This window comes from Varroa destructor, unplaced genomic scaffold (assembly GCF_002443255.2).
Source record: "Varroa destructor unplaced genomic scaffold, Vdes_3.0 BEIS01000007.1, whole genome shotgun sequence".
NCBI classification, from domain to species: Eukaryota; Metazoa; Arthropoda; class Arachnida; order Mesostigmata; family Varroidae; genus Varroa; species Varroa destructor.
The window spans coordinates 37,944,272-38,088,450 of NW_019211460.1; the positions used below are offsets into that span (position 1 = coordinate 37,944,272).

At 41.0% G+C, this 144,179-nt stretch overlaps 4 protein-coding genes and 1 long non-coding RNA gene across 13 annotated transcripts; 2 read left to right on the forward strand and 3 right to left on the reverse strand.

The window, feature by feature from the left end:
* Positions 1–4,718: 4,718 nt before the first annotated feature.
* LOC111254153 (matrix metalloproteinase-20-like) lies at positions 4,719–49,435 on the forward strand. Of its 3 annotated transcripts, XM_086974305.1 has the most exons (10): positions 4,719–5,698; positions 25,854–25,977; positions 33,063–33,201; positions 38,812–38,981; positions 41,399–41,549; positions 44,297–44,403; positions 45,322–45,445; positions 45,692–46,146; positions 46,700–46,885; positions 48,094–49,435. In XM_086974305.1, exons 3-10 carry the CDS (start codon positions 33,087–33,089, stop codon positions 48,499–48,501), a joined length of 1,716 nt encoding a protein of 571 aa, XP_086830431.1. In that variant the 5' UTR covers positions 4,719–5,698; positions 25,854–25,977; positions 33,063–33,086; the 3' UTR covers positions 48,502–49,435. The 3 variants fall into 3 exon arrangements, with proteins under 3 accessions (XP_086830431.1, XP_022670444.1, XP_086830432.1); XM_022814709.2 differs by lacking the exon at positions 25,854–25,977 and having other exon boundaries at positions 4,725–5,698; XM_086974306.1 differs by lacking the exons at positions 4,719–5,698; positions 25,854–25,977 and adding an exon at positions 32,584–32,746.
* LOC111254154 (uncharacterized) lies at positions 44,118–66,983 on the reverse strand. Its single transcript, XR_002674950.2, has 3 exons — positions 66,807–66,983; positions 51,578–51,901; positions 44,118–44,662 (listed from the first exon to the last, which is right to left on the reverse strand). It is a non-coding gene; the product is annotated as an uncharacterized LOC111254154 (long non-coding RNA).
* Positions 66,984–88,699: 21,716 nt separating this feature from the next.
* On the reverse strand, positions 88,700–96,232 carry LOC111254364 (dnaJ homolog subfamily A member 2-like). The gene is made up of 4 exons (XM_022815109.2): positions 95,841–96,232; positions 92,936–93,074; positions 92,352–92,753; positions 88,700–91,104 (listed from the first exon to the last, which is right to left on the reverse strand). The coding sequence occupies exons 1-4, from the start codon at positions 95,907–95,909 to the stop codon at positions 90,500–90,502; spliced, it is 1,215 nt and encodes a 404-aa protein (XP_022670844.1). The 5' UTR covers positions 95,910–96,232; the 3' UTR covers positions 88,700–90,499.
* A 5,849-nt stretch (positions 96,233–102,081) lies between these two features.
* On the reverse strand, positions 102,082–107,124 carry LOC111254714 (solute carrier family 25 member 44). 6 transcript variants are annotated; one of them, XM_086974517.1, is made up of 5 exons: positions 106,666–106,717; positions 105,583–105,669; positions 103,911–103,940; positions 103,619–103,743; positions 102,082–103,184 (listed from the first exon to the last, which is right to left on the reverse strand). In XM_086974517.1, exons 2-5 carry the CDS (start codon positions 105,589–105,591, stop codon positions 102,515–102,517), a joined length of 834 nt encoding a protein of 277 aa, XP_086830643.1. In that variant the 5' UTR covers positions 105,592–105,669; positions 106,666–106,717; the 3' UTR covers positions 102,082–102,514. The 6 variants fall into 6 exon arrangements, with proteins under 6 accessions (XP_086830643.1, XP_022671581.1, XP_086830644.1 ...); XM_022815846.2 differs by lacking the exon at positions 105,583–105,669 and having other exon boundaries at positions 106,666–107,124; XM_086974518.1 differs by lacking the exon at positions 103,911–103,940 and having other exon boundaries at positions 106,666–106,727.
* Positions 107,125–107,335: 211 nt separating this feature from the next.
* On the forward strand, positions 107,336–116,853 carry LOC111254168 (uncharacterized). Of its 2 annotated transcripts, XM_022814736.2 has the most exons (7): positions 107,336–107,490; positions 108,835–108,976; positions 109,949–110,096; positions 110,370–110,458; positions 113,705–113,781; positions 114,017–114,196; positions 114,618–116,853. In XM_022814736.2, exons 2-7 carry the CDS (start codon positions 108,842–108,844, stop codon positions 115,189–115,191), a joined length of 1,203 nt encoding a protein of 400 aa, XP_022670471.1. In that variant the 5' UTR covers positions 107,336–107,490; positions 108,835–108,841; the 3' UTR covers positions 115,192–116,853. The 2 variants fall into 2 exon arrangements, with proteins under 2 accessions (XP_022670471.1, XP_022670473.1); XM_022814738.2 differs by lacking the exons at positions 107,336–107,490; positions 108,835–108,976; positions 109,949–110,096; positions 110,370–110,458 and adding an exon at positions 112,505–113,501.
* Positions 116,854–144,179: the final 27,326 nt, after the last annotated feature.

The window sequence follows — 144,179 nt, forward strand, 5'->3', positions numbered from 1 at the left end:
TGTGCGTGGATCCTTGTTAGTCACATATATATATATATATACAAAAAAAAATTGCCACTACGGGATGAGTCATGTAGACCCGTTGCGTTTATTCGATACTACTTTTTCAGATTAATGACAAAATCATCTAGCTCATCTAATATAAGCGGTTAAGAAAGAGCTATTATCGAAACGTCTGTGGCCTGTCAAGGGCGAAGCAGGACGTCTCAATCCAAGCCGTAGTGGACGAGCCCGTCAAATGACCAGCTTGACACTGGGCTGCACTGAATTTTTTACCATAATCATCCTTGGTTTGGGGTGTTTTTCCGTTAATTAGCTCGACACTAAATCGTCGTCAATCGTCACGCACGATGCTCGTCCTCCAACGAACAGATATTCATGCAAGCATACATAAAATGTATCCTTCTAAACAGTATACAGAGTGTACGCGCCCCTTTACCCAAAAATTAACAAGAGCATTACCACACCATCAATAATGAGAATAGAAGTAACAGCAATAAGAACGACAACAACAAATATAGTGTTAATGAGACCTGTGTAATGTCGTCTACGTCTCATACGATTAACGTCTTAATCAAGTGCCCCATCCCACCGCCATTTTGGTGACTAGTCCCGACATGTAGGGGCGGCAAAAGAGTCGCTGAGACATTTTACAGACGCAGATAACGAACGACGGACCTACAAATCGAGCAGTATAAGGAAAAGCGTAATAATGGCCGTCAAAACAAAGTGAAAGTCATCAAGAACAGCCAAACGTAGGAGGGAGAACTAAAAAAAAAGCCATTCATTGCGGGAACAAGGTTGAGGTACTTCTACGAGCAAACACGTTAGACATGTACACTAATACATGCAGCTACATGTACAACAAACGCTCAAACAAACTACGGACCGATGATCCCTTCGGGGTTTTTCATCGATCATAATCATCATTTTGAAACTCTTCATGATGAATGATTACCCTGCCTGGTTCGCACACAGCTTCCTTTTTCTTCAGCCACTATCTGCTATAGCCACTGAACTAGGACGATGTATTCTCTCTCTGAAAAAACGGTCATATCGACCAAGAGGGAGCTGGAGACTGGGACCGCCCGAAAATGGAACTCAGACGTCGCATCATTGTCCGTCAGTATTACTGTTTGGTAGATAAACTACACAGGGCTAGCTTGGTAACACACTATATATATATTGACGTTATAAAGTGACGGCTGAGAGCGAGTTGTCTTCCTAGATGAAGCTAGAGGGCTATCTTTTATAGATAGATGTCGAATATGACTGGCTTTGTGCTTATAGCTCGTAAAACTCCTTCTCAGTACATACATATATAAACGCTCATAGACACACATGCACACTTCACACGCAAAAAAGCCACTTTTCGCTGGAAAGTAGAAAATGGTGTCAGTCGATCATCTTCCTCAGAGCCGCTGTTCCGAAGTAGAAAAATAAAAAGCAGAAAGAAGACAAGCGCAGAAAATGCGCAAGCTGATGGGAGAAATCGTCGAGTGAGATAAAAGTGTTGAAACAGGCAACAAAAGAGGGAAAGATGGAGCACACAAGCAAGTAAAAGCGAACAGGAAGGAGCGACTAACAGCTAGCTAATGTAACAGTTGTAGCGGTATTATCGATGCCGCAACGGGGACGGCGACCGACGCGGTCATGTAGTGGCAACGATATTGGCAGCCAAGTGCGTTCTGCGCTTGCTACGCTATGGCCGCACCAAATTGGACATGTCGAGAACAACATTACTGCCAATCCATGAGTTGCTTTGTTACTCCACCCTGAGATGAAAGAAAAATAAGAGTTACAGCAAACACAGCCAGCAACTCGGCTCGGGGCCAAAACGCACACAAACGGACGTAGATCTGCGCAATTTACAAGACCTTTAACGATGGACTTCTCTCATTTCTCTGTCCCTGAATCAGGATTGAGTTAGATAGGGCCTGTATGTTGGTGCAGTGTCGTCCTATGACAATGTCTTTGCTAGGAAAATCGTTCGTGCTGACGACGATGGTCGCAGGGTCTAAGATCGGTTAGGCAAACAAAAAAGAATGAAACCACACCTTCGTTAAGCCAGGTCACTTCGGCCGAAACGATGCAGCCGATAGGGTGGTCGTAGTGCTTATGACGATAGTGAGGTAGAAGCGTGAACTGTAGAATAGGAGACTCTGTGCGTGTTGTGCATATCGTTGTCATTTATAGTTTCATTCGTTGTTATTACAAATAGGGCTACTAGACAGACCTATTTGTGCATTATTAGTAACCTATAGATAGAACCTCGATAGAAGCGAGATTCAGAACGTCCGACCAACAAAATGATCCACGGCAAACGCTTGTCGCCTAAGTGAGTTGTAACATTAGATCCATTCCTTAAGATCGGCCTGATAGAACCATCAATTACATGTCATAGACCGTTCATGATAAGGACAGTGAGGTGTTGAGCTGCTGGCGGCCCCGCAAGTGATATTCGCAACGAGTGCACGAACAATGAATCGAGAACGGAGTACAGAAAACGTCAATGAACGTACACTGATACCCTGTATTAAGATAGGGATCAAGCATGGCAACATCGCAAGGCACTCAGTCAACCCCAGATAACAAATCCGTTCCGGCAACTGTCGTAGAGTGGTAATAACAATCCGTCGGCGCTGGACTGCGCCCCAAACTTTATTGACTTCTCGCTTTAAATTATTTCTCCTCTTCGATACTATAGCAGTGGCAGCATGTGTCATTCATGTCTGTAATTCGTAGCGGTACTAGCATAGTAGTGGATGAGCTTTCCCGTTTGTTGCTCTGCAAAAGATGCAAGAGTCATCAAGTGAAATGTCCGAGCTGGCCTGAAGCAGTAACAGCGACAGTAGCAGCTGCTCAACTGAAGTTGACTCTCATGTTGCGTAGTTTTGAAGCCGCATCACAGCACCTCAATTGAATGACGACTGAATAGCGGCCTTATTCTATAGCTGATTATATAATATTCGGCATTGTTCCCCCGTTGTAGAGCATTTCTGTACAACTCGAAGAGAAACTGCCCGCGGAGAGAAAGAAGAGCCAGCCACGTATGACGAGCTGGTGATGGCCGCGGCAGCAAAAAGGGCAATTGCGACGTCTACACGGTGACCCAATAGATGTTTGTACTTTAGGCACTGGCCAGAAAAGACCCGATTTGTACTTGTCAGTTTGACGGAATGAATGACTTGGTCCGTCAAATTTACTCTAGAAGGCTGGTAGGCCGAGAATAGTACGAGTGAGTGACAAATTGCACTGTTGGAAATAGCGGATAGAATTGGTCAGACGGCTCGAGATCCATCAGGCCACATATTAGGTAGCTAGCTATACAGGGGAGAAGGTTGGAATTTCAAAGATATGTTGATTTTTGTTTCCTATACGCGTACATTGTGAAATCTTTAAACACGATGAACCTATCCTTTAGTTGTTTGCTAGGCTCGAATTGAGAATCTAAAATGTGTCTGTTTGGTTGATAATAAAAAAAAAAAAAAGAAAAAAAAAAAGCATAGAGAATAATCATTGACAGACACTGATCGTAGCTTGGGAACGAGCTCAATCTACTTGCCAGCATTTGTACTAGTTGTGAATCACAAACGGTACTATTACTCGAGGTATTACGTCTTCACGTGTAGTTAGTAATTCTCGATAAAATTATCTAGTTACTGCTCGAATGAATACGGCATTTTAGACGCTGATAAATCGATCTGAAATTTAGGGAACCGTTTGCGTAAAATAAGGGAAACAAACAAAGGGGTTGACGACACTAAGTACATTGTCCCAACGAAAAGGGCCAACTAAGCGACGGCTATAAGCACGATTTGTGTGGTTCAATTACACGACCCGAAACGTTTCTTTTCCGTCCTGCCTCGTCGTTTTACAGCTGACACATCTAACTTATCGAACAGCAGATGAAAATCGCATCTAGAGTTTCTCAACCAGTTTTTTAGCGTTTACTGAGAGATTCTTCTTAGGAAGAGGATCACTCTTAGGCCAGGTTTGTTGCCAATAACTTGCCTCTACGTCAACCTAGTTCGTCAACGACGTACAATAGTATTTTGCGCCCTCCCTTACGTCGGCGGTATCGGAAATGATATATAGAGCGACAGGGATCGCGTCAGAGAGAGGAAACAAGGAGGCCATATTTCGAAAAATGTTTCTTTTGGTAATCCACAACAAAAGTTTAGGTTATACGTGCGTGACCTTTGACAGATTACATACATATACTACGAGGCCAGTTTCGGCGCGCGACGTAAATGTACGCACTGTGTATTTACGTTGTGCGCCGTCGACGCGAGTGAAACTGAGAAGATAGAATTTTATCGGCGATTTCACGTCGCCTGTGACGCAGTACGCGCACTTGTTGTCTGAGCGCCTATTGGTCATTTGGTTAGGTGTCAGTTGTAGCCGTGTTCTCAATGAATGAGAATCAATGTCATGCAGCGTGTTCGATCATCAATGAACCATCGATGGCAGGAGTGTTCGTCGTAGGCCCGAGTGGTACGATACGGCACGCTGCTACACGCTTGATATCGGCGCCACAGTAGCACACGAAACTAGCTAGCGACAACGGTAACTGTCGCCTATGCTGCCACAGATGTAGTAGGCAAGGGTAAACTAACTGGCTGGACAGGGAACCAGCCACAGTTGCGCTGATGATGACAGACTCACTACTACTGCTGCTTCTAGCTTTGGCTGTCAGCAGCCGTGTATCCTGCGGACCCGCGCAGCGGCAACGACGGTATTTGTGTGCCTCCGCTCCAGCGACGCCTCGCCGCCATTGCGACGAATGACGGACACTCTCGCCGCAGCGGAGGTTTCCACAGCCGCCGCTGTTGCCATCGTTCTTGTATTAGTCCTCGTGCTGAATCCCGCTGCCGGCGCAAGTAATGAGCGAGTGAGTAAGTGAGCATTGGGGGCTCTACAAAACCATAGCGTGCCCAGCGGAGCCAGAAAAAAAGAAATGAGTGCTTCTACTGAAGTGCAACTGGTGCTGGTCACATAGACAAAGACGCGCTATCCGAGCACAGAGCAAAACGGTTGCGAACAACGGACACAGAGATAGCACACAACTGTGACTACGGGAAAATGAAGATCGTGATCAGTTGGTCTCTGTTTGCTGTCTATTAATGCCATCGGTGATTTGCTCTCATCGCCAGAGATGTTGTGACAGGCTGAGCAAGCAAACGGGCAGCTCTACGATGACAAGCGGATAAATAGTTCCAGTAATGCCGTGCAGCTAGCAAGGAATAAGAGAATGTACGCCATGCTCAGTTCGAAATTGCACTAAGGCTTTCATTTCCATCCCAATTAGATAGCCGCCACAAGCCGTCTCTCGCCATATCTCCTTCGCATCAACGTATTACACTGACAAGAGTCTTGAATTGATCAATTCAATTGTTTCTAAGGAAATTGGACAAAGCGAAAAAGACTGCAAGAACTCTGTAAGTGTAAAATGCTTGTTTCGGCCGTTGCGTGTACTACGGACACGAGGACCATGACGGATTGATAAGAACTCGATGGATGAATGATCTCATAGAAAATTATCTATTATTCAAGTAATTTGCATTTTTAGCAACTTATGAGGATGTATCACAACGGTGCGGTGCAAGCCGTTGGCTTGAGCGTACTGACTGGCCTGCTTCGCGCGAATATCATGGCTCCAGAAAACAATCCGTTTATGTCAGAAACGAACGCAATGGTAAGTAAGTAAGTGCACAGCCTAGTTGGTTCGTGCGTTCTTCTGATTTGTCCGATCGATACGTATAGATATATATGTAGATAGATAGACAGACACGAACACCCTGCGAATCGATACATGTGAAACGTGTCGAAGGAAATCTAAGCGGAAACAGACTCTATAAATTAACGCTTTGTCAGTGGATGGTTCCAATGAATAATCAGATTCCGCAAAAAACAGGTCGTTTGTGGTAACCGGCCAGTGAAAATATTTTGTCAAGCGTAACATTCGCCATATTGTTTTTTTTTTTTCTGTGTACTGAGGTGTGTACCCGTCCAGAATTTTACCAAACATACGCACATCGGCGGTAATATCTATTAATATCTGTACGTATGCAACTAAATCGTTGAGATGATTATTGCACTGAAAGAAGCGAGGTAGCAACAGTTGGTGCTACCACAGCGATCCCTTTACAACTATGCTAAAACGTAGCGTTCCAACAAAGCTCGACCTAAAAAAGTACGAATTCAAACTTCTATTCTGTCAGATGTATCTGAGGAAACCACTACCTCAGAACCTTTTATCGTGCCGAAAAACTACGCCACTCGATTTTCGCTAGCGATTTACGTGTTGCCACTAGTTCTATGCGTGTCTTTCGTGCGGGAACGTATTGGATTCCACAGGACAGTCGGACTGAGGGTAGTTTGATTCTAAACGTCTCGCGCTGTTCGAGTTTCATTTAATGATTAATAAGTCTCTTTGCCTTCAAGGCAGTCTATTTGATGTGTTTGTGGGCCAGTTTAGGTCCTTTTTTTCGGGAGAGATTTCGCATACGCCAGCCATTGACCCTTACATTGTAAAGTGTAGGTTGTAGCGAAAGGCCGATTCAGTCGCAATTTTTGATTAAAATGGCTTTCCAATACGTTTCTCTTCTTCCGGATGTATTGTCCATTAGCGTTCACATTTGCCCAGATAAAAGGTCGTTGTAGTAGCATTTAAAGTTGTTCTTAAATTTTTTGCACTTTACGCTCTGAGGCCATTTTTTTTTTTCAAAAGCCTCGTACAAATGACGATCGGTGAACTTGATATCCTTACTACGATAACTTTGCTGTTTGTACAGTTTCGCTGTTGGCGTATGAAGTTTACAGTACTCAGCTAAGATAAGGAACTGCAAGAAAGGCAAATAGAGAAACCGTGCTAGATAACGGTGGGGCTTTGTTTGAAGAAAATGGAAGGGATCCGTGGAACGAACGAGGCGTTCCGGAATGACATAGCAGCGATAGCAGTAACCGGGATATTCTCCTGTCAATCTGGCGCTTCCATTCGTATGGTTTTCTTTTCTGAACGTCCCTCGTCACGGTGTACCGTTATCAGTGCTGTGTCTGCCGCAGCTCTCAAGAACAAAACATAGGTCGCCAATTCGATCTGCTTGTCTTCAGCTACTACTATTACCATCATGGCTGACAATAACCTCAATAATGAACTCTAACGTTTTTCAAAGACGAATGAAATGAACAAATAGGAGAGGTCATCGAAGCGTGCATGACGCATGGTTTTGTATATAGATTAGTAGCTTGATTTGGCTAAGTTTTAGAAACAGCAGATACGTTACGCAACGCTTGCGTAAATATTGGATACCCGTAGATCAAGGCTAGATGTAGAACGTTTCAGACTTGCACGGCTGTAGATTTCTTCGAAGCCAGACTGTGCGTATTTGTGTGTTGTTCGATTTCACGTCCGATTGGCAATTTTTCTGCTAAGAAATATCATATCGTTTACAATGATCACTTTGTGGGGCTGCGCGTTATGCCTACTGAATGTTTCATGTCAACCTGTACGATCGATTCGTGCGAAACGAGTGTGATCCCCTATAATACGATTGCCCGCCTTTAGTATTGATTTCATATGGCACAATACGAGCCCATTGTTGCGACATAGTAAACGATATGGAGTTCTAGGTGAATCCAGCGGGCTTTGAAGTCGAGTAACTTCTGAACTACGCGCCATTAGAGGACGATGTCTAGCTGGCAAAATGCTGTCTTTGAGAAATCTGCGAATAGAAATTGGTGAAGTAGGTTTAGAAAAAAAAATCAACGCACAGTGGTCAAACGTTTGATCCTCGAAGTAACGGCGTTGCCGAAATTCATTGAAGATTGGTGAAGATATTAGATAGAAAGACGAAACGAGAGCACAGTAAACAACGCAGACATTTGAAGAACGGAGATTGGGTTGTTGAAGTCTGGCGAAGAAGTCATTAGGTATCGATACCTGCAAGAATAGCATGCATTGCCTAGATTGAGGGGTTCTTCACAGAAGCAAAGCTAAGAGTCCAAGGGCTCTCTTGGCCAGAACTACCATTTCATATGTAACGTATTACGGAATTATTTTTTGGGTCTTGAAAATGTGAACGCTGAATAAAAAATGATACTTCCGTGAAGTGACTCCAGGCCGATGGGAAATTCGAGTGGTGTATTCGACAGTTAATTGACAAAAGCCCGTGATGACTTTGAACCTCGTCTCGTCTATGGCGACCGTGTGCTTCTGTCAATCTCCACTGTTAGCCGTAAACGGACCAGGGGGGACGAACGCGTCGCCGTAGAGGGAAATTGAGCTCTGTGGCAGTGTTAAGTAGGTTTGGGCGACAGTGATGAAAATGAAGCAATGAAAGCATCCCGCTATCTCGAGTTTCTCAAGAGACTTATGGGCCATTGATGCACCGATCGAAAACACGCAGGCTGTTGATAACATCCGACTACGTCGGCGTGCCTCATTACTTCGCGGATTAAGCGAACAGATATTCAATGTTGGTTTCAATCCGCCTATGCCTCAAATTTAAGTACATGTAATCACGGGGCTTTCGATGCCCTAGAAAGGCCAACTGGAAAGCAAGTATATTCCATGATCGATTTACCTCGAGAAAGCAAATGGTAGGTATATGATCATTTAGAAGCTGTTAGGGCGCTTGTAAAAAAAATAAGTGAAAGTACTTCGCCTCGTTTCAATTCAACTGGTTCTAATGCTATTGAGCTGCGAAATCCATTGGATTCGCTTACAGCAGCTTAGCAAAACGAATCATAGCTGAAGAGCCAGAGACTTGTTGTGTGACTCAAGGCGTGCCGTTCAGCGGCCACGAAACGTATCAGAAATAGTTGAAGTTAATGACTTCCACCATCGTATCGTCAGCAAATCTATAATAAATGGAACAGACAAGTTTCGGAGATGAATCCAAATATAGCCATCAAACAGCTTGCAATATACAACATAACCATTACTCTGGCAAATTCATATCAACTTCTATATACGCACTATAGTGGTTAACATTTCATTCCTTAAGTTCTATTTTTGCTCTATGTCACAGGTAGCAAAGGTTACCTCTGTGGGCATATATTATGTTTTCAGTTTTCACAATATGTTGCCAAGCATTGTCTTTATGGGATATTTCAATTAAAAATGATGCGTCTCAAAGATTTGTGTGTGATTCCAACTGAATCTATAATTGCTTTCTGCATACGACAACAACCGAAGTAAACGTGAACATCTAGATACGCAACGGCACCTTCAGACTGATACGGACCGCAATACGTTACAATTTATGACTGGCATTTTTGTACGACGAGTCCTTCGTATCCAAGTCATCAGGGATCTGCTATTGACAGTTATTGAATAGCACTAAGCCCTGCTGTCGTTGTTCAGACCTCTGTTGCTTACTCCGGAAAGAACCAGTGTTTTCACTTGCGAAAAGAGTTGCCGTGAGCCTCACTTGATAGACGGAATTCTTTCCGAATTGGAAAATCCCATTAAGGCATAATTAGAATTTTGTGAGGAAAATAACAGAGCATTGATATGAAATGTCCTTTGTCAACACCGCATCATTTTCAACGCTTACTTTTAAAAAGTTGCCGGTTAAAGGAAACTCATTACAGGAAATTGCTGTTTAATACAGAAATAAATAGGATGGTATCCCTTGAAGCCCTGTACGCGTGTAGCCAAATGGCATTATGAAGACTGAATAAGAGTATCTAATCATCTATATGCCATCAGTTATACAATGTTGTAACATTTTTGTAATACTACAAGTCACTACATGGGCCTTCATCTACATCTCCAATTTGAAACAACGTTTTTGAAGTCCTGCACTAACAATAAGTATTTTTCAGGCAGAAAAACGAGCAGTTTGGGGATAGAACCAATTAAGTCAGCATTTCGTATGTTATCACCAATAAACCGACGGGTTACGAGACTTGCCGCATCGTGTGCTGAAGGAACTACACAGATCTATCCTTTAAAGTATGTAGAATCTTCAACTGAAGGTTGTGGGCCCCGCTTTCGCTCGCAGGCCTCATCTGTGTATGTTATAAGTCTGCTCAGACGAGATAACATGCTGCCAGTCGATCGAATTTAAGGATACTTGCATTAATTAGTTATCGTAAGTGTGCTTCGTCTGTAAAAAATATCTCCAGCCGCGACCAAAGAGGACTCCTTATCGTTTTCGATCGGCTTTGTTCTATCGTTGATCATACTGCCTTGTCTCTTTAATCATTGCTTTCGCGTAAGTTCGCCAAGCTGACTCCGCTAAATCATCTACATCTTTCCTACGATTCTGTGAAGTAGTTCAGCTGACCGTGAAACACTTGAGCTCTTCGCAGCGGCTGATAGCAACAGTTACGCACGTTAGCCAAGCAGAACGCTGAATAGCACTGCAGCTCATGGTAAAACCTAAAAAAAAAAAACATTCTGAGAGTCCTTAACCAATGATGTAGTTGTTACATGTAAAAAAGAAAAGAACGAGAAACGTCGGCCGTTACCAGCGATCAGTAATAGAGTAATTAGAATTGCAAATTAAAGGCTCTCAATCTACCTTACTTACGTGCGTTTGTCAAAACCGAAGAAGGTCCAAAGTACTATAATACACCTGAAGGAACGAATAATAGTATTTGTAGACTCCTCACATTAATACAGATATTCTCATATCCGCATTTTCTACTGTGTAGGAAGTGGAACGTTTACTTAGCGCGACCTCTACAGCTCCTAGCGACCTTTCAAAATAAGTGTCTCAGGCTTGATGACCTTGTAAGGATATGGCAACTTGGGTTGGTTGTTGCTTCGTGCAAACCGCAGTACGTCTAGTCGTTTTTTGCGTGTGGCAGCAGCCAGTTAGGCCGTCAGTTCGTAAGCCTGGCTATATCTTGGACATGGCTGCATCGATGCATATGGAGTGCTATACATTCGATCCTGCCGCTTCAGTTCTCGATAGCATCGTCATTCCCTGCCTTGCACGGGCCAATGGTTGATGCGCCCATCTAATCGGTCGATAATTAGAACATATGGGAAAGCTGGAAAAGGCTATAGCTTCGCCAAGCGAAGGCAGAAATCCCGCACAGGACTAATAGTGGCGGAGTACGAGAAAGGAAACTGAGAGCTGGTACTTTGGGTTATAGCGTGTGTTACTGGGCACGGTCAGTGGAACTGAACAAGGTTAGCGCATGCCAGGACCGAACTACGAGACAGTGTTAGCAGACAGGGTGAGACACCTCAGAAGTAGGAGCCTGTGCTCTGGTCAGTGCAGGCCAACAGCCATTTCCAAGAACTTTGGCGGCAAGATATTAACCGTTGGTAGCTACATGTTTTCCCATATACATATAGACAGGCCCTTTGCTGACTGCACTTTCCGATCGTATCTGACGCGTTCGTCGTCTATGCAGGCGCCGGTGTATCGATTGGACGAGTTGGAAGAAGAGAACGACGACGAGTGGAAAATTAGTAGCCCCCGCTGCTGTTGGGGAAGCCGAAAAGGTTAGCTATGGACAGAGAGAACGAAACTGTCGACTAATAGAAGTGTCATTACTGTGGATGGGCCCCAGGGCTTTAATATGTACGCATAATACTGGCTAGCCTACCGTTTCACAGTCACGTGCACACAAATATGTAGGTTAGCTTCTTCTCGATAGGATACTATATCTAGTGGTAAAGATTTCAAAATCTTGTGCGTGTACACAACTATATGTTTCGTAACAAATGACTACTGACTATTGGAGAGCTACAACCCAAATTGGCTAGTAACCGTAGTTTTTGGCACTGGCACTACAAAGTAGTTGGGGGCTATATATACCCGTGCCACGCCTAGTTGCAGTCGTTTCCACCCCTGGCTACGTGTAAAATATGCCTTTGTACAAGCCAAAGATATATATTCCAGCGAGTAATATGCCTTTGCAATAACTGTTCAGAGAAATATAACTCATACAGCTAAAGATCATCACAGTACCTTCTCCTTCCCAGAAAACGGGGCAGATTGTCGACCATTTCCCTTACCTTGCAAATAGTTTTCGCCTATTTCGGGAATTATTTTCCCTATTTGCGCACGTAACTATATAGATAGGCCGATTTCACAGTACTTCTCCGTTAGTTCACTTATAGGCACATATATGCATATGTAACTAACAATTGGAAGTCATGAATGCTGGGTGTACAACTCATTGCCACGCTTTACCGCCCGAACGATGACATACGTAAATCCGCAAAGATCAATCTTTTAAACCAGATATGGTTGGAAATGCATTGATTGTTGTTTTTTTTTTCATACATATATGCCCTTCATCTCGCGCCTCTATTCTTACATGAATCATTATATTATATTTCTATATATTATAGATCCACTGTGTGTAACAAAAGTTAGCTATTGTGAGTACGCACACGTCACAGGGTCTTGCATCTATCAGTTTGGTGTGCATTGTACATGTGTGCAGGGGGTGTATTCTCATGTCGACGGAGGCAATTCTGTCGAGTACTCCTTCCGTTTTAGGTGGTAAGTGTGTTTACCATGGCGAAGTGGCATCGTTGCGCTATAGTACAAATGCTAGACGCGTTTTCCGCACATCTGCAGGCCCGAAGTGCCATCGTTTGCAGCTAACTGGCGTTGTGTTTCGTTTGTTTGCTGAGCACTTAGGTGTCTTTCGATCCTCGTTGTCCACCAGGGGGGATTGTGGCCTGTCGTTTGAAGCGCTTTCTAGCAACGGTCGACGATGTGTTGTTCACGGTGAAAGCGTTCCCCATTGACCGCCCCCTACCATTACTTCGATCCAGCTCAAGTTGATAATGTTGTTCGTTCTTGAAAGTGCTCCTTTTTACGTTCTCAGTTAGGCTTTTTCCTTCTGATTACAGGAAAAGACGTCGAGTGCATCAACAATACACTTGCCATTTCCTTATTTCCACTTTGCCTGAATTGATATGCGCTCATATATCTATGAGTTGGAAGTGAAAATGGTTCCTCTGCACTCCTTTATTTCGGAAGTTGTCTATCGCGAGAACTTGCCTAATATAAAGTTTCTCGTTCTACTGTGCTAAGCTGGTGAAGACACGATATATCATTCCAACTGAAAATTTGCTTCTATATTTCCAAGCATTTCACGCTGGCAAATCTTTACTAAGTATAATCTCTATTACCAGCAAACTACATATGTACATTCCGCACCTTCGAAATTGTTCGAATATCAAAATTTCGGTCGCGCAAGTAGTTTTTCAAGAAAAAACAAAAACTGGTATGGCTTGCAACTGTCATCGTCGTCTGCTATTTTGCTATCTGAATACTGCTAAAAAATAAGGACCCTTTTATTCGCAGCAAGCCTCGACACACCCTTTTTTTGGGTTCTAGGAAAGCCTCATATAAGAAACCAACGTGCAACGTACAAGCATTTATAGTCATACTCCTATGCAATATAATACGGTAAAAGTACAATGAAACAACGCCCAGCGATCAAAAGGCAGCAAATTGGTGATCTGAATAAGTTCGGACGACCATATCGCGCGCTGTATAGAGCTACTGTTTCTGTTTCCGCTGTTGTTGTTGTTGCCACTGTAATTCAGGCCGAGGCAGCAACCGTAGGAGTACTTGGTTAGTAAAGTTGACTCGTTAACCTAATTAACTGCTAATTAAGGCGTTATGCTTCCTTTGTTCTCCAATGGAGGCCTTTCATCCGTTCATTTTGGGCTCTGAGTTGCCAATAAAGCCTTTGGTGCACCCGCTTGTCTTTCTCCTATTCCTAACCTTTCCTAAAGATATCGTGCAGCCAATGCACTTACACACACATACACACATATAGACTGCAAGCCAGCTATGATTATATAAATAATATTATGTATATATTAATATATACACTCCTATATACGTATACTGGATCTCGTATCTGTTTCCAAGGGGACATCTATATTTCTATTCGAAAACGAAATCGTTGAAACCATTAGCACGTAGGCCATTAGGATTGTTATTGTACCTGTTCTTTTTTTGTCTTAGATTTAATGGAAGTTAGTGACTGGAAGTTGTTCTCTAACTTACGTAGTACTGGTATCAGCAGTAGGACTCTGTTAACACCGTACACAAAAGTATCATTATAAAGACTGTCGTATAGTGTCTAAGTTTATTTTTTAGGTTAGATTTAGAAAGACACAAGATTTCCCTGTGCCTTCTACTGCGCTTACTAATATTAGCTCTATATAGTAAATCTATCGTTATTATGTCGGATTGTTTATAAATGCATGTTGTCATGGTATTGCCATTGTAGAAACAGTTGGCCCAACGTTATCGGAAGGACACCGAAATTGACCCTGGAGTCAGTGGCCTATTGCCACAAAAAAGGAGTATTACGGCATCTCCTCTCTGGTTTGCTTTTCCGCCCTTGTGATGCGAGAAGCCTATCCAAATGGAACTTGCTATCTATTTGCGGCGCCATGACGAATCAAATCGACTTTTTCGGCATCTGTTAGTATCATTTCTACGAGCAGTTTACTGGAAAACCCTCTACGATATTACTAAAAAACGTTAGAATCGTATAGGCTTTTCATCGAATAAAGCTTTCTGCAAGAGAGTTGTGTCCTCTGTGATTGGTAAGCTCGAATGAGGAGTTCGTCTTCAAAGGAACATACGCGTAAGTTGTTTTTAATCCAGTAATGATGCATTGAACTAGTGTTACCAGAGAGATCCGCGAGCTATGCTTCGCAGACTTAGCCGCTGATTTAACTAGTTTTTGTCGTTTAATGTTACGTTTAACCTAACGTCAATTATACACTAACCCCGCTGCTCCATTTGAGCCGCTTATTAGCCTGTTTTTTTCCTTCGTACTCCGTAGCCCCACTCTTCGATAATCGGTATAGATTTAGAAAGCACAGGTTTACTCTGAAAACAATCGACAAGGTCTTATCATAGACAGAAATATAATGGAAATGTCGCAGTCAAGAGATCTCTTTCACGTGATGTTAAGGACGCTTTTAATACCTTGATATATACTATCCACGGCTGCCTAGGAAAAGAAAAAGGAAAAACAAATTTTATTTGCGTTATATCTGATATAAGATGAACTATAGCCAGATCGTGCACTCATAGTTTCGAAAGTGAGCAGTTGTTTTGAGATCTCCACTGATTAGGATCCGTGGCAATAATCCAATATATTTATCTATTGGAATATATTTTACATTTGATTAATTTTCAACTAAAAAAATTATTATTTTATTATTAACTGGCTGAAACTATCAATAAATATCCACCAAATACAATAGTGTTCGGACGGCCTAGTCTGGGCACAACAAGACGCATTTCTCTGCGTTGCATGAAAACCAGGGATTTGCGATTAACGTTAGTTCAACGTTCGCAAATTGTTACCACGGTATCTGGTTGTCGTATCGTTTCATAGATTTGTTATGTGAGCCTTCAGCGGGACTCATTTAGGTTAGACCTCATAATGGTCCTGGACGTTATACGAAAGAGGTGATTCCAAGGACATGGCCACATAGCAAGGATAGCAGAGGCGTACAAAAAATAGCCCAATTTTGTGCGTGTTTCGTTGAACCCGAGTTGCGGGTCCGTATTATAGGATGGTAAAAAAAATCGAAAAGTTCCTTCAAAATCCGATGCTGCACTTTTTACATCGAGTTTTAAAAATACACAAGTTTATATAGGCATCCGCCTATATGAACTTTCTGCCTTGCCCCGCGTTTCTTTTGCATATTCTCAACGATTTTCGAGCAAATCTCCGAAAGAGGTCATAATTAAATAATCTATTACAATTTTTCTTCAAATTACAGGGCGCATTCACACATCTTGACTGAGACTTGTGTTTTATACATCCGATTCCTTCGTATAATATCGTTCTACTTATTTTTAATAATTTGTTCGGAAAATGTGGCTCGACGGGGCCATTATATTAACCTAACACCGACGAAAGCGTAATATAATGTAGAGCAGGAAGCAAAAAAAAAAACATCTGATAAACAGAAGCATAACATCCGATAGTCCTTTTCGAATTTTTGTTCCTAGTTTGACCTCTTTTGTATTATTTATTGAGAGAAGCTGAGCTGAATAGAGAAATTGGAGCAAACAGACAGATATACTTTGTCATTGGGTCACTAAATCGTCTAAACGTATTTGTTAATTTGCTCCATGCTGGCTGCATATAAATGAATAAGTTGTCATAGTTACTTAGTCAGTAACTGTGATTTCGGCTGTACAGCTTTTGGCTTGTCTCCTTTACTGCTGTAACCGTACTCTCTGACTCGAAGGACACGATTTGATGACCTGTAGTAGTAGCTGTATATATGATTCGCGTGTGCCTCGAGGTAACTTTTCATCGAAGTCAAGCCTGAAATAAAAGGTCACCAGATCAGGTAACAATAAATTAAAAAAGTCTGTGTCGTCTAAACTTTCGCCGGGCGTTTTCATATATAGACTTGAGATCTGCCCCTTCGAGATACGAATCCAAAGTGTGGTCGAATAGGTGCTGATCGCGAAAATCACTCTGCTATTGATCGTTGCAAAGGGTTCTTCTGTAGCTTTACTCTGTTAGGACAACATGATAGTTTTATTCCACAGGAGACGATTTCAATCTTTTTAACGGATACTACAGCTTTGCAGGCGAAGATCATTAAATAACTCATCTATTTCATTTGAAGGAACTGAAGTAATTTTCTCTTTCTATCGGTCGAGTATACGACTACACTGATTCGAGGGAGGTTGCTAGTCGAAAATTTTCAGGCTGTAAACGCTTGTGTCTTGCAGATGACTATGCGAACGCTTCGCCTATCAGATTGTAGCACAGCTATCTATCTTCTGTGATGATCAGTCTAAACAAACGGAGAGCTGAACGCGCATGCTGCTGCTGCGAAAGCCCCTACAGTTTGTTGCCCTTTTTTCAATTATCGAATGAGACAAGCCAACGTTTATTTACAATATGCGAGTCAGGGTTCGTCAACGTCCACGTGTTTGTTGTCATCTACCGAACATTAGCTTAGAATATTGCGGTAAGGCTCTCGTTCAATTCACCGAAACCTCCCCGTCGATCATCACTGTCGTCGCCGGCACATGAGCAGTCAATGACACCCATTCAACTACCTGCAGACTGACGCTTCTGCTGGCCTTCATGGGAACGATGTCAATGGTGATGTTTAGGTATATAACACCCCGTAGCATAGTCGAGCTCATTTACAGATTCTACCGTTTTCCATCCCTTTCTTCGAAGAAATAAATCACTCCTACCACCAATAGTGCTACCACGAGCACCGCCGCCGCCCCCAATGCGCTGTGCGTGTACGGCAATCTCTTGACGCTATAAGAAAATCCATGCGATGAGCAAAGGATATATTTAGCTACAATTGTTGGTTAGACAGTGTGGCTCCTAGTGATTGAAATTTGAAGCAATTCTGAGAACATTTAGATCTATACCCTATCTCTAGACGCATACATATTGTTGATCGGCCAGATACTGTTCAAAATCAGTGCTTTTGTGTTCGTTCCTTAAGCAAGGGGTCTTTTGCCGAACTCGGAACTTGGCCAAATAATCCTTTAGCCTCTATATTCTTCTCTATAGATTTTAAACCACTTCTATGGCCAACTTTATTTTACCTGACCCCTTGTATTGGCAGCGGATGACTGTACTTATCGAAACGATCAGTGTAACTGCTGATCAGCAGCTTTTTTTTACCTTCTCCATCTTGATCCTGATCGTTATTAAGGGCTTTCGTCTAACTTCACTTTGCTCAGCCATCTAAACGAGCAACACTCGAATATGCTTAAGCACCGATATCTGTTCTGACAATCGTACCGTTCGTGCAATTACTCCTGATTAATACGATCGATAGCCATCAAGTCGTACGCTCTGCCTGCAGCGAGGACCAACGATTAGCGAGTTCCGCACTATACTGAGGTTTCCCTGTTTACCTAGCGAGAAGTCTGATGGGTACACTAACTGAGGTTTGATTTTCACCGCTAAATAGTCTAGTCAGCACAAACATCAGCTATAATTAACTATCTCAAAACGAACATACAAAAATACAGGGAGTCATGGCTAGATGGCGGTGACCACAAGTAACTATGACTGATATAATATTTTTCGGCACGGCATCAGCTGCGTGAACGCTTAATTAATCATTAATAAAGTTACGGACTGTATTTGCATTGGCACTGTATGAATTTGATATTTGCCTAAGGGTTCATCATATATGATACGGTTAACTTAGTTTTAACAGCTCTCGGTACTCAACCCTGGTGCTTCACTGGAATGACTGTAGGCAACAAACCGGGATTTTATTATACCTACGTTGGAAAGACACATATTCCTGCTAACCTTTGGCAAAATTTTAAAGCGTCCTTGTTGAGCTCCTCGCTTTTATGTGCCTAGTAGTCGATTTATACTTATTTCCAATGTACGTTTCCAACGCGCTTTAGCTCTAATTCGATGCGTTTAATCCTACGTGCTTGTAGACCGGCCATTACTTTATAGTGAATATCTTATACATAGCAGCGCTTGTCTTACATGCTGTCGCAAATAGACGCCAGCCACACGCAATTTTGCAGGATCAAGAGGACCGAGATTATGGTACATGGCACGAGATGGCGGGAAGCCTATCGTGTCCGAAAACGGCAAGATATGCGTTCGTCATTCTTTGCTTGTTGTTCTGCAAGGAGATTCCACGAGTGGCTGGTCGCATTTGTTGCCTCAACCTTTGTGCGTAGCATTAGTGGCCGCTACTATTATCGTCCCAATCGGCGAGAGGGGTACCTATTCACGGCTCTTTCTTACCACTGCTGACTTTCCCATCCTCCTCATTGCTTCGTTACTACCCGTCGTTGGTACCCTCATGCCTTAACCTACTCTCGCTTCGTGGCTATAGCAACACCATCACCACCACTGTCACCGTCGAAGACGTCCTGCTGCACGTCCTGCTCAGCAGCAGCCGCAAGAAGGCAAGACAGAGTACACGATGTTGAAACGACCCTCCAAGTTCGAAATGTCCGACGCGCTTTCGTCCCACTTGACAAAACCCACACACACAGTACAGGAATGCTCCCCGTCCCGTTATTGCGCACAGCCGCCCCGTAGGCCCATCTTTCGATAGCAAGCCAGGCCCAAATACGTAAAGCAAAACGCGAAGAGAACGTTGAAAAAGCCGCTGTTCCTTCAAAATAGCAGCTTTCCAAAGCGAAACTAAACGCATGGAAAGACATGAAAAAAATAGGATAAGCTTCCTGAAAAGTGCCAGTGTGGCGGATCCGCATAGAATCAGATATTTACACATACACGAAAAGGAACATCATCAGATCACGATTCTACTATAGACTTTATAACATATATAATAATAAATTTATACGATTATTATATATGTTAAACAAGTTACGCGTGTTGCTCGGAGTTCTGGTTGTTTGAGCGCCTTGAAAGCCTCGTTCTTGATCGTGGTATTGCGTAGATCCATGTCAATATAAAGGCTATCCTACGAAACTATAATATATAAATGAATGTATTTTTTTTCTCCCTAAAAATGGCGATCGGGTTAGCTGTACTGACTAAATATGGTAAAGACGGTTAAAACAACTGCTAGATCGCATTAAGTTAACTTGGTGTGGTATTTAATATGACAGCATCTTATAGTTTATATTGCAACACGAGACTGCGGCTGGCCTCGAATATTCGAGAAGATCCGTCATGTTTCTTTTGGGGGTGCCATCTGTACCTTCACCGAATCTAGTTTTCCAGTCTTTTTTATTGTGGCTGTCTATTAAATGCCTATATTTTTCTTTTTACATTGCTAGTTAATAACACCGATAGGAGAGAAGTATTTGCGTTGAAAGGAAGTACGGCTAACGACTATGCTTAGACAAAAACACTGAGTGACGCAATTAATCAGTGTAGCAACTTTTGCAGGTGCAACGAACGTCATTATTTATTAAATCAGAATAGTAAATAGAAATGCTCCGACTTCTGCTATCTACTATTATTATACACATGGAATTTTCAGACGATTTATCCGTGCTGTCTGAGGAAGCTGAAAGCCTCCGAGGGCTCTTAAATCCAGCTGTAACACTTCATCAAGCTAAACATTCGGCCTAATTGAAGTAAATTAGATTATCCACAGTGACTCCGAGAGGTACTCGATCACTCTATTACTTCCAACAAGTTCGACCGAGTGACAAAGCAGAACACTATTAGCTGACAAAACAATGTTCGTTGCACCTACCGCCATTATGCCCACAATATGACCTTGTAATGATTATTATTTATTTGAACATTACGCGAACTTGACATTTGAGCGAGGCAACTCAAAATAAAGGCTTGTCGAACGACTGGCAAGTGGCAGGATTCGCATGATCGACAATCCAATACTAATATGGTCATAGAATAATTCTGCCAAGTATTACAATGCGATCGTTTCTGAACAGAAACAGACGCCTCGGTCGCTTATAATTCTACACAGCCACACATGCGGATAGAACCACAGGATTCCAATAGGACAATTTGAAAATACATCCACTGCGCGCCGTTCTCCCTTCTCCCCCACACAAAACGATTCCAATCAGTGCTTCGCTTTATTTATTTTATTTCCTGTTTCTAAATTTCCTTCCTCCTAGCCTGACCCTGAGGGAGTTTCACCCGAGTGTAATGAGACTGAGATTTGAACTACGGCACAGAAGCTTGAACTGGATGTGCGTCGTTCGGGGTAGAAGAATAACGAGTAGCTGCCTTCCGCTCTTCCGAAACCTCCCGGTTTCAAGCAAAGGTACGACAGCGTTCGGTAATTTCTTATCAAATAACTCCAACGGTAGCAGCTGTACGGCTCGAGCGTTGCACGCATCCGTTGTCCACCCAGTCAGAAGCAATTCCAGAATTGCCACCACGGGGCACAGCGGTCATCATTTTCAACGGGAACGGAGAACCCGAGCATCACGGTGGCGGTGGCGGCGGCGGCGGCGGCAGCAGTAGCGGGGACTCGATCACACAGTGGTATTTTGTGCGCAATCTCCGCGAGCCCTATAGCGGTCTCTGCGCCACTGCTTATAGATCTCAAGGTTTGTTGAAAGCTACTCTGAATCCGCAACGGAGTGGCTTTCTTGTCAAGTGAAGGCTGACTTCTCGATCCGATTCGATTCGGAACTCGGCGTCAACTAAAAACAAGGACATACACACGCTCATTAACTTTCCTGCTACAAAGAAATCCGTATACGTTGCTATAGTTGTTGTTGCTGAAACACATGTTGCCCTTCGAACCGTATTTTTATAGGAGGCTTTACGTACTGTTTATCTATCTTTTGTTGTTACTGTTTCTATTGGTACTGAGCTGTCAGCTTTGAAGTTGAAAGGGAGCACAAGACGTTCCAAGCATAAATCGAAATCAAGAAAATAAAGATGGACGGCGACTGTTGGCCTCCTATCTCGCAAAATGCCCACAAGTAGTTGGGTTCCGACCGTTGTTGCAGGTCCACTAGGCCGAGCCTGAAAGCTGATTAACCTCGTTCGTCAAAGTGATGATCTCCTGGAGAGTTACTAAGCGACGGAAAAAACCTCACGTCAGGAAATCGGCGAGACATACATCGTTATACGTTTCTGCAAAGCCAGACCTCACACGTGCCTTTCAAAGGTCACGTCTGATAATGAGCGAAGATGGAAGGCGCCATCCTGTTGCCTTCATCCTGTAAGCGGCTCGAATACGGAGTGCATTTGGAGTAGCGTATCGAGGGTGGGCGTCGTCTTCGTCTCAGCAACATGCGTATATGCCTACAACGCTGAGGTCAACAACAATGAAACTCGTTTTTTCTGCGTTCCTGTTGTAACGAACAACAGAGCCAACTCGAAACCGCTCAAGCAGCTCGACAAAATCGTAGTTTAATGATGACGTCGTAACGGGACTCCGCTTATTATTGTAATTACTTAAACGACCATGATCCACGATGGCAATTGGCACATCTCTACAGGCGGCGACAGAGATGCGAGAAAAGCTAGTTCAGAGACCTGGAAGTCATAATACAAAGGCTTACTAAAACGGTAGAGGGTGATTTACAAAAATCAACAACCCATATTCATTTATTCTATTCATTGTTCGATCAGTGACATTAGACCAACCTGAGTCGATTGATAACATTACGATATGTATCGAGATGTTCACGTAGAGTCCGAACATGCCACAACATTTATTAGATTATATTAGCATCGTATCCATACCGACACGCAACCCTCCAAAGGCCAATCTATAACTTGCCGTTTTAGATTTCCATGAGCGAGTATTGCCCATCGCTTCCGTGCAAATAAAAATCGACGGGAAAATCAAAAGTGCTAAGGCGAGTTAGAAAACGAGCTGAAGGCTGCTTAGGAAGGGAATGGGTGGGGAAGTATGACGGGAAAAAATATTCGAACGAGCACAGAACGGAGAAGGATCGATGACGACGGGAAGGCGACGGCTGTGCCAGCGGGGTGGCAATAGCAAAATTATAAAGCAAGGCGCGTCTCCGCTATGCCTGGAGTTCCCTGTTTCCCATTGCCATTTACTTCCGTTTTCGAAGTGAAGTAACTTGAAGGCTTTATCTTACTGTTTTTTCCTTATCGTTCCCTTTTTTGATATTCTCCTCCTTTCATTGGCCAATGGACACTTGGAGGCAGCGGCAGCTTTGGCGACGTTAAAGCTCGACGTCGCCGTCCTATTACTACAAGCGTGGCGTTCGCCTCTAACCCGATGCGACTGGTTCCTGTTCTCAGACTTCACTTATTCGGATCTAACAGTCGGAAGCGAGATCAGAGTGGGCAGGCGGAACTGGGTGTCTTTACCAATATAAAAAAAAAACTTTAATAAACGATATGAGTCACCCTTGCAATCGGCGACAGTGAAGTTCGTGTGTGCAGCTCCAGGCAATTACCCACTAATCACAGCTGAACAGTGTAATACCGGTTCGTCCGTTTCTACGTCAACGCATCTTTTGAATCTATATGCCTATTACATTCCCTATGCATGTTCTGATCGCCTTCGATTCCGCGCGTCGTCATGCTGATCGGTCGGTGATTGTTTCGGAAACCCAAACGAGGCAGGTCTTCTACGCCCATTTTACGTTCTAGGCACAGAAGGCAATCAATGAAAAATATCAAATAGCAGTTGCTCGGGCAGAGGAACAAAAGAACCGGAAAAACAATTAAAAGATGGAAAAGCCGATCAGGAACGGCGTCATTTTTGTGTTCGTTCACAAGTGGGGCTGGTAATTGTTGTAGGTCGCTGTAGAGCTACCGACGACGTTCTGAAATGGTAAACAGAACCAGTGGTGTATCTATGCGCAAATCACTCATGTCGAATGATCGAATTACTTGATATAATTAGATAAAATGTGAAACGTGAGAGCTCCCCATTGAAGTATACGAAGAAGATAACCACAGCTAAGCTAAGGCCTACGACCCAGACTATTTCCAATCCGCATCCACGTGCCACGTTATACTTCTAGGAGTGCTTACCGAACTGACCTTTTGTCCAATATCAACAAAAATTCTGGTCTCAAACTAAAAACTAGTTAAAATTATTAAGTAATTCAAGTGTCACACACCATTATTTAGCCAGATTGATTTTTTAACAAGTGTATGTACACGTAAGTTCTATCTCTTTATGAGAAGTAATTTGTTTTGTTAGAACGATACATCTCAATTGATAACAGCCTGCTAAATACGCTTGATGGTCTCCATGTTTCAAGTTCTATGTCCGGTATTGCCATTAAGCATCTCATTAGACAGCACGGAGTCCGGTTTGTCTATGCCCAGGCTCGTTAGACCGTTCGTAGGTCTAAAGGGAGAATACAAAAAAATGTGTTTCATAATGTAATTAAAAGCTTGTTCTATTGAATCACGTTCATGTTAACTTTTCGTCATAACAAATGCTTTGTGATCGCAGTCGTGTTCATCCATCACGCGAACGCGCTTCGCCAATATTATCAAATCAATGTGTGGCTAATTGAACGGCGCTAATATGTTTGCCTCGTGACTTTTATCGTACCTCGGTGATTATCAAGTATAGCTATATATGACTGCATACATTTTGGTTACGACTTCAATTCTGTCTTTAGGAGTTGGTCTTTCGTTTTCTGATGTTTCCTGAAAAAAATAGATCTATCGATGTATCGTCTGCTGTTTAAAAATACTGCATTTTTCAATCTGGAACAATGACACGAAGGTAATACTATGATCCCAGAAAAGCCCTTCCTCAAAAGCTTTATGAGTAGTTAGGATGTTCCCAAAATGGATTGTCACCAGTCGTTCTTAGAGTATTATGAAGACTGATTTAGCTACGGCTCATATGATTACTGACCGCCATGGCTATAGATATCGTCTTGATGCAAGATACATCGTGGTTTCCCTCCGTCTATAGACTTCCGTCACTAACTTATTAGTATTCTCACTACCTATTTTTTTCATCATATGTGAACAGTCTGTGGTACCTTCAACGTTTCCCGTGAGACTCCCACCGTTAAGCTAGGACTTCTTAGAATTCGGTTGAATCGGAGACCAGTTGTGTTCGAGTTATTGTAATTAGTCCGTGTAATGGGATTGGTGGTCTATATCTGTTTGCAGCTTTTATCAATGGCAGTGGAAGCCAAATCAAAGAGGGGTAGTGAGGGGGGGGGGAATCGAGGCTGGTCAAACCAAAGCCAGGGTAAATAGATCGACGTCTTTTGATACTCTTACGGACGATATCGCGACACCTCAATGCAGAAGCCGCTTAACGCTGCCTCGGATATTATCGTCACCGCCATATTATTTCTGTTTGCTTCCCGATTGTGTGCTCCCACTAGTTCGTTCAGTTATCTAGTTGTCGATTGTGGCTGATTATTTGAAACTATATAGAATAAAATTGCATGAGATGGCCATTGAGATGGTTGGCCTGCATTGTCTGTGGGGTCAAAGATATCATCCACCCACCCCCTCTTTCCCCACTGAACTAAATTTTGGCGTCGGTGTTTGAACATGTGTCGGTTCGATATGTATGTATCCAACTCTTGGAGCGACTATTCAAGTCATGTTTTTGCATCCGATTTTAGGTCACCACTGTATACATACGACTTCGTTTCAAATAGCAGTGAGTGCGTTCGTCTGACTATACATTCAATCCATTGATACATTTATCTAAGTTGCCGTTATAGGCCAGATGGCGATTTGATCGTTGCGCCAATTCTGGCACTCAAATCCGTGTCCAGATTAAAATTACTACAACTACTGCTGCCGCTTTGCGTCAACCGTCGCTCTGTTGCTATTCACTTGACGCAGTTGACAACCGCAGAAATATATAAGTCAACTCAGCTGAATGACCCAGAATAGCGATTAGTGAAGTCCTTTCGACCGCACTGCTCTCAATAGAATTCCGGGCATACGCCGCGCCGCACGGTCCCCCCCCCGCCCGTGAGCACACACATGCACACCCTAGACGCAATGCTTCCCATTACCACTACCAGCACTGCCAGTTCAAACGGCGGCAGTCCAACAATTCTGTGGCAGTAGCGCCATGAACGAACGAGAGAAGGATCCATTGGCTGTTTGGAACGCATGCAGTATGGGCGGGAATCATATTAGATTCAAATTGGACCACAACGAGAAAGGCCACTGAGAGGTCAGGAATTCACCCGGCTAATAGCGCACGGCTGATGTCCTATCCTATATACCTGTCGCTTCAATGCGAGCATAGGCTGAACAATTTGATCTTCTAATTAAATATATATTTAGCTTTATGCTAAGGAAGAGGAAGACGCGCGTGCGCACAATTTGCAACATGTTATTTAAAATAGATTGTCATCGCCATTTACGTGTGGACAATACAACTGGCCAAAGCGAACTAATTTTGTCTGGAACAGGATATACGTCATATTGATTGTTATACAACACCAGACGTTGTGTCTTTTCAGAATGTGTGCATACATCAATGCAGAGATTAACGGAGAAAAGAAAACTCGGTAAGCTAAGTACAATCAAGTTGGGAAAGAAGGGGAATCAGAAGCCTTGCGAACTCTATTGATATACTATCTACGAGTAAGTATAATATCGACACAACACAGCACCACACTGGTACTACTTTATGCCCCTATTTTTCGCCATCTTTCTGTCCTTTAGTGTGATAATGCTGTCATGGCCAATAGACCTTGTTGGCCGCCAAGCTAGCTTCATTGTACCTCTTCTAAAACACAGCTGGGCATTTTCAATCTTCGCACATACATTCCTCAAATAAACTCAAATCCGACCTCCTCTGAAAGACTGCTAGACTGAAAGCACAGAGTGTTTTGGAGTTGACACAATCTGTCCCAAAGATGAAGCACACCGACTGGTCCTGCCTAGGCCACCCCTTTTCCTCTTCCATGAGCCCACGGTAAGGCAAACGAGCGGGTTTCAGTAGATTTCCTCTTGCCTACTCCGCTGGCTAGTAGCAGCACACGTCTACGCAGCTACTACGGTAAAAGGATCGTCGCTTCATAGCTGGATCCTTTTTAAAGCAACATCAGAGCTAGCCACTGCCTGCGTTTGCAGTAAATCCTTGGTTCTGTAGTTGGTTAACAAACAGGAAAACGCGAAGGAGGAGAAGCCATCACGAAACAACACAAGCGCTTCTTGTGTGCGTTGTTCGATCCCTCCCACTTTTGTGTACAGCTCCTGGGCCTTTATGAGTTTGCCTATGCGCGTCTGTGCGTGTGTAGGTATGCCTGCGAGTAAGTGGGGCGCACGCGGAAGGTTTTGGTAGATCGGGAGCGTAGTAATTATCATGGAGCAAGTAATTCAGTAGCTGCGGAAATGGAGAGCATGAGAAAGGCCTGACTGACTTCAAATGGCGGATGCCTTCGGTACAAGGAAGATGGAGATATAAAGACGAAATTTGCTATGCAGGAAAAAGCAGGTATTTAGAAAAATGAAGGCTATGAAGTACGATAAGGTAGCAACGCTCTCGACGCAGGAAATAGTACAATCAGTTGCAATGATGACAGAGCTGTAAGTTTAAATACAGAACTCAGCGTTAGATGGGAAAACGAACGTGTAATTATTGAAAGTAGCCTCTGTCCCTAGTGGGTTAGAGACGATTAGCTGGCTGCATAAAACGACCATCCTACTACCTTCCTGCTTCTTCCTTCCACGTAGTCTTAGCAGTCGTAGCACCTATTAGCCCACCACGCTAAATCACTTACATTCTCTTTACAAAGTCATAGCAGAACGAGTGAAAAGCCAAGTATACTAGGATATTATTATTATTATTATTCTAAAGTCATCGCAGGAGGGAACCGGCTCACGCATTTGTGGTCTTTTGGAGAGTCTCCAGCTACTGGGCAAATGCGACGCTAAGTAAGGGCTTTTGCGATAACTTGATATCATATTAAGACTATTGCTATCTATTATTGTTCCATGTTCATTCGTTCAACTTAATGTCAATGTGCGCACACGTCTGTGAAGCACTGAGCCCCTGAACCACCGCTAGCGGCTGACTCGACTGCGCATTCAAAAGAATCCCGCTGTATACTCACTCTCATAGACGCTATTGATGGCAGACGTTCAAATGATCAAAATCAACTGGCTTCTGCATTGTGAGCGTCAACTATCAACGACGTTGAAGAGCTGCCGAACGGAAAGCCTATTGCCAGAAAAGTTTCGTCTCCTGTTATCGTTATATATATATGTGTATATATCGTTCATCATGTAGTAACAATGGGTGAATGTTGTGCCATATGAAATCCAAGTTGGCCAATCGCGCTATAGAAGATCATGGCGTGTACTGCGTTATAATAAAATCGGTTGTTTTTATAAACTAGTAAATTAATTGCTAATGTTTGCTTATAATGAAGTTTGACTCACACAACGAAAAGGCTCGGATTGTGCCAAATATCGTCTGTAGTGCATATCTGAGAATAACACGAGTAGACTCATAGTTGTTACTGAGTACACCGCAGCATAATAGGTGAAAATGGAACACGGAAAAACCCCAAATCACCCCATTATAGTAACAGTGACTTACATGATAAACTGCCAAATCATCAAAGTGTCTTGACAAATCGAGCGGCTTTCATTTTCAAAACGTGAGCCGTTGTTGTCTATACAGCCGTTAATTGATTAATTGAAAACAATCGCAGTAAGCATATGTGTTACGAACAGTTCTAATTATCATTATTATATCTGCTGGCGTATATAACTAACGATCAGGAACTCCCTTGCCAGGCGAAATCCGCCAACTTCTTCAAGACTGTATAAATGCGCAATTGTATTTATGTAAGTTTCTAAAGGCACCCCCCCCCCCCACGAAAATATTCTAACTAATATTCTAAGACCGACCTTCTTTCCACCGTCCAAAATGAATGGGGTTTTTTTGAGCTTCAGGTATTATTAGCTTTTTTTTTTTTTTTTTAGATATTTCTCAACAGACCCCTGCTATTTATTGATTAAGCATGAAGCATGAATCGGCTCTGCTTTAAATGTTTGTGCACCGGTATATATAAGTGATGTCTAGCTCAATTCGTTATCACTGAGGCTTCCCCCATGCAGTTAGCTCACCCTCGGTCCTTGTTGTTGGCCAAAGCTGCTGCAACATACCAAGTACTCGATCGAAGTCGTTGTCGGTCTTGTCATCGTCACTGATATTTGATTCAATAAGAATCGTAGCTTCCGCTATAACTTCGCGTGAAGCTCCCATAGGGACGCGCGCCAGCTCGGATGAATCATACCACAACGAATTCATAGCGTTCACTTAGATTCCAAAACACTCCGCGCATCGACGTTTAACTGTGATTGTTGTTGTTAACGTTATCGTCATTATTGTTATTGCTACTACGAGACCCGTCAGGCGACGAAATAGGCGTTCCCCTCTTCTACCTTCCTCCATCTATGAAAGAGTATCGTCCTTCTACTTCTTATCAAGGCTGTTCCATCTCGTCAGCTAAATACTATATACTCGATGTTTACACCAGCCATTTCACACGGTAAACGAATAATCCGCAATATAACCAATGGAATACAACGTTAACTTGTAACATTATGGATGGTGGATACAAAACGAAGTTTGAAACAATATAGGATAGTTGAAAATAGGCTAAGGTTAAATTCTCGTGGTCATAATTCCTGCGTACAACAGCCCATATGTTTTTCCTGTAGGATGCCGACAAAATCCAGATCTTATGAAAATTCTCCGCGAGGCCTTTCTTTAATTATGGGTGTGAACAAGTAATCTATGTACAGAAGATGATACGCTGCCATTCTAATATAAATTACGCTATTTGTTGTACACAACAAAAGGTTTAAGAAGTGTTCCTGTTCCGTATTGTGCTTCATCGAGATAATCATACTTACGGGCGTCTAGCAGGTACTTCATATGACAACGAAACGGTACACGAAAACTGGACATACGTTTAGTAATGATTACCAATTTGCACACCGAAATGAACGTTTGTTTTTCCATCATGCAACCACATACATAAGTATAGCACTGCGTGAAGCCCGATTTTGTCCATTATCAATAGGCCGACAGGCTTACAGCTATTGCCTGACATAAGAGCTATCAAGGGTCATGCATGCCGCTACTATTTCTGTCACCGCGCTTAGTGGGCTAGGGGGAAGATTATCTTTTGTTCTTCCAAGTTGACAGTTTTTGTATGCAAATTACAATAAGAGATAGGTGCTGGCGCTATTGAAATGTTTGAGGCAAACTATATATATATATATATAACGCCTTGAGCGCGTATGACAGAAAAAAAAATCGGGTGGAAGCGTTTAGAGTAAAACGTATATCTTGAAGTAACGTTTCATTTGTCGAAAATACCATTTTCTTTGCGGCAAAGTACGCGTCTTACAAGCGAGAGTCACTCTGTTGAACCAACGATATCAAAGTCTACGGAGCAGAAATTGTTTGTTAATTGGCTTGACATGTCCTACTGATTTTAAAGCATGGGAAAACGCCAAATCCAATAATACCGGTATAAGGGCTAACAGACTCCAGAAAAAAGATGGGGGGAGAGAGACACAGGCAATGGATGCGCTTCCTGTTTGCGTTGACAAACGGGCAGCAGCTGACGGGGACTAAATTTCCTGACGATGGCTGCAGTAATAGTGGCATGGGCAGAGCCGCGTTCCCAACAAAGCCTTAACGCTGGCCGCGATCTGCGTTCGAAGCAACACCTCACGAAAATTAGTGCAAACGTTTGGCGTGTCACTAATAAAAGAGTTCCCTTTTTTCGTAATTTCCAATATACCAGGCAATGTGAATGTGTTTGGCGGAAAGGTGCGTCGATTTAATAACCCACCTAACGCTAAGAACACCTTGTACTCTACATACTTGTACACGAATTGTCTATGAAAGTATGGACTGAGCTGTTTAGAAGGTTTGTCTTAAGCGAATTTCAACAGAAAACAAAAAGTAATCATGCATCTGCAAAAGCAAGTAAAGCTTACACAAGTGCGCCCCTATACGATGATGGGCGCACGTTTCGGAGCTGAGTTCGAACGTAACGTGTGTGTTTATAATGTGACCGTGTCGCGAGCAATAGTGCAGAGAGAATCGTGTCGCGCGAACGTCCAGCCGCCCTGATATCCGAACAGCAGAGATCTGGCGATTGAGCTGTACCACAGGTGTATAGCCAGAAACGCCCGAACGTTCTGAAAGCGAAACAAGAGAATGATATCAGTGTATCTGCTGTGGCCATCTAAATACGCGACACTGGTATTGTAGGTATTGTCTGACCAAGAGAAACTGAATGTACTCATCAATACCGAATTGTTATATGCGCAGTTGCTTGTCATCTGCTCAGACTTTCTATGATGCAGCAGCTCTGAAGTCCATGTTGCGATTGTTATAGTAATTCTACGATTGATTATGATGAACGAAAACGCAAAAAGGTCGCGTATATACTCCCGCTTACTACTAAGGTAGGTGTCAATTGGGGTCAAGGATAGATGTGTTTAACGATAGGGTCACGACTTGAGTTACATATGCAATGGCTATTCAATATACATACGGACCAGACAGGCGTGTGGATATCTCTCTATGTATTTGCTCAAAAGATTAGGTGGAACCTAGGGTCTACAAGCACTGGATTATAAAAAAAGATTCGATGCCGGAATGGAATCCAACTGGTCTACATAGAAATGTCTTATAACGTAGATTTTTTCAAATTACAGTAATAATATTCGGTTGGTCTTCGAATTTGATGTCCAGTATCGCCATTAGGGATTTCATCAGAGTATTGGCTCCCGTTGGGTTCGAACCTAGTCCACGACGTGTCGGCAGGATTGGCTGGCAAATACGTCACTAAGCAATTACGGGGACGACAGGTTGCTTCTTTAGAAGGCGTAGCGTCCAAAACACAAATCCATGGACATAAAACAAGGATTAAATCAGAGGAAGAGAACTGTGATCGTAGAAGTAGCGTTCTGCCGTTTGGATGGTATAAATAAGATATTATAACTGGAGGAACAAAATTATAGCGGCAATTTCCGTCGACTTCATGTTGCTGATTTAAGTGATACAGAAGAAATGAATCAATGATTTACTCGTAATAATTTCACTCTGAAACACGAACACCTTCATAAAAGGTCGAGAACGAACTAACGTCGGAGCCCAAAAAGTTCGATAAATTATTATTGCGAAAAAAAAAGCGTTAAACTGTCAAATGTATCAATCTACTATTAATTGGAAGGGCGTTGATACGTGGGCAAAGCATTGCATAGAGACTTGTGGGAAATGCTCATGTCTTCCTGGCTTGGTCCAATACTCAGTTCATTTTAATCAGGCGCGCTGATCTTCGACGGCGTTCGAATAAGTCCTATCAGCATTAGTGCCTTTATCTATCGTCCCTCGATTAAATGTACTAACTTCCGTGGGTAGTTAAGGCCAGAAAGAGGCATGACAATTGCATAGTTTTTCTAGAAAGAGAATTAGTTAACAGTCAGTAACCAGAATTAAGTGCGGAACGAATCGTAGCCGAGGTAAAGCACACAATTGCTTGCCGTCTGATGAACGCCACAAGACACAAGATTGCAGCTTTTAGCAGAGGCCATCCTGATGCGTGTTCAAAGGTGTTCTGAACGCGCAGAATCAAACTAATAAGAGCGCACGAGGGCCGCCAAAGACGCTTCTCACTCTAACTCAGTACTGAATAAATAAATGGGGCTCACTGACACGCTTTACTACGCTCCTGTACGCTTCTTCGCTTCAGATTATAATAATCAATCAGCGTGAATTGCTACAAAAAGAATCCATTTGCATGGCACCATCCAACAAAGAAAGTATATGAAATTCTGCAACAGACGCGCTTTGGACCTCTGTGTTATAGGTGAAGTATACGCTTAGTCGTCACGGTGATGACGACGCTTTTCAGTTTTACGTGCCTGAGTAGTAGTAGTAGTAGTAGTAGTGGTGCAGGGACGTTCACGCAAGACAGATGCGTTGCGGGAAGACGAACGTTCGGGAACTTAGCTATTATCACTGTATATTCGGCGTATGTATTGATGATCATTGTAACAATAATAACAACAACAACGTAACTCTTTTGGCAAGAGGAAGTAAACAACGCTAGAGATAGTAGAAGAAAAATACGTCAGATAATAATAGTTCCTTTCTATAATAGTTTCCGCCATATGCTGGCCTTTTAGCGTCAATTTTACTCGGCCCGTCCTACTTTCAGGATTACAATATATGGCGTGAAGAGAGAATTAGCAATGGTACGTTGCGCCGCAAAGAGCGAAGACAAAATGCCATATATGCGAAGGACGCTGGTGGTTACTGATACGCGCTTTTGTTTGCTATTGCTGGTCAAATGTTGTTATGGCTTAACAGGTACATAAAAAACGGACCAATAATTGATTTAACGAAATCGATATTTTTAATCGTAACGTTTGTTGATGTGTATTGATATAAACGATAAAAATAATGCAAGCTATAAAGTCAGAGACAAGCTTTATCTCGAACATGGTATAACTGAAAGCTAAAATCGCTGAGTCTATACAAAAAAAAAACGTGAAGGATTTAATTAGGTAACTTTGGACGATGGTCACAAAGGATGAACATAATAGTTACAGCTTTTTGAAAAACAGGCCAAACTTTTTCTAAGGATAATAAAGAACAGCTAATTAATTCCTGTCGTTTGTTACAGCTGTACTTGCAAAAATACGGATACATGGCTTCGATGAGTTCAGGAATGGACAACCGATCCGTTGCGGCTCTCATCGATGGACGGGCCGTTCGAAGGGCCATCGAAAACTTCCAGAGAATGGCCGGAATAAACGTTACTGGTGAGTAAATAGCTATTTTTTTTATCGTTCAGATCTAGAACTGAACTCATTTTAACCAGAGCACCTTTGCCCCGCCCAAATATTTCCCCTTTCGGTTCTTTTTAAGGTTTAGAAAGAAGAAGGTGTCGCAGGGGCTAGATCTGGCGAAAACAAAGGTTGAGATCTCTTTTTGACCGCATTAAAGTCCTTTCGAGACATACGCTGACGATTTGTGCTTGCTTGAAATTCAGGCCCTTCAACATAGCCCTTGCTATAAACGTTCTTGTGTCTTTTAAATTTGATCGTCATGACGCGGGTGTGATATCAAACTTTTTTTGTAAGTCTTGTCTTATGACTGAAGTCTTGTCTTGTAATACCATATTCTATCACGAATCGCTTAGTTATACCGCGTCTTCGGCCGTACTTGTTATGCAGAATGAGGGTCCTCTTTAGGGCTTTCTAGGCCATCACGGATAGGCTGGTACCTTCACGATTTGCGTTGACTCATAATTTGGTCCCCAGAGGCCATTCGCGACAGTCACACGAACAGGTTCCGCCATTTTCTATTCCAGAAGAACGACATTTGTCTGCTGCAAATATCTCTCCGCAAAAATATATCACAAAATACCCAGCGCGTGTTCGAGTGTCCTAAAATAAGGCTTTTTTTTTTTTATCTGTGTCTATTTTGCACTGGAACCGATACAGCAGATCGCTTCGGTTCTTTAACCAAAGGCCGGCCTGTTATTGTACAAGCCATTTCGTCCCGGACAGCGCTGGATAGCGACCATAACAATAGTAAATCCTCGTTTATTCGCTGAAAACTAGAAATTCCCATCTTGAATTTAGCATAATTGCGACCTAAAAATGGGATTCCTAAAGAGCTGTCGCAATATCGAAAGTATCATTCTGTACAAAGGTCTACTATAAATTTTTAAAAGATTAAGACGCGAAATCTCATTATCGCCGTTTTTTGATTACGCGCCAATTTAATTTGTCTGAAGACAGACGTTTTTAAAGTTTTGTTAATATTATCTGCTAAGATAATCGCAAAAGTCGTACTAAAATAGCCACTCCGGTTGCTTTCTGGGACAAAATATTTTTCACTACTCGTTGACGATTTGTACACTTGTACCCTTTGGACTCCACAAATCATAGTGTATATTCCAAATAACATGATATCGATGATAACAGGCTGAAGATAATATTTAAACATAAATAGTATCCAAATGGATACACACAAAAACACTATTTCCCCAAATCTCCAGGGATTAGGGCTTCAAGGATTGAGGATAGGCAACTGTTGACTGCTGTAAGCGCCCTTTTGACATATACTCGAACTGAACACATAAATTAAGTTTACATTTATTCGTTCAAAGATTTATCATGAATTTCCAGAACAATTTTACTTTTGGAAATAAAGACGTTTCATAAATACGGTGAAAACGTGTATGTTTTTATCAGGTGCGATGTTTCTTCGCAGTTGTGCTATAAAGTGCATTTGTTTCAATAGCAACAAGTGGCTAATTTGCCCGCTGGCTTTTGGGTTGCCGCTAAACCTGGATTCAACTCAAGTGTGTAGGAGTTTTTTGCAGTTGTCATGTTTCCATGTTGAATACGAATCTACATGTTCGTGTTGCTACAATACATCGGTGGTGACCAAAAATTGGCTTACAAAAGCCCTAAAATCCTCTATTAACTCGCGGTATTTAGTCTTAACGTCTATCGCAATGCTATAGCCCATTAGTCTTTAGGAGTTGGCAAAAATGTACACGTGCGTTTCAAATGTATGTACGAGCTTTTTCATTAAAGGTAAGCCCACAGATGTATGTTTGATCTGGCTTCGCGGAGGAACGCTCGTCGAAGCAGTATATCGATCAGAAAATTCTTAATCGAAAACATTGAAAGTTCAAGTTATATCCTTGTCTAAACGTGAACGCATTACTTTACATCCATACAAATACCCCTCTATCCGAACACTTTCTGTTTGTCGATAACTGAACTAAGCTGTTGTCCTATGACTCATTCTGTAATACTATATATAATCAGATGGTATAAAAATTACTAATGGCAAAAACTAGTGGCATAGTAGTACATCGTCTTGAAGTCGATCGAATCGGTGACTGTTTTTTTAAATTAAACACGCAGTGACAACAAAGTAGAAAAGATCTAACACAAATTGGCGTCATTTGACTGCTTTTTCTATTGAATAACTCGAACGCAACGTTATCGCATCGAACGATCGTTCAGGGGTATTGTGCCGGGCTCCTAAAAGCTTGTGGCACTTCCAAAGCAGAGACTACCCATCCGTTCGACTCTATAATTCAATTGACAAAGTATAGAACGAAATTGTTTACGCTTTGATTCTATATTGTTGGCAACATATCAATTTTTACCTTAGTTCGGTATTCTCGAGTAGGAATTTTACTGGTGTTATTTTTTTCACGATTTCACCATGATGGTATGCATTTCGGTGGCCCAAGGCATGCTATATGTTGGCTTGTCATTAATTACAGAAACGGGACGTAATATTTCTAGTGAGTGGGCTGAATTCTGTTTTCAATAGGTTCTGTTACCGTGTTCTACCTAACAGCGGCTGCGAACTATGAAATGAAATATTATCGCTTGTAGCCGATCCAGCTAGCTTCGCTTCGCCCCATATGCTTAGTTTGGCCCATGTCACCTAGGCTGCTTGTTGCCCTTGCGCTCGTTTTTTCGAATAATCTTAGTAATACACGAAGTGATCGTTGACGACAGCAATGGCGCCTGTGCCGCTAAAGAACGAACAGCGAGTTACCTCCTGTCAGGTTTGGAAAAAAATGCAGGCGATGCCTGTGGCGAAGACAAGGGATGCTTTGTAGCAACGCGAACGGAGTTGTGGAGTGCCAGCAGGTCTTACTCCTCCGACGAGTCTGAACATCCCCGAAGAATTCGGTGCGAAAACAAGCGAAGCGAACCAAGGAGGGTCGCCGTATCGGAGTAGTAGTTGACAGTTATTGCTCATGGCTGCGGCCGTACTCAGTCGCCCCCGCACCCCAACGTTGTTCGCTGTACTATCGGCAAGCGTGAGCACACGTTCGTGTTACAGACATCGACATACAAAGTGGACCACTGCTAGTAGCTCTCACTAACTTAGCCGGCAAGTCGCACCTTCGTCTTCCCTATTTTCTAACCAGTGTCGTCGGTTTACATGCTGTTCCTCGATTCCTGCACCCCTATACGCACACTGGCTTCCATACGAGATCTCTTGTGGTGCTACATAGGTTTATTTAACTGGCCGATACGTCGAACAGGGAACGCCACTGAGTACGGCGAACGTTGCTAATCCAAAAATATGTCGTCTGCCGGATGAGGTAACATCGAATTAATCCAAATAGCATCCCCTCATGTTTAAATGGTCTAACGTCTGCACAGAGCCGACTGTATAGAAGAAACATAATGTAGCGTAGGGAAACTAGGAACAGTTTCATAACTACGTATAGCACGTAGCGCATAACATGCACACGGTGGGCGACGTCGTATTTGCTGGCAAGCCATGACGATGGATCATTTTCCTCAGTCCCAGTATATGAGCATTTTTTTCGAATGTACGTGCGTACAAGCCAAAATGCCATTGTTTGAAACTGGTTCAAAAACGCACACTAGCTATCACGAATGGATGGATTTCTGAAGGCGCTACATTATAATATGCCAAATGGTTATGTCATCGCCTGAGACTCCCGCTAACCTGAAAAAACGACTTCATCTATTTCCTACGACTATGGCCTAATTAAATATGGCACATGAACTCTCACGTATAAAAAGCCACGACTAACGCCTCTATATTATTTGCGGGACGCAAGTGCCAATTAAGCACGAATAAAAAAAAAAACAACTATGAATGTACTAAGGGAAATAAAACGAACTGTGTCTATGGTCGGGGAACCGCCGTTTTAATCTCGCCCACGGCGTTCGAAATTCAGTCGTTTCAGGCCGACACTTAGCCGGCACAAGGGTTGTGCGTCTGCATAAAGTTAATCTGAATTGAACGAAGTTACCAAAAATATACATGGAATAGATATCGGATGTCGTCCAAAAGCGATAGATTGAGCACTAAAAATAAACCTCGACATCGGAACTCATTAAACATTGTTTAGCGACCTCCTAGTCATCCATTGACCTCGACTTCGTTGTTGCTTTTAATACGTTACCTCTGTTTCGAACGTTGCGTTATTGTTTTGCATCTCGGTGATGACTCACTAGAGAGAGGTCACAAAGTACGTGATCGAACTCATCAAGGGACGTGTTCCTTCCCAAGTCATTGAAGACTTAAAGTCTAGCTCAATATCACCGGTTCGATGCGAATGTACAGCGGCGGATTTTTTTTGCTGATCGAATGGGCGAATACTAAAGGATCTGTTGCTCATCATATTATAAACTAAGTAAGAGCCTTGGACTGATACTTTCAACAAGAGGTTGCTTTTTCTCGTATCAAGCACCTAGAGCTTTAAGATAAGAATACCATTCTGGTTGTGCACTCACGTATATTCACGTATTTTTTAGCATATTCGTAAGCGATAATGCAAGAACAAATGATAAATACTCAGCAAACGTTCTATATTTAAAAAAAATATATATATATATATATATATATATATACCTACATCTTTCATGTAAGCCGGTGACTGAAAGATAGTGGGTAACGAGCCATAGCTTAAATGCTCCATAAACAACAATAATTATTAAATATCTCAGGATTAATTTATGGTAACACGAATGATTGTTAACTGACCGTAACCTATGAATTTCTTCCTTGCATTTCGTAGAGAAAATTCGCTAGAGCTTTCCATAAATTTGCGTAGAGCTTACATCGAAGCGTCGAAAAATAAAAAATGCTTCTTACTACCGTCTCTATAAGTATTCGAGCCTTTATGAACTCTATAGTTAAATGTAAGAGCCAAAAAAGTAGGTTTAGATGATCGGTAGGACTAACGCAAATGGACGCCGACACATCTAATTGAATTTTGACCATCGTCGCGACGAAACATTAATCACCAAATAGACACACTAAGAAGAAGGGCCTTATGGCAGACTGTAGAATAGTTTCCGTTGTAAAGGTGACGTTGAAAAGGAACTAAAAGGACACAATCGTAACCATTTTTTTCGTATCAATAGCGCCATAAACGGCCAAGTGTAAAGTGGATGAAACTGTTTGATCTACTATTGAAACTGTTATATTTTTTTTTAAAAACTAATCAAATTATGTTTTTTTTTGCCTTATCACTGTAAGCATAGATGAAATACTAGAGAACTTGCTATCTTTATGGCTTCAAGAGGCCGGAAATGGGGCGTTGATAAAAGAAAAAAATATATTTAATCAAATTTCTATAATATCTACAATTTCGCTCTATAATATAAATCGACAGAAAACATAAACGAGCTCAGAGGGAATACTTTAACTACACTGATTTGAATTTCAGCCACATACGACCAAAACAATTATCAATATGTTTTTGTAGGTCAATCAACGAGCGGCTGCAGCGGACTTTATCGGTTACGTAGGTAATGATAGATAGCTTAGTACTCAAAGAATAGAAACATCACCATGTGAAAATACATTATATTCACATCCTTTTTGTCGGCATAACTTTCCAGGTGAACTGGATCAAGAAACAGCCAACATGATGAGTACACCGCGGTGTGGTGTTAAGGACATGGTCGGCAATGGCCTGCGAGCCAAACGCTATGTGTTACAGGGTTCCAAATGGGTCAATAGCGATCTCACATACCGCATTTCAAAGTATCCGACACGAATTCGAGATAAGGTTAGTTCGGCCTACATATCAACCTTGTTTAGATAATTCCATCATCTGGACTACGACCGGCCATCTGCTGTTGAAGATTTTGTCCGAAGAAGATTACAAACGTCTGGCCACGATTGGCCAGGCCGAACGTTATTGTTTCTAGTTCAATAGTAGCTAAGATATTATTCTTGAGACATAATTTTGATACCGTTTTAAGGAGCTAATACCAATTAATTTGCGTGCGTAACATCTTGTTCTTTATGCCGTATAAATATGTAGCGGTGCGATCCGTTACTTCGATGAACGACTGCTCATTGCTATGATACAATGTAATTTCGTCGTCTCTCTCTACCGTGTCTTGCTTCAAAACAGCTATGGTCGTCTTTTCTATAGGGCAGTGGCCTGTTTCATAGTGTACACAGTTTAGGGTCCAAACCGACCTTGCTTAATTCGGCAACAAGTGCAGAAGGATAAAAACAAAAGGAAATGCATTGCGAGCATGTTTTAGAGCGAAAATTGTTATCAGAGCGTGATAATGCTACTACTCTACGTAATTGTCTAATAAACGCTCTGAGAGCTATATGCACTGTAGAGGTAGAAGGGCTTGTTATTCTAGATATGAAAAGTATTAAGTAGAGAAAATTTTGCCCTCTTTTTGCTTTTATGTATTTCTCTGCAACTCTACAATATACGGCAGAGCGTTGTCAGCATCATGATTATTATTATTATTTATGTTATAACCGCAATTTGTCTTGAAGGAACGAAACAGATATAGAGCATATTATATTGCCACAACATTCAGAATCCCAACTTTTTGCAGTTTTAAGAAGGGCCACGTTTATTGTATGTATGTATGCTATATTATGGACGAAGCCGGAGAAGACGAATATATAATTAATCGATTTTCTCTTCACTGCGGCAGTAGATTGTCAAGGATTTCTGCGAATAGTGCTTGCCGTAGGGCCCGCCACTAGAAATAGCCTTTACTTCCTCCTATAGTCCGTTTACCCATCGACTAGAGACATTGCGCCAGTAAGGAGGGAAGGTGAAAACGGGTCCTGCTGGAAACTAGGAGCCCGCAAAAAATAAATGTGACAACAGTTTGAAGCACCGTTAGTTGAGCAGTTGTTAGGTGCACAAACTTGACACGAATTCTCTGCTATTAATATTAAATAATAGTATATATACACGCATGAAAATAGAACATAGATACATCAAGTGATTTTTCACTTATACATACTGCAAGTTGTAGTGCAATTAATAATGGAAGTTTGCCAGTGATCCGAAGTCCAGATTCAATTGAAGGGTGGAATGGTGTCGAGGGGGTTACCCCTGAAGTGCCCGAAGGTGACGCGGTCGTCTCTCGTAGAACTTATAGACTTGCAAATTTCTGGATTTGCAATGCTGGTTGAGTCAAAGGTGCCGTTGGATTGAAAGCAAACAAACGGAAAACTATCTCAATAGAAAACTACCTTGTTTTCTAAGCAGTCGCGAGCAACAGCTAAACCTAAATACACTCAGTAATAGGCCAGTGGCCACTAACGGAATCGAGCATTAAAAATAAAGTGTGTAACTTAAACTTTGGACAATGTTATGGTAGCGCTTGTACTAGCAACGCTTGTTAAAGTCGGAGAACTGACAAGCCAATAGTGCTCTCAATGAACGCTTTTGTGTAACATTTAGTCTAAATTTTACTTAATACAACCTTTTCTTATCTGGCTGTACGTTTCATCATATACGATAGTTCAGCAGGAAACCTTGGAAGTTATTAACCGTAACATTGTTAATTGCTTGACAAAACAAAAAAAAAAAACAACAAAAAAAAAACGCTACCAGCAGAGATCCTCTCCGAAGGATAATGTGTAGTATCTCTGACAAGTTAAAAACGAATCGAAACTATGTTACAATCTGTATACCTACAAAAGTAGCATTGCCTGGCAAGTCAAACTGACTGCAGCCTACCACCGCGCTAATGATGTCGTGTCCTATTAGGGTGGTCAGCATACGCTTGAACTGCATAATCGAATGAAGACAAATGCTGGATTGCTAAAAACTAAGCTTTTCCGATGTACGTAAATCTTTCCTATGGATCTATTCATCATTAGCACGGGTTTCAATAGGCTCTGTATCCTAGTCATTGATATATTTTTTCACACGAATTGATCGCAAAGGAATAGAAAGGTGAAATTTCATAGGCGGAATAAAGCATTTGGCGCAGGTCGCACCTACGAGCAGGGTACGACCAGTATCAAGCTGTAGTAACTGAAGGAACATTGCAAACAATAAAAATCATCTATATTCTTAGGCTTTGTCTGCATTTTTAATTAGGTTCTATTCGAGGAGCGTTTGCCATTCGTAGGTGGTAACCTAAACAGTTATAGCTAATTTTTTTAATATCTGTAATGAGCATTTCTAACCAGCCTATTCTGAAATTCTAGGTAAAAGTTGACGCTGAAGTGGCAAAAGCGTTTAAAGTCTGGAGCGACTATACTCCACTGACGTTCACACATAAACGATCAGGGAGCGTTCATATCGATATTCAATTCGTAAAAGGGGAACATGGCGACGGAGATCCATTTCAGGGAGCAGGTATGGATGAGTTTGTTTGGGAACGAGTGGAATCGTAGAATTAATCAATCAATTTTAACCGAGAACCGTCGATATAAACAAACCTACTAGCATTGGGTTAGTATAGGCTGGCCTATAATATTACATTTTTTTTTTATCGGCTAAATGGTCACAGATCCTGTGACCGCAGGTAATACTACAAATGTTTATTGTTATTTTCAGTTGTTAATATGAAGTCCATAGTGCATTACACTAAGTCTGTATGAGATGCCCCTCATTACTTACTCATCCACTATTTCTGATTAGCTTAGTTGGATGTGAGCCGCTTAATCCATTTGAGTGCATCTTGAAGCTGATTGGCCGTGAAGCTGTACGCCAGAGTTTCGTCACACACGAGCGAAAATCAAAATACTCTACCATGGATGGTTTATTAATGTAGGGTATTTTATTTGGCTACTCTTTAATTATTGTCGTCTATTAAACTTCAACATGATATAGGTTTTGATCGTTCGGCTTGCATCACGCCCTGGGAAAGGCCTCGGAGGAGTGACACCGCGACACAATTAGGATCAAGCTAGGAAGCCAATTCGATTATCTTTAAGCTAGACTTCCAGTACAAACGTTCAAGTAGTCTTACGAATTGTCCGTCCAGGAGTAGGTTACATCTATCGTACTATGCGCAGAAGGGTAGTGCAGGACAAAGAACGGCCTTGATTTGGGACTTAATTACACTTGTTCCTTGGCAACTCTCACGCATTATGCATTCTCAAACGAGATCTCGTTTGAGTTAGCATAGTAGCTATGTTTCTGTAAGTGGAAAATGGGTAGAAAAGATAGTATTTTTCGATAATTAAGAACATTTGCGTATAGACAATCAACCAAAGTTCCGTCTAAGTCTAGTTAAGTTAGCGGATCAATGCAGATCTTAATGAAGTCCTTAGTTTCTCACCGCAGCTGTTTCGTAGATTTAACCTATAATTAAACCCATGGAAGCCCCCATTAGGGATTTTATTACTTTAGACCCTTTCCCTTCGCTTTCTTCCTCCCCCTAATCGAGATTCGGCAGTGCTATTACGACGGCTGTCGGAACTATTCCCAGCAGATCTGTCGACGATGCATATCCAACAATGAGCTGATCGCGTGTTGTCTCCCTTAGAAGAACCGAGAACGCTTCTCCTAGTCGTTACGTCCCACTGAAACAACTACCCAACTCCATCTAACGATTGGCGGGCCCAATAATTAACTATGTTTGGGCCTGCTTTCTCGGTTTATCTCGCGCACGGTTTATTTTATGAATTTGACAGTGGTAGTACACATTTGTATTATGCAGCTGCCTAATTAAGCTGTAATAGCACAGAAGTCGTAGCGTGACGATCGGAACACGCAAATTGAAGGATGCGTTTTTTTAAATTAGCACATAGACTTCCTGTATTTACGCATCCGTATCATTGCAGATATATTGGTATAGTCTGTGGTAACTGTCGTGGAAGCACGATGGCCTACATAATAATCTAATGCATTATTACCCAATTTACTAAATCAGTTACATCTCAAATTATAGGTTCGCTTCACTGATAAGCGTACGTCAGACGGTGTAAAACGGTTTATTTATATACGAATAAGAAAAGTTGAGGCTAGACAACGGATCGCCTGTCTGCATTTAACTAAAACTTCACAGGGTGATTGTTTTGACAGTTTGATATGTGCTTTACTGTTCTACCCAGTTCCTGTCTTCTGAAACGGCGATTTGGTGCGCTCAGTCAGCTGCCGCTGAAAAAAATGGGTGCTATGTAAAGGGCGGACGTGCGGTAAACATTCGTACCTGCCAATTTGGGGTAAACGCTTCTGAACTGGAGATTTGAACTTGAGCGACAAATCACGCTCCTGATGGCTACAACGAATGAACGACGACGAGCTTAAACAACCCGAGAGCTCGTTGTATACTGCTACGAATCGGTTAGAAGACCATGCAGAAAAAGTAGAAAATGCGTTCTCCGTTAACTCAAAGAAAGTGACCTCACTAACCATTTAGCGGTATGCTCTAGTGGCTCGAACGACAAAAATTCATTTCTATATACATAGCTACCGGTGACACAAGATGAAATTCTACGACAGCCCCAACCTCAAAGCGGAATGGCTGGATCCCGAAAAGCTAGTTCGACGCCACGAAAAATTAATTATGGTCAAAAGCTATATCTCCGCGTATGGTAGAATGAGAGGGGAGTGTTATATTATGTTATTATTATCACCTTAGAACAGGGTGGAAAGAGACTGTTCAGAAAGACAAGCTCATCTGTCTGAGCACGAAATTAGCAGGAAAAGATGTCGGACAGACAAAGAATAACCCGAAGCGATCTTTCTGTATTAAAATACTACATTGCACGCTGTTTAAACGACCCAGCAAACGCTAACGGACCTTCAATGAGAAACTCTACCCTACCTAGCGTGCGACCCCGGGCATCGCTCCGTCTGATTTATGGCTGTCCCGGTCAAAGCAGACTAGCCAGGAACGACAAATGTATCGCTCTCAAGGGCGACCTTCTGGATACCTGAACCACCGAAAAGATGGGCGAAGGAAACAAACGCTGCTTTGATTGAGATACTTCCATTTATTTGACAGTTACAATAAACTGAAATACCTAAAAGCAAAGATAATTTTTCACTAAACCTTATATATATAAGGTTATTGTTTAGACATGATACGCCAGTCTTGCGTTTTTTTCCCTTTACATTATCGCTTGTGTTTGCTATTTGTGGTCACTAAACAGGAGGAACTCTCGCACACGCCTTCTTCCCGCGATACGGAGGCGATGTTCACTTCGATGATGCGGAAAAGTGGACAATTAATGAATACGGAGGAATAAATCTCTTTCAGGTAACGTCATATACGAACGAAGGCACATAAATGCCTGTACCTATGCGTGTACCTAGGCTTAAAAAGCGTTCAGCATCATTAGCATAGCTCTACCAGTATTACCTGCGCCACACAGAAAACAATAACATGAGCTCTCAGAAAAGCACCCATAGGCACTTGTCACTACACCGTGTAGGGAAGCCGCATGCCCCATCGAGCTCCGTGCCAGGTCCTTTGATGTCTGGCTGAACCTCCCTTGAAGTTCGTCGAATGAATCAACCTGAAAAGCGAATAAAAGAGGCTAAAGGCGGTACGTTGAGAAAACGAAACAGTCAAGGCTTGCTCAGTGATCGCTCATTAGAAGATGCCTTCTTTGCTTTAGTCCGTTTTTCTCCATCGTCCGTCCGTCGGTAGTTTCAATTAGTTTGGAATTTTTTTTCTACTCATGGACCGCTGCTTTTGTGTCTTCAGCATAAGCTGAAACAAACAAAGCTAATCAACTGAAAATAGTAGATCATAAACAGATGTTCAGATTAACAGGTAGATAGGTAGGTAAATAGCCATATAGTATGACGCCAAGAAGAGACACAATCAGCTCGATGAAAATAGTTGTCAAACAGGAGAAAGGTGGCTGGCGGGAACCGGTACTTATTTTTGGACTATGCAAAGCTTTTCTCTAGCTTCGAACTGTTTTTTTTTTATTTTTATTGTTCCAAACGTGAATTGAGAAGGTAACTAAAGTAGTTCAGCCATTTCCAAATGTGTGTAATAGCAGAGACAAAACTCTAAGGGAATGATTTAAAACTACAAATAAAATATCGCCCATTTTATAAAGAAAGGATGAACGCGCGAGCAGTGACGACTATATAGAACGTAGTGACATATCGTTAACTATTATACTTTACAAATTCAATAACTGCATAAAAATGTTGTACGCAGGTAGCAGCCCATGAATTTGGTCACTCCCTTGGACTTTCTCACAGCGACATCCGTAGAGCACTCATGGCTCCCTTCTATCGTGGCTATGATCCTAATTTCAAGCTTGATAAGGATGACATTGAAGGTACACATGTGCATCATTAAGATAGTAGTTTCATTACATGTATCATACGTGTGGCTTTTAGCTTTCTTCTTGACCAGTATGAAATTACACCATATGTGTATATATATATGGCACGATATGGTATGCCAGTCTCTTTAAATGACTTCCGCGTCTTATAGCAGCTCAGTCACGACATCCTTTGTCTTTCATAGGAGATAGATAATCTCCAGCACCAATTAACTGACCGAAGTAATCTGCTGTTGTTAGGTATTCAGTCGCTCTACGGGCCAAAGAAGTCTTCGTCTGCAGGCAAAACACCAACACAATCAAAAACGCGACGACCCACAACTGCCCGACCTGCATCAGGCGGCCCAGACGTGTGTCTTGATGCCCGAGTTGACGCAATAACACGCACAGAAGATAAATCGACGTACGTATTTAGGGGCGAGTGGTATTGGAAACTTGAACCTGAAGGTATCGCTTCAGGTTATCCACGGCGAATTCATGATGATTGGCCTGGATTACCAAACAACATCGATGCCGCCCTTACGTGGTCGGACGGAAAAACCTTTTTCTTCAAAGGCGGACTATACTGGAGATTCAAAAACAAAATCGTTTCTGCCGGCTATCCGCAGAAGGTCTCCGTCGGCTTTTCGGGCATCCCGAATGACATTGACGCCGCATTTGTATGGAGTGGCAACGGCAAAACTTACTTCTTCAAGGTAAATATGATAGTCACCTCTAGCTGCTAGTTCGCTTTATTTTAAACTAGATTTATACTGAACGAAATGTAAAGAAAGAGTTCTTAGAAAAAAAAAAACTAAGAAGGGCAGTGACTGAACGTTTGCTTGAACATGTAACGATTACGTTTCGGCTAATGTGCTCTGATCAGGTGTAAAACATGTAAAATTGCATCTAGGCCAAAGTAAGTTTGACCTCTGCTTTCGTTTGAGTAACACTATATTTGTAATAAATACAAATCTAGTAGTAACCCTTGCCAGCCACTGTTTGACGGCTGAGAGTGGCCAATGGCAGCACGAAGTGCTACGATTAGTCTGCTTGACGGGCCATCCGACACAACTTTGTTATTGGGGCTCTGTCGGACTCTGATTTATGCTGTGCTGAAGGTTTTGCATTATGCCGCACATTGCACTTTCGTCGCGAAGCGTGGGCCTGCAGAATGCTATTATCTTTTGTTAGGACCTTCTACGCCCAGACAGAACAATGAATTAACGAAAATTCCCCATTATAACCGTGATGAGTATGTTTTTGTAGGGCGACCAGTACTGGCGATATGATTCCCGTGCCAAAATACCTGTTAGCAGCAGGTACCCCCAGGAAATTTCCACCGTATGGGAAGGCATTCCGTCTAACATTAATGCAGCGTTCCAGTGGCAGAATGGCTACACGTACTTCTTCAAGGGACAGAGCTATTACAGATTCAATGATAAGGACTTTACTGTGAGTAGCAGCCGAATAGATAATTTTGTATTTCGACTCTAAGTATTATTTCTATTGCTAGATAAAAACTAATATCTAATGCCAAGGAGACGATTTTATCTGTATACCTAAACTTCACTAAAAATGTATAAAATTACAAAGGAAGCATATAGCACTGTCGAAAAGGTAACAACCGATTTTAAGCGGAATCCCTCCTAAATTAACAGTACCAAGGAAGGTTCGCAGAGAACGGAACAGATGCTGTCTGACGATGCCAAATCTAGGCCCCTAGGCGGACGCATTCAAACTGGCCATTGAAATCCTTTCAATTTTTGTTAGGCAGCTGGGCAAGATGCATGTGGCTTGACGTTATCATGGTGAAAACACAACGTCTTCTCTATTTGCTAGTTCCGGGTGATCTTTCTCCATGGTTCGTTGTAATCTCGTTAGTTCTTGATCGTAAATTTTCGAATTAATCGTTCCGCCAGGCGGCAGCAATTCGTAATGCTTCACCTTTGGGTCCGGGCTTTTCCACAAATTAAGGGGCAAATTTTTTTTTTTATTTACATATTATTGTGGTCTGTGATCCGGTCTGTCGCCATTCGTGATCAACCGCTCTGGAAATAACTCGCTTCGGTTACGCATTCGTAGAGTTTTGCAGATGAAAATGCAATCTAGTAATTTTCTTTTTGCGTTGATTCGCGCGGCACCTAAAAGTCGACCTTCTTTTGTACTCAGCTTTCTTCAAATGGTTTAGGGCTGTTTAGTGGTGAATATTTAATTTTTTGGCGATATAATGGTTACTCGCTGAAGTTTCGAAATAATTCTGCTAAATGGTCGACCAAGCATCTTCTAAACGTCAAAATTTCCCGAACGAAGGGACCGTGGTCGGGTCGTTTCTCCCGATAACGCATTTTGCACATAAAGAGTCCATTTTTGCTAGGTCTCGACAGCATTTGTGCTTTTATTAAAATAAAATTGTTGTATGTCGTAAAATTTCGTAGAAATTCCTTATATGTTCTTCTTCTTAGGCCTGAATAAAAGCTTTCAAACAATTTTAGGACATGTTGTACTGCCAACTTTCATATGATATCAACGATGACGTCGCAATTCGTATTACCTGAATGTGCAGTTTTAAAGCGATCCAACTGGAAAAGCGGTCAACATATAGCAACAACAATAAAGAAGATTCGTCTAGTTCTTCTATCCACCATTTTATCTATTTACAGGTTGACAGCGGTTCTCCGGCGTATCCCCGCAGCATCGCTGAATGGTGGTTCGATTGTAAAGAGCTCAACCGGGCCTACCTGACACTTGCCAATGGCACAGCTTTAGGACATCTCGGAGAAAAGAGTCGTAGAGACGTCGAGGAAGTATCAGACGAAGAGAACCGCGTCGTCGATATCCGGTCGCGACTTGTGAACGAGGAAGCACTCCGAGCCGTCCGAGGCGCTGAGGCGGAGCATCAGCATGAAGATAACCAGCATTATCAACGCCAGCATCACGAAGTGCAGCATTCAGATCTGTACGGTAATTCCACCTGCAGGCCTACCACTTTGTCTCTAACGTCTATTAGCCTATTTGTATTAGCGAGCCAGCTGCTGTTGCTCGACCGAAGGCGTCATTTTTCACTATGATCGGTATTTAGTCATATACATACACTCGAAACGTACAAACGCTCTAATTAGGTGCGTCAAGTATATAGAGCCTGGAGGATTTTGAGCGCTCGACGCGAGAGCTGGATTGATGTGGACAAATCGGCTTGGAAGGGAGGATTTTGGACAACAATGTCACCAGACCGTGGAAGGGTCGTTAATGCGCTAGTGGAACGGACATTTAATCGCAGTATCAAACTTTATCTGGTACGGAAGAGACGCTCTATAAGAAGATTGGGATGATGATGATGATCGGGAGATTACTGAAGTACAAGTATTTCTCGACGACGCTAATTGCAAAATTCCCTATCAATCCCGAAAATCTTTAAAAAAAAAGGCACACAATCCATCAAAAAACACCGTCATGCGTCTACTACTTGAGGTCGTTTCCATATTTTTATTTCGGGATAACTCAACTGATCGAAGCATGTCTTCGACAAGACCAGTGTCTTCCTAGCCTTTCCTATTAAAGAAAGGATCATCTGATGGTATTTGGCAACCTGCAATCCACTGTTGTACGTTTTGCGGTGAGTAGGGTAGCAAACTTATCAGCATGCCTCCTCTATCTGCCAGTACATAATATGACTTTGGCATTCCTTAAGCCTGGTAGATTAAATTTTGTCTACGTATAGTGGACAAGTAAACCGGTAAAGCTTGAGATGACCCCTAAAATAGGATATAAGGTAAATACGTGCGTATGGTTGCAACAATGCGCAGTGTATAAATCACGATAAGCCCGTAAATGGGTCTATTGACACTCTTCTAATGGCGGTGGTGTAAACAAGTGAGAAAATGAAAACCTATTTAATTTATTTACATTTACAGTTTAAAAGAAAGATTAATACTATTTAATATAAAAACAAATGGTGGATGCACAGAAGAGCTATGAATAAAATGGTTGTATGTATACAAATAATATCACTCGTTTTCAGTGTTCAAACCTCTCTCTGTTTAAAACATGGCATGGCAAAATTATGCTAGAGTATGCCATCAAATGCGCGCTGTTACCGCTTCTAATTTTCATAGAAGTGCACACGATGTTTCTACGAATGTCTAAAGCAATGGAAAGAACACCAGACGTTTGTTGGGTTTAATCCCATAAATATTAAGCGTACCTTAAGTACTTACTGAAGCTCATATCGCATGAAAAAGCTAGCGACAAAAAAAAGCTCGTCTGGCTTATACGATTTTCAGTCGATGGCTGGTCGGCTTCAAATAAAATGAGGACTGCCTAACAATCTGCCACTGAATAGTGCAGGCTCGTTGTTTCGCGAAAAGACAGAATGGAAGCCGTTTGCCAAATACAGTAAACGAATCGGATATAAATAGAGGAACTATCGTCACCTTTGTCTTTTGCGAGTTCTCTGATGATCGAGGAGGGTGACCGAGTTAGAAGAATCTTCGGTATATTGTAGCTACATCAAAAACAATACAGTTATTTTGACCGCGTTTCATACTGCACATTGTTTCATAATAGTTGTAAAGAATATGAGGTTTACGCACGTCGCCTTCACGCTTAATATAAAAAATATTTAATAAAATTTGTGTAAGGTTTTCGATGTTTATAGTACAAGTCTCGAAAAAACTGTGTTGCCCGTGACGCATAATCTCACTTATAGAGCTAGCTTGATACAACAAGGGACTCAGCATTCGTTGTGTCGTACGGCCAAGAAGCACCGAAGTTCGCTTATTTAAATCATGATGGTTTTCTAACCATTCGTAGTTGAAGTTATGGCATTGCAAGTCTGTGCGGCAATTTAAGCGCCAGTAGAGATGCTTTTACCTTTGTCATTTTGAACGGAGACAAGCACAGCCTCAAGAATGAAGATAATAGAAACCAGTAGTTTACCTAGAAATCTGTAGTGCTGGAATTTACGTGGGAAGGTAACGTGAAAGGACACTGACGATTGAACATCGTTCACTTTTCCTATTTTAGTTTTATTTTAAAGAAAAAGGACGAAGGCCCATAGGTTCCAGTAGGCGAGGAAGATAGATCCCTGAAGCCGTTGAGCTAGATTAGCCAAATCGAGGAATACGGACTGTGAGTTCAAACTCTAGAACAGATACAAAAGTCAAGCTATCTTAGAGCGTTACTCACGAACTCATGTTCCTTCGAAGGCGAATCGAAAAAAAAAAAGCAGAATGAAGGTGCGCAAACATCCTAGGCCTTTTAAAATAATATGACATTAGTGATCTCCCTTCCTTGGCTTATATCTATCCATTCGACTGTACTTTATGACATATTTATTCCGCTTAGCTGGTCTATAGCGGATTACATCGCTATAATTAGAATTGTTAAGAAGCCGAAACACCGTATTTGATGTAGCAACGTGCACATTTTCAGTTTTTGTTTTATATTTGATTTGAGTAGAAAGTAAGAATTTAGACAAAAAAGAAGATAAGTTAAAAAGTTCAACAGCATTAGGTTACGACTACCAAGAGCGCTCTACTTCTAACGGCGTTCGGAAACATTGTCATAAATGGACTTTTATATTTTTCATAAAGAAACCAAGAAAAATCGATGCATGCTTCGTGTAACCGCGGATGGTTCATCGGAGTCTGTAGCGGCCCCTGGCTACCCGCCTCCGCTCGTGCGTTGTTGTATCTTTTGTTCGTTTGTTTTTGCCTGCTTCTTCGTAATCCTATTTTTCCCCTTCGCTCGACAGCCGAAGGCAAGAAGCCGACAGCAAATGCTACTAGTTCTATTATGTCTGTCGCCGTTGCTCCGCTGCGAAGTCTCCACGGGCCTCGGCCAAACCTAACGGAGCGCTGGCGTCCAAGTATAATCTAGCGACGGAGCCAATAGCCCTGGCGGTCTGTTTAGCATTGTTGGCTAGTGTGCGAGCTGGATCTCGAGCTGGAACTTCAGTTAAGACGTGGCTTCACCTTGTACCCCTTCCTCGCCGTCTTGGCGCGCTTTTGCCTTAGGTTACTGAAATATGACGAGTGACTGAACTATGACAGGGAGATGCGGGACAAAAAGAAGAAGGGCAAAGCGAAGGCATTTTCCTGTTATCCACGGGAACGCATTGACAGAAGCGACAACACCAGAACCTACCTAGCTGATGACTGCTGGTGGCGACAGCACTGTTGCTGTTAAGAACGATGACGGCGCCGAAGGTAATGCGTGGGTAGAGGAGATATAAATTCATGCCGCGTAAAGAACATCTCTGTTTATCGTCTTTAATCCGCTTGTGTGCCGTGTTGCTAGTAAAAATGGAATTGCAGCCGTGGGTGAGACGCGGGCTTCGCTGAAATCCGTTCAAAATCTGAAGTACTCCGTGTTTCGAGCTTTGACGTCCGATATCGCCGTTAGACACGCCACCAGACGACTAGTTCTCAGCACGGAACGAGCTCGATCCTAGACCTAGAATATGAGGTACTAATACAACAATTATTAGCTATTCTCACCATTATGTATTGACCTTAATCCATCGCTAACTAGATGTAACGTCATGTACCTTCTACCCAATAAGCTATTTTCAGCAATAAACTCATGCAAATGCCTAGATGTGTCCATTTGGTACCTAATGAGCTTTACGATAGCGCAATAATTCGATCCGTGTAAATAGCTTTGAGAACTGTTATTCATTTGAAAACTGAAGGACCACAAAGCGAGTGCTTCTCCTTAACTAAAGCTCGAAGGAATGGATTTATTATTTACTTCTCTCATTGACTCAGACTTAATTTTCGCTGGAATTTACATATTGAGCAACTTTATGACTGCGCGCGCAAGGCACCATAGCAGAGTGGGGCATATTGCTCTCCTCCAAGCTTCTCATTCTGAGCAAAACAAATAATAATTTGGCCACTGACGTTGCGAATGAATTTTTTATTGCTTAGGTATATTTTTCACACATACTACCAAATTAATCATGGGCATTTTTTGTTCCAACCAATTATGTTTGCTACCGCAGAATATGATTATACGCTACAGACCATATAAAACCCAGTTCATGCATTTCCCCAGACGCTTCGGCGGCGGGCCGGCTACAAACAAGAATGTTGTCATCACCACTAATATCAGCCAACAGTTCCTCGCATCTGCTCCTACATCTGTATAGTTGGCGCGATCTACACTCTATTGTCCTGTAGAAAGGATCTTAGTGAATCATGTTCCAGGGTGTCGAAAAGCTGCTGCATAGCAGCTTGAAACATCGTTGAAGCAGATGCTTCAACACATTCGTCGTCGTCGTGGACGTTGTTGTCGTTTGTTATTGCTCTCGCTGTTGTATTATTCTTCGCAAACAATGGCATACCGCGCAAGGTAAGGCTGAAACCCTAGTCTTGCCGGGAACTTAGTCATGATGAAAAGTCGCTGTACTTCTCTGGCAGTAAAGAGAGCCTTACGATCTAGGCCCAGCCTGTGTTGGATACCAGCCAGGCGTTGCTGATTTATCTCTTCTCTTTATAGTAATAATAGTCTGCTCTACGGCATTTGTTCGCACCTAGCTTTCAGGCCGGTGTTGTGCCTGTATACGATTGCGGTAGGATGAGATAGAAGAAGTAAACAGTTTTAAAGTGAAAAGGTCGGCGAATGGAACATGGAACTGAGACGGCAAAGTAATCAATCACAGATGTACAACAATGCGAAACAAATAACCTAGAACATCGTCCAGCCTTTGACTGAAATCGTTGTTTCCGATTGCTGTCGTTGTTATTGCCGATATTCAACATCGTTCCCATATAAAAAAAACCAATCCACTTTGGAGTAATGCCAAAGACAGACAGGCGTGCGGGGCTGTATGTACTGCGATGATGGTATATAACTTAGGCAGGAGAGGTCGGAGACAAATTGATTGACGCAGTCACTCCTACTTGAGTGACTAAGCAACTCCCAACACCGCCGAAATGAAGGACGGAGGAATGAGGTATCGGATGAATTAGAATTCGGGCCATTCGTTTTGCGTCGAGCCAGGCAACCCCGCAATGGCGCGAGGAGAATAAGGCCATTGAATATTGGTTCGAGCTCAACAGACTAAAACGTCGTTAGGTTTTAATTAGCTTCAATGAGGATTGAAGTCAGCTGTTCAGACTTCAAAGCTTTAGGTTGGAATGAAGTTTATAACGAGTTACCTCACCGCAACTAGCCATCTCGTGTTATAAGGAGATGTTTGTAACACCTATTGTGTTGCACATTGGAACAACAAAACTAAATGGTACGCTATAACAATCCCACACCAGGCGCATAGATTAGATTGAAAAATTTCGAGTTGAAAAATGGCTGACGCTGGAAGTGTTTTCAAAGTGTTATTTTAAGGCGCGTATTTGCCGAACAAATAAATTACGTTTCGTGGCTTCTGCGACGCATACAATTAACTACAATATTTTCTATTTGTGTCTGCTTTTTTTTTCACGTAATTGAGTCTGATGGTTGGATAACGAACGGGCGAGACATTGCAGAAAAGATGAACCTAAAGCTAATCATGGTCCCGTAAAGGCCTAGATCTAAGTATAAACTTCAGCATGCTGATAATGTATGGATATACGAAAGTTCTACTAGCTACGAGACTCTGCGTCAAGCGTCCACGCATATTTGCCTTTCTATGCAGCCAGCATATTTCATCATATTGAACAGACCTTCCATCTTTTGTTGACAATTAAAAAAAAGTAAGCTTTACACAATAGATATATATTTATATATAACATCACTTTAAGCCAATTATTTAAAATAGATGCCAAATGCAGCTGAATACAGAACAGGATACCGCTGCACGAATATGTATGCGCATTTATCAATGCAAGCGAAGAATGAAGTCAATCGATACATACAGGAATAATAGTTGATTCAAAGTTTGTATGATTTCCATCCTTTCCTTATCCTTCATTTATTCGAGGACAAACTTGCCTCAGCCGGCGGATATATGCACTCACTTCCAAAGACCGCTATTACTGGTGCATGGCTGCTAACCGGTCCTACAATCGAAAGATTCTGTCTGCTTCCGTGGAACAGTTGCGCCAACCTACAGCTAACTTCATATGCAAATGAAGCCAATTCTAGATATAATGGAAAATTCCTTTTTAGGTAATTCTAATTTAAAATTTCCAACAAACGCTTCCAACGCGGCAAACTTTATTTCGTTTACCTATAGGAACACTTTGGAATGGCTGCATGCTTCACCGAGAAGTAGAAATACGGCTTATGGCACGGAAGTTCGCAAGGGGTTAACTTTACTTCGCTTGTTTGGAAAACCCGACTGAGGGCTGTTGTGCTTCCGATATCCTGAGAAAAGGAATCATGCATATAGCTCTACGCTTGGTTTTCCCCATATTTTACCGACTAATCATAGCTACTGCATGCTGCATAGCATAAAGGTCTGGTCATATACATGTACGAGAGCGTGAACATAGCAGCCATCTCGAAACGGGCTCAAGTATATGTTTTCTTATTCCTTTGGGTGCAGATTTAGCTTGACAAGAACTAGTAAGAACGGCACGCCTGGCAAGAATCTATTGCGTGCCAAAAACTAAAAATACCAGAAACACTGATGTAAATCGTGCTCCCAAAAAAATTAAAAGATTGTAGAGTATCCAGTGCGCACACCGTCTCAAGTTTCGAACATTCTATAGTGCATGCAAAGTTAAATTTTCGAGAAAAAAACCCACCTTCTGCAATGTTTCTATCTGGAAAGTCGTTATGAAATGTTTTGAAAGGTGCCCTTTCTCATCCAACCCGATATGCGCATAGTAACTTAAAATCAAAATTTAAGATAACATTAAATTGATAGTCGTACGAGGACAACACTATAAGTAAAAGTTGAAAGCCCGTATAAAGAAATGGTTCAATCGATAGGTCAACGCGATACCAACGTCACAATAATGGAGCATCGTTTTTATGTAAACTCTTAATACAATGAGAAATGGTGGCCGCAAATAACTGAGCGACCAAAACGATAAAATAAAAAAAAATATAATGGAGGAACTAAAGTAATGCAGTAAATCACTAAAAATAGGGTAATGAGAGAATTGCAGAAGATCAACGAGGAAGGTCAAAGTGCCTTCCATTTGTGACCTGCACTGCCTAACAACTTGCGTCTCTGAAGTTTTTTAGAAATCGACCGAGAAGACCGACAGGTATGCGTTTGGCTTCATAGCCATTTAGCCTCTACTCATATGTATTCCTTTGGCCCTGTTGGCCTTTTTAATAGTATTTGCCCCCTGTCATAGAAGGTGTCTCCCCCTGCCTCCCGAGGCCTATAACTCTACTGTAATATCTTTATTAGTGTCGTTATCAATTCTTTGTCGATAGATCGTCGTCCGCACAGAAGTTGAACTAATTTTTTTCTTTCAAGGAAGTCCACCGGCTTCAACTACACTTTTTATGGCTGTTAAATACTCATACACTTATGACGCGCTTACGACAGTCTTCAACAACTTCCTCCAACGTAAAAAAACTATTATCTATTGAAACATGTCGTCCTGATTTTCAAAGACAACTTGAATTCGGATTTCGACATGCCCATTGCTAATAAGTAGCCACAATTTCGCTAATCAAAACTGTTTGTTCATTGCCTAATACTTCTTTATTTAAGATTTTTATTTAAAAATTAGTTAAATCAAACGAGAAATTTCTACTTCTGTTTGGACAATATGTACGTACAGCAAAAAACGTCTCAATTAGCAAACATTTGATTACTGCCCAGCCAACGATGTAGCAACCGAGTCGAGATTTATGCCTATTTAGAGCATTTGGTTTTGAAAACAAATCCTTTAATGCATACGTATTATAATACTCATGTAGCAAGCGTCGCGTCTGCTTTTCTCTAATCAAACGCATAAATATTTACTCTCACAGTTCAGTAAAGGAATCGCTGTAAACCAACTGAAAAGGCGACTTGGTCTGACCTTATAAGAAGGCCACTGCATAGAATATTAGGATTTATTTGCATAGGAGGGTGCCATTGGCACCGTGCATGGACTGATAGAGGGCTACGACGTAAGCTCGATGAAATTTCTAGATGCAGACCTAATAGATTGCATTCTTCGGGGACTTTTAATTATAGTCAAGTTGGGCACTTGTCGCTAAAGCCTTACAGGCATAATTACTTAGTTTTAAAGAATAACGACTAAAAAGACTTCTACTTATGAAAAAGTTCTACTTGTATGAAAAATTCGTGTCGAACTCAAAAAACTACAGCGGCTATAAAGGTTTTTCTAACAAAATGGTGTCCTGTTGGCCTTTTTTTCTAATAACTCAGTCGGAGCATAGCAAGCGGAGCGTAAATTATAGGTGTCGAAGCTTATCGGTATCATAAATACGTTTGGCGTTGGGGATCCGCAATGACAGAATGTAAATGCTTTCATGTTCTAACTATGAAGCGATTACTTCTCTATCCAAAACGAAATGGTCTTCGAAAGTTAGCTCATTCAATTACATTAAACCAATCAAAGTAGTCACGGTAATGACGTAATAATTCGGGCCTTTTCGAAAACTCAGTGAGTTCGCAAGAACTGGATGTTCCTGGAATCGATTAGCAAAACTTCACTCCTACTAGTCTTTGCATTGCTAGCCTTCATTCGGTACCGATGTTTTCTTTGATAAAGTCAAAACTGTTAGGGTCATTGTCTTCTCCAGATGCAACGTTGAGCGGTGATGTGGTATCTAGGTTGAATAGGGAACAATGAGAATAGCTAGTGGTACCGTTGACCCAGGTTGAAGGCAAATGCACAGAGGAATATTGAGCTATTGGATTTCAATAGTTGCACAAAGTTACTCGGACGCACTGTTTATAATCTTGTTCAAATAGACGCTATAGGAATACATAATAGGAATCTAGCACATATTGCTATAGCGAGATACCGAGTGCTTGGGCCGGATGGGAATCAATATATGGCTCTTTTCTACTTATCTCTAACCATCTATTGCAGTAATGTACTCATAGCAGAACTCTACTTTTCTCACCTGTTGAATAACAAGACGAGAGGGTGCGAGAAGTAGGCCTACCGTTTTGAAGAATCGCAAAAAATACACTTATAATTATTCATATCAGAAGGTATAGACATGTGGCGATTATTAAGCTGCGTCTATTGTTGCACAATGATAGAGTGACGACAAGAAGTAATTCTTGAGTTAATTAAGCTGTCAGGATCTAGTTTGGCTGTCCTTGATATTACTAAGCAGTTGTCAGGACTTGCCTATATATTCGTTTCTTCAATTGAGCACAAGTCAAGGTAGTAGAAATTTTAACGTATCTATCCATTAGGGAGTCATTGTCGGCCCTGGCAGATGAGGGCATTCCGTCTGCCCAATAGCAAACCCCACCATACATTGATTAACTAGCGGCTATAAATATTCTCATGTACATATTTATTCACCCCTATCTAGCATATCCTCTACGTTGTACGTATACACCTAACATTGGTGTCCCGAACAAAAGCGATCGACTTGCTATCAGATTTAATTAGATCTACCTATTTTATATACGGTCGTAATGGTGGGTGCGAGCTGTAACTTAAGCACAAATGTGCCTAAAATTAAGTCGCTTTTTTAGCTGAGATGTTTCTCTACGAGGAAAATGATAGTTTTCGGCACCATTTAAGCATATGCTAAACTGAATTTCCGGGCTTGACCAAGGCGTTTTGGCCTATAAATCGTACAAGGCCAGCCTCTATCAGACTGTCACTGGCTTTATTCTTCGCCAAATATACAGAATAGTTCTCATTTATTAAATATTATAAAAATGCATATAGTCCAGTATATTAAGAACACGGGTACCGCTTTTAAAGTGATGGCTTTATGAACTTTCTAAGACATTTAAGAAAGATAGTCGAAAATAACAAACAGCACACAAATCGATAGATGTTGTCGGGTAAAGGAATCTACTTTGCCATTACAGCGTTTCCAGACTAAGTGCCCCCAGAAGGTGCCGCAGTCCTTACGCCCTGGCAGTTCTTCTTCCTGTTGTGGTGCGCACTCAGCTTGCGTAATCCTTAAGATCTGGATCTGACGATTTCGTATGGTGTATGGCTGCTCGCTCCGCGTTCGGCACACGTCTGGTCTTTCTTGCCAGTTACGTTCTCCTCCGTCGACACCCATTCGTTCTGGTAAAGCTCCCCTTCCTATAAGCACCGTAAACTGACGCTGCTGGCCGTATCAGCGGTTGCCTTGTGGGTAGCCTACCTCCCGGGGAATCCGGCCTCCAACCGGCAGGTCTCTCACGGCGATATAACTAGTGGTTCTCACGACCTAGTCGTTTCCATAGTTTGTCGCGCGCGGGCTTTGCCGTCGCCAAATCGATTTGTGAAAGCTATTGATCGACGACAGATAATAATGTCAACTATCATCTAAGGATTTTATTCTCCAATCGCGTCGGAGCTAGGAACTGTTGTTTGTTTACATCTCGGTAACATTTGCAAAAATATGGACATAAACTTGTGGTAACCTCACGGCATATACTGTAACTAACTGTATTATATCCATCTGCCCTCATTATTAAAGAACGGCGTATTCGAACAGAATTACGCCCTGCATATGCCCTATGTTGATCCTGATAAAAGCAGCAAATGATGAACGCAAAACAGTCAACATCGAATCCCCTTCTACCTACACTAGGCGCCAAAACTTTTTTTATAACATAGAACTATTGTTACACCACTTTTTTTTTCTTCAAAGTGTTGAGCTAATCAAAAGTTGTCCACGGTTCGAGAACCCATACGAACAGAGAGCAAAAAACGTGTTTCTTTATACATTGTTCATCTTCTGAAACAACAATACTTTTACACCATCTATTCTTATTGTACATTAAAAATATTTTATTGGGTAATATTGTATCGTCATCATCTATTTTTATTTAACCCACCTTATAGTAAGCTATAGAGTTATTACGATGTGTTTATTGTTTTATGATTTTTTCCGCTGCGTCCTTCATCTGTTCGTGCAACTTTTGACATATCGTTCATGACCTAAAAACTAACATGCACATACTCGTCCAAACAATGTAATATTTTCTCCACTTAAGAGAAAAACGGATGAATATCTTAAAACATATATAAATGTATATAACTCTATCTGTTAACGCTCCCTCTTGACATATTGGCACGTTTATCAGCGATACTGATGTCTCTACCATTACGGCTATATTTTATGCCCCCTACGAAATATGCACAACCTAGCTAAATGCAGATGTTCATTTATGTACAAAGTCGTTCGTATTGGTTACATCAAACAGGTCTACAACTATTCGTTATGACATCATTTTTCGCCCGCCAACGTGTTGGAAAATTGAAAAAAAGCTAAACCTGAACGCCGAAGCGAATATTATGACTCTTTAGAGTAAACGAGTCGCTCCGTGTTTGCGTAACTGAACCACCTCAATGGACCTTCTACATCACTAGGTATAACTCACACACAGTATAGAAATATCTACATAATAGAAGTTGTCAACTTGTTGTTCTTGCTCATAGACAAAACAAGCACCACGAAGTGAGCATTTTGTCGCCGTCAGAAAGGCCACTTATCCACAAAAGCAAGTCTCTCCGGTTAGACGACTGCAACAATGGACATTAGATCCGAAGTGAATACGTATAAGCTGTAGTACGTCAAAGTCGAATTTGCGAACTGCCTCAGATTTGCAATTCATCTCGAAAGTCCTTTACATATGTCCCTTGCGTTCAATAAGACAAGGGCTATAGCGGCTCGCATCAACAAGTGACCAACACTAGTTCGTTAACAGGCACTGGATCGTGTGCTACATCTAGTCACAACGACTGGAGTTGATCAATTTTGTACGTCCAATTAAACATCTGTTCTCGCTGTTAGCCTTTGAGAAAATTTCTTTGTACGGACTAATGACACGGTACCGTTCGTGTATTGTTGTAATTTTGGTATCACATAGTGTGATCGAAACACGGCTCAACCAATTAATGTGATTTTCCCATCTTTGAACACTGGCTGCGTAGTGGAGATTGAACGCGTTCGTACGGCTTCAAGCCACTCATTTTAGTCTCTCTGTCGCACATATTTTAACAGAATTATGAATATGATTACTGTTTCTGTCAACGTTAGCACCTAGGTATTAATCACCAGAATTACCCAGAATTAATAGCAATTCTGTCCAACCTGCACAAGCGTCGGTAATGAAGGCGGCACCGAGAGTGTCCTAAAATAGGCCCGCGTTACCTGAACACTCTCTTAGTTAGTTATTAACCTGTGCTTTAATATGGGTACACGTTAGTGTATTCGCATCATCGAATATAAACGAATATCGCTTTTAGAAAACTATAATAATATTAATGTAACTATATACAGCATCCTCTTAATGTGTTAGCGAGGATCAAACAAACTTCGGCTTGATTCGTATCGTGCTTCTAAGCAAAATTTAAAAAGAATACGCCATAACTGTAAATGGACCATACCCTCATTTAAAGTAATCATAATTCAATTCAATCGCAGTTGAAATTGAAGAGAATCGAACTATAGAAGTTTAGTTAACCGTATTAAATGGAAGTTATCTGGGATACGTGTTAAGTTATACAGCACTTTATCCCAAAAAAATATTTCGTCTATTTTAGCATAACCTCAGCTCGCCACTTGTGGCGCAGCTAGATGAAGAACTTGTCGACCACTTATTCCAAGAGTTATGCGCTAGGACCGCATCCTCTGGCGCATTATAAGGAGGGGACCGTGTCGGCCGTTGTTCGCCATAATATCCCAACATCCCGCTTTGGGCGAGCCTTTTCCAATCAAAAGAAAGGGTCGATTTCCGTTCTGTGTAGAAGCCTACCTGCGTAGAGGTGTGTATGGACTATAATAAGGAGTTTTCATAAATGGCGCTGGTTTCATCCGGAATAATATAGCGAACCTGCGGTACTGTGGATTTTTGTTCTGAATTCTGGAATTAAAATACATACATTCTAAAGTAAAAAAAAAAAACTACGATACATACATCAGCAGGAGCCACTAGTATACCAGTGACGTTTTGGTAGGTAATATATATAACAGGTGCACGCATTACATCCCAAGTGAACTTGGGTTCATTCTTATATGAGACCGGTTGAAGTTCTATGGCCTGTCTTGTTGTGCTTCCTCGTTTTCTGTCGTGTTCTTGCAGCGATCCGCGCCGGTAGGCCGGAGTTCCCGCGGGTTGATAAAGACACTCACTCAATCGAGTCCGGTTTGCGAAATGGGCTAGAGTTGAGCAAGTATCTGTAGACGGATTGCTCACTTGAGACAAATAGCTTCTTTGGGGCTGATTTGGCCCAAGCGTCGTCGGACGCCAAGAACCTCCTCGACCAGCCCCTGAGCCGTTGCCGATCACAATTTTCCCCACTTAATTTCATATTGTACCCTTGTATTTTCTCTGGCAATTCTCGCTATTGTTGTTCTCAATGCTGTTTGACTCGATACAGAATGCCACTTTTTGCCATGCTATTAAATACACTATTATCGAAGCCGTTGTAGCACATTTGCTACGATTACTCGAGTTGTGCAAAGGCTGTGGCCGCTCGCTCACAGAATAAATCTTACCCGTCTCAAAAATGTTTGAGGTTTATAAGGAGTATTTCTTAAAGCAAATGTAATTTGTCTCTAATGAAGACTCCGTCTGTCTATGGGAAGACTATTCGAGCTTTGATCAATCTGGCGAATCTGAGCATTTCGGTGTTTTGATCTGAATATCGACAGAATTAAACACGACGCTCGTTCCGCAGTCCTGCTAAGGTAATTACTAGCTTAATTATAACCCTTTGATTCTATTGTGTTTTCTTGTGCATTTCAATAGATACACAGCAGTAGTATGTACTTTCTCGTAGAATAATGCTCTGCCGCTTTTTGTGATATTTTCATGACGTTAGTCGGTTGCACACAACTCACATTCACGTACACGTACGTGAAAATCTTTTTGCATTTTTGCACGTTTTGTGGCGGCATTTCGCCGCGAACCTGCTATCCAACAAATGTCTCCACAGAGACCTACTTGTTAGGCTTAGCTCACAGGTACCCGCTAAGCAACTGGTATACCTCTGTATGAATATTCCACTTAACAGTCCCGTTCGTGGCGAGATTTACTGATTTATCATAATGCTATTGCATTTGAATTTAGAATAAACGTTACGGGATATATCATTCGTTATTTCTGAGAATATGATTAGTTTTTTCAACTAACAATAAACAATAGCAATTTCCGATAGCCGCCGATTGCCTTCCGGTAATTGACCTTTAGTAAGCCTCCAGCGGCAAGATTTCAGCACTTAGAAAATTAATTAAATGCAGACAAAATAGCAGTTTCAAGTGAAAACGGTAGATGTCTTTTAACTCTGTACGAATGATTACACAAAAACGAACGGCTTCCTTATGTTTCCGTTGAGTCAGTGGTAATCTGAATATTTTTACAGGCTCTATGCTTCCTCGGAGTTGATTGTCTTACGCTTATTGAGGCTCCCATTTAACACGAGCGCATCCTGCACATAGCGTGGTTCACCATCGGAAGCTTTCCGCGTCGTTCTAATTCTTTCGTGTTCTCTAGTAATGCGCCTTTGTTAGCTGCAAGCTTGCTCGAGCGAGCGCACGCCTCTTAGTATGCGCTAGTTTCGCTCCCTAAACGAACGCCATGCAAAAATAAAGGAGGGCAAACATACATGTCGAGGAGTCGACGCCAGATGCGCGTGTGCAATTCTTGCCCTGCATACATAGACACACACACACACATAACTTTCAAATAGGTCGCAAATTTTTGGCTTGTACAGAAAGGTGCAATAGCTGTCTATGTGTAGGTGGCTGACAGGTCCGTGTGTGCGCCTTGTTGCCTACGTGAGTGCGATGAAGCGGCCTGTTAGCATCTCCATCTCTGTAAAGAAGCTTTTCCAACGCTTCCGAGGGCAATTGACCCATTTAGCCTTCAAACGAGCTCCTTCGTCTGCGCCCGTCACACTTGGATCAGCGCTAATCAACACAAGTACATCTTTGCAGGGTTTTGATAGCGGTACGTCTGCTGCAGTATGTCGCAGCGGAGCTGCATCAGACTTGCAGAAAGGGCCTGGTAATGAGGCTAATAGACCCATAAGGTGTTACACCTAAAAATACTATATTTACAAATAGGCATGTGTATAGCTTATAATACACATACATACATACACGATCCACATTGCTAACTTTATAGCACATAGCACGGAAAACTCATCAGGTGGATCACATATTTTTACGAATAGCGACCGGTGGTATTACACAAGCGGTCTTGTGGCTGATTCAATATTACGCTACCATCGATAGGCTCGCTTCCGATTACCAGATGGAGGTCTGGAGACATGAGCTAATTCTAACTCAGAGAGCGCGAATGTCCCTTCTTGCATAGAACATACTACACCCGCGGGTAGAAAACGATTTAATTTGATGGTATTGTAAACCACTACTTCGGTTTGATGGCACAGACATTTAATATGCATTGTGGCACATGCTGTGTATGATAAACAACGCAGTTGCATGTCTTGTTGCACAAAAATAGTACTGAAGATCCGCGTGCTGAAAAAATAGGTCCCAGTCCTTATGGACAGAGCTTATAAGATGAAAGGTACCCGGTAATCGATTTTATCTCATTTTCTCTCTTGCTAACCCCTTCCCTCACCGTGTTTCTCCATGCTATAGAAGCGGTTTTCTTGTTGGTTAGATATCATCATTTTTCTTTTTCCAGATATATTGCTTTTCTCCATTCGAAATGATCTTTTCTTCCCAAGGCCAAGATTAATGCCTCTATTTGTGCGAGTCGGAGCAAGTGGATTTTTTCGATGTGTTGCTTTTTGTGCCTGTCTAGGCTGCTATTCGTTCCCTGACAAGAGAAGTGCGCAGTTCTCGTTTCAGGATGCAGCCAGGAGTGAAATTGGTTGGCTATAGAAGAAAATGGATATATGTTAGCCGAGCCGGCTCTTATCACCACGAGATGGACGATGGTAAGGGATGTTCATGGGTACGAGAGGAGACAACTTGGTGGGAACACATAATGAGGGCGAAGTGGTGACAAGCTTTTGTTCTGAGGTGTCATCCGCCTACTAGTCAATGAGGCAGAAAGTAGACGAAAGGCACAATCGATTCCTGGTGTCAGGATAACAGGCTCGTGTCGTCTATCGGCCAACAATTGCCAATTACCACTTGCTACACAAGTGGCAAAAAAGTTTTGTACGACACAGGAACAGAGACACGGTAGGTTGGCTGAGATATAGGAAAAAAGATTCTATTTGAGGAGCCCCGATCCTATTGGATCCTATACGGTCTATTGCCCTTCACATAGATGGTATAGAGAGCAAGATGATGGTGGATGTGTTCGATGAACCTTATAATACCAGCGTAGGTGGATTATTGAATGACCATGTATCAATTTACCTGTGACGCACAGCTGTCTCACCAACCAAATGTTTCAATAGTAACCACTTATCATCCGGCAACGTAGTGAATGCCTATCTGCAAAAGGCCTTTACAACTGGAGACCTCTTCGGAGCACCTAGTTTGGCGGAGCGATTATTTTAGCTCTCATGTTATACCTAACCTGTAGATAGACGATGTATGTTCTTGGTACGAATAATAAAATAAGACTCTGAGCTTTCTATATAATTAGCTTATCCTCCTATAATTAATGTCGTCACGATGCATTATTTGCATCCCTAGGACCGGTTTCACTATTCAGCTCGCTTTTTTTCGACTCCATCTGATTTAAGGACAAAGCGAATAGCATTCGTTTAATTCAAGTCGGGATAACATATTCAATAGATCTAATTTCAGCTGATTTAGGCTATTTTTGGTAAAAAATACCTGCCCAACATTTCCATGGCTTTGCCGTCGGCAAGATCTCTCAACAAAGCAGGTCGTGGTACTAGCACACAAAACACTGTGAGGATCCTCCAATAGTCTAATAGCAACTAAACGAACCTTTCTAACGTTAATTTTATTATTATTAGGTCGTACCAAGACCACGTGGCTGCCACAACCTTCGACTTTTGTGTTAAAAACAGCGTCCGTCAGCTTTGGTCCATGAACATCTAGACCCATGTACTTCCTGTACTCGACCCACCTTTGATGTACACAGTGGACCTCAATGTCGCTTAACGTTATGCTGCTTCTTTTCGCAATCTAACGTAAAGCGAATTGAAACTCGCTTGGCCTGAAACAGGGTTCGAACTCGCTGTCGTTCTTGCATGACCCTGTCAGGCCAGCGCGGCTTTGTGACATTAGGTTTGTTAAACCAGCACAGTTTTCCGAATGCAACTCCTTGATCATTCAGTAAGTTTCAGTTTACGTAAGTTTACTGTGAAATTTGAAGCTGTGTTCTCCATTACTTAACGGATCACATACTTCAGCACTTGCATAATCTTTCCTCGATTATTGGATTACTCTGATTTAGATATTCAATGATTAATGATACTACCCCCATTGCCTTACGAGTCTATTAAAAAAACCCTAGACAGTCCATCAACAAGCTTTTGACAAACGCAATATCGAAAATTTATCTTAAAGACTTGTCAACACGGGAAGGCGGCTGGAGTTATGCAGCTTTTCCACGATAGTGTTTCAGTCATCCTGTAAGTCTATAGCATGTTTCCGATCACTTGCGCTAATCGTCTGGTGCTTCTGTAGCCGCCGCTATGGCTCTGTTGAGCCCTTACTCCTGTTCGGCTACCCCGTTACCTCTAGGTAAAATTAATTGAGACTTTAACGATTCCATGTCAATACTATATTACGCCGCTTGAAAAATCTAGCAAGCAGGAAGAGAGCGTTAATTTTAGAAAATTTTTAACTGTCTTCTAAAAACTATGGTCACTATGGTCTATTCGATTTTTTAATTCTATTTCATGTTTATTGTTTAAAAGACGAAACAACTTTGGCCGTTAAATCATTCGCAAATTTTCAACTGTTGTCGAGAGAATGGCCAAAAACATAATTTTTTTTCTCCCCAGTCTGCATTGGAATATATGTCAAGATTTTTTTAGGCATACCATTTTGATCTTAATGCTTTGTAACACAAAAAGCTTGAACAAAATATTATACTTAGTTTATTACAGATAGTCGACGCATGCATACAAACATGTGTACATATATAACCCCTCACCTATCCATGTACGAAGAGTATAGTATAATAATTATTACTATTATTATTAATATAACTATAATTAGTTTTTGCATCGCGCCTAATTAATTGGCTATACACACATTGTATTTACCAGTCGCTGAAGTACAGAACTCTCGCTCGACCTCATTATATGTGCACTTTTGAAAACTAATTAGAGCTATATACGCCATAGCGTTTACGTCGCTGCTGCCGCCGCATAGACGATTATGGCAAACATTATTTTTTGTTTGTACTTACCGAGTGTGCACCGAATAACAAAAAAAACGTTGGCCAGGAATGTCAATAATTGTACATAATGATGCCGGGTCCACGAATTTTCTACAACATTAAGTGCTTCTAGGCCGCTACCACCGATAGCGTTATCGGATCTAAGCACGGCATGCTTTATTGGCAGCGTTCCATCGTGTACTGATGCGGCTGCTTGTCCATTTCTCTTATCCTTACACTTCGTCCCACTTCCAGCTAGTAGAAGCAACGCGCTCATCCAGAGCCGAGGGGGTTGGCCTTCGAGACCCTCTTTCCCGAGTGTCGAATCGCTTGCTTTCCCATCTTCTTTGGATAGAGGAGAATGCGGGAAAGCGGTATTGCCAAGGCCGCTGAAGAGAACAGAAAGCGCAATGCTATTTGGCCATAGCGATGGCTCCCATTTTGAAGTCGCATTCCGGTAACCCCTTCGCAAACGTTCTCCCGCCACGAAGCCTGTACTTCACCGCACTTCGTACAGCGGCTATTTTCGCTAACATTCGTTCCGCCATATTATTGTTCCTACCGCAGCATAGGATACTACGATGTCCAAACGGGACGAAACCAATACAGTGTTTGGGAGTGGTATGGTCGAACAAATGCGTCCGGTCAAGTCAGTTTGGGGATGGCAAAGGCGGCAGTGACGCAGCGCTTCGGGAATTGCATTCTTGCGGCCGAGCAAGCCAAATGCCTGAATGGTCTCTGCTGTTCGTTCGAAATATAGCCGCATTACAATTGGGAGCTTCGAGCCGGATAAGCGGACTGCCGTAGGCAACAATGCGAAGAAACAAAGGTGTGAAACTTACCCACAAACACTGCGGGTGTATACTTTGATAAAAAAAGAAAAAGTAAATTGCAGATTAGCAGCTTGCAGTTCTTCTGGGTTGTGGAACTTCACCATCTCGCAAATACGCCTGGCCACATCCTTGCTGATTCATATAGTTAGAACCTACTTATACTTAAAATATATATGATGCAACAATTTTGTCTGTATAGAAAATCTGTATATTATAGTAAGTTCACTCAGCTATGCGAGCAAGTTTTCATAAGGTGTAGACCGAAATGGATAAGGTCGTATAAAAAAATGCATGTATTGCGTTCATCAGATGGGATGCTGTTTTCGTGCAAGTGTCACTTAAGCTTGACACAAAGGCTCGCCAAAAGTGGTAATTTTTTTTCTAAATTTCCGCAGAAAATCAGCAGATCAGCAAAAGTAAATCCACAATTCGTAACATATTCAAAATCTCTGGCGAAAACGTGGCTATATAAGGAGCACTACTGCTGCAAGCTCTAGCTTTGTAAATTATATAGTTTTTGTCTATTGATCGCAATTATATACGAGTGCGATAGCAGAGGCCCTTGAACCTTTCACGCTCGGTGACTAACATTTAACTGTTGTTGGCTGTGATAGATGTGCCCCAGATGTTTGGCTACGATATAGATTGTCAAGCTTTGGTTTCTGCTGCATAGCCTAAAAACTAAAAATCGCATTATGCTATCCTATAAATATAAAAGACTGTGCACTTGGTACCTTTGTTGCGATATGCTACTGTAACATTAAAAGGCAATTTTGTCGACAATAGAGCAAACATCAATGAACGTACGACAACGCATCCGAGGATAGCTCTCCCGCTCTCCATCGTACAGCACATGGTCATAACTCAGCTTACCAGGTGTTAGACTTTGGCAAACAAACACAACGCGTAATGTTGTGAATGTTTGGCATCAGCAATAAAAATACACAGACGTTCATTTAAGGTCGTGTATTCAAATATTAACAGCATTCCTGTTTTGCGTTTTCCTCTATTTCAGCGCGGCTGCGATATGTACATGAAGTATGTACTACGTGTGCGTCAATGAGCGCAAAGCGTGGATGCCGCCTTAGCCACTGCCGCAGTGTTACTTGTTGTCGTATGTACGCATGCTACGAGATGTGCCGTCTGCCTTTGTTCGGACCGTTCCTTTCACGTATCTTGTCTATCTTGCTCTACAAGGTTAGAGTAGCTCGATTTTTCCCCAGATGCCCACTCCCTCGCTCTATTTAAGCTGGGGCATAGCAAAGGAACTGTCTCGTCTTCTGGCTACGCGTATGCGTGCAAAACGTTAACAAGCGGGTCCGGCCCGTCGTACGTCCAGCGGACATCGTGATGATAAGGGATAGCCGATTTGTACCCTAAGTGCCAAGTACACGGTGATGAGCTTGTCGCTAGGCATTAGAGAGGCCACAGCAATCATGGATAGCTGCGGACCTTTTACTAACAGCCCTGGTGCTACGTACAAGCACTGCATTAGTTCTTCTGCTGCCTCCATTCCTCTCGCTGCCCTATAGTGCACTCTGTAGCCAGCTGGGCTTTATAAACAGGGAGAAGCTAAAGGAAAAGAAGCACGCACGGATTGGGTGTGGTCGCGCACAGTGGGACGTAGTGTTACCAGAGACAGCCTAGGCATCACACAGGTGCTAGACAAAGACCTAGAGTAGAGAGGACCAAGAACAAAGGATGTTGTGTGCTACGATGGCATTAGCTTGAAGAAGGGAAGTGCCGCCAGATGCGGGGCGGAGTAGCTATAAATTTCTAGCGCGATGGGGCGCTGCCTGCTTACCGTGCTTATAGCGTCTGGCGTCTTGCAGACGGCGACGGCAAAGAGGAAAACGCAAGGAAGCACACATCGTAATTTTCCGAAAAGTTTCTTATTTCCAGTGTTCGCTTTCCTCCGCCGTACGATCAACAGCGGCAGCTATTTTTACCGGCCTGCGCTGGTAACTAGGACACCTTTTTCTGAAGGGTTATCAAGCAGCAGTATGGAGCCTTGCGGCGGGTCCATCATTGGCCAGACGAACCACAAAAGTTATGGGTGGCCATAGGGAACCATCTATAGGGAAAAGAAACGTCTGCGGGTAAAGATCTGAGAAAGCGACAGGTTGGCTACCCACAGTGGCTGAAAAGCAACGCTTTGATCTTTACGGGATCTTTAAACTTTATTCGTGTTTTGTGAGCGGTACCTACACTAGGTATTACTTCAGATAGTTGGCTTCCAGCACGAGACTGTGTCCATGCGCGAATTTGCACCTGGACCACCACGTATTCTTAAGTTTAGCAGACAAAAACACGTTATCCACGACGCTGCCAGGGAGATGTTGATAACCCTGAAAAAGCAATTAACCCATCTTAAACAATTCCAAAATTTAAAACAAAAAAGTAGTCTTCACGCGCATATGGTTAATTAGGTAATTCAGATAATAATTAAATTAGGTAATTCAGATCAAGTTAGAATATAAAACCCAGGGTTGATATGTTGTCAGTGTCTGATTAACGACCTTATCCTTGACAGTGATAGTGATAAGGCTTGCTTCCGATCGAATCTGGGGCACCGATCAAACCACAGGGTCCCAAGACGTTTTAATTGTCCGCTCTTGCTTGATTGAAAAATGCAAAAATGAGAAAGCAGAAGTCACCGGTTAGATCACCGAAAGAGGCAAGCCATCCTATTTGCAGTAAGCTGGACAACTGTGGCGTCAGTGCGCAGTCGCAAGGACTTCGGTGGTCGAAAGCAGCGCGCGAGACCGTTAGCACACTCAGTTACAAAAGACGTAGGCAAACTCGGAGTAAGCGAAAACTGTAAGGACACAACATGAATAATAGCGATGGCCGAATGCTAGAGCCAAGAAAATACGTTATTAAAAAATATATATCAAAATTATACAAAATATATATAAAAATTATACAAAAATAGCTATTACTTTAAACGCAACTAGACTACACAAAGCCCAAGCCGGTAGTTGATATGTTATCATTATAGGCCAGGAGACTGGTAGCATATCGACTAGTGGCTAGGGCTATTTTACTTTGCCTGTACTGGAAGAAAAAGGCCAGACTCACAACCTCGAGGCTTCGGGGTCGATTTCCGACCAGGACTAATAAATTGTTTGATTTAACCGTATCGGCATATAGGCCTGTTTAAAAGACTTTTGCTGATAAAGAATATAAAGCAGTAAAGAAAATTGAAAATGAAGTTTACGCGGCTTGATCCAGTTCATCTGGTATCGTGTTCATTCGTGTTCATTCATCGTGTTGTGTTAGGTTTATCTTAAAATGTAACTCACTAGGCAAGGAAGTTAACTCTAAACACCAGGGGTATAGACGTAGAAGCTAGAAACGCGTGTTAATAAAATGTGTTTTGATCTAAATATACCCGGTATCACTAGGTCTCTTCTTCTGCGTTGCTTCACCTTCTAAATAATTTTCGTAAATTGTTCCGCTTGTTCCCTTATTATTTATTCCCGTATTTTTTTCTGTTAGATCTCTTATGATTGTCGTAAATAGTAGAGCCTAGTGTATCAACCCGTTACCAATTTTCTTTCTCCTATAACGTCGCCTGCCTTAACATGTGCACCTAATTGAATGCTTCTCTAGGGATCCAAGTAGAGGAAGGGACGATGGACTCAACGATGACGAAGAAGCTCCCAGATCGTGAAAATTCGACGGTATATAATTGTGCTGTACGCGCCGTTATTACCAGTTACCAATTGCAGTTTGCGTGCCGCTCCTCGATCTCTTTTTGGTCGGAAAAGTACGCTTCCTACTCGCACGTTTACCCTCGCTGATGCTACTTATCGCTCACTCGCTGTTTTTCCTCTTTAACTCCCTCATGTGCTCAAACAAATTACCCAATTCGCATTTGAATGGAATGCGAAACTGAGAACGTCCGCTTCGGCCAGGGCAAAGCCAGGACAGCAGAGTGGGGCGTAGTGCACGAAATACAAGGCGATTGTATGCAGACAGTATCAAATCATGTGGAGAAAAAAAAAGAAACCAGGAGTAGGATATAGAGGTCCGAAGTGTTTCTATGCCCTCGCAGGCACACCCGCCCTAGGAGAAGACGACAATCCGGAATAAGGCACGCGATGGTGATAAATTGTCCTAGCACTAGCTGTAATGGCAGTGGCAGTAGTAGAACTGTAATAAAACGCTGAAGTACGTGGTTAGGAAAACAAAGAGGGGTCGACCAAAGCGTCTTCTCTTAGGGAGTTAAAATGCAAATCTAGGTTCGGAGAAACTGAAAAAGATAGAAGCAAGGAGTTGGAATAACCTGGGTGCGGCCACTGAAAATAAAGAAGGATAAATAATAACAACGGCAGCGTCAATACCGACAACAGTGCATACGTAATATTTTAGTTTATAGAAGGCCCTTGTCGTTTTGGTGCCGTTCGCTGTTGCCACCACTGCTGAAAGAAATATGTACCTTTGCTACTGCCACCTGCTTGTTTGTATTGACAAGGTCTAGGTTCGAGATCTCGACTACTTTTGCGTCAGCTATAAGCGTGTTTGTCGACTGCAACGGGATAACATATCCTAATCAGTTCAGTTTACGACGCGGAGACCAAGTAAATTAGATTCATGTATACTGTAATTCCTATTTTAAAATTTCAAACATGCCTATACTTGTCTATACATTTTACATATCTTGGATCAAAATGTGGGTTTTTAAAGGCTACACTCGACGGCCACAACATAAGAAATCCGCTCAAAGTAAAGACCTATAATTACAACTTTTTTTTTTTTGCTCTTGTCAATGACCTGGACATTGGCCAATCGCTATATTGATTTGCTCCTAATAGCGTCGTTCTTTTCTGGAAAATAGCCTTCTTTAGTTACTTGCGTCTTATACCGTTATATCATCCTCCAAGTCCTGATTTCCATAGCCTGTGCTAAAGTCGTGTAAGGTAGTTTTAATGGATAAAGTGCCGGTGCCGCTGTAATAACTGGACTTGAGTGGTCTCCTTAACACACTCGATCTCTGGGAAGTCTTTCTCCACTGAAGCTGGTCCTTTACCATCGCGCAACCTTTTCCGGGAAACAGGTCGTTTCCCATTGAAGAAACCAGTGTGAAGGCCACGCCCTCAGTCGTAAAAGAACTTCGTTCGTACACTGAGACTACTATAACGCTAGGTCCTTACTAACTTGCTTTCCATGTTAGCATAAGCCTTCTCCGCCCGAGCAGCTTAGAGCGAATGGGGTGTTGTGTGACCCCAGCTGAATGCTAAAGAGGAAGTTTCGCAGGAAACCCAAACACCCATTTTCACTAGCAAGCTGTGTAGAGGACATGTTATTGGAGTTTGAGATAGGACATTAAGTCGAAGCAACGCTTTTGCGCACCAGAACAGCATACTATCGAGTTCGCCTTTTTGTTCACCTGCTGACGTGTTTGAGACATAAAATACAAAAGCTCTGTGACTGGTATTATCTTACTTCGCAAATATATTTCCACACTGCTACGGGAAAGAACGTCGGAAGCAGTCTGCGGCTGGTTAATGGCCGCTGCTAGCGCCACTAGACCCCGATATGTCACCAACGCGAAAGCGTTGGTGACATATCGGGCGACAAAGAGCGAGCAGACGCGGAAGCGCGGAAGGGGGAAGGTTAAGCTTCTTCGTCCGTGTGTATTGGTATTTTGGGGTTGCAAGTCATCTGCGCAAATGGTGGTTGCCGTTAAGGGATAAAGAGGAACGACGATAATGAGATTAGCGCGGACTGACGGTTTCTCTTAAATACAGCTTTTTGCCTTGCATGCGGAGTGAGGTCGATGAAGCCTCGCAAATCCAAGTCTAATGGAGTTTAGTTATAACTACAAATTAGCACTATAAATGAGTATCGAAGTTAACGTTGCATACGCTCCATTATGTTGAACCAGGCATAAAACATGTTAATTAAATTCTAGGCGATTAGGTATGCTACGCAGAATAATTAAAGTAGGCAATTTTCCGCCGGGAATTGGTGAATTTCTTAGATCTGCCCGAATCTATTAGCCTAATGATCCATTTTGTCCTAGTAGCAAATAAATAGGCTGTAAATACGGTTATGGACCTCACAATGACGAGATGTCAAGTCCAACTACCATCTGGAATATAACAGCTTTTTTCACCCCTCTCTACTGAGTGCCTAATTTCAGCTCATCATCCAGTTATGTTGTGTACTATGTAGATATTACTACACATCCCATTAATAATATACTCGGACTCTGTTTCACCATAGACCTCATTGACCGTTGAGGGGAAATGTTGTTATAAGTGTTTAGCCATTACAAAAAATACGCCAGTGGCAGATTACTGGTGCACGCACGAGAATTTTATATGAGGGTCTAGAGGATAAAGTTCACCCATAGTAATTGATTAGAAACTCAGTATCGGTAACGACTATCCAATCATTGATAAAGGCTGCAGGCTGTAGGCTACGCTAAACCGTATACTCCAGGCGGGTTTTTTCTTGAACATGTTTTCCAAATTGCACGTGGAGTGCACCATACGCATTTCCAATTGCCCTAGAGTCTAATTACGGGGGGACCTATTTTTTCTCGAATTGTTACATTTTAAGCATTAGAGGTATACTTCTATAACACATCCTAAGTAAAAGGCCAGTTTTGGCCGACAGAGCCTTTAGACTTCAAGCTCTGAAGAGTCTTCTAGATTGCGATGATTAGTTCTTGTCCGTATCTCGACATTTAATTACCTCCTTGTTGGTCTCCAACACAGCGTTCTTGAAGCATTTGTATTATTCATATATTGTGCTTTCGATTAAAGAATCCTTGTCTAATGCTTTCACCAATCTGCGATAAGTTTCCACAGCGCGGTGGACCACTAAATAATATTCTTGGAAAAGAGAAAATGTTTTTCCTTCTGAACTCATTTCTCCTAAACTAAACTTGACGATTTTTCACTCACATGTTTCTAGATGACTTAGTTATTTACCGGCCGAATTTTGTCTGCTAGGCGCGCGTAATTCAAAAGTTATCCAATCCGGATTCGCCTGTCAGAGCCTATCATAACATTTAGGCTGTGCTAAAGTAATCAAGAACCTTGTTATTAAATACAGATAAAAACATATGTAAAAATGAAGTCTCTCTGATGAAGACGAATCTCTATATCGTCGCCTCACACTTCAATATTTCAAAATACAAAAAATTGTAAACGAGCTATTACAAAAAGTGTGCACACACTTGAAAGGGGTATTAATTGAATGAAATTATTAGAATTTATAGCCTTTTTTCAGGGCCCCAGCACGTTAGTGTACTAGAGTTTACTGCGGTATTTTCACATGAACTCTTCTTGTACTTGGGATAGCAATGGTAGATCTGCAGACGACTATATCGAGGCACTCAACCATCGGTAACAGAAACAAGCCTGTTCGATGAGGTAAGCGAGCTGAATTCGTTTGAGTCTTCAAGCTGACTCGTTCATTTGGACATTTTTTCAGGATACGGATGATTCAGCTGCTCTGTTACTTGGTCATATCCTCCCCGGCAGTTTTCAAAGAGCTTTACATATCTACTGATAAAACAAGTAGCTCTGAAAAGGTCAGCCCATTGGTCAAGCCTTCATCAGAGAGGTAGCGCTAAGATAATCGTCAAAAAGATTCCAATAATACATATCAAATACTTCGATGATTTAGTCGCCTGAAACAGTTTTATTTTATTAAAGTATAACGTCGCTTTCAGCACTGAAGCTTGTGTATGTTACATATAATCCGATTTTTTGCTTGGTAAAAAAGAGCGAGTTTTGCCAGATAACGTTGCCCATCATATCTGTTCCAACAGAACCGGCTAGCCTAATTGGCTTACCCTAATAATTTCTCTGCTTTAGTAAAATATATGGTATGCAGCGGCATAACCCTTGTATGCATGGCTAAAGTAGTCCAGGCTATCTATCTTTACTTTCGAATACCATTAGAGATGTCTATTAGCGTTATGACCCAGATAAACAAGCGGCCTCCGAAACTCGCCGGGATGAAAAAACAGGGTACATATGACGCAGCATTGAGTAGAATATTATTTTCATTCAAGTTACTATAGCAAACCTCTCAATTGCCGAGTTAGATATTTCACAGTACTTAATATGGTAATCCTTAAGATACGACGCTACACTAACGTCTTGTACAGAATGCCATTTTGTGGCGACCCAGCACGATGGCACGATAATGCCACTGAACAATTATAACTAAAAGCTGAGTGCATATGATTTAATTTTAAACTGATGGGTTGCTTATTAAGCCGGTAATAGTATAATATAGAAATAGCTGAAAGATTCATCAATTCATTGAAGATCTAACATCTGCATGAGCCAGTGCGCATCTTGAATTGAAGTACGATCTCTTGTTGTTTCAGTTAGCGTCGAACAAACAGAGGTAAAAAAGTGTTGTCTTCATAAGTCTACTCATAGACATGCTACATTGTGTATAGAACGCCTACGAGAGAAGAAACCGAATACAACCGACCGTTCAACGACCCGGTCTAATACAATTTAGTCACGTCAACAATAGAACATTACTGTAGTAACTTTTTCGCGAGGAAGTTTCTTTTTTCCTTAAGTCGTAATTTAAGTATGAGCCAATTGGCGGTTTTTATTTTAAAGTTTTATTAGATTATAAGGAATTTTGATGCTCCTAAACTCAAATGTCGCGAATGTATTTAGTACATGTATTTAATAGGAAAAAAACTGTTAAAAACTTTAAACTTTTGCACTTAAAAGGAAAGCAAGCACAACACATCGATCAAAGCGTATAAATAAAAGATATTACTTTTTATTTAATAACTATTTTATAGCAAAGAACTAAAAATATTTTGTAATATCTTCAAATCTTGGCGATGTCCCAGAAGCAAAATTCGTACGTTAGATAAAATATAGAAAGTCATCATCGCATTATATTTTTATTAGTTTATCATAAAATAAAAAAGAAAAGATAAAAACCTGTAAGCTTTGGTGACGCTACGGGAAGAGATTCAGTGCACAAGATGACACGAATCAATTAAATTAACTATTATGTATATATATATATTTTTTTAAGTTAAAATAATATGCAGCTCTTGCTACACAGAAGAAGAAGAAGACGAACAAGGGTCAATAAAAACACATCGATTCAAATATATATATATATATATATATATATATATATATTGAATGTTTAATTACCTTTTATAAGAAGAAAAAAGAAAAAATACCCTTAATCTTGGTGGCGTTCTTACCGAATTTATCAATCGCATCGTCTATTGTTAAAAAAGTTGGTCGACGGTCACTCGATTCACGTGTGTCCTTTCTAGGTCGGCGAACGGCTTACTTTGTTCATGTAGTAAAAAAAACATTACTTGGTTTATAGTGTTTGTAAAAGATTTAGATTAGGAAAGTTCATCAACGGTGAAAGAAGGGCGAGGCGAAATCCGCGGGTTTTATAATTATTAAGACTAAGATGCTGTTGTTAGTGTTGCTAATCATGTTTTGGCCTCAATATGACGGTCTTTAATTAGCTGCTAGGTAGTCATTTCTAATAGTAGATGAGTATATGAACGAAGGTATTGGCGGCTCAGATAATCACGCAAATGTCTAGAAACAAAAACATCGATTATTTAGGGCCGAACATACCCAATCGTACTAGAGATTCAGTTTCGCCTGATTCCATTAAGGACTTCCTCAGCTTTCATGTTCGTGCGTGCGGCGTGTGTTAAGCAACATTGGTCCACACATCATTATTGCACATATATTATATCCACAATTAACATTGCGGAGCCCAGAAATTTAAGTCAGTCGGTCCCTACCATTGTTATATCCAGTGTTGCCTATAATTGACGCATGCGGTGTCGGAGACTTGTTTTGTATAAAAGGCCCGGCGCAATACGTCTTTTTTGTTGCTGATGCCTGGCTGGCTTTGAATTTCGCTCATCGATGACCCATCCAAGGCGAACTGCGAATGTATTAATCCTGTCAGCTGCTACCTTGGAAACCCGCTGAGCAGTGTTATAGAATGAGCCCATACTGAAAAGTAAGACCCTATTTGAGTTCATGGCCAGGACGTTGGCCGAACTTGTTAGCGCTCTTTTTCGGATCCAACGAACCCCCGATTGACGGGCTTGCCCGATAATCGTAGGCGAAGACAAACATATCGTGGCGGCTAAGTCGAATGGTGGCATCTGCGGTGTGCGAGATGTCGAGTTTCTGTGTTCATAGATTTTTGACTAGCTAGATTCCTAAGAAATAAATAAAAAGTGATCTTTCAACGATCGATAACGGGCTATGACTGTTTAAGCTAGTAAAATCGACGAGCTGAATTCGTGCATTGCCCTAGACAACGTAGGCCATGAGTGACTGTCATAACAAGGAAGAGACATACAGGCTGCAATGAGCATGCGCGTCTTTCGTAACGCAGTATACTGCTAACAGCCTCGGCAAACGTGATCAGTACCATTAACGTTGCGACATCGTTTGTTGTTGTGACATCGTAGATCGGAACTCGCAACAAATTGGCTATGTTCACAGACTCCTTGCCAGTTGTGTCCGATGCTGATGCACGGAGACAACAAGAAAAGGGATCGATATAAAAAAAAAACGCTGATAAAAATGAGTGTGGTTCAATGACACTGCAGAGGTGATACATTAACGTCGAAAAACTGTCGATTGCTTACTGTCGGCTCTACTCACTTGAACGATTCCACTGTCGAAAGAACTGCTGGGGGACTAATAGATGTTCTTGGGTTAAGGGATATTTGGACCGGTGGCCATTGATTGGTGCAACTTGGTTTGTTTCTCGTTCCGCCGTAATTAAGTAAGTATTGAATGCTCATAATAGGACATCCAACGGTTGGCTATCTAAAACTACAGTAAGACTTCCTCTGGTTTTGAAGGTCTAGACCCTGCATAGGCATGATCAAGCCGTGCAGGTTATTTATGGTGTGAAAGCTTTTTCATGTTTCTCGAATGTCACAAACTTCGAACATTCATTAGTTGCGCCATTTCTTGCTCGTTTTATTTAGAAATTGACATGACCATAAGTGTCGTCGAGCAAGACCAGCCGAAATATGGTATTTGCATCGCTTTTTAGCTAAATTTATCGCAGAACCATGTTTTAATTTTCTACATAGTGTCACAGAACAATCTGCACCAGTCTTCGATGTATGTCGTTTGATCCAATCATTAAACCAGCTCTGCCATAATCGATCGCTCAATTAAATCCTCAAGATCAGGGTCCAAATATAAGGTCTAGCCACTGTTAGTTAATGCTGAACCTGTAATTGCAGTTGATATCCAGTGCTTTTGAATCGGCTACCCCTTATCTGGTACCGACGCGAAAAAGTTTATCCTGCGAAGCGTCGTTTCATCAACAAGCATACGAAACACTTACCTGCATAAAACGCCACTGTGGTATTGACTTGAGCACAGGGCTTGTCGGTACACGTATAGCAAGCTTCAACAGTTTAGAGTAGCATTTCCCTATACATGGAACATTTGGGGTCGCCACCACGTGACAAAGCGCCTGGGTTCCTTTTAGCATGCGTGTTCCATGATTTAGTTCTCTCTTTCCATAAGATGCTTAGTCAGCACGTTACTAGAAGACGCATGGCTTAACTTTTGGTTCTCCACTGGAACTCGATCGTGCTAGGTAACCAGGCTATAACAAAAAAACAAAAAAAGGCAGCAAGGTTATGTTACAGGGTTATATTTGGGTAGCTAACCGCTGTTAACTGTACGTGCCCATAGTCTAGGAATCCTTACAGGCTTTAGTCTTTCCTGATGTTTTTACACAGTTAGACATGACCATCGACAGCGACGTCAAGCGCCGTAGAAAACTTGAAGCCCCCGCATGACACGACGAGACAAACTGAGCAATATTATCGAGTATAAGCTATGGGCAAAAGTCTTATGCTGGAGGCTGGGGATAGTTGCGAATCGCCAGTCTTAGAGACGACGAATTTTATTTGCAACATAAAGCGCAGTTAGCGTAGTAAGCTTACCTGCAAAGCGCCAATATATGAAAAGGGACCGCTTCTCACTTGGAGAAAGCTACTAGTATCGAGCAAATCATTTTATTGAAAATCTAAGGTGGAGAGATACAAAACTCCGGCTAGGAATATTCGGACATAATGTTTTCGGCGCCTTAATACAACAGCATCGTTACTCGTTAACTAATGAGCGACAGACTGATACGACCGATCGGCTCGGTCTAACAAAAACTGTTTGCTAAAAGTGAAAACGTTAGATTAAAGCCGACATTTACTAGCAAATACATTTATTTATAGCTATATACTTAGGCTGCTGTGCCTTTTGCAGTCCCGGCCTTTTCCAAACTGTTCCCCCAGTTTGCACCCAGATTTGTGCAACCAAAGTCAGAGCATTGTTGATTTATTTGTGAAATTGCATGATTTTATTAAGCTATTATGTTTTAATAAAACTTCTTTAGACTAGGACAGAATTTGCATACATTGAAGGCGGAGGCAACCTGTCAGAGAAGGATCACGAATTAAGATGGCTAACAATACACACTATGAAACATCTTTTTGTAAGTTAAGAACAGGAAGTATTATTTCAAGTTAATGGACAGCTAGTTGAAGAGCACTCTCTCTTTATATATAGCAAGTGCTTTCCTGATCGAAGTTTGGTCACTTTCATTCGGTTCAATGCGAAGATATCTTCGAATATCAGACACATCGTTTCTAAAGCACTTCTTTAAACTTCACCAGTGTAATATAACATATATATACCTAGACAAGGCTTGGAGTGTGTGAAACCGTTTTCAATGTGCTTGAATACTCTAAGTATAAAATAGCATGATGACACACTAGCATACTACGCAGTTTTGTATTCACACCCCCCTACCAGTTGATAACCTTGTGTATTAGTTCACGGCCGTTATGTTCTAACTAGAATAGTTATGATAGGCGATAAGAAATAATTAAAATATAGCCTTATTGACACATGGCGTGTATATTTGTTTATTGTAGGATTCAAACCAGGTTAGCTAGTGTAGCGATTAGTGTTGAAGAAGGGTTTTTCTTCTTGTGCGATTTATCTTTTCCTAACTTTACGACTCTTTTACCAGGTAGGGTTGAGCTATTGCATCTCAAAAGGATCCAACCGCCCGTTTTAGTACCCTTTCCCTTTTCCTTTGTTTTGACATTTTTACCCGACTTCTTCGTTTTTTATACTTTCTAAATTTTTCCCTTAAGTTGTTCCTACCAAATCCGTACCTTCTGATCTTCTCTTGTTCGCCTTTGACCTTCGCCACTCTGTCTGATTATCTAATCACATTATTCCAGGCTTTTAGGTTCTTTACCATATTTGCGCCATCTTTTTAATTGGACGCTTCTCTAGTCTCCGTGTATTAGACTTCTCTCCTTTGCTTGTTTAATGCCTCACAGCGAGAAGTAGCGTGTTGTACGCTGTCTCCCTACCAGAGTCACAGAGAAAGAAGGTATCTGTTTGTTAATTTTTACCTTTTATAACTGGAACTGTTTATGCCCAGACGGTCCCTGAGCTGCTCCGTTCGTCACTTCCTTAGCGATTCGAAGATCTGGTATCAGGCTTTTGGTCCATTTCCCTCGGCTACTCTTCTAGGTCTTACCGTCGTTAATTCCTGTTACCCGATATTAACAGTAGCCTTTCTGGCAATTGCTAGGTCCATTTTGTCGTCTGGGAGTCGCGAGCTCCTTTCTCTCACTAGGAAATTTTATGGTAGAATCTTAGCTGACACCAGACGCACTTCCGTCGAGACTGGTCGGTACGCCCGGCTTATCGTTATTTTCGTCGTCCTCTTGACGGACCTTAATGTTCTTCTGCCGTTCGAGGCGCCGTGTCTTTTCAGATAAGAAGCGCCTCTAAGGCTATCGATTCTATAACCAAAGCTAGTAGCCTTCAATTGGCCTCCAACGCCCCACCGACTTTTGTGATGGCAGGCTCAGGGCGACTCATTAGGCGTTTACCGCCACGTTTTTAACATGTGCGGTTCCATACAGCCTAATGTCAGAAATGGCATGGGGGTAGTACGCCTCCTCCCTAAATTCTATCGGATGGCAAGGCTACTACAAGATCAATTCCTTTTGTCCTCTTTCGGCATTGTAAGTAGTAAGTAAAAAAAAAAAAGCCTCCGTCTTTCTAGGTACTAGTTGGAGATATTCACGACTTGTCAGTTTAGCTACTGTCTCCAAGAATTTTACCATATCAGGGGTATATTTTCTTTTAGCTGTGATCAGCAGAGCTAGATAATCTGCAAAAGCTATTATTTCAACTTCTTCTGTGAAGTATCCCATTTTAGGCCAGCATACAGAATAGAGGTTCGAGAATCGAGCCTTCAAGGATGTCAAAAACAACGTGTGCTCTTGGCTCCCTGGAATCTTCAGGTACGACAAGAGTATGCGAACAAAGTCTTGCGAAATCCCTTTCGTACAAAGTGCCGCTAGTATAGCTTTCATGTTTATAGAACTAAAAGCGTTGTTAAGTTTTAGCAAAACAAATCCTCTATCTTGGGCATCGTCATGGATTCCTTTCCTGCCCGCTAAATAACCTGCTTTATTACTTCTAATATCGATTTTTATTTCTGGGCCCGTACTGCGAGGGGGGTAGCTTTCTCTTCTGTACTCCTCGATTTGACTAACGCATTTATTAACGCGTTTACCCCCATCAAGTTTTTTCATAGGATCTAAATGGGTCTAAGTGCCAAGGAACCTGACACCTTGCTTTTTCCACTTTCTTAGAAATTTGCACTTTCTAATGAGGCTACAAACTTTTGAAAAAACGGGCTGCCTTGCTACAGACATGTCAGCTACTTCCGGTGGAATCCCATTAGGTTTCGGGATCTTCTTCGACACCGGCTATTTCCTGACCTCGTCTATCTTTTCTAAAATCACTTATATTATAACTTCTAGGTTCACTTCCCAGTGAGCTTTCTGCTCGTCGACCCTATGAGGCTTCACTTAGAAGTAACAACATGAATAGTTCCCACAGGCTCGAGAAATCTTGAGAAATAAAGTCTCAGCTTTTTCTGGTTTATCCCATAGGGCAATTCCCAAGCTTCGTTCTTTATCTTTCTCTCATGCATAGGTTTCTTCTACGTTATTCATGTATGCGAGATGTTCAGGTGATGTTCAGGTGTTTCAAAACTCCCGTCACAGACTTCAACATTCGTTTACTTCAGCCTTTACTTTAGCCCCTTTAGATCTAATTCAGGCCCCTCTCACTTTAGTTATTTCCTGGTTCCAATCTTCAGTCTGTGTTTGCCTTTTCTTCCAACCGACTGGCCGTTATGCACATATGTACATCAGCTTCCTCTGATCTTTCCCTTGTCCACATTCGTTTTCCATTTCTGCTTGTAGAGTCCTATGCCGAACTGCTTCATTAACCGTGTTCTGATCAGAGGCGTGAGTTGTGGTTCGTCCACGTCTGCTATTTCGAAAAATATAAATCTGTGGTCATTAAGAATTTCCTACCTTTTGTCAACTTTTTAGTTTATAAGCCTTGGGATCAAAGGCTCTGTGACAGCCATAAAATCTATAACCTTTGGCCTCTTTGGGTGAAAATGATTGCTTCTATATTACTTGGAATCAAAAGATTTTTTTCGGTTACCCATTTTGATGAGACAATTATTCTATCCGAGGTGTGCGTCTGTATCTGTGTAGGTCCAACATAAATCGACCACGTAAAACGATCGTTTTGAGCTAATTTCTTCAGAAGATGTTAAAGTTTCGTTTTAGGATGAGCTGTGAGGAAGGCGCTGCGGGTTGGGTATTTTTTGAGGAAGTTGAATTTGTCTACATAGCGTAACGTTGAACTGTGCAAGTTCGTCATTTTTCGGATTTACTCGATCACTGATGACAATTTGCCATGAGCTTATATTAAAAAGTAGTTTTTTTATTTCGTAAGATGGATACAACATTTAATATGGAATGATACTTCCGATTTCTCGTATGTTTATTGTGCAGCAGTTAAACGGTAATTTTTTCCAAAATGGTTAGAAACTGATTAAATCGAATCATTGCCGCATATGATTCATATTTTTTAGTTGGATGAATACCTCTTTCTGGGAAGTAATTTTCATTCTTATAGAAGACGTTACGCTAATTTGATTAGTTCATGAAATATGAACCATTTCAGCATACAGTTCCTATTCTTTGAGTATAAGGATACTTAGTTCAAGGGGATAGGATTAATGGAGTTAAGAAAACAGAACAAATCCAATAGGCTATCAAGACTACAACAATGATCTAAAAAGAAATTGAAATAACTGTGAAAGTGTATGGGGTCTGGAATAGGTAAGATTTCAAACAGGCGCCGCTTACAGGGGTGAAGGCTAACTTCATATATACCAGTAAAGTAAACTTGTTTGAATTCATATTGAAGTTGAGCTCAGTTAATTCTTTAAGTAGTATGATACCTATAATGCATAAAAGATGAATTACAACAAGGTTTCTGGGATATTTCAGTAGATAGGTGGAAGCATTTCAGTAAAGCAACAGAGTAACTGCAAGGTAACGGGGTTGTTGACACAAAGTAGATCACTAGATTAAAAATATGTAATTAATATAACTGGGCAGGTGAAACAATATAAAACAATCAATATAAGAGGGTTTCAGGAGAACTGCAATCGGTTGCCTGTGAAGCTGTCGCACTACAATGGAACATTAGTTTATATTGGACTCGCTGTGACACATCCTTAGTGACTCACGTATTTGCCTGCTAGTATTAGTAGTCCATGTTTGACCTTGGGCATAGACACAAGATTTGTTTCGTACTGGGATCCGCCTGATGGAAAACCTAATGACGATATCGGACGTAAAACTCGAAAAGTAGAGAGTTGACTGTAACACATGTCGGTTATTAGAAAAAGTGGATAGTGACGGGTTGCAAAGGAGAAAAGAACAGTTAAGAACGAAAAAAAAATAAGGGATCACTGAAATGTTTCGGTAGGGTAACAGAATCACTCCAAGAAGGCAATTATAAAGGAGCTGTAAATAATGTTGGATGCGACCAATCGCCCGAACAGGATAATGGAATAACCGCAAAAAAATAACAAGTTACTAAAACAAGGTAATAGATCGATTTTGCACTACCTCAGATGAGTTGTAGCGGCTATAAATGTGCAAAGGTGTGAAAGTACAAATCTGCAATCGAACTATTGGTTTATGTTAGACAAAGCGTAAGACACATCAGATTCGTTCATGTTAGAACAAACCGATGAAATAACTACAGATGGGCAACGAATTCGGTGAGGCAGGATGATTTCAACGGGATAACTGTTGCTGTGTACTATAGACTGTGTTACCTTGGGTGTAACATCAATAGATATCAGGGTAATTAAACTAATCAATGATAAAATAGACGCGACGCGAAGCCCGCGGGTTTGTTTAGCACTAATATAAGCACGTAATTCGGACCAAATCCGCTCACCAACTAGGTAAACAACTATAGTAAGTAAAACTATTAAACAAAAAATACTTTATCTAACCTAAACTTGCTGTCGCAAGTGGTCGCCCTAATCAAACAACTGCTTTCCATTCTCGCTCAACGAACTATAGCGCAGATTAATGCCCCAAACGAAGCAAAAGTTCGTCTTTTTTCTTCTCCTGGATTTCCTCAAAGTGTCTTTTCTTTTATGCTTACTAAAAATATAGAGCGAACTAGCTAAACGGGTTTACGGTTTTCAAGATCGTACATCTTATCCAATATAAAAGTCATCAAGTAAAGAAGATGGTAGAATGAAGCGAACGGGGAAACACTAAGAATGAGGAATAAAACAGGGAGTGACGGTGGCTGTATAGTAATTGCAATTGTAACAAAGTATGCAAGAGTTGTAACAGTGCATGTTTTTATATTAGATCTTCCTCGTTCTTAGTTAGCTCGTTACTTGCCTCTCTATTGCCTACCCAAACATACATCTCGTTCTCCTCTTCTACCAAGCCGATTGAGTACAGGCTATCCTTCCTCATATCCGCTTACCCGTATTTCTATTCATTACCGTGAAACTGACAAGGAGGCCTTAAAAGAGGACCTCCCGTCGCTTATAAACGAAAAAGGGCCTAGAGTTACAAAGAAGGGCTTCTGTTAGTTCAATATACAGGTATCGTCAGCAGCGTTATGGGGAAAACATTAATAATTCGTTGGTAAGCGGCAATAATGAAACCCTTCTTGTATTCATGGTGGCCACTCGTCGTTTACACAAGCGGGATGTAACAGACAAGTATGAATGGTGCGGTTGGCCGACAAGCGGCCGCAAGAAACTAAACAAATGGACGACTATACTGACCACTATTCAAAAGCTGTATTGCATTTGATCTAGTCGTTCTTATCTTAAAGACGGAAAGAGAAAATACGGGTGGGAAGTAGTTAGGCGTTAAGACGAAGCCACGTCAATTAGGGGCGACAGGCGATGGCATGGAAACAAAAAGGTGGAGCCTATCCGTCTCCCCTGACGAGTACATGTAACCTATATATATATATATATATATATATATATATATATATATATATATATATATATATATAGGGCACCTAACGTAGGACCTTTTGTTATGTTTTATTTCTAATGAACAAAAATAGATATCTCAACTAAACTTTTTATATGTGGTAAAAGTGATGTTCCTGACGGTCATGTTTATTCAATATAACACCCTAACCATTCAAGAGCTAAAATACCATTACTTATTTTTAATATATTATTTTTTGAATAACAGTAACCAACTCCCGAGCGATACTGGTAAGCACAAGCCCGTTGAATTGTTACTTAAGTATGCTATGTACAAAAAATTACGAGGGAATTATATTTTGGACTGAAGCCTCAAAAACGTATGAGTTCAAAACTGCAAGACACATCTGAGATGCAAAAAAATTTATAAGAATTAACCGTTAAAGATTATCTGGCTTCCCAATTGGCAACTGGCAAAACGGCTGTTAATATTTGTAGCAAAAAGCTAAGCATATCAGAAATAATTGTTCTTGACAATTTTCGAGTTGTTTAAGCCTAAACTTTATCCAGAAACTTCTAGTTTGCTTCAGAGTAGTTTTCCCCGGATGCTTCAAAAGCTACACGAAAGGTGGCAATAAATAATACAGACTGTCGATTTTAGGCCAAAATAAAAGTATTTGATCTTCTTGAAGGTTCGTCCTCCGCGCGAAGATGCTTCAAATGATCTGAAATGTGGCTTGTGGATAATTTGAAAAAGTAGATGGGCAGGTCGATGTGAAAAAAAAAGTCGGGACCTTTATTTATACATTTTTACATATTAATATTAATGTGGGGTTACATAATGAACTTGCTGATAATCCTGAGGGTTGGAAAATGTTAGACATCACGTTTCGACTACGATCAAATAGACAACGTCGGCTAACTGTAATGACAACAGGTGCTTTACGGAACTATCCGAATCCTCCATTCCCTTTTCATTGAATTATTCTCAGAGTTGATGTCGACTCATTTCCAAGAAGGTTGGCTGATCAACTTATTCAGTAATTTTGCTATCAAATTGCATTATTTAGTCTTCTGGGGTAGGAAATCGCATCAGTAAATACTACTACCCTTCCGTGTTCGTAAATATGTAATATTGTGCCGTGGTATTATTGGCGGTAGTACTTCTTTGCGAAGATGTTGTTGCATTGTAAACATGATGGTTATCGGTTATAAGCCTAACTACCATTTGGGTCCTAGATGCTTATTTTTGTATTGGAAAATAGCATCTCGTCGAAGGATCTTGTCCGCAACCGCGTCGATCATTTTCAGAAGACCCTTACATGAATAGCTATTGTGATCTAATGTCTAACCTAGTATCCTGTAACCTAATATCTGAATTCAGGGATGTTAATGAGTGTCAACAAATTCACTACTTTGACGATACAATGTTTTTTGAAAATTCAATCACTTTTTTAAGAAACTGGCCTTCCTAAAATTCACTACAGTTCTCATAGTCGTACGATGTTAGTGGAAGCTATACGACCATTTTCAAAATTTTCAACTTTAGTTTGGACAAACGAAATCACTGCCTTTGCAGTAATGCGCATACCGCCGCTGTCTTACGAAACATATTTTCGGAATTTCTCTTGATGTCCTCAGGAGCATGCTCGCCGACGACGAACCTCTGCTGTTCCTGCTAGGACCTTGTTTGTGTGGTTTGGGACATACCGTAGCCTACTTCTATGCTGTTTTGCGTTGAGGCATAGCCGATACGTAATCTGGTACAATTTTTCGTTAGCGTTCTGCAAGCCTCCATTCCGAGCCATACTGCAAGGCATGTGCTCCTGCAAACTGCACTGGGCAAAACGCGGCATCTGTGCATGCGTTTTTCCCAGTGTTGGATTTGCTTTGAATCAACTATACATATGCCAACAATTCTACTGAGTTTTTCAGGCAGTTGCTAGTTTTTAATACATACATGGGCCTTATGGTCTGTCAAAATATTTACAGCCGTAGATTAAAAATTATTTTTATAGCCTTCCATACTTGGCTATGACTACTGGTTATTCTGTTATAGCGCGGCCAGGTATCTCTACACACTACAAAACCTGTAGTTGGTAGGCTTCTGATGGCCAGTTGTTACCGTAAATCACCACGCACTCCTGATTATTGGAACAGAAGATATTTAAATGAATGGGTACATGACTGATCCAACGATAAGGTTTAAATCCAACATTTTTTGTTTGAATATATTTTTAAATCCTTTGGTCGACCTGACAATCTGCGAAATTGGATTGCTACGTATGTACCATACGCGTAATTTTCTTTCATATCGTGAATTTTTTTTATCTAAAAAGGTTGTGCAGTTTCTCCCGTCTACAGGATTTGAATTATCTGTAGTCTCTTTGTAGAAAATAGCCCAAATTGTACGCGTCAACTTACAGTTATAGAAAGCACGATAAGAAATTTAAAGCATATTTTCAACTGAAAAGTATGTTTTAGCTGTGTCGGATAAAAACACGTTGTGTGAATACTTCCTTTGTTTTACTATTACGAATATTTATGCAATTGGTATTTCGTTTGGTTATTACACAATTTAAAAATGCGTATACAACCAGTCTCCAATCTAAAGACTAAGTAGATACCTCCATAATGAACTCTTCCTCAATGTACAGAAAGGAACGAATCGATAGCTGTAGTATTAAGTATATTTATTATTAATAATTTATTATTCATCTTAATCCATTTTGTTTTCTTTGCCATCGTTCTATAATAAAAGACGCATTACTTTATGTCGATGTCGCTGTTGTCCTGTCGTCGTGCTTATTTATTCTACTTAATCTTTGCGTCTTCTCGATGCGGAATCCGCGCTCACTGCCTTCTTAACTTCACCAGCTCGGATATTCTAATGTCAATGACTTATTGATATTACCATTTACTGTAACAACCGGGTACTTCACATATAATATTGTAATTGTTTTAAGCTAACTAAATACGAAGGCTCTATCACACTCCGCTTAGGTTTTATTATCGTATTTCCACAGATCATAATGGTTACCATCATCAGTTTTCACCTCACTTTGTATCGCTCCGGGTCGCTTTGTTTTTAACTTTCGCCCATTGCTCATCGTAGCCACCAGCCTCTAACATTCGTTTGCTGAAACTTTTTGACGAACGTTTTAGAGGTTTTTTTTTCTTCACGCTAATGTCAGTCCGACTCACCCACAAAAAGTGCTCTTTTCCTTTTGAGTCGGATTCTTGTTTTAGAGGAACCATGTTTTTTAGCACCGTCAACAGATTCACACACGGTGCTGTGCCGCCGTATCGAATCGCCGCGGGTATTTATTCAAAGCCATTCGCAAATGACTCGCTATTTTTCAATAGACTTTGTACACCTGAATGGTCAGAAGGATCCTGCAAATTCAGGTGCCCTAGGTTTATGCGCGCCTCGATGTATATCTAGTGTTATTTCCTTGCCGTCCCTCGAGTGTCTGTGTGATAAGTCTTGCCAATTAACTCCCTGTCTACCCCGTTTTGCATAAACGATTCTTAACGAACCATTTACCGGTCACATTTCCAACGCGATTTTATACGATCAACTGTGCCTTATTATCTTGCTTTTAGAAATATAGCTCACAATGGAGAGTTGCTTACGTCTACAGAACAAAGATTTAACGGCAACTCACCATACATCTTTGTCCATTAAAATTGCTTTTAGCCGAACAACTTATCGTCGTGTGCTCACGACAAGGTGTAGGTAAAGTGTCAAGGGTCACACAATTCAAGTCACGCAGTCAAGCTAGCATATGAGCTAGCATATGCTTAGAGATTAATTTCAATTTACAGTCCCGGGCTTTACGAATTAGTTACATTATTGTATTACTAGATTTCCCTAAACAAACTCCTTCTTACTTTTCTAACATAAATTCAACCAACTTCACTTCTTCGTTCCCCGCTACCTTTTCCCGCGCTTGCCATTTTTACCTCGTTATTGCAATGTTGAAATGCAGTTGAAAACGACGCACGTATATGTGTGTGTGTTTTCTTGTGCACCTATTTTTTTGATGACAACAATAATCATCCACTAGAATTATAGTCGTTTATCTAATTGTGGTCTTATTTAATTCAGCCTTTCGCCCATAGTTTTCCTAATGGAATCAGTCCTTGTGCGATACTTTTACATAACCACACGGCTTGTCGCTTTCTTTTTCAATAAGGTTCCGCTTAGTTCTTGCACCCAGAAGTGATTAAGCCTTTTTAGTGTCAGTATTAAAGGTAAACGACAAGCATCTTTGCGTTGTTATCATTACCTTTAATTTTTACTATTTGTTAAGACCGCTTCGTGTTGGTACGCAGTTTCATGGTTGACCCTCTGACATTCCATACTTTATGTTGCTGCTGCTGCTTACTCCTGATATCTCTGCTTTCTAAGTTCTTTACTCGCGTCCTATTCATTGTACAGTGTACTTTAGTTTGTTACTGATCGCTCGTCATTCACTGCTGTGTACATTGTGATCCACGCGGTGCATCATCATCATCCTCATCACACTCATAGGCCTCGCGCCCACGTCCACCGCTTGCGTTACTCGGTATGTAATCGTCGAGTGCAACATCTTCATACTCGTCCGGCAACTCTTCGGCCTGTGGCCGGTCGTTAAGGATCTGTTCAATTTTCTTCAAATCGGCTTCCGGTGCAAAATGCTTCGCTGGAAAGGCGACATCGAACTTGATGTAGAGATTGCCATTACCGAGACCTTGATGAATTGGCATCCCTTCATTCTTTATGCACTTCACTGTTCCTGGATGGACGACGCTGCCTGGCGGGCTTGTCACTAGAAGGCTGCGACCATCCAGTTGTCGCACTATCATTTGGAAACCGCATAGTGCCTCAGTAAGCGAGACGGTCTTCTCCATGTGAAGATCGCAGCCTTGTCGCGTGAACGTCTCGTGCTGTTCGAGGTCCAGTCGAACGATAATGTCGCCAGGAGCAGCATCTGTGCTTTGATCTCCTTCGCCGAAGAAGATAAGCGGTTGTTTGGCATCCTGGCCACGATCGACATATACGTCGATCGTGTGCTTTTGCTTAATAGTCTTCCGGCCTGAAATTCGAAAATAAAGCATGACCGTAATACCACATCAGCTGCTTGTCTTTACATTTATATAGTAGGTTTGTGCATACATAGTGGCCGTTTTTCAAATCGCATCATTTGTCTCTTTTACTTTCATTTTTTTTTCAGTTCATTCATTTCACCATTTGAAAAGAGCCCTGTAATTTCCATAAGCCCCTTGTAATATGAACGGAGTGTGAAAAAACACAGTGAATAAAACCAAGGATAGATATTCCTGGTAAAAAACAATTTTTGACACCTTTAATTCACCTTTTTCCAAATCAAATCTTACCGATGAAGCCCGAGATACATATGTCGTCTACGGTGTAGACCGTTACCTAAGGTAACTTTAAATGCGATATTGAACAATGATATCTTAAAATAAGGATACGCCCCGCCCTCAGGTCGACGCCATAGAAGTTTTAAAAGTTTATATTGTCTAAATGATTCCAGCATCAGGCAATAGGCAATCATCAAGAGAGGTTTCTACGCAGAATTCTTGCGGATGACGATAAGTGATGTCTGTACATTATTATGAAGCGCAGAAAAAATTTGATACATCCGAAAGATAATCCTAAACTGAGTTAAACAAAATTTCCACCCTAGAAAGTCCATAATTCATATCTGGTGGGATTGTTTTACGTACTAGCTGAGAAAAAAATCAAAACGCCCGACAAGGAACCGTACACAGATGTATTGAGTGAATTAGAGTTCCCAACACAAAATACCCGATAGACAAATCTACCTTTCTCTATGGCAATCCAAGACCACACATGGCAAGGATCGTTTAAGTCGCCCTGCAACACGTTAAGTAGAAGGTTCTTCATTCACCATTTTCTCCAGACCTCGCTCCCATAGTTACCACCTTTTCCGATCGCTGGCAAATAAAACTCGCGTCAGTACATTTGACAATCAGTAGAATCCGGAAAACGAACTGCACAAGCTCTTTAACATCGGAAGTGATAATTTCTGGCGAGCAAAGGTTGGTTGAGACATGGAAGGTTGACGAGAATGACTTCGTACAGATAGTTAGCTTATCGCTTGCCATAGTTTAAGTAGAAACCTTTTTTTAATTTAAATCTGAGTAGATCATATCATAGTTTAGTAACATCACGCGTAGCCGAAACATCGTAACTACTGAAATAGCTGACATTAGTGGATTCCTGAGACTTGTTGTTCATTAAATATATATTCAACTAACTGTAAGAATAAAGTCAGGTCAACAGCGACTCACTTACCTCGGCAGTTCTGACAGGCGTTTTTCTCGTTGATCTTCTCTCCCGTACCGTTGCAATCGGAACAACGCGCCTGAATCTGCTGCACTATGTTAGGTCCAAGGGGACGAAACATCACTTTAATACCTTTACCCTTGCAACCTCCACAGCTCTGCACGGCACCCTGGCGGCCACCAGTTCCTTCGCATTTGTTACATATAATTTTCCTTTCCACCTCTTGCTGAAATGTCTTGCCTTGATAAAGGTCTTCTAAAGTGACCTTTTGGGCCAAAATGGTTTCACTGTTCCTGGGTCTGCCGCGGGATCGGCCGAATGGCGCACCGAAAAAGTTTCCAATTCCTCCATTAAAGATATGTTGGAAAATTTCATTACCATCCATGCCTGCCCCCCCGCCGTCCTTAAGACCTGCAAAACCATGCAAGTCAATTGGTCAAAATTCCATTAATTACGGATTAAGTTCCGTAAGATGAAGTGCTATTGGCTATTTGGTTTTAGGGAGTGTGATGCTTAATATATACGCACTTCGGCAATAAACAGCGTTCTCATCTTAGTTCATCAAAACAATATTTTTTTAAAAATAAACTTACCTTGAATGCCATATCTGTCGTAAAGCTGCCTTTTCTCGGGATTCGAAAGAACTTCATAAGCGAAAGAGATCTCTTTGAATTTGTCCCCTGCTTCAGGATTTTTGTCTGGGTGGAATTCCTTAGCCAATTTGCGATACGCCTATATATAAAAACGCCACAAACATGATTATTTTTCGGTTACAGGAGAAGTAAAACAACTTCGTAACTCACCGTTTTTCTTATAAACAAAAATATACAATATTTGCTATATCATTTACTCATTCGAATAAACTTCCGATCCTTCATTTTTCTGCAGACACCGCAAAAGCGTTGACATTTCACGTATTACTCACAGCCATACCACACGCGACGGGAGTGGTGTACCATTTTAAGACCTCGCAAAGTATACTATCATTCCACATAAAGGCGAACAAAATAGGCGTTAACATCGTACAACGTACAACAATGCGTAAGTTTGACATGAACAGAATTATAAGCGTTTTCTAGAGAGTTGTACATTTAAAGAAAACTCATGAGAAAGAGAACAATGCAACCGTAGACGATCAATACATGAAATGCGCCTAACATTCTTGAACTTAAAGCTCCCTGTTCAAGACAGTTGAATCATTTTAGATAAATAAAACCAATGACGGGCAGGACTAAACTGTATATTGCCATTTTGCCGTCTATACCGATTTTGGAATAATCTTACCCGAAACGGATTATATATAATATATATATATATATATATATCGTATAGTACATAATATTAAATCGTAGCTGCAAACTTGTGTTGTTGTGGTTTATTTGGTGTTACCCAATTCGACCCAACGTTAGCCAAATTGGACCGCTTTATCAATAGAGTATTAACGTGCACGAAGGAAAACATTTGCTTGGGTTGCCAGATCAAAACTTTCATTATTATGGGCGACCTTGTAATCGGAAGCGACGGCGACAGCGCTTATACATTCGTGACTTGACGCCCGTGCGGTTCGAGTCTTCTTGAGAAAACCGCCACCAGGCTACTAAAGAACGTTGCTTTTAAGCAGATACAGCGAAGAGACAAATACATGAAATAGTCCTATTGCCTGCACATATGAAATAGTACAAACACATACCCCTGTTATGTAGCAGAATGCGAACTACAATAACTTGAGCAGTATGCCTCTACAAGTATGTTCTTTAGTGCCACGATTATCACTTGCATTTTGATCAACAAGTTTGTTATTTAAACGAAGTGAAGCACTACGAGTGACAAGCAAAATCGTGGCGTTGAGCACCATATAGACCGAAAAGGGAACATTTGAAACTAAACGTCCCTTGAACTATGAAAAAACGAACGAGGATCTTTAGCGAAATACGAAAACTATAAATATAAAAAGTGGGAGTCGATTATATCCAAAAGGCTAAGTTGTTCATTTGGACCTAGGTAGGTTTTATGTCCGGTACTACTGTAAAGCACTGCTTCCAACGACTGGCTCGAGACGACTATGAATTGTGTCTACATCCATTTTCAGACTTAGAACACCACGTTCTGTAAAATCTATAGGCAAACATGTTAGCATACTGCACTACTATGCGGACACACAGTCTAGAGCTATCGATCATGAGACGGCATTCGTTTGCAACTAAAATTCGTATGGGTCTCGGTTTATCTTTTTCATTGGCGTTTACTTCGTTGAGCAAATTGAATTGTTTTTGCTTTTTAGACCCCACGATTTTAATGTAGAGCAAACTGCTCGTCAGCTCAACTAATCTGAGTAGTTAACTAACGTTCTACTTCGCTCAGTGACACCTGATTGCGATAGGACATTGTAAACAGCATAATGTTATGTAATAACGAAGTCCTTTATCAATGTTACTTCATAAACGCCAGGTAGCATCACAAGCTGTTTAAAATTTTGTATCTGACTGAATACGGATATAAACCTACACCGGAGTCAACTGTTCGAGCTAATTGACTAAAATTGTTATGAATTGCGGCAGGGCACTACCCTGTCTACATCCGCAATTTAGATTCAAAACCTTTTCTGTTTGCCGTAACCATAATTTTGCACTCAGACTATTTGCTTCACGACGGGCTTTCAATAAGCAATAAGATAAGCACATAGCCGAAACTCTCAGCGCTAAGTTAAGAACAGCCATTGAATTTCAACATTTGTGTACAGTGAATAAAAAAAAGCTTGGAATTTGTCGGCTGCAGTCGGCCTATATCGATTCGAATTAATGTTGAGTCACTTGGGCACACAGCAAATTGATGTCAACAGCATAGATGCTTGAAATCGTTGCAAAGCCCCGCAAATGCAATGAGCTAAACAGTACATGTGACATGTGTTACTATATTCAACCCAGAAATAAAACCATTACCTGACATTTATTATTAAACGCTCTCCCGATAATGAAAATAGATTGAGCTACGTCGTTTACATCGTGTGCCAGCACGATCAAAATCTGCGGTTTTCGATGGCCGAGGCCTTTATCCCAGGCTCCATTTGCAAACGCCAGAGGTAGTCTCTCAGTCAGGCTAAGCAATTTATCAGCAAAACATTATTTCGCGCATGTTTACTTTAAATATTGTCAATCTGCGAAAATCTCTATTCATTAGTGATTGCCTCCACTGTTTTATAAACGCACACGGATTTTCTGATTCGTTCTCTGAACCCTGTTTTCTCTATTATGCAATATGACGCGTCACATCACATACTGATCTTCATTTCGAATCCTGTATTTTCTAGCTATTCACCAGCGGGCTATTATTCGACCTCTCGATGCTATGAAGACTCAATGAGACGCAAGCAGAGTCGCACATCAAAAATGCATATATACATTCCCGATGTCCATGCACGGAAACATCGGAATTAAAAACCAAAGTCTTTGTAATGGTATCTGAAACTCGATACCTATGCAGGTTATACGAATGACGCACCTTCTTTAGCTCGTGGTCGGACACTCCGCGCTGAACCCCCAACAATTCGTACAAGGTGTTGTCGGCCATAATCTCCTGTGCTGTATATTGTTGTACGAATGTCAGTCCTTCCTTTGGTTGCTCGCTACCTAGTTTTCGCGTCCGCTATCGAGAGGCAAACACAAGATGCCTTCAGCCCTCGCACACGGCACGCGGTCTCCCACTATGAATCAAACTAAACCAACAAATCACCCTTAGACAGTTGAGTGGTAGGCAAACTCCGACTCTAAGCGACAAAATGCGTCCACGATGGCTCGTTCTTTATGTTGGTTAGCGACGGTTAACGAGGCACACAGGCTGCGACGATGGTCGAGTAGTCCCGAGCAAAGAACCGCTCGCAAATGGAAGTGAAAATGATGACTCGCCTGTTTAAAGACTGGCCGGGCGCTCGGTCAGAGCAGCAACACACGGACAGTGATCGGACGCTCGTTGCTCGGCTCCATTAATCGAGCGGACGTTACAACTGAACGCGAAACAAGAGAAAGTAAATACTCAAAATGAAATGAATAGCAGAAGAATTGAGTCATGTATTAGGTCACGTGCATAATTTATACGAGCATAAACAGCGCTGGCAGGGCACACTACTATACAGAAAGATCAGTAGGGTTACTGAATGTGGCTGTATATAGATTTCCTAAAAAGAAATCGTCCGCGCCATTCTCTACTTAAAACTACGGACGATACTGGGTAAACGAGCCGCTACATATACGTTAGCCGTTAGTTGGAACTTGGGAGTAATTCTGTGTTGTGAAAAGGAATACAAAAGAGAGACTGATATTGTCCGTCTCAATAGACATTAGATGTGCAATTAATACGAGGTCTTGGTGTACTAATTTTATCGTGGCGTCCCTGCACGGTCCCCGTGATGGCTATGTGGGTGACGCGTTTGCCTACTGATCTTGAAAACAATTGGTGGTCTGGGTCCAGATCCGAGTGCGGACGCACTTTATTAGCCGTCTGATGGAATGCCTGACAGCGACGCCGGACGTAGTATCTGAAAAACTTAGTCTTAGGCATACCTAAACGAGCATTATTGCAATGTTTACTTGGTATTATACCGATTGTCCATGTGCCTTCGCTTACTGTGCGTATTTATATTTTATAGGATTGCATGGGTTGCACAGCGTACCCATACCCCCGTGTAATGAATGAATGGATTGAACAAAACATTAGATTGTCCGGAGCCATTGAGAGATTTAAAGGATTCGAGATATTTTCAGCTACGCAGCGCAATTTTCAGCGTTATTGGCGGACGAACTAAATATGTACGTCAAACGTTTGGCTATCTGCGATTACAAGCTAACTGAGTGATATCACAATATAATAAGTTTTGAGGCCAAGGTATCGTTTAGGTTTGAAAACAAACGCTCAGTAATTAAGTTTCATTTTAAGAACAAAATTGTGATCTTGAGCACCACAAAGAAAGTGACTACATGTCAGAACTTTAAACAGAACAACGGGTTACTATGATCATGGGACCTTTTAAGCAAAAGATATGCAAGGCAATGCACGTTTTGTAGCAGCTCAATATAGAGTTTCTCAAAGTATGGGTTATAAAATTATGGCAAAAATAATGAAGGCGAGAAAAGGAAACAGAAAATGGATTTCTCGCAAATGATAGGATAGATCGTGTGGATCCCGTGCAGTGTAAGCTAAAGGCAATTTTCCTAATTGTTATTAGCAAAAGTCCACTTATGACACAACGTTGCTATAGAAGAGAAACTTTCGCGATCAAAGCAGCTTGTTCGTTCGTTTAAGATCCCCAAGTCTAGTCACCTCCTCCGCGATCTCCATTTCTCTCGCCACTCCAGTTTTCCACACAATTAATGAACTGTTGTTCTGCTGAATTTTCATCAATAAACTACTAGCGCTTTCACTTTCGTAGGACAGAAACTTAGTTACTGAGTGCTAACTTTCAGCATTAAACTACAATTTGCCCTTACACGTGCTATTCTCCGACGAAACACAGTCAGTTCATAGTCGTAGGCTGCCAAAGAGTCGTGCGTGTTGGTAGATTAATTGTGGTGAAATTCATGAGAACATATTTCGTTCACCATTAAAAACAAATAGAATTCTGCGCATTTTTGACTACATTTAGTTGGGCTTTAACATCGTTAAAGACTCAACTGAAATCCAGATCTTTCAGCCTGGACTGGATTGCGATAAGACCCCATGCAATAATTGGTGAAAGCAAGTTTTGTATTACTTACCTGAGCATCTGTATATATAACGAAACACGAAGTACATCTCGGGTTGATAATATTAAGTAAATAATAGCTTGATTACTGATTCAGTTACTGCTTTTACGCTCCTGGCTAATATTTATGTAACTAATATTGTTTAGATTTTTTAACTTGCTCACATTTCTCATTTTGAACTCGGATTTTTAATGCAGATTTACAGTGACGATGTAGCGTGAGCTAAATGAATTGCACGGCAATCCTTGATTTCATTAAATTATTTTCTATAGCTTCATACAAAACAATTAATTGCACGTTTACAAATCTAGAATGATAGAAAATGAGGTAGAAAATAGTTTCTAATGAACAAGCGACAGAACACCCAGTCATTATTGGCTCAATATCGTCACGTTACAGAACCTTTAAATAAAATCAAGCCACCAAAATGAGTACTAAAAAAGAAAAAAAAAGAAAGATCAGAATCGATCCGATCTATAATTCAATGAAAAAATATATGATACACCAGAAGCTTTCATCAACAGCTTGGAAAGTTTTCATTGAAAGATGAAATGGATACTTCACAGTCCTACAAAAGCGGTTGCAAGAAGCAGGTCTGCATGATATTCAGTTACCTTGATCAACGCAATACACGAACTTCTAGCGCGTAGTAATAGTTTTTTAGATGTCATGCTTTAACTTATCACAAATCCTAACGGAAATTATTAGGCGTCTTCGATGCGCGCGTATCTGTATGTGTATGTAGTATTAGATTGAAAAATGATTGAATAATGTATAGATACTGCGATGTAACCGTAATAAAGAGGAATGTGCAGGACATTTGCGAACCACTGCATCGATGTTTAACAGTTTGACCGCGCTCAAAAAAGGCGGTACGTAGTCTCCGAAGTCGTTTTTTTTTCATACATCAAGGACCCAAGAGGCGAGCTAATGCGCGAAATTAAGGAAATAGGCTAAGGAATAATTATTTGGCCTAGAGGCAAAATATCAGTCGGAATCTATATGAAGTTGTGTTGGCTAGATCTTCTCCGTGGCTGGAAATATCAGGAATTAAATGCCCAAGTGATAAGATATATTTATACAGGGGTGCTAAAAAGCTGAAAAGCCTTAAAGGTTAGATTGCCTATGTATAAGTACTCACGTGCAAGAAATTCAGTAATTTGGTTCAAAAGCTGGCTAACTGTAACTTAAAATTGAAGACGTTAACACTGAAATGAATACATTTATTTTATTTAATCACACCTGTCGTCAAGAAGACGTAATTGGCGCAATTCAAGTTAGCGGATCGTTTGTTTGCATTTCCCCCTATACTTAAATTGTCCTTCTCCTCGATCATAGTTGAGCAATAATCAAGATCACTATTAGACGACCTATGCACGCTAATCTTGTAGTAGTGTTATCTTTTCTGAATATCTTTTATCACAAGTTAAAAATCTCTTTCCGGGGGTGGTCTGTATGCCTCATCTATTTGACTACTTCTAGCTTGATACATTTCTGCTATGGCACCAGGCTTTCCGGCTGCATTAAACGTAACTATGAGGAACACTGCTATCACCTCGATGAAAAATGCACTGGTATTTCTATATATTCAGGCGAGGCAAATTGTCTTATCTGCCTCAATTGTTGTTATTTTATTTACTGCACATAAATGACTGACATTCAGTTTGCATATCAGTCATATACTTGCATGCTTTTCTGCATAAATTGTCGAAAAAGGTACTCTCTGCTTTCCAAAGCGCTGTTGGTTTTTTTTTATTCGTAGAGGGATTTCGTCGACGGCCATCTAGAGCAGGTTCTGTGCTTCATCTCCTTCACGTAAAGTCGCACTCACAGTCTTTTACGATTTTGCTTGTTGTCATTGCGTTCCTGAAACAGTCAATGGTTCAAAGCGAAATAATGAACGTGTTCAAAACAATAAACTATGCACATACTGGGTATTTAATCCATGGGTTCAGTCATCTCTACTTTAAAGCTGCTTACAAATAGTTGAGTCTAGCTTAGAATATCATGCTGAGGGAGCTATAGTATTACGATATCACTGTCATGGCTAGCAGCTAGTAAAGTTCTTGACAGCGATAAAAGAAGATGTATGCGTTGCAATAACAAAACTGTAACATCACATCTCTTCGATTGGGTATATATACAACAACTTTAGCTAGCCTGGAGTGAAAATAAATCTTTCATTTCATATATATAGTAACATTCGTTTTAAATGATGAAAAGAACGCGACTAAGGTTTTTTGTTTGTCACGGATGCACAAATGAACGCCGTCCGCTGAAGGTACTGAAATTATCAGATTTCTTATAACTTATAGCAAAATATCAGTAGTCTCTTCGGGCAGATCTAACCATTTTTATTAGAAATCAAATGATACGAACTGTGTCTTGTGTTGGTTTGAATCTGACCATGCTTAGATATCGTGTTGTATGTATGCATCCGTTCGTGTGTTTCATATACACATGTTGTAAAAGGGGCACATCTTGACCTCACGCAAGTGCAAACTATACTAGTTACTTAAAGAGTAACGCGTGGGAAAAAGTATCGTAAAATAGGAAGTACACTCGGATCGACTTAGATCGAAAATCGGTAAACTCTAGAAACGATTGTTCAGAACAAAGTATTTATAGCGAATCTATCGTCCCCGTGATGACAATGTAGTAATGGTGTTGTCTGGATACGAGGTTGAATCGGTTCTTCTAATTCAGTTCTAAAAGAGAAAAACGTCCTTAAGCTGAAAATGAGCTATAATAAAAACCTATATATATATGACTTCGAGGGGTAAATTCGTATTACGTGCTTATGTGTCACGTATACAAAAATAAAGGATGCTAAATTTCGTATTGTACTTTGTTAGATTAGTTAGGACTAAAATCGGTACCTGATTAAAAATAGAATTGCTGCCGATTTCGTTAATAAATAATGTCAGAGTTCGATAAAAGCCTAAGAACGATGCTATTACGCCCATTAATGTAGCTTAAAAGGATTAATTAAAACTTTGGGTTGCAATTGAACGAATTCGACGAGCTGTAGCAAGCGTCAGATGAAATAGGTTAACGCCATTAATAGTTGTTACTGTCCGGTCGCTGGTTGAGACATTTAGAATGTGTGGCAGATCGACGGATGTGCATACACCTGTTAAAGGTTAAGGTAAAAAATATAATAAAAATAGAAAGTTGCCACGTTTTTTAACTTCTGTAGGCATAACGATCAATTATTTATAAAACTGATTCCAGTCACACTGAATATGTTCAGCTGCGTTTGATCTGTTTCTGTTGCATCAAGATGATGAAATGGCTGTACAAGTAAGACAAATGAATAACGAAAATGTAGCTATATACAGAGTATCAATATAATCAAATTACCAAGAGGAAATATTTTCAATAAGATGTCCTATATTAAATAAGAATTTTAATCGAAAAACGTTGGGACAAGAAAGTGAAATCTGTCCACTACTGGGCCGCAACCGCGAATATATGTATCGTAGTTTGTGTCGATGTAATTCGCGCAAATCGACCAAGCTATGACACAAGTGTACTTAGAGAGGCTAGTACCGATGGGACTAATGAATTAAATTGCACAAAAAGACGGATATGCATTCATAGCTTATCTTTGAAGTAGTTAGAACAATTTCTTTATTTGAACCTGAAATTTGATTTACGTCATCACCGCCATTTACGAGTCCATCATATCTAAACGCGTTTCATTCGAACTAATGATAATTTGTAGTTAAGTCATCTCTATATTTCGAGTTTTACGTCGGATATTGCCGTTCGGCATAATTCCATCAGACGGCCGGTTCCAGATCTAGTCAATGTATGCCAGTCGGCCAGACAAGGCCCACAATACATTATCTGACAGGCAAGCCTGCCTGTCGGATGAAGTCCTAACTAAAACGGACTTTAAATAGATTTATTACATCGTTTATCACTAACTTATCTGTGGTTTAACAGGAGTAAAAACTCAAAAGTATAACCTTTCATACAGCAGTTATAATGAAAATCCGTTTTTACACTACGAAGAATTAACTTCACATTATTTATTTCATGTAAATTGCCATGATGTTCCAATAGCATGACGGCATTCTTACATAAACTTTGTTTCCACAATAGAAGCTACAGCATTTATAACGATAAAGCCAACAACATCTAATAACTCATCATATAATATTATTTTACATATATAATATACATGAATATATTTCGTTTGGAAAATTGCACGAGTCCTCACCCATGATGTGCGTTTGAAATCGCACTTATTTTCACACATTTACTTCATTAAAACTAAAATAACAGTATCTATATTGGACAGAATGGCAGTCCTTGCGTCGTTTCTCCCTTTAAGGCGTACTCTCAATGCTTATTGTTCTTTTTCAGCTTTTCAATTTACATATGTATATTATAATTTGAATGTATTGTTCGTTGAGCTTAAATAAGGTGCTACCATCGGATCTGACTTTTGTACTCTTCGCTAACGGAGTAACGCTTGAGCGTCTCGTAACCGAGAACTAACAGGAACGAGGTAATCGAGCTCTGTACCATGCGGGCCGAGAGGCCAATTGTAAAGATGCGAAACTTTTCCAATCGCCAAACGTGCCGCATTGCGGTCGTCCACGAATTCAGTCTCTGCACCTGAATTCGCGCCCGGATGATATCCAATGGATTTGTAATCACACAGGTTGTCACACCGCTTAACGGCCCGGCTAGACATTGCACAACTACGAGTGGGGTCCAATTTGGTAGAACGGGTAATATCGCCTCCTGGTACATTGGGTAAAATGTCCACCAAAAAGCGCTACCTGGGACATAAGTGACCAGCGAAGCAAAATACCCTCGATAAAAACCAGCGATTCCGTCGTGTCGGTACACCTCTTTAATGATACGTTTCAACGTTTGAAATTTACTTTGAAGGACAGTAGGCGGCAAACCAAGAGGATTGATACTGTTTCGACCTAGGACCATAATGTGCTGCGAGACAACGTCGAACGGCGTGACAAATGTCTGACCTACTAACGAACTAATTCCACCGCCAACGAATCCTTTTAGGGACGAATCCGTTACACCACGCCTCGATAAACAGTCGCGGATTTTTTCGTAAGTGATGATATATCTGAAAATGAATTGTAAAGAAACGAATCAGTTCTTAAGATTTTTAATCTGAAAAAAAATATAATTTCACAATGTTTTGTTGAGATAACCTAGCGTCACAAAACAAAAGATTGTTTCTTGGAAGATGAATCCTTAGTAATAACATGTATAAATACAAATTACAAAAAAAAAAACAAAATCTTATAGATAACAATAAATGTATAATGGCGTACATACGGCATAAAATGATCGAATCAATAACCAACAACAGTGCGTAGATAATAATTGTGTATTGATAAAGATTGGGTAAATTCTTAATTTTAGCAGCCAGATATTATTGGACATGAAATATAAATTCAACGCATACTTAACTTTCCTATAGTGGACATTGGCAGTGGTAATACATATACGTATATAGTAAAAACACTCAGACCTCTTTTTTTATTTGAAACTTACGCCATGCTCGACACGCTGGACATCGAGTTGATCATAAAGCCCTTGTATAGCGTGCGAAAGCCCTCATAGCGCACTATCTGCCGGAGGGCATCACACGTCCCTGTGTAATTGTATGCCGACTGCACCTAAAAGGTTTTACGAAGCATGCAATACTGTTATCTAAAATACAATCACTTCTGGAAATAAAGCCGAAGCCAGACGTGAAGATAGGAGTCAATATAAATTTACTATATACTAGGTTAATAGCTAAGTTTGTAACTGGCTCTGGTAATAGAAAAAAATGCACGCAAACCTTGACGCAAGACGCCTTGAAACGCGGCACCTTAAATGCAAAGTTCAATCCACTATTGTAACTAGTTACAGAAATTCGCATGTAAAACGTGATATTAAAAAATAATAATATAACATATATGATATGACCATATAAAATATGTGATACTGATCCATTCTGCAAACAGAATCTATTCGCTCGTTGCACTGCTATCAAAAAACCACTATGTCAATATGCAATGGAGAGCCCGTTACATGATGTAAAACATTTATCGTCAGAAGCGTAAACTTGTTATTTGGTATCTATTTCATACTGTTGTAATTCATGTACTACTATTACTATATACGCACTAGTCTTGATACAGTCGGTCTGTCTTCGAACATGTAATCAGCTAGAATCTTATCGAAACTTAGTACACCGCACAAATTACCCTGCATATAGATCCTGTACGCACCAAATCTGCCTCTTTACATAATGATTAAATACCCAAGGGAACGACTGCACTAAAATATTTCGCATTTTCCTTACTATGGCCATATTCACCTTAGTTTAAAAAAATATGTAATGATTTTATCGATACTATATATATACGGAATTTAGTAGTGTTTTAAAATCCGGTAAATAAATCGGGCTTGCTAAAAGTCGTCGGATTTTGGTAAATGCATGAAGGCATCGGAAATCAATACAATATTTACTATCTAAGTGCCGCGGTATTAAAAAGTGGGTATTTTTTTATTAAATAGAAAAAAAATTGACTATGTGTCATGATGCTAGCGTAAAAATAACTGTAGCGTATGCATCAAGGGAGTGACGTTTCCATGCAAATAATAGTTGAACCACCTTTCCTTTTCTGCCATAGTGAATACGGGTTACAAGAGCTAAGAATTACCTAAAGGCTGCCTCTGTCTGCAAAATCGTACTTCATTAAAGGAATCAAATATGAAAACTGGCCCTTCCCATCGGAACAAGGAAGAAATATCAGACAGTACCAAGGCACAAATGAAAAAAGCGACGACGCAGCGATGTCGGTCTGGCACCCAAGGGGCGGATAACCGCGAAGGCAAACCTACACCTCATAATTTCCCTAATAATGTCCAAAAGAATCCAAATCCGATAGCTCCACCATGAACTTATCTTTTTTATTTGAGGTGCACCGATGAGGCCAGTGGGCATCGTGAAAATCATGCTCCTCTAGCGAGAAATCATCTCTTGCCTCAAACAAGTAGACTTGACTTTTCTACGTATCAACCTATTGTAATAAAAATTAGTAAAGAATTTTCCACATTGGTTAAGACACATTAAGATTAGTTAAGATAAAGAAGTATTGCTTCTCGATACAGTTTGCTAAAAATAATGCTTACGGTAATAATGATAACCCATTATTACATTTTGTCAATGCTTATGCAAATTCTTACAGGGTTTTGTCTATTGAGAGGAAAATTCATTTAGAAATCAAACAAAAACAAAGCATTGTAATAAACTAATTCCAACATATATAAAGACATAGTAATTCCAGAACCGCTCGACTTTTTAAGAGCTAACGCTTCCTGTATTAAAGTTTAATAACAAAAACAAGGAATGGCAGCGTTATATTGAAAACGGGCGAAACGCAGAACGAGGAAAGACATACGACGATTACGAGAGAAGCATACTTCTTTTTAATACTTGGTTTATGCATAGAAAGATCACGCACATTTTTCATTCAATGTAGGTGTTGCCGTATATGCGTAGCAGAATAAAGAGGACAGTCACGTTATCTTTGGTGCAACCGTCTGAAGGCCTGAAAAAAGCCAAAGGGCAAACGTATAGAAATGTTTCTCGGCAAATAATTTGGACTACTGACTTGATGCATTTAAGGCTCAATGAAAATCACCATTGGTGCAGTATAGACACTGCACAACGATGTTTACGCAAGTGCACTAAATAATTGATGATTCTGAAGATTATTCTTACTTTAGAAAGAGGGAACTGATGTTGAGAGCAGCGAACATGAAAAGCAACTTATTCTTCTCCATATATCATCCACTTCTTCAAAACCGCTGTTTTATGGCAACTTAAAGACCATAAAAGAAACATTGCTGCGCTGACTTACTTCATTTCGTAGAACTATTATATGAATTAATTGAGAGCTACGTGGCAACTAATTCCCCCAAATACTTTTGTACGGAGACCGCCTCAGCTCACAAGTTTTCTAGAAGACCCAAATGGACTCGTGAATATAAGAAAACTTTTGGTACAGGTTAATGTATTTCAATGTTATTTTTCGATAAGTTCCTAGCATTCAAGTGATAATCCTAACGCAAACACTATCCTTTGCAAGAGCAATTAACACGACGTACTCACAAGCAAAATTGCATCTGATTTAACTTCCAAAAAAATCCGCTAACTCCGGCTTTATTTTTGTCGGCTCACATCATGAAGATTGGTACTGAAAAACGTAAGACTATTGTTGACTACCAGAACAATAAGCACTAGACTTTGGGCTGTTACTCTCTAAAGTGAGTAAAGCATCATCCGTTCTACGCGTAAAATGGCCGGTTGCTCACACTGCGTAAGTGCTTAGGTCTTTTAGTACAGTGTCGATTTGACTATTCGGTGGTAACATAGTCAACAATTTACTTAATCACGAAATAAACATTTTTATACGATCGCTTAAAATATTATGCTAATCAACGCGCATATATACGACGCGTCTACGTGACCTACCCAGTCAGTAGTACACATACGTGTATTATAATTGGTTGAATACTAGAGTACCTAGCTATTATGCAATTACCTGTAATCGTGTCTTGACAACAGTAAACGGATATACCAGCGAACGTAACGCGAGTGAATTGATGGTTGTGAAACTGATAAAGCGACTTTTATCCATCATCTCCCACTCGATGGTCAGCAATTCGGGCGCCTCCAGGGGCTCCATGGCCCCCAACTCATAGGTACGAGTCAGGGCTAGCCGGTTAAAAAGTAACTCCTCTTTCTCGATCTGTTTCTGTTGCTTTAATGAAATTCGCAAAACGGCGAGAAACGGTTACCTCATTCGAGGCATATATGCCCTTAAATATGAATCATTCAAGCGGTGCGTGCGTCTTCGCTATGGACTCGCCACTCGAATCTATGCTTTGCGCGTACCGGCGGCACACTCCGGCGAATCTGCGGATTTTGCAACAATTCGGAGGCATCAATGGTTAGTACTCTTCGTCTAATAGTCACCTTGGAATCAATGGGCGCTGACATATTTGTTTACAGTCTGCCCGCAATGAGAGGGCTGATGGGAGAGAGCGACTCGGAAGATAGCCAGTTTAACGAGCGAATTCGCTAAAATATGTAGATCTAAAATCGACCAATACGGAACTGTGCATGCATAGTATGCTCGTTCGTTGTTTTGAAAATGTCGAACGAACATTGAAAAAGCTCGATAGCGAAATACAAAATCGCTCAAAAATAATTTTGAGTTTCAAAATAAGCGCCAAATCTCGGCGCCGGTCGCCATCTTGTTGTAGAGTATTGCAAGTTATCGAGGCTGGTTGGTGTGGTGATGATGTATACAAGTTAAACGAGCTGGAGTTTTTCGACTGTGTGGCAAAGGCACAACGGATTTAAGGTAATTTACGTACAGAATATGCTGTTCAGGTCAAGCGAAACCTAGGGGTATCAATTTGAATCGAGTAAATGGTTATTAAGTCACCGCATGAAGGATGGGCCCAATGTCAATGGTTGACTACTAACCAGGCAAAGCGAGCGCATTAATAGATGGCTGTCCACGCTGGGGTAACCATTTTCTGTTGCTTGGTGCTTCCGTGCGTATATACAAACATTTGGGTACTAGTTATTCTAAAACGTTATGTATCAATGTTCGAAGAGAAGCTTGTTCATTAGTATAGATTTCTATGAGGCGCAATATTCCGGAAGTATTTACACGAGTACGATGAATGCCGTGTTTCTGTTGGGCCCATTATAGTAATAATAATGTCTCTCAGTAGCTTGTAACCGCCGCTCTATCAAGAGAGAAATAAGGCATTAATGGTGTTATCGTTGAGCGCCGTGTACAGATGTCTTGACCTGTGTATTTATCCTAAAAGAGCGAGACGTAGGTTCTGCTAGACTTGATTGTGCTCCTATCTAACGAAAAGGATAGTTGGTCGGGAAGTCTCTTAGTCGCATTAGATGTCGTTCTTAGTGTTAATGTTCGAAGAGTTGGCAACGTAAAACATTGACTTGCGCAGGCTCAAACAGTGATGATATAGACTTACTAATAGGCAGGCCATTTTGCTTTAATATATGGATACTTCATATATGCTGCAAGACCAAGCTTCAATTACTTCTTTGGTTTTGGGAGATAACCTCTTGTTTAGGGTGTTGAACGTGGCATATCGGGTAAGGATATGATATGTGGTGGTTTCATGTTTGGAAAGAGTTCTTAATAAGAAAGGGTTCACTTAAAGTTTGCTACACAGCACGGCCCTGTAAGCTGTACTTTAGACAAACTGTCCTACACCAAAACGTACTTCCTGAGGTGTCCAGTACAGATTCCTATTAGCTAACTGGTCTAAAATTATAGGGAACTTTTTATACTAATTCGCGTCAGAGGATCAGATTTAATATATTTTGAATGTCGGGTGCCTAAATGAATGTTTGTGGAACGTCTACCAAATCGCAGCAGTAGCTTACTTAAGCAAAGGCGTTAGAATACTGTTCAGAGCTGTCGACGAATTAATGTGATCTGATTTGATGAATGTATCCATATGTGACGGTTCTTCCATTAGAGAATGATTTTAATATCATCGTAAAGTTAATCTACTTTGATTTGAATTCGATATATTTGAATATTTTTAATGAAAATTTGTTAACATAAGCTATTTCTTATTTTTTTTGGTTATCGCTAACCTAACTTTTGTATTCCTACAGTCTTAGCATGCTACTTTTTGGACTGTGTTTCTTTTTGTAGGTTTTAGATGGGGCGTGCAAATGATTGCCGACTTTACGTCGGTCGCCTGTCACATCGAACTCGTGAACGTGATTTGGATAGGTTGTTTGCTCCATTCGGGAAGATACGCGAGATCCTACTCAAGGCCGGCTTCGCCTTTGTGGCAAGTAGCAAGATCGGATTATTTACCTTAGATTTATTAAGACACATAGGAATAAACAAATATTTGACTATTTTTAGTTCTCTATTACCTGTAATATTATGAGCATACTAAGTGTGATGCATTCCTGCCATTCAGTACAAATCCAAATCTTTGTCAGAGAACTTTTGCTGTAGAGAAGTTGTATTTCTTTTGTGAAATATATACGATATGCAAAATTCGAACCATCAACGGCAATACGAGTCGTAGAGTCAGCTTTCATGTAGCTAAGCCCAGGTTCCTCATAAAATGATGACAATACAGCTTTTTTATTGAGTGGTTGATAACGCGACACATTGGCGTATGCCAGCGACGTGCATGAATCTGTTTCTTCCATTTCTTCACCGCCCGTACAACTGCCAAATGTGACTAGTAGTAGCTATTCAAGTTTCTCGCTTGTATTTTACTCACAATCAGAACTTGAAGTTGAAATTTATCTTCGTCTTATCCGGCCGCATAATTCGGTGTTTTAAAAATTACTTTAAAGCTTTACGTTCAATTACGTTGAATGTATTTGTTCGAAATACCTCTTATTACATTTGGAGGTAATCCTACAACGGAACATATATTACATAGTTACTGAAGCATACACTTGTTGAAAATGCAAGTTTAAAAAAATAAAATATTTGCAACCGCACATAATTCTTTTACGAACTTATCATTATAAAATGTATTGTGCAACAACAAAGTTGTCCAATACATTTGTAACAACTATTTGATATCAATAACTAGGATTCATATATATACAACGATATAACAAAGCGCACTGATTAGGTAATTCTGAATAATATTTGAATGAGTTGTTATTCATTAAGTTTGTTCATATTTTCCTATAATGGCCGTATTTGCGTTGTAACAGATTTTAAAGTTACGGTTAAGTACCACTGGCTGGTTTTTATTAGTTTTTTTTTTTATTATAATGTGCTTGATATGTAGGAGTTTGATGACCCACGGGATGCCGAAGATGCTTGCTATGAACTTAACGGCAGAGACCTTTTGGGAGACCGGATTCTTGTTGAAATGGCTAAAGGAACTGAGAGAGGTCGAGGAGGTCTGCCGATGCGCGGCGACACTTCTTCACGGGGTTTGTATCAGAAGTGCAACCATCTATTTGCTGGATGTTATATCTATTGTTCAATACAGCTTTATTTGTAAAGACTGTTTGGAGCGGTTAATATTATAATTTTATTGGAAGTCCGTTACAAGTGTGGAGTTAATGTCTTACGCTCATACTAGGACAACTAAAATGCAATTTAAATCTTTTTTGAGTTTTCCTCCTGGTTTTTATTTCAATCATCTTTAGAGCGAAATGTTTTTTGTTGCAATTGCTATATAGCTATCGTCTTAAACGTTGCAGATAGAAGCTGGATGGATAAGTATGGTCCCTTTAAACGAACGGATTATCGCGTGATCGTTGAAAACTTATCGACTCGGGTTAGCTGGCAGGTATGTTGAAGATTACCATAAACAGCTTTACGAAAAAAAAAATTAGATTTTGGCTCAAGGATTAACAAAGTACATCAATAAAATAGTATATAAATTATATTAGGCATAAAAACTGCAACAAAAAAGCCGCGATTCTTTCAACAGGCTTCCGAAACAACAGAAGTGGCGTTCTTTGTGGTAGCTGAATTGTAAGATCGAAGTATTATATACTGCTAAAGAATACCTCCTTATTTGCAGCATTGGCCAGATGAAGCACGAAATACAGTAACTATAAAACGATTGTCATGCAATTTCTCAGAGTCTTTGTTGACTTGTCGCGGTTGAATGAGTGCGAATAAATTTCCTGACATAATAGGTATCCACCAGGGTGAAAGTTCTAGTGATGATTTCGTTACACCGTGGCAAAAGGATGTGAACCAGTACAGAGCCAGGGGCTTCCTGGCTTGCTTGGTTGTTGCACAATAGACGGTACTTCGTGCAAATGACGATTCTCCGCCTGATGAAACCTAAAGTGGCTTACGCACTTCCACTAACCGTGGACGAGAACAACCGTATGCCCTGACAGGAACGTATTTTGAATTGTAGCGCTTTAATGTTCTTTGCTAAACAATGTGTTGATACTTTCAGGTCTTATCAGATACTTATAGTATAAGAATGTCCCTCATATTATTTAGTCTTTATTTGTTAACTGGATGATTGAGATATAAAAACCATGTGTTGCTTACCTCGAGCTGTCTAAATAATGTCTGTGGCTTGTTTGAGCTATAGTATAGTATTATAAGTGGTTGTTCCAGATCTTTCCAAACCCTCCTGGTATTGTGCGTATTTGCATGCTGGTTGGAAAGGCCATAAATCCGTACATTACACGCACATTCTTGGTTTTGTTTGTTGATCAAAAGCGACGGTGCAGTGGGTTAGACAAGATTTTCATGATTATCAGAATTACGCATTGTGAGTGAGGCAGTGAATGGCCGTTAGGCCATTGGACTCACAAAATTATATTTATTGAATGGCGATTATTGTTATCCAATTCTCCGCCTCTTCTGTGATCCAGTGAATCAGAAATTTGTGGCAACAAATGATCGATTTGGTCGAGCCTTTTAAAACATGTTATATAAGAAGGCTTAGATAGAATATTAACACAAAGTGCTATATTTTTAAGCAAAGAAGCTACTTGATCAAGAAATTTTAGGGAAACGCGTGCCATTCGATAAAAAGCTGCGAACCTGGTTATAGTAAATCGCGCTTTGACATTATTTAGTGCTGGGGTGTGCAAGTCCAACGACGTTATTTACTGACCATAGGTTTTTTTGAAGTTTTACTGAATAGAGAGAAATAGGGTTTCCCGTTTGTATTGATACACACTTAAGCATATATATGCGAGAAATGAAGGCGCTACATAAACAAAAATATTTGTCGTTGATACCAACCTTCGGTCTAGCCGTTTAATTCTCTTGTTTTCATTCTGTTAGGCCTCAAGCTGACATACATAATATCGCGACTCAGATAATATGGCTTTATGTACTATCGTTATGAAAGCAGCCTATTCTTTGTGAGTCCGAAGAAGAAGAAGAAGAAGAAGAAGAAAACTCTCGAAATCAAAATGACGCTAAAGTTCAATATATGAGAATTGCTCAAAGGTCCGTTGTATTCTTTTCCGAAGTTAAAACTTAGAATAAAATGACTCGTTTCACACAGCTCCGGCCGCATCAGTCTCATCTTCCTCTAATTGCGCACAAACATGGACTAAGCGCACACATGAAGACACAGAACGAACGTTGACATGAAACGAATGAATGAGTAAATTAGGGGATAACCTATTTGTACATTTTATTCGATCGTCACATATTTTTATTTGAAGGCCATCAATCTGGCTTTTGGACTTCATGTATTATTGCCGCAAAGTTATTATTGCTCACTCTCTCATTTGCTGCTGCTGCTTAACACGCTGTCGTTAACACATTGTTGCTCTGTTTGTTGCGTGGACGTTCCTGCTCCCCGATGTCTCGGTCCCTCGTTCGCTCGCTGCAGCATCCCGTCGCTTGATTGATGTCAAACCTCGGATCAGAGCGAGGTGATCGATTGATTTGTCCATCCACGGATCGATTAGATAATCAATCAGATCCTGATCGATAGCGAGACGACATTCATTACGACGATGATCGATGGTTGCGATGCTCGTTTGTAACAGAGATGATGCTGGTGATGACCATCGATGATGATCGCTCGCTGACGATGATGATAACGGTGGCACATCATCACTGACAGCAGGGCCGTGCCGGCAGCAGCAGTAGCGGTCGATATTGAATCGATATTGAATAACCCAACCCAGAGACGCCCATTAGCACAAGCCACATGTTCATAGGCGGTCCGTCCATCCCGAGCGACGCCGAGGCTGTGAATCCCTTCCACCTTCTGCTCATCATCGCAACCTCACTCCTCTGTGGCTTTTGTCTGCCTATTTCTATTATTCTCTTTGGTTACATTATCTAGAAAAACAACATTGTAGGAAACACGTAAGATGTGCGCTACCACTACCCGATCTGCCGCAACTGAGATTCGTACAGATGTTTCAAGATGACGATTACGTCGATGACGGTTAGCGAGGCACAGGTAAATGCGACGAAAAAGGCAAACGAGGGCAGCTCAAGGAGCGGCGATCCCCATCAGCCAGCGACCACCCTCAATTGTGGGAAACAAACACGACAGTTGATGAGCAGTGATGATTCTCTGTCAGGCCAGGTCAACCACGCCGTTTTCCGTTTCACCAATGTCGTTAATAAACCCTCAATCAAGGATTCAGTGACGATGGAGGTGAGGCTGAAAACCTCAGTCGGCCTATGCATGCTCAGATGAGAACCGTAGTGATGTGCTAACCGTGTGGAGGTACATGCGAATGTGGGAGCTTGATACTGTTCTCTTCGCGGGGATTCGTTCGCGACCGTGTATGTGCTACACAACGTTTGAGCTGGAACATGCACAAGGCTGTCTTCACCACACGTTGCAAGGCTCAGCTGTACCGTCGTATAGAGTGCGGGGCAAGGTAACCAGCCATAGAACGAAGAGAGCGACAGAGGTATACGTGTAGAGAGGCAGGAAAAGAGAGGTGAAGAACCACAACGGACCGACAATAGGGCACTAATATGGATAAGGATTATCTATCAATTGGGCAGGTAGGGGGAGGCATAGTTAGTAACATACGATGTACTAAACGATCTAACTTTATGATACTAACAAACAATGCAGGACCTGAAGGATTTGATGCGTAAGGTTGGATGCGAGGTGTGCTATGCCGATGCTCATCACTACCGGAAAAATGAAGCGTACGTAAAATCTCACATTTTGTAATTAAATACGGATAATAGCCAAGATATTTCTATAAATCGAATAGGAGTACGGTACCACAGAGATTGATTGAAATAGTCCACTGTTAAGACAGACTTGTAGAAAGCATAGTTCGTCATTTCTGCTCGACATAGTGTAATCAATAAGGATAAGCAACGAAGAAGTGCTAAACATGTTTTCAGGCTAACAGTAATATTACTTCAATTTCTTTAGCGTGGTTGAATTTGCATCGCGTTCCGATATGAGACGTGCTATTGAGAAATACGATGGACACGAGATTAACGGCCGTCGCATGGCCCTGAGAGAGGACCGCAGAACAGAGTCTCTTTCAAGATCTAGATCTAGATCACGTCAAAGGAAGGGCAGTACGTCTAGAAGGAGAAGTGCATCTAGGTAAGAAACAATATTTTTTTTATTTTGGATATGGTAGCTTCAGTGAATGCGTAACTATAGATAAGTCACGGGAAATACTAGGGTGTTGCTTTCTTTAGTTTTGCTGATGTCGTTTTGAAATTATTTTATTAGTGAGGTGAGCGTCAAGTAGTGTACGTAGATTAGAAATCAAACACCTTCGCCTCGAATTCAGTTAGCGAGCTGACAGAAAGCTTAAAAATAGAGGTTCCATTTTTGACACTTCAGTCTACTGAATCGTGGCTGATACTGTCACAAGCCTTGGCGTGTTTCATCAACTGACCTATTTTGTCAAGACACTTGATGAAGTTACTCACTCCAATAGTGGCAAGTACGCGATTGATTGCAATTCATCACTGTAAAACTTTCATGTATTTTATATAAATTTTATTTCTTCTTTCAGAGGCCGCAACCGTAAATCCCGCTCGAGGTCTCGCTCCCGTTTGAAGGGCTCTCCGCATAAATCTCGCCAATCGCGATCACCAGAAACTAAGCGGCGTCGCACAAGCAAGTCGCGATCTAGATCCCGATCCAGGTCGAGCTCAAAGCCAAGGTCGCAGAAGAATGGAGGTGGACGTTCCAATGGACAAAACAGAGATCCGTCCAAGGAACGCAGCAGAAGTCATTCTCCAGCTGATTCAAAGGTGGCGGACTCTCGCGGCCGCGAAAGATCTCCGAGTCGCAAACTGAAGGATGCGAGAGACGGATCGGCGTCGAGGTCACGATCGAGATCTAAGTCGAGGTCAAGGTCAAGGTTAAGGGCAAGGGGTGATTCTGCTCACCGAAGTCCCGCGAAACGAAGCCGCTCTAGAGAAAGAAGTCTATCAAAAGAACGAAGTAGCTCAAGGGGACGCAGTTCATCACGTGAACATAGCGCTTCTCGATCCCGGACGGGATCTAGAGAGCGAAGTGCCTCACGTGAGCGGAGTGTGAGTCGAGGTCGTAGCGCCGGAAGCCGCGATCGCAACGGTGACTAACGACAGTGTATTACTGAAACGACTTGGTCCAACTTAGCTGTATTGCCGCGGTTAGATCTATCATCGAGAAAAACAATGAAAACAAACGCGAGAAGGGGTGAAGTTCTTATACGAGAGAAGTAGAAGATGCCTTGTTTAAGTGTTAAGTGGTGAAGGCGACTGATTCGTGACTTGAAAATGACGTACGTAATGGTAACACAAGATCCATGTTAGGCAACAGCAACAGTATACGATGGCTTCTGCCGGCACTTAAAAAGCAAAAGGGCATCGACTGGCTAACTCAAGTAGTACGTAAAACAAGAAAAAGCGGCGAGTGTTTAGAAATATGTTACATATTCTCTGTATAAAAAGAACGAATGGCTACAGAGCTTGAGAACACACAGAATATCGTAAATAGCTCTGGATGCTTGTCCCCCTTCCAAAAAACTCCATGTATGCTTCTCGTTCGTGTATCCTCTTATTATTATTATAACATTATTATTAATATTCACATACTTGCTGCATTGTCTGAAATATAGCAATTGTCCTGACTAGCCCAACCTAGCGATCGGTAATCCGGAGTCCATCCCTTGTGAAATATTGGATAGCATCCTCGCATGATAATAGTTTAATTAAAATGTAAAGTGTGAACATAACAGGTAAATTAGAATTGTAACGCTTCGTCAAACATAAATAAACTTAAGCATACACTTATATAACTATCATTATGCGATTCCACACAGCCGGCTATATATATTTTGATTAAGAACATCGGTACATTTGGGTCGATATTGCTGGCAATAGATTTTAGGCGCCCTGGGGTGCGCCTCCCTGAATTTGTTGTGAATTAATCGAAAGTATAATTGTACTCAGAGTGACATCCATAGAGTCACCACCTATGACTATGATACAATAATGATGATGGCGCATAATAACAGACTCGTGAAATCAGCAATCAAAATCGAATGGAAATGCTTCATGTGAATACTTTATTATACAACAGCACGTGAATAAATCGATAACTCTAATTGGCTAATCTAGGCGATGATGCCAGATAAGCGCCGCATGTACTGAGCTCAACTAATCAGAAGAATTTAAGCACTTCAAATTTGGATTGATGTCTCACTCCACCTTATCTATATTTCTAATGGTTCCCATTTGTGGGGTTCAGTGCGAAACGATAACAAAAATGATCTCGATGGTAATAACAAATGCGATAAATTGAAGCAAAGATTATTGCTTCGAATTACGTTTCATTGATTGATTTCTCTATATAAGACTAACCAGGAACACAATATAGATAATCACAACGATCTTGCCTGATTAATAATAAAAATAAATTATGCAGTTTAATAACGAACTTGCTGATGATTTGATGAAACGAATGATTAGTCGTCGGTTTAACACGTGCGCAAGGAAAAGACACTCATTCAGCCTTGGTACCATGTATGCGTAGAATAAGTTCTACCAATAATATATTAGTACGATTAGTAATAGTATTTCATGAGGTTGGTTCCTTGTTCACGCATCGAAACACATCCTATTAAAAGCGGCTTTGCCGTATTTCGATGTTGTAAGATAACATTTACATTAAAACTGTGTACCCAGAGGGAAGACGCTGGCTGCCAACCTGTATTAAGATAGCGCGCCAATAAATAAACTGACTGATTGCATATTTCTTTACGTTACACGTTTCATAATTGCTATAATTAGATAAAAGCAAGATCTTACGAAATCTCCAGGTTGAGAAAGTGCCCATATCGGTATATATGTTTGCTGTTGATAAGATCAGGCGCTTTATGTAGCACGTGTGAAGTTTCCTTTCTTGATGAGATTTTTCTTTTTTGGAACCAGGAACGCACTTGTATGCACACACAGGTGATTCAGCAGCTTTTGGATTTCCGCTGCGCAGTATAATTATAGAGAAGAGGGAGCTCATTGAATAAAAAAGCGAGCTTCCTTACTGATTTGTTACATTTATTATGGGAATTTCTTGAGTTCCGTCGCTGCTTTCATTACTACTTCTAAGACCATGTCTTGCCGACATAAAAATGTTCAAGTCAAACAATGGTTTCTCATATATGAGTTCATACATTACAGTTCGTAGAATACGGAGGTTTAACGAATTTCTATCTGAAGCAGCATTTCTTTTGTTAAGAGGCATATATCTACAGAAAATGGAAACGCTACTCAACGTTGATCAACGCAGGCTAGAGTCATCTAAGAAAACTAGTGGAAAGTGTCGACTGAACTGCCAAGTAATGCCGAAATTCAAACGATGCATATGTGTAGGCTATTTCTGGCGAAATAACAGCACCAGAACAGCACAACAGAAGTGTATTGTGTTTCGATTTAATGGCATCAAAAATCTGGTATTTATTTTTTACATGAGACCACCCCTTTCGTGAACTGTTCCCTTTATCGCATTCTACTTCCCTATTTTAAAATAATAGTAATTATTCGTTTTTTGTTTGCGAGCCAAACATTATCTCCTGTGTCTTTGTTGTCTTATTTTTATTCCTTTCACAATGCGTGACTAAGCACGTGGCGGTAGCGCAGCTATGCAGTGCTTTGCTATACATATATATACATATATGACGTGGTGTAAAGTGAATGACCGAATCTACCCTTAATATGGAGTGTCGGTGTTATTTCTATTAGATTTATGCATATAATGCTTTTGTTTTAGTCTCACGCTTTGGTTATCAGCGGAGAAAGCGTATTACGACTGGCACAGTTCGTACATTTAACGATAAAGCTAACAAGCGCCTTAGTATTAATAACATTTCATGAAATTACTCCCCCGACAGTTGGCGTGACAGTGAAAGGTTCGATTTAATTATAGTAAATCGTCACCTTGCAAGGCTTGCCTTCTGATAGTTGTTTAAGACAATCAGATATTAGAATCTGAAGTTAGAAAAGTCTCAAATACTTACTCAGCTTACTTTTATTTCGGTAATATTTTTTTCTGATTCATGTTTCGCAGTCGCCCGTAAGTCACTTTTTGTTTTCCTTAAATCACTTAAGTATGGATGTAAGTTTAAACTGATTATGGTAAATTTGAAATCGATAACGTTTTCGGTTCTCCAAAATTCACCGCCATAAATATTTAGTGTTATTATTACGACTTATTGATGGTGAATCTGAACATGGCCCTGTAGTGCAACAATGACCTTGTGTAATTAATTAAAAAAATTACTATTTTTCGGGTATACCATTAAAACGCTGTTCCTCAAAAGTAGATGCAGGTCATTCATGAAAAAACAGCCCAATATCTACAAAAATTTTTAGACACGTGAAACACTTAATTTTGCGTGTAATGTCAAGGTGACGTATGTCTGGTATTGGAAAAAAAACTGTATAATATAGTTTGCACAAATACGGTGCGGATGATTAAGTTAATTCGGAAACACTTGTATAAAAAAAAACAGGCGACTAGTTTTAGAACACTATCTACAGTAGCTCATTCCTCGTGAACGTACGCCGAACAAACCGACAGCTAGAATCATTCAGTAACCTCTACAAATATTAAATAACACAATAAAGCCTAAAATATTATTACTGCAGACTGTTATTGCAAGATTTACGTTGTATCTCGTACTAATGTTCACAGCTCTTTTCACTCCTTTTTAATATTTACTCGTCTACTATTTCATAGAAGCTTCATCACTTGTAACTATCTATCCGTTATTTGTTTTCTTGGCTTCCAGCAAATTATTTCATTATTATATTATCAAAGCCATAGGTGCCTCTGTGTGTGCTAAGCTCGATGGTGTACGGCTGCCGTGAATCCGGCTACATTATCACGTATAGCAAGGCGCTGCTACGTGGGCGTGTACATTTTTGTATTTTTGTCTGTATTTACTAAGAAGCGCATCGTCGGTGCTGCTGACGCGATTGTTGTTAACGGCAGTTCTATTGCGTCGGATGGACTGAATCTTCACTTTCTCCGATGGTCGTTGCAAGTTCGATAGCCGGCAAATATGTACACCATAATACCATGTGTTCGGCCTTCAAAAATCACGGGCCAAAGAGCTAACGGAAGCTTAGGAAAAAACCTGACAGTCGGCGGTGGTTGAAGTTCGTTGCTAGAGAACGCGCTGCTGTTGCTGTCGCCATAATATGTTGTATTGCATATATACGACTGTGTCATTTTCGTTACTTCGATGCTTGCGAATTATCGTCTTCACAATTCTTTTGTATTAGTCGCTATCCGTTCGCTAGCAGGTTTTCGTAGTGCTCTTACCGCGTGTTTCATCGACAGCGTTACCGAAAGAAAATTGTTCTCTTTTGAAACCTCCCGATGACGACTGGTTTGACAGCCTCGCTTCAACTTCCTGGCCTCGCTTGCAGCCCGCTTAATGGTCGCTTCCGATTCTTGATGATTGATGATCTTCCAGCGCACGTTCTTATACCAAAACAGAGCAGATAGGGTCATATGTACACGGTGGTTATTATCATTTCCGTTCAATAGGTGTTTTGTTATTTAATTGCAGTACTCAGCTAAGCCGTTTGAATTACTATATACTCAGAGGTTCTGCTATTCTATCGGTTTTACTTTAAGTTATATGTATAAGAGCGGTGGGTTACAGCAGCCATAGTCGTATGCAGTTACATAAGCACATCTTTCTTTATTAATATATCAGCGCACAATGTTTTACAAAATGCCACCGACGATTCCGAGAAAAGTGAACGTTCGTTTAGCGGCCCTGAATAAAATTGAATTTGTCATGAAGTTCGATGCCTCCTACAGTTGCCAGTCTCCGAAAAAGTAGATCTTCTCTGAGGAAACTCTGCTGGCCGTGGTCAGGATGTTTGTCAAGGATGGTTTCACACACTTTCGCCGGTTGTCGCATTGCTGCTAATTTTGTATCCTTGTGTTTAGCCATGCCTAACTAATAACTGGATGTCGCATAATTTGCCGTTACAAAGCGAAAGCGTTCGCTGATTCCGACAGGTTGGACAATGTCAATAAATTCACATATTACCATTACTATCAGATTTTCTATATATGGTTATTTCGCAGACCATAATCTGATTTACATTGCCTGTTCTCCTTGGTTATCTGTTAAATATTATAATCTTTTGTCTTATACCGCGTGCATGCGAGTTGGAGCTGCTTGAGAGAAAGGCATTATATGATAACACTGTCCATTGATGGTGCGACGAAAGCACAATCACAGTTTATAGTGTACACAAAAGAGATTGAAGTCACGCAGCGAACTGCGAAGAGTCACCTAGATCTTAACAAGTAGATGGCGGTATCTTACTGCAAACGCGGCGAAGTACTTAGAATATTTCATCTCGCCATGATGGTTTCATGCCAAATGCGTGATACTATTCAATGTACCACAATATTTCGTATATTGGAATAGAAATTATGACAAGACAGATTAGCGTTTTGCTGCGCAAAGTTAACCAAGACTTTGTCATATATTCTTGTAATAAACGGTCCTATTGCAGTGTTTGGGTATAAATTGACTTAATCAACAATAATTAAAAAAGGTACTTTGTACAGATCATGCGTGAATTTTCAAAAGTTAAGGTTACTCACCGAAAAGAAGCGACCACATCACCACAGTCTAAAATTGGTTGTGAATTGCTTTACGTTTTAATATAAAGAGCCTCGTGTGATTCAAAATCTTTTTGATCCCTTAGGAAAATCACGTGTGCATGTATGAATTTGTATTTACTTTCCTGTAGATAAATTTACTGCATATAATCCAAGTTATCGCTTAAATAATCCATGTATTAATTAAAAATTTAAATGTATGGCAATTCAAATATTCGCCCTCCTTTATCTAAATGATCAAACCTGTAAAGAGAAGCCCGTGCATGATAGCGTGGGTGTTGAGTAATGGATCACTTCCTTTTTCGAAGGGGCGTTTGTACATCAATCGACAACACGGACGCTTGAGTGGAGGCCGAATAATACAACTTTGGCATCTCCATGGCAGTTTCGGTATTTCCTACTTGCTCCAGGTTTGACGACGTAAACGAAGCTCTATGAACATGTGATTCGAGCAGCCAACCCCCGGCAGTAGATCTCAGAAAAATAAGGAAGTCAGTGTAGCTAAAAGGAGTGACTCAACTGATGGTACTTAATTAGGGATTAGGGGTGTATGAGTGTGAACGTCGTGTACCATTTGCACCAAGCTGACACCCCTTATTCCGAGCAATTCAGACGGAGCTGACGAGTGCACAAGCATTCTATTGCACACTTCTATTCATCAGCAAGACCTAATAAATATGCATGTACGTGCTGCTCCGTCGGAAAATTGATCAGACGGCGACGATTACCTTGCTTCAGCCACCCGTCTATGTAGCTCAGCAGCGCGTCCAAACATCTTAAAATCGACAAAAGTTATATACTCTTGTTGGATGCTTTGACGTGCATCCCCCTTATTGAGTTGAAGCTTTTAGGTACTCACGTTTGTTAATTGTTGTGTGAGGAACACTGTAAGAGACCATTTAAGCCTAGTGTTGATCTTATTTTTTTGGTTTTTACTAATACTAAAGCGAAAGGCGATGGTACCTAAAGTACTTTATTCAGCTTGTTTTGAAAAGCAATTGGCTTTGTAGTTTTTTAAAAAAGCATTTGTTTCTATTATGCATCATTTTTATATCGGCCTACTTAGAAAGCAGCTTCTGTTCTAAATTCTTTCCCTTTAAACGTTTTTGGTTCAAACTGGTTGCGTGGGAGGCACAGACGTTTTCGCTCTCGGTCTCTCAGAGATTGGTAAACTACCTCGACAAATGCTGAGAGCTGGACAGTTTGTGTGCGTAATGTATAAACTATATAGTTTCACAAAATACCCGTAGATATGCTTGCGGTCAGTGTCTAGTTGCAGATGAATCTTAGATTATCATGTGTGGTAGTCACATGACGCACGCGACCTAGAAACATCTTGAGAAGATGCCGTAGAAGGACAGTACGGCTGACCGTTTGAATAAAAAAACCTTCATATAAAAAGGGACGCGAATCGTAACTAAACATTTAAAAAAAAAACAAAGAAAAAGAAAGATTACATCCTTTGCAGAATAACTTTTGGAAAAACTAGGTCTGTGTTCGAGGAAAGGTAGGTTTATAGTTCGTCACTTCAAGATGTTCTATTCAGGTAGCGATTTATTACTGTACCGTGATAACCCTATAACGTTGATTATGGTTACAAACGCACAAATAACATAAATTTGTGTATAATTAATTTACCGTTTCTTAGTATTATCGATCCGTTATTTTGCTTCGCCTATAAATGGTTTCTTTTCTTCGCACGAAGTTTATATTTTGGGATCTTGCAATTTCATATGGCCGCCGTATAGACGTAATTCGAATTGGCTATTTTATTATGGAGGAAGCGTTACTGAACAAGGCTCCAGCAACTCTCGATACGACACACGTGAAGGAAGCGTTCGCTCATTTTCAAACACAATGTTTGAATTCCGCCATTTGAGGTCCCAAATTGAAGCTGTAATCACGGCGGATGGTAGTAACAATCGATAAATAAGACCATTAAGAATGACACTTTTAGCACACGCAAACTTTTCATCAAAATACCGGCTTTTGTTTAGACATAAATAATCTTAAAAAAACATACGATCAAAGAGCCGCGCTTAGGATTACTACCACTATAATATTTGTAAGTACAAACAGATTTAAGCTGATATAGGTAGCACAATAAATTACGCATGTACCAAAATGCTCCGCCTGAATCCCCTTGGTTGCTCTTGTATTTATTTTGGTTCAAATGGTGAATAGTTCAATATCTTCCAGGACAAACATAATGTAACCAGAAAAAAGTGAAAATTAGGAAGAAAATTAGCCAACCTGTACACGCTCACGCCAAGACGATCTTAGGTATAATTCTTACTCAATACATCACATATTCACGGCAAATTTTGCACAGTGTATGGATATTTACAAACATTTACGGCTCTAAGTAATCCGAGTTACGACGACAGCATAAAACAATACTCAACGCATTTTGTACTTGGCTTTTTACGCATAAAATGCTATTTTGGCACCCAACTGATTTGGCACCTTTACGGTTTTGCCCTTTGGTTTGGCAGATTTTTCAAGCATGAGCCCACTTAGTTTTCGTACCTTGTGTCATATTTAAAATTATTTTTTGTCTAATTGAATTGGTTCACACACAACCTTAAGTGACATGATAATCTGCTGTTTACACAAAACTACGTTGAAACGCAGTGAATAAAAAAGTCCGGCCATATTCAATGGACACATGTGGAGTCGCTAGCGATTAGGCTAAACGCTATTTTACTCCTTTTATCCGCTTGCTTTGCCTATATCCCATCCTGACACCGCTTGGTTCGTTCTACTTATTTAAGCCTGGCATGATGGCAGTTCGATCAATCGCCCCTGAATGGGTGACACTTGAGCCGGTTACTAGCAGATGGCAAGATGGCCCTGAAGTGCGCGTGCGCCGTTCTAATAGCCATGGTCCATCACCTGTACAATTCTCCGGACGCAAAACGACGGGCAGTAAGCTTTGACGGAGCCTAGTTGTTTCCCCTAGTTGCAGCGCAGTGAGCTGTCAGAAGGTCCTTCTGTACTTCAACTCGCTACTATTGTCTTTCCCTCTTGAAACTAAACTGCAGCTTGGGCTGGGACTCGATCAGGTCCATCTAGCGACGCTATGATAAGCCGTAACGGCCACAGCCATCAGCACCCGTTTACTTAGGCCGACTGTTAGTCGACCTTTAATTTATAAACATTAAAAATTAACTTGATATATAATACTTAAATAAAAGATATAATATTAAGTGGCAGCTGTACATTCGAAAGGATATGTTCACTCTCTGAGAGATGTATTCAAACTGAAAAGTTATTATGGTATAACGAATGCCAACAGTGCATTAGCTGACCCTCACCTTATGTAAGTACTGTTGAGCCTCGTAGTAAGATCTCCAAAGTTAATTCAGTTATTCGGTTGCAATTAAGTAGTAATGCCTAAGAGGGCCTATGAACTAACTTACCTCTACAGATGAACGCATGTCTACGTTTGACATAAAAAACACAAAAAAATCTACTTTGTTAGTTACTCTTTAGAATATTTTAGCAAAAGGCTAATTCTAAATAGAAACCAGGAAATGTTCAAACCAAAGATTCAGACAAACATTTCGTTAGTCCCTCGAAAATGTGTGCGGTATACAGTTGGGGGTTTTCATATAATGTGATGATTTATTTATATGCAACATAATATATGGCCCCTGGGAGAGAGCGGAAATATGTTAATGTGGCAAACCGGATCAATTCAGACATGTGCTTATCTAAAAAACTGTTTTACCTAAGAAAAAATACGCCTACGCTATCATCGTGGAGATTGATAGACTTTTTTATTTGTAATCAAGATATTATGTGCAGATTAACTTTATTCACTTTCATAAAATAGTTCTTAACGCTTTACAAATGTATAAATATGCTTATAACTATAATTACATTTATGGCACCAAATTGTATATGGTATCCTAAATATATCTTATAAACATCCTTTTAATATAACGCTAGATCGTTGTCATTTTGCTAAGCCCTTTCTTCCAAGTAACTTTCCTTTCAGTTTCCTAACGATTAAAACAGTTGGGATGTGTCATTCTGCCATTACCAGCGTTTGTCATTGTTGTGAACAAAATCGACCAGATTTAAAGAAAACACTTATGATTTGCCTCTGATACTACGCATTTTGAAACAAAACTTTTCTTCATATTGGTACTGAGTCAAAGTTACTATATGCTAAATCACTGATGCACAAAAGCGTCGTCCATATACTTCGCACATTGGCTTGATGATCTAAGTTGTAACTTGCGTTGATTTTTTTTGAGACATGCGCTCAACTGGCCCGAGATTCTCTTCTATTGTTGAGGGTGCCCTAAAGTGAACTGAACTCCCGTGCCCCACCTGTGATATTTCATATAGAAGAAAAATTAAACGAGCCGTGGGGCTCAAAAGGGGAGATAGACTTACAAGCACTGCTTTGTTTTACCTAGGTGAAGAAAGCCTAGAAACAGCCAGTTCGTTGACGTACTTCGGCTTAGCCTTGCTAACATTTGGGAGGGCGTCCACAACATATATCGGGGGACGTCTCAGGAACGAATTTTTACCAGTAATTATTATAGAAGATCCCCAATAGTTGTCAGCAAGCACTGCAATGAAGCTGTTTCCTTTGAAAATGACACTGCCATTATTTCCAATATCCAAATCGTCAGGTAAAAGGTAAGTACGTGAGATCTGATGGCGATAGATGAAATTGAACGTGGATTTTTTTAAATCCCTTTTCACGATTCAAAACGTTTGGCTGATGTCTCATCGTTTGTTGAATATGTTTATCAAAAATGCGGTCTGGAGGAATGAGTAGCGTATCACGTCAGTTTTAACGGACTCCGTTTTAAGAAGGCAGAGGTAGATGCTTCGTTTGTCATGACGCAAACAAGTTTTCTACCACGTCTCATGCTTGCTTGGAACTTACGTAGTCAACTGTACCTTATCAAGTTCGACAATATAATAAACACTGACCACTACAGTTTTGTTAAGCAAGGACTTGTTGTATCACATTATTGGAAAGTGTCGCATTCGCTCACGAAGAGAACACAAAACCTCCCTACACAGGATTATGCCGCTGGGCGTGATGGTTCAGAACTGGTAACGGTGGTGGCAAAGCCACGTACTGCTGTACACAGGCTGCATAAGCGTAGTGCTTATGCGTAATAGTGCGTACGTAGTGTTAAAAACGACTAGACGCGACAGATGGAAAAGACAGCTGGTGTTTGTGAAATGTCCTTCTTCAAGCCTTTGCGGGAAGACTTGTTCCCATTTTGACCCGGTCAATATATACATCTATGACAGAGTTCTATATGTAAAATGCAGCCACGTTACAGGTTGCCTTACCATCTTGTGTTCTACTTGAAACAATATCGTGTAGGAAAGAATTACTTTTTTTTGTAAGATCTCACCTAGTGCTGTAGTACTTGTTACGTCTAGAATTGAAAAGAATTGAACATTTAGACGAAGGTCATCGGATGCTCGTTTATCTAAATTAATCATAAGTCATACTTAATCGAAACTTTCAGATGATAACAATATTACATTCTTGTACGGACTACATATGGAGTTTGCTTCGTTTTCCGCTGCTCACATAATAATATAGCCATAAAAATAAAGCTGAAAAGAATCAGAGGGGCAGAAAGGAGACGGTGGCGTAGTTTGTTGACTGACGCCTCATTTCGTTGTCTGAGGAAACGTAACATTACGTACTGGTCACAGCAGTCGGAATCTGAGGTATGTCTCTTTGTCTGCCTGCCTTTGTGCAATTAACATCCGGATTATCATAGACATAATGTGCTGCTCGTTCCTAGAGCTACAGGAGCTGACTAGAGTTGCTCATCCACATACGATCTGCTTTTCGGCAACGTATCATCATTTTGTTGAGAGGAATTCATCGTCAACTTCCTCTGGGCGCCACTGTGGGTCTTCGCAGAATTTGTATTGAAGTGGTGTGACTTCGCAGGGAGCTTTGTAAGATCCCTTGTAGGTCTATAGGACGAACCTTGTAGGATGGTGGGAGGCGAATTGGAACGGTATAGGATATACCATTGTGATGCCTCTTCTCTGCTGTCTATCTGCAAATAGCGAGAGTGCTGTTGTCCACGCCATATATTTAAGGTGTATCGGATGCTGCATAATCATTTGCTGGCTCTGTTACATAAGCCTTTTTGTCATACGTAGACACTTGGTCTGATTGACTAGGGGTAGCAACAAAACGTGGCTATAATGTGCCGCATTATCAAATAGGTGAAGGCAGGACGGTGTTTCAGCTTTACGAGAGAACAACCACTTCAGTCTGAATAGCCGTAGTAGGAGCCAACTTCTGCGGTATCGGCCGCAGCGATTTGCTGTTCATGCTGGCAGCCGCGCTGCTTTTCGTAAGATTTCGCAGAGACAACGCTGGTCGGCGAAATCTATGAAAGAGAGACGGACGCGGTGCGATGGGCTGACACTCAATGGCATTGAACGAGTAAACGATCAAAGGATGGACGACAGCAGTGAACTAAGGAGCAATTGTTTATAGCGGGTATAGTGAATTACTGATAAAGTCTTCTTTGACGCGTTCGATGTCATCTATCCGTTGTGTCGCCACTGTTGTCACTCGCTCACTGCTATGTTCATGTCTTTGTAATACTCAAACGGGATTAATTCTCGCCTTTAGTCGGCCGGTATGCTGCTCGTGTTTGTCTCCCCGTGGCTCCCCGTATCTTGTGAGGCAAGTGGTGAGCAGTTGAAACAGCCTACCACCCAGTCGCGCTACATATTGTAACGTGGTTAATATCAGTCGACAGAGGGGCAGTTGACCCGCCGTTGTTTCCCCGCCCCGAACGGCTTCATACGCCGACAGGCTAATCGAATGGGCGAACGGCTGGACATCCTCGGAAGTAGTCCAACGTAAGATCGTCGTATCGTACGACCCAAAGCAGTAGCAGCAATGGTAGTACAGTATAAGCCATCGTGCGCCAGGCAGCAATGGCCACTACCGCCGACTTCGCTACCACCTTATCCTGGGCAGCTTCGAAATCAACCAGTTATGTCTATCTGTCCTGCCGAGAAGAGTACCAACTAGTAGGCAAAATAACGTGGAAGGAACGACGAAGGTATACTGGTGAAAATAAATCACATATAATTTCACCAGTTTACCATCAGGCGCCGCCTCCATCAACTTCAATAGCCATGTTCGTGAGGCAATTGGCCGAGAACGTAGCCATGAAGCCCCGCCGCTTCGTGACCCGGGTAGACGAGAGCTTGATGGCTCCGCCCCGAAAGAGCGGATATTCGATACGATCACCCTATGCTACGGCTGCTGCCCAGACCGTAGATTCAACCGTGTGTGCTATCCTATGCGGTATGGAATGATATTGTGTGCTGTGTGCGATGTGATACGAGATGTGCGATGTACCGCCACCGTTCGGCTGATGTCAAGAGCTCGACGCTGAACATCGCTCGTGCTAGCTTTGGTAGCCCCTTATGATCGATGTTGATTGAGCCGGCTTGTTTTTTGTTTTACACGATCGGATGTTGATGCTGGTTCTATTGCTCCGCGGACGCTACTGCGGTGCTAAAAGCAGAAGCAGCGTCTGCCAAAGCTAAACCTCGTACGTACATACGCTCTGCTGTCGTTATCGTCGGCACTTCTTGCTGGGCCGTATTCTTGGTTGTGTTGCTGCGCCGCTGATGACGAAAAAATAACTATCTTTTTGACGATTTCTGTTACGGCATTGTGCGTACTGGAGTCGCGTAGTAGAGTTTTGTTTGGATAGCAGTCTAGCAGATAGTCCTGTGTGACGCCTTTCTTGAGGCTCCGCGGTGGACGGGCTTAATTTTCGTTCGGCATCTTGCGCGCCCAATGGATGTGTGTTCTCGTGTGTTGTCAGTGGAAAATGTGCAAGTGATGCGATCGTGAACAAGTTCGTGTATTTAGCGAGAGGTTTGATCTGCTCTGACTTTCTTGTCGCTCGATTTGTCTATCGACTACGGCTTCACTTTTGTAAAGATTGGCGGGGGCAGTGCACGCGATCCAATCAAAACACAAGCAAAACGACCAGCTTGCTAACAAAATGGTCGGCTCCAACGGTCATAGCATTTAGCAGGAAGCAGCAAGTCGACTTTATGTGTATAGCCTGTGTCTAACTTGAGACAATCGAACTTTAGATAATAAATTCTGAACATGTATTTCTCACATCCCTGCGACTCATAACTCGTACGTTAAATGCGACAGGCTGATCAGTAAACAAGCAACTAATACGCTCTTAATAAGCGAGCTATTTCATGCACCGCAATGTATCATTATTCGTTCGTGTGTGAAAACGATAAAAGGAAATTTACAGGGACTGAATTAAATTCCAGGAATATAGGACAAGGTCCAAAGAATGCCGAGATTTGTCAGTAAAGCGATGGTCTGGAAATCGCTAGATGGCATTCTGTCGAAGCGACGCCAATTCCGAAGAAGATGACTGTTAATCTGCCTGGTTCTGTTTCGCTTACGTAATTGTGCTGTGCGATATGAAAACTCCTGAACGTATTTGCGTCCGTTTGCGTTAATAACATTCATATACGATAATTTTAAATAGAAATTCGCGCACGAAGGTGCTAAACGCCGATTTTCCTTCAGAGTTCCAGAATATGAAGTCAACGATCACCTAAATCCAACATGGTAAAGTATCAATTATACAGATTATATTTCATTATTTTCCTTCATAGCGGAATCAATACTTCTATTTCTCCACTTCAAATCATCTTCAGTTAACTGCATTACGCGCATTCTCTGTTAATATTAAAATATTTTCTAATATATATATATATATATATATATATATATATATATATAAATATAAGAACAAGGTCCACCTATACCCAAAAAAAAACAGGCGGCTCAGTTAGAACAGCATAATTGAGCATAGGACAGAGCTACGCTTGAGTTTTCGAAATAGATAAAATACACTTATGGTGCATGCTATCCTCTTTCACTTGAAGAATCCTTTTTACAAAGAAGAGAGCTAACTAAACCTTTTTACAGTCATTCGTAAATCGATACAACAGATACGGTTTGAGCATTATATAAACTAAAATTACTTGCGGTGCTTAAACTGAATCCGTTGTGTAAATCAGCCGATCAGACAATCAACAACTATAATATTGTCAGTAGCCTTGATATACATCAGAAGAGATCATGTCAGATTCGCTTTCAGTGTTTATCGCTAAGCAACAAAAACAAAATTTAACCCTGCACGCTTCTAAGGACTTAGACCGTAGAGACCGTGTTTCTCTTCTCTGTAGAATGGGCACAGCTTTTCAATAGATAAACCTTCAAATGTTTGTCGTTGTACATAAGCGACACCACTTGATTGCACTGGAAACACCAGCCTTTTTAGAATCCGATAGCATACAATTTCCTGTTTCATTGACGACGCTTTGACCTCGATCGAAACAAGCTTCGTCAGATGTGAAAGCCCGAGAAGATGTCTGAAGCTCAACGAGCTACTAGAATAGCTAACGACAGCAATTACTATGAAAATATTATGTATCATACCTTACGAATGCAATCCGGTAACATGATGTACATGAAAGGACGTATCTGTGATGACTCGCCTCGTCATTCCACGTTCAAATCATGTTCAATCAATCTGCTGGTCGTGGTCGTCCATTGTTGTTCAGTAGTGACATCTTTATCTAGTCTATTGGCCGAACCACCAGCTACATGTAAAAAGTGCACATTTATTTATGTCGTAGACCGCTTTCTGAATATCGTCCCTTGTGATCGATATCTACTTATGCGGCAGACCTATCTCACAAAGCGTTTCCTTTCTCTGAAGGCAGCCAACATCACGGAGATAACGGTCGAATGTACGATGGACTCACTGGCTCCCAGTGGTGTGATGCACGTGATTTAAATAATCTGATAGGTAATTCAATAGATTGTCTCCCTGTAAACACAGACCTAGATTCTTTTGTAACGGATCCGTTCGTCGGAAACTGCTCCAACGGTTAACACTTAGCGGAAAGACGATGTTGCAAACGATGTTATGGATCGCAGATTTTTGAAGATGTTTTAGTCGTAGATCTGATGCTGAATCTGATGACCCGTTAGATTCATCGCGGGTAGATGCGAAATACGGAAAGGCTCAAGCTCACACTAACTTCAGTCCAAACACACGGGACATGCTGAATTTTTGCCGAACTCAGAAAATACGGCTTGTTAGGTCAGTGCTGACTGTCCCTCAATCCGACTGAGGCGTTTTAGCCAATACCCTATTCCTTTGCTCCAGGCCTGCTTTATAGAATGTCCTTAACACCTTCTATACATTTTACAGCCCTTTTCGAAAAGCTGTGGATTGCGTTAGAAGCACTTCTTTCCGTACGCTGGGGTGCTGCTGACTGACGTTCACTCACTGCGGAGAGCCACGCCGGGGCAGAAAACAATAAGCAATGGCCACTTACAGTATTGAATAGGGACGTTTTTGTGTACACGCCTACCGCATGCCTCTTACATTTTGGCCAGATTGCAGTGCTCGGAAGAATATTCCTGCCTAACGGTTTGAGGGAAAGTGCGGTTCGAGTCGCTTGTCGTTTTTTGGATAAAAAAATAGGAAATGGCTACAAAGAACGGCCAATGGGTGCGGACCAGCATACGGTTGCTGAAACGATCAACTTAACAAATAACTGAAATGTAATTTTAATATAGTTGGGTAAAAAGATGGTGTTAATTGTACGGCATACAACAAGAAGAACGTGTGCTTCCAATCGCAGTTCTGATCCAGGTCTATTTAGCGTTTTCCTATTCACCGCCGTTACGTTCTTATGCATTTGTGATCCGATCGCTCACGGCCATGCATACGATTTGGCGCTTTAAATAACACCAACGTCGTATCACCAAATTTCGGTGCCGGTAATGATAAGTGCAGGTGATAATGATGCGTTATTGTTTGAAGTACTTTAATAGGTTGGCTTGTTATTTTTTGAAAAATTTTGGCATTTTTTAATCTAATAGAATCGACCGCCCTATTCGCTAACAGAATCGCGTTACGTGTTTACGGAAAGCTACACTTGACGTTAGTTAAGTAAGCTTTTCAAAGAGAATACGATGGGCATATCGTTTAGATATGAACGTAGATCTATTTAGCAATTTTAGGAAGCGCTGTATGCGGTGCAATAGTCTTGAAACTTCGGTTGTAAATAAAAACATACAAAATTGTGGTGAATCGTCTAGTGTAAATAGATATCTGAATATTTTCCGATAGTACGTTCAATCTTAAGTATATTCGTTATTTTTTCTATATGAAAACAAGGTATAGGGCGAATAAATCGCATTTGTGTCAGCTGCAATTTGTAACAGTGGGTGCACAGCGAATCGGCCATTCAGTAAAGACAAAGTAACAGGCCAAGATGCAGAAACGAGAAACGTAGGGGGGGCGCTGGATAGTGAATAGGAAAGGGGTTGTGTTGCTACCAAACCTCCCAATTCTATTCAACTAGTTAAGATCTCAGCAATGGATTAGGACATCGGAGATAGCGGCAGATGTTTACGGCTTGTCACACGAAAATCTGTTTAAACTGGTCGATGAACTTCTGTCAGGTCTAGCCTAATGCCGGCCTGAACCTGTTGTGGGTGACACGGATGCATGAGATGTATTGAACACTGCATGCGGCATAATATTATGGTGATGAATTGTGGTGATGTCCGCCGCAGGGTTAGGACGCTTTGAAGCGGCCGATCTCCGAAGAACGTAAAGGCTTGACTCGCCTAAACGGAAATATCGCTACTGAAGCAGATCCGGCTAAACATGCGATCACACCGTGTCCGGAAAAACGGGTGGACATGGAGGTATTAAGAAATTATATAGAAACAGAAAAAAAATTAAACTTGAACGTTTCCGTATTAGCTTCGGCGTATATCTGTGAACCAAAAATGTGGTGGCTTGGTATAAAAGTTGCTGAAGTACGCGACCGAACGCTTGTATTTCTACGTCTCTCTCGATTCGAGAAGATTGGCAGTTAGAGAGGCTATCGGTTACAGAGAGCGCCGAGAGGCGTACGCTTAAGCGCCAGTATATGGGATCTTAGCGGCCGGAGAAGGAAAGTCGGTTTGAGCTCATAGGGCAGAGTTGAATGGAGAAGTTAGCCAAGAGCGCGGGCGGATCTAGACTATAGGTTGAAACACATACATGAGCAGCGCAGCCGAATGCGCGTACCAGTAATCCTAGGTATTTTTGTTGCCATTACTATATAAGCACATAGCGTAAAGCGAACGAATTGCGCTTATGCTGGTACCGGTGCGTCTGGGTAGGTACGTTTGGAAACCATAAAGAATCATAATAACAGATATAATAATATTATAATTTTATTTGTTTTCGTGCGAACCAACAGAGCGTGGTCTAAACCCTCCAAGCAACTGTTCTTTCTTGCTGCAATCGTCTTTACAGACAGGATGAAGGAATACAAGGCAGAGTCTGGAGCAGTGCAACTGTTTAAAAGGTCTAGTGCCTCTGACCAAGCTGCTAGACGATGTTCCCTCCAGCATCAATGGGATAAGGGGTCTTTATCTATAATTGGTTACATTATAGGCTTTTGCCGCTTTTTTTCGTTTTTTCTCCTTGCCCCCCTTCTGCCCCTCCTGTCCGCCTTCGGCCGGTACTTTCGATGGCCGAGCCATTGAACGACTCATGTCGATGGTAATTTTGCTGATCTCGCTGTTGTATGTTCATTAAAACGGTTTTTTTTTTTTTAAATATACAAAACATAGCCCGTCTTTAAAGTTTTCGTGAGTTTCTGGCCTAATTGAATTATTTTCGCTATGGTTTTCAGTCGATATTAGATTCTCCGTCCGTAATTAAGATAATAGGCTATAGAAAATTGGCCCGTGGTTACGTATGTGTGGTACGTATAGAAGAAACGACAAAGGACACTAAGAACCGCTAGCGATAATGAAGCGTCTAAGCCAAAGGACCTCTCATTATTCCAAATGCGGCCAGTTTCTATCTCAGTATGAGCCTACGCCTGTTTCTAAGCTACAGAAAATTTTGGAGAAAAAAACTTTCAGTCTTTAAGCGGGAATAGATACCACCTGAAAATCAGCAGAAGGTAAAGGAAATTAAATGAAATAACGTCGTCTCGCGATAGCTAAGCGAAGATTGTTCTGTTGCCGTTCAAACCGGAATGAACTGTCCACTGGAAAATACCAACTACCAGATTGTTATTTACTACTTAGCCGTAGCACTTCACTATACAAAGATAATCAGTACGGCTATGATGAACTTATTTGAGCAGTCAACTACCAACATACTTGCACTCAGACTAACGTCTTTCGAAAAAACGCAATTGTTAAAGGTCGTACGAACTTTAGCACTATTCGACACCAGTTAATCCGGTGGCATAAAACTATCAGCAACATTTTTGAACGGTGTCTAGTTTTCTTTTAATATTTCACGCAAAAAAATGTTTATAATTGTAAAGTAAAGAGTAAGAACATCCTCTAGTCTGTGACGAAACGAACTAGACCATTAAGCAAATTTTACCCAATCTTCTTTTCGCGCCTGGTCTTAAAAAAATTTGAATAATAGACGCAGTCTTTTATCTTGACGCTCGTAGTTTACTGAAGCTTGACTTCTATTGCCGTGATTATGAAGCGGTTTATGATGGCCGCACGGCACTGAGCTGGCGCGAGCTCTTTTCACCTTTTTTTTCCGCTGGTTACAGAAAAACGTTCCGAAAACGTTTATTATTATCTGAAGGTGGCTCATCGCCGAAAGAATACCACCCATTTCTCTAAATGGGCACGGCGATTTATCAATGGCTTTCTTGAAGCTTCATTATAGGCTATCGCGAAAATCGAACTCTCAGCTTATCTAACTGTATCTATACTGACGCATATGCTTGGAAAACAACCAAAACGTCCAGAATTAGTCAAAGGTCGAAAAAAAAACAGTTCACACACAAAAAGGCTGAAGCACAATGACAAAGCTGCCGCATTGGGAAAATGGAAAATCTATTTTCTTACAATAATAAATGACTGGAGTCTGCACGTAAATGGCAATATAGGGCTGCTTTGTAGACATTTTGACTACCCACGTGCGTTGGACAAGGTAAACCATGATCTGCTAACGTATGTATCGGTTATGAGGTCGTTTCGTACTCGGTCGGGGTGTCCGGTTTCTTCGCCACGTCATATTTATAAAAGTGTGTGGTCTTTGTGGTGGTATTTTTTTTAATTGTGCATCATATGACATTTCATCTGAGACATTTTCGGCCGAGAACGTCCCATAGCTTCCGGGTGTTGAGACCCTATTATGGTGAGCACGAAGCAAGCGTCTGGCCTCATAGCTGTGCGTGTTCGTGTCCCACCGTTTGGCATTGGCAAATTCTTTTCTTTGGCAACATCTTGCCCGTCTCTCTCGGGTCCGCACCTCCCTCATGTATCAGGTCGTACCTACCATTTTCTTGCAGAAGTTCGTATACTCTGTGTTACTCCAGTCTACAGTTTTAGTGGGCATCAAATAATGTTATCGCCTTTATATTTTTTGTTTTATTCCACTTTGAGAATATTGCACGTTACAAGATTTGGGATTTCAGGTAAATTCCAGGTTTTTTTTCCTATTGTGAGAAAATCATCTCGGCGACATTGTGCTGAGCGGACTTGTGCAAAATTACTCCATTGTACTAGCTTCGTGTAGTTCCAACCATCACAAGAACTTACTCGGAATCTATAAAATTCACCATACCGAATCTAATGATACTTCAAACGCAAAAAAACACCGGAAAGGTGCAAGCAAATTTAGGCACTGTTTTCGGTACTCTAATTTTATCAACCTCACCTGTTACCTCATTACACGAACAGATATTTCATTGGTCCATTCCATGCAGATTACTCTTTGTTCAACTCAATCATCTGAAAGGTGACATGGCGTCAGGTCCCATAGGATTATAAGTTTTGGGTGCCTAAACAATGCATTTTTGTGGCCTTCAATGCGCCTCTTGAGACAATGGTCATGCTGGTGAAACGTTGAATGAGATACTAGTTTCACCTTTTGCGAAAAGCTTCGTTTGAAATAGAAAGTTTGAAAGGGAAACATTGACAGTATGACGAGCTTGTGACGAACGTTAAACGACCTAGACGCTGACGCTAGGGGAACACTGAGATGATCAACTCTGTGATTGGGGTACCTTATGAACATGCAGATCACTATAAAATGCGAGAAAAATATATATTTATATACGTTTGTTAAGTTTGAAAAGTTGAAGTTTTGTAAGGTTTGAATTCGCGCACCAATATGGGTTTTTTTTTAGGTTTGTTGTTTCATTCTAAAAAAAGTCTGATTGATTTTTGTGATTTTGACACTAGAGCGGCTGAATTTCGAGGTATTGGCAGACTCGCATAGAAAAGATATATTGCATTTTGCTTATCGTAGCCCCGGAGACGCTTACGGCTTCGAAGAGGTTCAGGAACGGATGGGTCGCAAAGCAACAATGATCGAAAATCGAAGTAGTTTTGCTGCGCGTGCTAGATCCCTCGAAAGACAGGCCGAAGCGAACATGTGAAAAAAATTACACCTTGTCCTTTCTAACGAAAAATTTTGCCCTGTGTCCACGCGAGCCTTCCAAAACCAATAGGACGACGGTCACCTTGACACCTCAGAAAGAATAGCAGAATGAAAAGTCCTTGATACTACTATGTTCCAAGTATATGTCCAATTGACATCAGCACTATAGCACAGAGCAGTATGTGACAATATCGGTGTCATTCGAACATTTTAATCTAATATCATAAAACGTGTTGAAGCAAACATGAACGCGTAATTGTTCCTTGCTAAGTGTGTCATAGATACCGTGTAACTTTTATATCAGAGTCACTCTTGCTTCTCAATAAAGCTATGCCGAGTAGATAATACCGGATAGGTGCATCTAGCGGTTGCAGCCGCAATACGCTTCGGTCGTTAAATTCAACATGACACAGTTCCTCGTAACTTTCGATGGACTGACGATGGAAAAGTGAAGCTACACCTGTAGACAGCTTTCTTATATTTGTACATACGTTTCATAAAAAATGAAAACAGTTAGCTAAATACCTTCCCTAAAGCATCATGCGCAACATGTGATCAGAGAGACAATCTTGTATTTTGTCGTCGTTCCTTTAGAAAGGTGGGGCAACGTTGTGCAGTTTGGGGCAGAAGCGTCATTAAATGAGCGCTTACGGTAATTTATTAGAAATGCCTTAGATGGAACATCTAGTCGAGTAATAGGACCGCATGTAATCGGTTACGATGCCCTGAGTAAACGTTTAGGTAATCCTCATTCAGCTGTAAGAACGTTATTTATGAAACATTTATGCTGTATCAAAAGCGATGTCTTCGAAACGCTATGCAGACCTAGTCGATATTGAGAGTATAGCGTTTTTTGGCCAATTAGAAGACAGCGCAAGTGCTCTGAGTCGTATATGCAGATGAATGAAGAGTCCGGCCTCAGTATTACGACACTGTCCATATTATTGTTCGTTTTCATAGCGGCTTCATTACTTAGGTTAGCAACTTTGAAAACCTGAAGCTAAAACCTGCTTGATGGCGTATTTTAATGGACCGCTATTTTACTTACATGTAAACTAATTAGTCGGAATAGGATCGAACAGAGTGTAAGTAAATCTTGGCAATGCCATTATCTTTCTTACAGAACACACTCACTAACTAATCTTGTGACAAGCAAAATCGAAGTAGTAAAATCAAATTACATGTCGTTGAAGTTGCTTTTGAGGGCTATAGAAGATAAGACGATCATCGGGCGAAGGGCTTGAAGGACCAGACGAACAAGGAAGTGCCACCGATGACATGTGGCGATTGCGCCAAAATCGCCGAGGTTAAGCTTAACTGGTTACGCAAGTCGACGATCGAATACTTCGCTCCTCATCGCCATAGCATGAGCACACCGCAAATCTTAACCTGAAGAACCGCTAAGCAGCAACGCTGGGACCTGGTTCTATCAACGACTCAAAATAAAAGAAGGCGCCCGTAGAATAGGACAAAGAACCCCTCCTCTTTCTGTTGTTGTGACGCGTCCCTGAAATCGGCCTCCATCTATATGACTGCCGTTCAAGTACATAGGGAGTTATAATAACGCGAAGATGCTTTAGGTTTGTGCGCAGCGGTGAAACCGCAAAAGAAGAATAAAGCTAGTTGAAAATTCAGCGGTAACTGACCGGCAGAGGATAACTGGGGCAAGCGATGCCCCGCAGTGAAATAGAATGAGTTGCTGCCAACGATGAAATGGTAGATCCCAGTCAATTCACGGTACCCTTCCGCATTCTTTCCTTTTCTGGTGGATATCGCTAGCAATCAGTGTTAGACTCGGCGTCTTATCGGGCGTTCAATGACCAGCAGAGACGTTGCATAAAATCTAGGCCAGTGGGACGGCCTGTTTGCGGTCAGGGTTGAGGTCAAGCCTGGCCTGTCGTGATATCTGTAAACCGTCGTTCACATGTTACCGTTGCCTACTGAATGAAGCTCATGATGCTCAGACTAAAAATAAAAAAAACTCCGTGCTAGATATATACGGGTGAAAAAGCCAGTTCGGATCCACCAACAGTTCCTGCATAAAGTAAACTAAGTAAGTTCTACAAAAAGAACTGCAATTTGAAAAAATCATCTGTGTATACGTGTATACATCAGCGGGTATTGAACAGTGAGTCTATCGCAGTGCAAAAATAAGCAAAAAGACAACAAAAAGGCATAAGTTATTTACTTGATAGACCAGCAAAGGTATCGCTTGCTATTAATTTCAAGTTGTATTTTTTGAGCGCCAGAAAGCGTGTTTTTATAAAAATGTAACTTATTCTTTACATGATCGGTGGCGCAAGTTTATATCCGCGAAGGAAAATTATCTGTTAGACGAAAGCACTTGTGTGTTACGAACAAACAAACCACCGAAAACTATTGCTTTACACATACATATATTTTTTTAGTGGCTCAAAATTGATGGCCTATGGTGTTCTTAATCCTCATGTTAGCTTCTGAAAGATTCGCTTGAAGCTGAATTGTAGATCCACAATTGGGATTAGGTTGTAAAGGTGCGAAAATTAACCAAAATGGAGTAAAACTTTCTGGATTACTCTGGAATTTTAATGCAGAAATAGTAAGGAAGAAAGTTATAAAACATGCAAATTTATCTGGATCGCCAAGCGGCAAACGAGCGTTGCTACTTGTGTAAACGTGTAGATTTGTGATTTCTGAACGGCCCAGCCTTAAATTTCATCTTGTGAGATGTTTGAGTCCGGCGTTTCTGTTCTGGCGGAAGTTTTAACAGGTCTTCACGTGCCAATATTATCTTACCCTTCGTTATTTTTAAAAATGAATTTAGTTAATTTAAAGAAATCGCTTTTGAGAATTACTATTAAACGACTTTAGCTCCAAATTAATTTACACATATAAAATTGTTTTGTGTTATGTTTCATAATAAACGTGTCGACCGCTATGTTGATAATGTGTGCGGTAGGTATAAGGTCAGAGCATACTGTGGATTGAGTTGGAACTCTGAGAAAAATGGAACTCGCTTAAAGAAATTGGGCTGAAAATGAAGCTTAAGACTTCCGTTGCCTAATTTAGCAGGACCGCAAGCTCGGCCGCTCACGCTAGCACACCGTGACAGCGCAAGTAAAGATATACGCTGAACTGACCAACACCATTTGAGGTACACTAGTTCCCGATAGAGTCCCAAGCAAAAGGGGACGTTTATTTGCTTGCTATAAATAGCGAAGGGGAAGGTATATCAGCGTATGGAAGGTGCCGTTCTCCAAAATCAAGCTCTGTGTGAGAAAGGACTGCCTTGACCCCAGCCAGCTACAAAATGAAGCAAGTTATGCTTCCGTTGCTAATCTGAATAACGATATAATTTTCGTATATTAGAGTATATCCTTGTATATTAAGGTGCCATACATCGGACCATAAGTCTCGCTATGCCGTAGAGAAGATGAAGAGAAAAGCGTTTAACGTTTAACGAAGGGGCGCTCAACTATACGGGACTGAAGAAATAGCGTTCTGTGGGGTCACTATCGGAAGAGATTTTGACACTTCTGATATATTATCGAACACAGCTCTGTATTTCTCATGTTCGACAAATACGAGGGTCACAATGAACGTGTCGACAGCTGTATCGTCAATAAACGATGGCATTGTATGTTACATGGTCTTGGCCTGTAAGTTATTTTTAACATGTATAAGTATAGCGTAGTCCAAAGTAATCTCTAGTTTATATGTGAGCAATGCATGTAGCAAATTACTGTTCTTAGCCTACTACAACTCAGACTTTGGGGTTTAGCGTTATATTTGCATGCCACAGAACTTATAAAAAGGCTGATTTTCGAGGGCTTCATTTTTCCGGAACAATGATAAACACGTTCAGATAGCCGTCGCTAGACAAGCAGTTGCTGGCACCTGCAAGGTGAAGGCTAGCGGTGCTTCGCCAGCGTATAATCAGTCCCGTTGAAAACGAGAGAACGCAACAAGTATGCTGGGTAATGTGACCCTACGTACAGTCTTTCAACCTGCCGCTCAGTCACCTCGGACGGTATTAAAAGCTGCAAGAGGATCCATGGATTGTCAAACTACCGGACCGGTCGGCATCTTGTTCGAAGATATCGGCAAGAAAATTAGCATGAGGGATAGCCAGCGTTTGTGCTCAGCCAGATTAGTCAGCACGACTACGCCACAGTCGCAGGAATCCCTCTAACTTAATAAAAGACATTAGCTGGACAAAATAAAAAAAAAGCAGCGCCTGCGCCTGCCTGAATGGGAAAAAATTAGAGAGAGGGAAAGTGCAGTAGGCGACTGTGATGTTATTGCACCAACGGTACTAGAAATACACGCAAATTGCCCGTAACGGCTCATGCTTGTGCCCAATTTGGCGCACCTGAATCGAAGACCTATTCGAGGAAAGAGTGTCCAAAGGTGCTAATGGATGCACTAGAAAAACGTGGTCGAATTATCCGCTTTTTACAGAGAAAATAGCAAATTGTGTTTAATACGGGGCTGAAAAACAGAGCAGAAGTTCACTCACCCATCTCAGATGCATCATTCCATATAAACCCGAAGCATATCTTTAACTAAACAAGGAAGTGGGTTGGCTTAAGCCTCGATTTCAAATAGACTGTTAAAAGCTGTGCTACGTTCTTCATATTCAGTTCATTACTGCGCTTTAGATAAATAACGACAATAGCCAATAATGCGGAGTTCATAAAAGTCATTGTGCACGTTCATGCAACAATTGTACGCGCTGATAAAATTCATTGTTGCTGAGTAAAATAATTGACCTTTTAAATTGCTGTGGTTAATTTCTTGCATAGCTACAAACTGTACTATATAAACTAAGTTTAAGTTTCAGACGTAAAGTCGGACAGCGTACGTTTAGTCTGTATGTTTATCAGTTCGGCAGCGATATGTAACAATCATTGTATCATTATATGTGCCTAGGCCTCTGTGGATACCGACTTGACATACTATAGGTTAAACAATAGACAATTGAACATACCCATCTGTGTAGAAAGATGGCCGTATGTACGTCGTGATTAGGCGCCATACGCACTCTGCTACAATTAGAACAAACTGGATATTAACTCGAGCTTTCGTAAAATTCGAGGTTTGAAAAAAGCTTTATCACCAAAGCTGTTCAAATAGGATTTTACGACTTACTGGCTCTCCAAAGCATCCAACTTCATCCTTCAAATACTAATCTATTTCAAAGATGAGGTTGATTGCTTCATGTCTGCTTCATCCTCATTGTTGCATAGCGTATTGCAACTATCGTTCGATTTGTTCTCTAATCAAAGGGTAATTTTTTGTTTGTAATGTTGCCAGACATAGTACGCTGTTGTTTGTCTTAGTCGATCTAGACCATTGCAGGTGTACACCAGTCTATTTTTAAGCATAAATGCTATTTGAAACATTTCAGTCAATTTCCATGATCAGTATTATCAAAGAGACACTGTCGAGTAGTAGAACAGGCAAATTAGATCAATTAAGGCCGTTGTGTTCTGATACGTTATCTACAAATTATATTTAAATAAAAAACTAAAATAGTACAAGATAATTGTTATTTAATCAATAACATTCATCAAAAAAGGTATCATTTGAAAAATTCAAAGAACGATCTATCTGTAGCTGTGTTTTTCCAAGCTTACTACTATACGAAATTATTTGCAGGACTAGTTTTTCAATTTGTAGCAAGCATCTTTATATCGGACGCGATGGAGCTGTCGAAGACTTGTATGGTTGATTAAAGTACGTTTTGTTCCACCTAATTACTCGAGCGGGCTCTTCTCAAAAAGCCATGTACAATGCTATCGAGTCAAGCTCAGATGTATTGAGAAGCATTTAGTCGATCGATCCTGGTAACAAACTCCAACTCATTTCAACCCCTTTGTGACTGCTGTTATTCGAAATGAAAGGGTATTTCGTCTGCACACTTCATTATGTCGTCATCACTCATACGTAAAAACAGACTCAATGTAATTTTTTACCAAGAGGTTTATATTTCTTGTTCTTGATGTTTATATGATGACGAAATAATCGCGCCTATCGAGCCTTTCTGAAACTCCTCGAATCTGTTGATTGGCGCTACTTCCTGCGATCAGGATGCCGTGCTAATATATCCATTAAAACTCCATCCCTCTCCGCTAAACTTGAAGCTATTGAGCTGTTATGACTATGTCGCTTAACGCTTTACATGCGTACAACTGCTAGTTCGTTCCTTAACTTAGCAGGTCATGTGCCCCTTCCACAATATTGCCACTCAGTTCGATGTAATATCGGGCTCTCTCTCTGTGAACATACGTACAAACTTTGATATTGGCCAACTTCTTTGTTGATTTAAAATGTTCCACATTCAAAGTGATATAATTAAAGGTATCGCCAGTTATTGCACTTTGGTCGCTACTTGTTCTGGATGTAATTGAATTATACAACTGGGTTGTTACCTATGTTTTTTTTTTTCTTTCACGTAACGGCGGCTTTAGTTTGCAGCCCTTGATCACTCTGGTAATGTACAGCTTTATTCTAATTCGCTATGAATAACTCATAGAAGTCGCACTTTACCCACATCCATTTTAGTACGTGTATTTCTAAAAATGGTTCCAGAAAAACAGTCTCAAAATTTACTCTGTCGTAACCATAATTTTTATAAATTCGACTATAGACTATAAAAGCTAAATTCAGATAGTTTGCATCTGTGCCTGACCGATAACATGTTCTTTAGTACAGTGCATTTGAAATCGCCAAACAATTGCGAAGTGCTTATATCTGTATGCCTGGCCCCCTGGTAGGACATGCCTGATTGCGGAGCTATGGAAATTGCAGATGAGTACAAATTCAGTCTAGGAAAATGTGTTTCTTTTTTCTAGGTAAAAAATTATCGTCCGGGTCGCACTTATGCTAACACAAACGACCAGCATACACATGCAGACATTATGTGACTTCGTTAATTTTTTTTCGAAGCTAACGTCTTCAAAGTTCAATTTCGAAAATTGAGCTCGAAACCAAATCCACAGGTATCTGAAATTGTTGGATTCATACATAATTGATAGGTATTCCACTTAGGCACTTTACGCAGTGTGATATAAAACCTTTTTTTAGGACTGAGTGTAGATTTTTGGTTTTGATACAATCTTCCAGTAGCTAAAAACGGATGGTTCAAGCAGAGCGCTTGGGAAAAACAATTCCAGTTTTCCCAGCGCAACGAATCTATGCGGAAAAATCAAACGCTTGAGCAGGAAAAAAAGCTAAAAGTTAGAAAATCGTTTGGTGTTTGGTATACGAAGATCCTAGTAGATGTGCTCATCGTCTCGTAACTTGCGGGAAACTTAAAGTAAGCATGCCGAGATTTCATTCAGGACAACTTAGCCAGTTGGATTATCGTGACCAAGATGGCCACCAGCACCTTTAAACTCTTTCGTTGTATGCACATGTGTGTATGTATGTGGGCAAATTTTTTATATCACTACCAAGCACACTGTTACAGTCGGTCTGTTAAAAAAGGCCGGGCATAGAGATGAGCAAATGAGGATCTGCAGCAGGTGGGCTCTGAAAGCGACAGTAGCCCCACAACAATGCTACCCGTATACCTAGATAAGCATCGTTTGCCTTCGTTAAGACAACGCTTGCTAACCCGTCCTTGCCTGGTCTCTTTCCTTACTGGGCAAGGAGGTCAGAGTTGCGTTTGGAAAAGAAGCGGCATTCTTTCCGTTCTGGATTTTAGCCCCCTTCGAGTAACGCAGTTTGCTCACTCATTTTCGCTCCCAGTCCCATGGGGTGCTTTCTCCTTGTTGACGTCCGAATCTACGGAGTCCGAGGGGTAGGTCAGCGATAGTCTAGCTTCCACTACTGTTGCTCTTGCCTCTGTCGGCATTCTCTCTTCCATACGCATTCGCTTTTTTTTAGTCGCTTTCTTTTTATAACCATGGCATGCTACATGAGGAAATAGC

What these genes read in the sequence shown, in the direction of transcription:
- LOC111254153 (XM_022814709.2), top strand. Translation starts at nt 5,579, where the DNA reads ATGAGGATGTATCACAACGGTGCGGTGCAAGCCGTTGGCTTGAGCGTA. An exon ending in TGTCAGAAACGAACGCAATG is followed by an intron (nt 5,699 to 33,062) that starts GTAAGTAAGTAA and finishes CGTTTGTTACAG; the next exon opens with CTGTACTTGCAAAAATACGG. An exon ending in GAGGAATAAATCTCTTTCAG is followed by an intron (nt 44,404 to 45,321) that starts GTAACGTCATAT and finishes TGTTGTACGCAG; the next exon opens with GTAGCAGCCCATGAATTTGG.
- LOC111254364 (XM_022815109.2), bottom strand. Translation starts at nt 95,909, where the DNA reads ATGGCCGACAACACCTTGTACGAATTGTTGGGGGTTCAGCGCGGAGTG. An exon ending in CCGACCACGAGCTAAAGAAG is followed by an intron (nt 93,075 to 95,840) that starts GTGCGTCATTCG and finishes TTTTATATATAG; the next exon opens with GCGTATCGCAAATTGGCTAA. An exon ending in CGCCTGTCAGAACTGCCGAG is followed by an intron (nt 91,105 to 92,351) that starts GTAAGTGAGTCG and finishes TTCGAATTTCAG; the next exon opens with GCCGGAAGACTATTAAGCAA.
- LOC111254714 (XM_022815846.2), bottom strand. Translation starts at nt 106,809, where the DNA reads ATGGAGCCCCTGGAGGCGCCCGAATTGCTGACCATCGAGTGGGAGATG. An exon ending in TTGTCAAGACACGATTACAG is followed by an intron (nt 103,941 to 106,665) that starts GTAATTGCATAA and finishes TTTGCATTTAAG; the next exon opens with GTGCCGCGTTTCAAGGCGTC. An exon ending in TCCAGCGTGTCGAGCATGGC is followed by an intron (nt 103,185 to 103,618) that starts GTAAGTTTCAAA and finishes ATTCATTTTCAG; the next exon opens with ATATATCATCACTTACGAAA.
- LOC111254168 (XM_022814736.2), top strand. Translation starts at nt 108,842, where the DNA reads ATGGGGCGTGCAAATGATTGCCGACTTTACGTCGGTCGCCTGTCACAT. An exon ending in CGGCGACACTTCTTCACGGG is followed by an intron (nt 110,097 to 110,369) that starts GTTTGTATCAGA and finishes TAAACGTTGCAG; the next exon opens with ATAGAAGCTGGATGGATAAG. An exon ending in AGAAGGAGAAGTGCATCTAG is followed by an intron (nt 114,197 to 114,617) that starts GTAAGAAACAAT and finishes TTCTTCTTTCAG; the next exon opens with AGGCCGCAACCGTAAATCCC.